General features: G+C 42.5%; 4 protein-coding genes and 3 pseudogenes across 6 annotated transcripts; 5 read left to right on the top strand and 2 right to left on the bottom strand.

Moving 5' to 3' along the window:
- Positions 1-1,741: 1,741 nt before the first annotated feature.
- On the bottom strand, positions 1,742-2,306 carry LOC143679024 (translocon-associated protein subunit gamma pseudogene; annotated as a pseudogene).
- A 15,195-nt stretch (positions 2,307-17,501) lies between these two features.
- Positions 17,502-31,901, top strand: FCAMR (Fc alpha and mu receptor). Of its 2 annotated transcripts, XM_077157629.1 has the most exons (7): positions 17,502-17,757; positions 17,847-17,976; positions 20,586-20,646; positions 24,704-25,042; positions 26,638-27,385; positions 28,694-28,812; positions 29,443-31,901. In XM_077157629.1, exons 2-7 carry the CDS (start codon positions 17,938-17,940, stop codon positions 29,622-29,624), a joined length of 1,488 nt encoding a protein of 495 aa, XP_077013744.1. In that variant the 5' UTR covers positions 17,502-17,757; positions 17,847-17,937; the 3' UTR covers positions 29,625-31,901. The 2 variants fall into 2 exon arrangements, with proteins under 2 accessions (XP_077013744.1, XP_077013743.1); XM_077157628.1 differs by having other exon boundaries at positions 17,502-17,976.
- Positions 31,902-40,185: 8,284 nt separating this feature from the next.
- PIGR (polymeric immunoglobulin receptor) lies at positions 40,186-58,284 on the top strand. 2 transcript variants are annotated; one of them, XM_077157627.1, is made up of 11 exons: positions 40,186-40,345; positions 47,184-47,281; positions 47,982-48,323; positions 49,669-50,328; positions 52,084-52,416; positions 52,990-53,313; positions 54,247-54,415; positions 54,810-54,931; positions 55,628-55,759; positions 55,881-55,939; positions 57,013-58,284. In XM_077157627.1, the coding sequence occupies exons 2-11, from the start codon at positions 47,239-47,241 to the stop codon at positions 57,106-57,108; spliced, it is 2,280 nt and encodes a 759-aa protein (XP_077013742.1). In that variant the 5' UTR covers positions 40,186-40,345; positions 47,184-47,238; the 3' UTR covers positions 57,109-58,284. The 2 variants fall into 2 exon arrangements, with proteins under 2 accessions (XP_077013742.1, XP_077013741.1); XM_077157626.1 differs by having other exon boundaries at positions 40,187-40,345; positions 47,979-48,323.
- Positions 58,285-89,761: 31,477 nt separating this feature from the next.
- LOC143679023 (14-3-3 protein beta/alpha pseudogene) lies at positions 89,762-90,319 on the top strand (annotated as a pseudogene).
- Positions 90,320-100,019: 9,700 nt separating this feature from the next.
- On the top strand, positions 100,020-100,983 carry LOC143679022 (protein S100-A10-like; annotated as a pseudogene).
- Positions 100,984-108,460: 7,477 nt separating this feature from the next.
- On the top strand, positions 108,461-128,454 carry FCMR (Fc mu receptor). The gene is made up of 8 exons (XM_077157625.1): positions 108,461-108,638; positions 118,193-118,528; positions 119,300-119,440; positions 120,851-121,073; positions 123,085-123,215; positions 123,631-123,786; positions 124,004-124,062; positions 126,634-128,454. Exons 1-8 carry the CDS (start codon positions 108,602-108,604, stop codon positions 126,811-126,813), a joined length of 1,263 nt encoding a protein of 420 aa, XP_077013740.1. The 5' UTR covers positions 108,461-108,601; the 3' UTR covers positions 126,814-128,454.
- Positions 128,455-128,541: 87 nt separating this feature from the next.
- IL24 (interleukin 24) lies at positions 128,542-132,615 on the bottom strand. The gene is made up of 5 exons (XM_077156805.1): positions 132,445-132,615; positions 131,211-131,273; positions 130,093-130,251; positions 129,583-129,657; positions 128,542-128,714 (listed from the first exon to the last, which is right to left on the bottom strand). The coding sequence occupies exons 1-5, from the start codon at positions 132,613-132,615 to the stop codon at positions 128,631-128,633; spliced, it is 552 nt and encodes a 183-aa protein (XP_077012920.1). The 3' UTR covers positions 128,542-128,630.
- Between the last annotated feature and the right edge of the window lie 11,564 nt (positions 132,616-144,179).

Here is a 144,179-nt window from a genome sequence, read left to right as displayed (position 1 = left end):
TTCAGGGTTTTCAACATATAGTATCATATCATCTGCAAACAGTGAGAGTATTACTTCTTCCTTTCCAATTTTGAGGCCTTGTATTTCTTTTTCTTGTCTAATTGCTCTGGCTAGAACCTCCAACACAATGTTGAATAATAGTGGTGATAGTGGACATCCTTGTCTTGTTCCTGATCTTAGGGGGAAAGTTTTCAATTTTTCCCCATTGAGGATGATATTAGCTGTGGGTTTTTCATATATTCCCTCTATCATTTTAAGGAAGTTCCCTTGTATTCCTATCCTTTGAAGTGTTTTCAACAGGAAAGGATGTTGAATCTTGTCAAATGCCTTCTCTGCATCAACTGAGATGATCATGTGATTTTTCTGCTTTGATTTATCGATATGGTGTATTACAGTATCAAAACATAAGAATTTTCTTATGTTGAACCATCCTTGCATACCTGGGATGAATCCTACTTGGTCATGATGTATAATTCTTTTAATGTGTTGTTGGATTCAATTTGCTAGAATTTTGTTGAGGATTTCTGCATCTATATTCATTAGAGAGATTGGTCTGTAGTTTTCTTTTTTTGTAGTATCTTTGCCTGGCTTTGGTATGAGGGTGATGTTGGCTTCGTAGAATGAATTAGGTAGCTTTCCCTCCTCTTCAATTTTTTTGAAGAGTTTGAGCAGGATTGGTACTAATTCTTTCTGGAATGTTCAGTAGAATTCACATGTGAAGCCATCTGGTCCTGGATTTTTCTTTTTGGGGAGCTTCCTAATGACTAATTCAATTTCTTTACTTGTGATTGGTTTGTTGAGGTCATCTATTTCTTCTTGAGTCGAAGTTGGTTGTTCATGCCTTTCTAGAAAGTTGTCCATTTCATCTACATTGTTGTATTTATTAGCATAAAGTTGTTCATAGTATCCTGTCATTACTTCCTTTATTTCTGTGGGGTCAGTGGTTATGTCTCCTCTTCCATTTCTGATCTTATTTGTTTGCATCCTCTCTCTTCTTCTTTTCATCAATCTTGCTAAGGGTCCATCAATCTTATTGATTTTCTCATAGGACCAGCTTCTGATTTTATTGATTTTCTCAATTGTTTTCATGTTCTCAATTTCATTTATTTCTGCTCTAATCTTTGTTATTTCTTTCTTTTTGCTTGCTTTGGGGTTAGTTTGCTGTTCTTTCTCTAGTTCTTCCAAGTGGACAGTTAATTCCTCAATTTTTGCCCTTTCTTCTTCTCATCCCTGAGATGGAGAAGCCATGTTTTAAATAGAATTGATTTTTTCAAATCACAAATTCAAAGATTTGTAAACATGAGTTTTCTGTTCAACACCTTAGGGGAGAAGATTCATTCTGATATTGGTTCAAAAAAAGTTATAATATTGTGCTTGGAACATAGAGAACCAGTTATTAACTTCTTGCTACTGTTAGAAATAATAACAGCTCAGCTAAGGTTACTGTGACCTCTGAAAGATCAAAGAAAAAAGTTATTTTCTCTTCTTATGACTAAGACATATTTTAAGACACTTTTTGCCTTTTAATAGATGTCTTGGTACTCTAAGGTTCTCTTTCAATTCATTTAATTTCAAAATATGTCAAAAAGAGCCAATAAACAAATACTGAGTTATATTTTGTTGGTTTTTTTTAAGCCCTCAAAATCCAGTCTACAGAAACAGCTGGCATGTCTCCCACCCTGACCACCCTGCTACTTTTCCATATACCACAGGCCACTCATAAATACAAAGCCGGGGGAAAGCTGACACGGTCTATTTGGAGCCAGTAGAAAGGAGGGCGATGAGTTCTGATGAAGCACTTACAGACGAAATGTAGTTCACTGTGGGGTTGAAGTTCTTCAATATAAAGGAGGAAGCAACAATGACCAAGACCAGAAATAGAGTGTTGTTATTATAGATGGAAAGTGTTGTAGCCTCATAATCCGCAACTTCATTCTTCTTCCACAAGATTCTTTCATCTTTCTCCCTTCAAGACATCTTTCTATTGTCAGCTTCAGAAAGTTTTCGAGTTACTTCTTTGGAAACAGCACCTTCCCTCTTCTGTGCTACTTTGTGTTCGAGAACAAATTTTACATTCTTGTATGCAAAGGCTACCAAGTAGGTGCTTACTAGTGTCATCACACTATACAGAACAGCAGACTAAGATCCATGTGCCATATTCGCCAATATAACCAGATGGGGATGGCGGACACAATGAAGGCGTTCCGGAAGAAACGCGCCGAGGACTTGACCGAGAGATCGCGGCTGAAATCCTGCAGGAGCAGGTCCTCCTTAGACTGCTGCTTGGAGCCACCCCTAGGAGCCATGGTGAGGGAGAAGCCGAAAGCTGCGAAGGCTGAGCCGGGTGCAAAGCTGGGCGGAACCCCCTGGAACCGCCCTCCCGGCTGCGGTATCCGCTAATCGAAACTGTTCATTATAAATTCCGAGATGCTGAGCTGTTTTTATATAACATGGTCTTTCCCAGAAACTCTGGATACTTATGTGACACCTGAGACTCAGAGTTAGAGCCTAAAACTATGAAAGTGAAACTGTTTAAAAAGTTGAAAAAGAGATCAGACATCTACTAGAGATACGAATGAAGCTGGCCTGGGTAGGACTAAGGTATGCTAGAAAACTGAGTAAAGGAAGATATTATCCATATTTTAAAACCTCAACTTCTGGGTGAGACTAAAGGGAGAGATGTTTATTTGGTGCAAAATTTACATTTTGAGTAGTGCATGTCCTAATTCAACTGATATGGTCAGTTTAGTTAAACACCCTAAGTACATGGTTTGTCCAGGTTAATGTGATGCCCTGATAAATTCCAGAGAGATTTGGGCAGTAAATAAAGAAGTATTTGTGAAGTCCTCTTGGGGGAATGGGGAGAAAGGAGGAAACATTCAGCTTCCTCATGTGGAGAATTTCTAATACTCTCGCAAGCAGTGGGGACAACCAAATCAATAGGCTGAGGCTTCGATCTTGGGGTTCACCTGTATGAAATTTATTTCTGCAAAGGAGAAGCTAAGCCTACTTACAATTATGCCTAAGAGTCACCCCCAGAGAACCTCTTTTGTTCTCAGATGTAGCCTCTCTCTCTAAGCCAACTCAGCATGTGAACTCACTGCTTTCCCTCCTATGTGGGACATGACTCCCAGGGGTATAAATCTCCCTGGCAATGTGGGACAGAAATCCTGGGATAAGCCAGGACCTGGCATCAAGAGATTGAGGAAATCTTCTTGATCAAACAGGGGAAGAGAGAAATGAGACGAAATAAAGTTTCAAATGACTGAGAGATTTTCAAACAGAGTAGAGAGGTTATCCTGGAGGTTATTCTTATGCATTATATAGCTATCCCTTTTTAGTTTATGATATATTGGAGCAACTACAGGGAAGTACCTGAAACTGTTGAGCAGTGTTCCAATAGCCTAGATTCTTGAAGATGATTGTATAAAAATATAACGTTTACAGTGTGACTTGTGATTATAAGAATCTTGTGTCTGATGCTCTTTATATCCAGGGTATGGACAGATGAATAAAAAATATGGATATAAATAAATAAATAATAGGGGGAACGAAAGGTAAAATAAATTGGATAGATGGAAATATTAGTGGTCAATGAGAGGGAGAGATGAGGCATATAATAAGTATGAGTTTTTTCTTTTTTCTTTTTATTTCTTTTTCTGGGGTGATGCAAATGTTCTACAAAGTGATCTTGGTGACTAATACACAACTATGTGATGATATAGTGAGCCATTGATTGTGCACTATTATAGAAAGTATGTGTGTGAAGATTTCTCAATAAAAAAATTTTAAAAATTAAAAAAATGTACCACCCAACAATATCGACCAGGATTAAAGAACATGGCTTTTTCTGGGGTGTACAACTGTTTCAAACCAGCACAGAAGACATAACACTTGGGCTAACTGGACTTGAAAATAATGTCAGTCTTACTATAGAAAATTAAAGAAACATATTTTTAGCACAACTAAGAATGTAGCCTGAGATTTATACTTGCTACAATCATATAAGATTTTTTCAAGTCTCATAAGACAATTATTTTTATTTTCATTGAATGTGTTATAGCAAATATACCCCATCAAGTGACAAATCATTGTTGAAAATTAATTCTTTTCCATTTTTAATGGAATGAAAATATGACAACAAATATGTTCATAGTTACTCTATGGCATTTATTTACCACCTACAATATGCCAAACTCTGGATTTGGCACCAGGAATTCAGAAGTGAAAAAAACACTATCTCCATTGTTTAGTAGGAAAGTCAAGTGTAGTGATCATTTCAATGCAATATGAATATTATTATAAAAAGTGCATACAACTTGTGTCTTCTTTGAAATTATTTCCTTAGATTACTCTTTTAGTTTGTTAACGCCGACAGAAATGCTATATACCAGAAATGGGTTGGCTTTTATAAAGGGAATTTATTAAGTTAGAAGTTTACAGTTCTAAGGCCATAAAAATGTCCAACTGGAGACATCCAGAGAAAGATACCTTAACTCAAGAGAAGCCAGTCTGGGAAGGCATGTGGCCGACATCTGCTGGTCCTCGTTCCTGGTTGCGTTGCTTCCAGCTACTGATGCCAGTGGGTTCCTCTCCAAGCCTCTGTGGGCCTTCACTCTGCTCCTCCAGGACACAGCTGTGGGTTCTGGCTTGGTTAGCATCTCATGGGGAAGAGCATGGTGATGCCTGCTGGGCTCTGCCTCTCCAAGCGTCTGTGTTTGGTCTTCTGTACTCTCTGTTGGCACTCCAAGCACCATCAATTGTCTGCCTCTCTGTCAGCTCCAAGCTCTCTCCAAAACACTTCCCCTTTAAAGGACTTCAGTAAACTAATCCTGACAACCTTAAGTGGGCGGAGTCACATCTCCATCTAATCTAAAAGCCACATCCACAATTGAATGGGCTACATCTCCATAGAAACAATCAAGAGATCCCATCTCACAATATTGAATCAGGACTAAAGAACATTGGCTTTTCTGGGATATGCAACCCTTCAAACTGGCACAGAAACCAAGTAGTGAGATTCCTGGTTTATACTGACAAATTTCTTTCTAAAAGGTACCGATTTATACTACAATGAAGTAATGAGTGTTTTTGTTATAAAATATATGTAATGTCCCTTGATTTGTATATGTGCTGGAAATCTTCTGTGTTCTTTTTTATTTGATTTATACCTTTCTTCTTAGTGAGGAAATAGTTACATTTTCCTTTTTTAAAATTTCTTCAATGATTTTAAAGCTTGGGAAAGTACCCATTTAAAGATATGCTAAACAGGGCGGGTAATGGTGGCTCAGTGGCAAAGTTCTTGCCTGCCGAGCTGGAGACCCAGATTCGATTCCCAGTGTCTGCCATGCAAAAAAATAAAAAAGGTAAAGGTATGCTAAGCACCCACTTTTTTCCTCCTAGTTTTAAAGAATGATTTGATTTTTATTTAGTTATTTGATTAATTAATCCATATGGAGTTTATTTTAACAATTAATTAGAGAAATTTATTTTGCATTGCTAGCTAAGACCATTTTTCCTTTCCTTTTTATTTGGTGACAGTTATCAACTATAATTACCACCCCCCCAGTCTGAGCTATTATACTTGGTAGCTGCTACGCCCTGATGAGTCTGTGGCTTCCACACTACTGAATCAATGGCATCCATGTCTTCATGGGGAGGGAAGAACCATCAAGGATGGGGAGCTACTGTTTGGTTTTGAATTTCTCAACCAAGTCAAATTCATAGTGAGATTATAGCATGAAAGCAAGGGCTTTGAATTTGCAAAATCCAAGCCATTTTGATGAAGTTAATAAAAAAGGGATTTGGGAGTTTTAGGTAGTTGAAGTTTAGAGAACTAATCATAGAACAGATCATTGATCAGAGAGGAACACGGAATATGAGTTAGTGAAATACCCACCTCATAGGAAGGGAAAAGTTCCTTCTAATACTGGGAGTAGTTGCTGGGTGAGAGAGGGAGAAGAAGGGGGAAAGAGCATCTGAAATGTCCTGACTCTCTTCCTTGCACCAGGAGGAAACACTGAGAAAAGGCATATTGGTGGGGGAAGGGGGGCGGGCACGGAGGGGAGGGGAGGATGGGTAAAACAACCAACCTGATAGGTTTGGGAGAATCTGCACACACCAGCCAGAACTTGGAAAACTACAGGCCTTGCAGAGAAACTCTTCCTCGAGGGAGCGCCATGTTCAATTCCATCCAAGAAAGGGGAAGTGGCAATGACTGAGGCAGGTGCTGGGGGAAGCGCCAGATGGTTCACATGCCACAGCACGTTGGGGCGAAAGCAATCAAGGGTTTTCTGCCAACCCCGCCCCACTGCCATGACAGTGTGGAACAGCGGAGAGACCAGAAGAGACACCGAGATTCTAAATAAGGAAGCACAGAGCATGGCACTCTTGTTACCAGAGGCAGTGGCAAGAATCAGAGTATGGGAGCCAGGATAATGTCCATGGACCAGATCTGGCCAGCTGCACCTCCATGAGGAGGGACATCTCCACGGAGGCCAAGAGGGACCCATCCATACCTGGGTAATACCACTGCGCTATGGCACCATCCTGAGAGGAAAAGGATAGACCCATGAAAGCTATTAGGGCACTTTTGCTTTGAATTGACTCCCTTACTTAGAAGAGAACTGAAAGAGCTTTAGTTAACATTAATCAACAGGTTGAGAAGTATCTTGTCCCATGTCTTCTCATCTTTGCTATCAACAGGAAATAGCATCCAGACTAAGATACAGTTATAAAGCATAAATTTATTTTTCCATATCTGAGTAATAAATATATTTTGAAACCACCAAACACACATACAAAAATGCATATGAACATAAAGATAATTGAGGCCCTTTCTGGGCTTTTTATTCCTGTGTTGCTTTAAAATGAATCATTAAAGTCAAACAAAATTTTAAATGTGTTTGGGGCACTTTATGTCTTTAGACAGTATGGAAGAAATAGTTCTCTCTTTTTTTCTTTTCCTTAATAGGCATAGACGTGATTTTATATTTTGTGGTAGAGAAGTGCAAACTCTTTTCATGTATTTACAACTTAGTGTGAGGTATAAGATGGCCAGTGTAGCTAAGGAAGCTTTATGCTGAGAGTTAATATAGGAGAGTGGGACAATTTGGAAATACTTTGGAAAATTCTTCTGGAAAATCCCTCACACTCCATCGAGATGACCATGTGTCTGAGTTTGCCTGAGGCAGGCCCAGTTTAAGCCTGCTATCCCAATATAATTATTAACAGTGCGCCTTTTCACTCTCACAAGTGTCCTGGTGTTTACATCAGGACTTGGAAATTGTTCCTTCAATTATAGGCACAATGGCCATATCTGTCAATGGTTATTGGGGTTGTTGGGTAGGGATGCTAAGGAATAGAAAATGGTGCGTCTTTTGAAATTTGCTTCAATTTGTAGATGCAAAGTAAAGTTGCAAAACTGCTGGGAAATGACTTCATTTAAACCTGACAAGTTGGAAAGCATACTTGGGGTTGATGTCTAATGAAACTATTGGAGTCTAATGAAACTATTACTGAATAGCAGCTACATTTTGAATGAAGGTTTGCTGTCCATTGAGGGCCAGTTGATTGAGAAGTTCCTAAGGGCTAGTAGAATGAGGTTAAATTTGTGAAAAATTGGCAATGAAAATAAGGAAAAGAGCACTTCATTTGACAGACATGGAAAGAAAGCAATCTTTTTGCTAAAAGACATCACATTAAATGTATATTGATGTCAATCAAATTCAAGAGGTTTCTCTTAACACTACCCTAGAATCAAGCTATTAACAATTTGCTTAACTAGTACAGGAAATGCCACTTGAAAAATTCTATATTTTAGTTTGAATAAGTTGACGGATTCCCAAAAAGAAGAAAAAAAAAAAAAGTCCTGATTCAAGTAATAAACAGTCACTGTAGCCATGAAGTCTTCTTGGCACAAGGTGGCAGCACCTGCCCACAGTTGAAAAAGCAGTGCAGCTTGTGGGCTATTCCTAAGTCAGTGGCAGAGAAAACGTCCCCTTCTTTCACCCAGGGTAGGGCCCAAAGTATAGTGTCATCTGAGAGCTCAAGGGTGTGAATGAGGTCATCTTGTCCAGCCCCTCCCAAGGGGTAGGCTGCACAACAATTCCTGGCAGCTGTCAGAGAAACTGTCCTCAACGTAGGGACTCACTCTCGGCTTGTAAAACTCGGCTTTGGTTCAAGCATTTCCTGAGTGATCCTCAGGGAAGGGTCTTGTCCACCAGTAGTGTCTTAATGGACAAAGACGCTGCTCCATGCACTGAATGTGCAGACTGCTTGTATATCTTCAGTGGCCTGTGGAGAAGGTGTTTGTTTTCCAGATGATACTTCAACTGTGAGCACTTCTTTTTTTTCTCCGCCCTCATGCTTACTGACCCACATTCCACATATTAGTTATCTATTGCTGCATAACAATACTACCATAGGCTTAGTGACTTAAAGCCATACATATTTATTATATTGTGGTTTCTGTGGGGCAGAAGTTTGGGTCCTCTGCAAAGCTGCAACGGGGATGCCAGCCAGGGCTGGATTCTCATCTGAAAGTTTGACTGGGGAAGGTTCTGCTTCCAAGTGCATGTGCTACTGTCAGGATTCAGGTCCTTGCAAGTTGCTGGACTGAAGCTCAGTTTCTTGCTTAATGGTAAGTGAAAGGCCACCCTCCATTTCTTACCATGTGGCCTTCTCCAAAGGGCAACTCAGAACACGGGCTCTGGGGTCAATCCCATCATACGGCAGGGATCGTCCTCTCCTGATCATCCATGGATTCTCCTATATTTTCCTGTCCTCCTCTGCAGTTAGATTGGGATCATGGACTAGGTCAGGCCAATTGACAGAGTAGGAGTTCAGTGTGACACTTCTGGGCTAAAGAAATTAAAGTCAGCGTCCCCCTCCATCCCTCTCTTCCCTGTCTCAACAAAATTGCAGGCTAAGTGTTGTGACGGCACTGCCACAGATAGAAGAAGCCTGGTCCCTGAGAATTTCAGAGGAGGAAAGCCCCTGTGAACCCACACGGGCTCTGTTTGAGTCTGCTGTGATAAGTCACTGAGACACTAGGGTTTGCCTGTTGCATCAGCCTCGCCTAACTAACCACCTTGTTTGTTTGGCCTTATTTTTCAACTCTTAGGTGAAATATTGCAGAAAGAAGCTCAGCCAAGCACATCCAGGTCATACACAACCTGCCCTGTGATGCAGAGGAGGGTTAGGACCTCTCTGACAGTCACATGACTGTTGGTTCTGTTCTCTTATAAGCTGTGTGACCTTGGGCAAGATACTTCAGCTCTGTGCTCAGTTTTCATATCCATAAAATCGGGTAGTACTAGTACCTTCTCATCGGTTGTTGTGAAGAGTAAATGGATACAGGGGTGCATGGGTGGTTCAGTGGTAAAATACTCGCCTGCCATGTAGGAGATCCGGGTTCAATTCCCAGCCCATGCACCACCACCACCACCCCCAAAAAAGAGTAAATGGATGCAGACATAGAGCAGTGTAACAGTTTCTGGCTCATTAACCATCTTATCAACTGGGGTATATAGGGATGCACTCCCCAGCCTAGTCAGCATAGGTCTCTGAGGGCTTCTTCTCAACCCAGGAAAAAGGCCATGTCACTCATTCCCAGAACAAGTCCTAATTTAAATTCTTTCTTCACTTCTCTTTCCTGCATGATTTTCCACTCTTTCAAGCTATCACCCTCTCTAAGACTGCTTTCTTTCCTTAACACTAGAGGGTGCTTTAAGACCAACAGCGTCCAAAATTCCAGTTCAGATTCACACTGAAACCACTGGGAGCTGGGTGGGTGAAGCACATCTCTCACCAAGGAGACCGCGTCTCACCAACCAACCTTCAGGCTGCACCCTCTGCCCCCACCCCCGCTCCCCAACATACAGGAACATCAACCTGACCTCACGCTACCCCTTGTCCCCACCCCGACCTCAATAACTTTGGTTATTGTCACAAATTCCTAACAAATATTCTCCCTTCAATACAGTTGGCTCACTGCCACTACCCTGCTCAAAAGACCATTGGCCACAGGTTCATTTCCCAACTATTTTCAGATTGGGGTGGGAGGGTGGGGTGTTGTTTTAATCTTCCTGAGACCCCCACACTCTTATCTATGTAGTGGAGAGAAAAATATTGGCTTATGAATTGCATTGCACAATTAGATCACAGCAGGCATGGGGTTCAGCAGAAAAGACATTAATAAAAGGTGGCTTTTTGTGTCAATTACATTCCGGTTTTAGTCTGAAGAAACAGAGACTGCTCAAGTGAGCAAACAGAAGACTCTAGGGACTATTTCAAAGGCTCCAGAAAGGAGTGAGGATAGAGTTAATTTTATATTTCTCCTTTCAAAAGATATGTTGGATCAGCAGGCAGGATTTAAAAGGAGTGATTTTTTTTTCAGCTAGAATTTCCTAAAAACTAGAGATATGTGAAAATGTTACTGGCTTTGAGTGAGTTCCCTGTCACTGGAGGTAATTAAACTGAGACCAAATGCCCACTTTTTAAAGAAGCCATTAAAGAATACTATACATCAAGTAGAGATTTGATTTGGATCACTTCTAAGGTCCCTTCTCTCTTATGGTTCTGCAAGAATTTATGATTCTCTGAGAATCCTTCCCTGACTTCTCTGGTCTGTTGATTCTCTCACTTTTTTAAGGTCTCATTTATTTGATTAAGTGTTATATTGATGATTGAGTTTTTGTGTTCTGTCCATGATTAGGTAGTAAATTTTTTTAGAACTGTAGCCTTGTTTATGTCTTACTTCCCGCTCCCTGATGCACATAGCGTTGTGCTGGAAAATGAGAGGGCACTCAGTAAAGACGTGTTAGGGAGGAAGTGAGGAAGGAAAGATCCAGCCAGGACTTACTTTTAGGAAGCAAAGTTCCCATGAAGACATAGGTGGGGCTGCAGGATTCCTTTCTTGTCACTCCTTCAAGGTGAACCTCAACTTCATAAAGTGAACCGGTAGGCGAGGAGATGATCTGAGGAATGTTGGGATTCTATGCTTCAGCTTTCAAAATGCCAACTGAGACCTCAATGTTTCCTTAGACACCTTTACGTAGAGGCCAGGAAAAAAAATGCTTGAAGGATTAAGTGCAGTGATCTCTGAAATAATTGCCTTCTCAAATTAGGGTAAATTTGTCACTTTAGAGCTTAAAAGGTGATAGTGTGAACAAGCAGCCTTTATTTAGAACTGAAATTAGAAGGAAATTCCCCATCCCTGTGGAGCCAGTCCCATTATGGCAAATCTAGAGATTTAACACATCTGCTTATTTCAGTATCTGATAGGGAAATGGCCCTTGAGATTCCCCTTGTTCTTGGCTCCTGTAGGGTTTCAGGCAAGTAGGGTAAGCCACAAAACACTCATTCTGTAAGAGGAAAGTTGATGCTGTCCTTTATATTTCACAGACATAAAGAAATGGAGATATTCTGGAGGAGGTAGAAGTGGGGAGATGGACCTGGGAACTTGGGATGGGGACACCTGGGTAGATGCCCCCCAAATTTTGAATGCTGAGAATGTTCTAAATCCTCTTGGTCTGCAGAATTGTCCTATTTCTATAAAGAGGTACCACTTCTTGCCCCCACTTGCTTGAAGACAATATGGAGCCCTCTCCCCACCAATTCCGCTCCTGGTAACTAGGTCTAAAACTAGGATTAGGTCACAACATAACCTAGCCAGGGATGAGCTAAACTGATAATAGAAGAAAGGGACAAAAACCCCAAATAAGCTTCATGTCCTAACCAGCAAGTACTAGCAAGCCCAAAGGGGTTCCTGTGGTACTGGATTCTGAAGGTGCTGGATCCAGGAAGCTTGACATAGGCATAGGCATCTCTATTGATCTAGGGGTGTTCTGCTGACATACAGAATGAGATATTCTCAATATCTCAATGAAAATATTTTTAAAATAAAAATAAAGTAAAACTCTGAGATGAGACTCCAAGGACGCTGGGAGATGATGCATCCTCAGTATTAAAATGACTCTTGGAATAATGGAAAAAAAATAATGGCATAAGTTAGGTGAAGTTGAATGCTAGTACTGTCCCAGCAGACAATGGAGGAATAAATTTAAAAGGTCAAAGAAGTGAGCATGCTAAATCATTCTGTACTAAATGATTCTAGAAGGCCAAGTATACCATTCATAAATGCCAAAAGAAATGAGCTAGTGAGAACACCACCATCACTAAAAACATCTCCTCTGTAAGCCAGGACTGATGGTAGGTAGAGAATCTGGCTCACTGCCCACCTCCCCTCCTCCCCACCCCACCCCAATAGAGGCCAGGTGTTGGCATTTAATTACAGAAGCCAGGTGTGTGCAATTATCATGGTGTGCAATAAAACTGGAGTAGCAGCCAAGAGTGCCTCACCTCCAGAGATTAATGGAGTTGGTTAACAGAACACAGTGACCCTAGAAGTAAAACAGACACTCAACTCAACCAACATGGGTATTTCTCAGCTTATACCATTAGAAGTCAAAGATGGATGACAAGGAGCCTGATGAAGAGTCACTATTCCTTGCCCAGTTTCTGGACCTGCATTAAGTTTTGGACACAGAACCCATTACTGAAAAGGAAGATGGTCCCTAAGAGACAGAACAGTGCAACACCACAGTAAATATACGTACTAATGATTCTGCAAATCCCTCCCACAGGAACCCACAGCCATTTATTCAGGTATCACTACACTGGTGGAAGAGGACACCCAAATATTCTGAGGACTGCTGAATGACAGGGTCCTAGCTGACATGACAACCAGAGAAACAAAGCATCATCACCCTGTTAGAGTGGGAGGCAGGGAAAAAAATAAAGTCCTGGACAAGATCCAACTCACACTGGGTCTGCAGGTATATTCAGGGTAATTTCTCTGGACCATGAATGTATAATGAGGATTGACACCATTGTTAGTCAAATCATTGGCTCCTTGGTCTGTGGGATAAGAGATATTTTAGGGAAGGCCAAGTAGAAGTCTCTCTAACTGCCCTACCTCCAGCAAAGACAGTAAATAAATAACAAAATCTCCTGATTGTGAATATTAATTCCACCCTTTAAGAACTAAAGGATGCAAGAGTGGTAGTCTCCATCTTATCACCATTTAATTCAGTAGTCTGGCACCCGCAGAAACCAGGTGGACCCAGATGATAGTAAACAACCATGAACTCTACCAAAGAGTAGCCCTGTTCTAGCTCCTCTGTTTATTTATCTGCTAGAGTGGATTGACGTGATCTCAGGTACATGGTATATAGTCTTGATTTGGCTAATTCATTCTTTGCTATTTCCATCAGAGAAGAGGATCAGAGACCATGTGGATATTCTTTAGCTAATTCGGCCTGGACCATCTGGAGGTCCTGAGGAATGTCACATTGATCTACTATTGATCATTGAATACCATTGATGGTGTTATGCTCATCAGGCTACATAAATAAGAAGTAGTTCACATATTGGAGGCCTTAGAAGACACATGTGCCCCAAAGGCTGGGAAGTAAAAAATTCAGGGACCTGCTGTATCAGTACTATTTTTAGAAATCCAGTGATCAAGAGCCTTCCAGGACATCCTATCCTAATAAAAGGCAAAATATTTTGTCTTGTACCTCCCACCATAATGAAGGAAACACAATATCTGAAAGGTCTCTTTGGGTTCTGGAGGCAGCATATTTCCATATCTGGAAATACTGCTCCAGCCCACTAAATAATGTGCAAGGCGGTTAGCTTTTAGTGAGTCCCAGAGCAGGAGAGGACTCTGTGGCAGGCCCAGGCTGAGATGTAAGCAGCCTTGCCCCTTGGTATTAGAGATATTGATATTGGGAAAAGATGCTTTGTGGAGTTTTTGGTAAACTCCAATAGGAGAATTACAACTTAGGCTACTTAGGTCTCTGTGGCTCTTTCACAAATTATGCTGTCTGCACTGGAGAATCACATGCCTTTTGAAAAAAAAAAGGGGGGAGGGGGGAGTGATGCTAGACCCTGGCAGTGACAGGACGCCCAAACCATAGGACACAAATAAGTATGTATCTGGAACTGCCCATCATGATTATCAAAACTACCAAGTCATAAGATCAGGCAGGCCCAGCAGCCATCATCATAAGTTGGAAGTGGTACATCTGGGACTAAGTACAAGTAGAACCTCAGGGCATAAGCAAGCTACATGTAACCCAGATCCTCGGATCACTGGTACAGTGTGCCTCCCTCATGCTCATATGGGGCCATTTAGGGGTATACCTTATGAACAAATGACAGGGCAGGGAAAAAACCAAGCTTGATTTGGAGATGAGTTGATTTCACATATGGGTCCAAGATGAAAGTGGACTATAGCTGTGTTATAGCCTCATTAGGGCGAAGCCTACAAACACAGTGGCAAGTGAAAGTCCTCCCAGTGGACAGATTCTTGGGCAGTGCGTTTGCTCATCCACTTTATGTCAAAGGATAAATCACCTGAGGTCATAATATATACAGAGGGCTAGATGGAAAAAGAGTAAAAGATGGAGGACAAGATTGGGGCAAAGACATGTCCATAGACATTTGGGAGTGGGCATGAAGTGTGAAGATTTTTGAGTATATGTTAATGCCCACCAGAGTATCCATCAGGGAAGAAGCACTAAACTGCCTAGTAGATTAATGGAGTTGGTTAACAGAACCAACTTCAGTCATTGAGCATTCCAGTGCTGGCACAAGGGACACATGAGCATGGGCCCCACAGCATAGGAGCCCGCTAACCAAGGCTAAATTAGCTAAAGAATGTCCAGTCTGCTGGCAACAGAAATCAACACTGTGCCCCCCATAGAGCACCATTCATCAAGGAAACCAACCGCCACTTTGTGACAATTATTTTGAGCCCCTTCCATCTTAGAAGGGCCAGAGACTCATTTTTTTTTACAGCATCATGTCTATTCCAAACAGCGTCTTAATTAAATAATTAATATATACCACTTCTCAGTAAGCAATATATATCTATTTCAGTTCCCAGACTGAAGTTACTCCGGAAAGATTATGCTAAGAGCGACTGTTCCTGTTTTCCAGCAGCTATCTATACCAACAACTTGATGTGATCTACAGCCAAAGTCTTTTAAGCTTCTCTACCCCTCTCTATTACATGATCTCCTGGAATTTTTTACTCTGTGCTTCCAACAGCAGTCTGTAGATGCACTTAAACCATCTCAGCCTTGCCTTCGGAGCGCCTCCTGCATTGGGGTTTTAATGTTACCAGATCACAAGCTTTGTTATCAGCCGAACGGTGGTTGAAGTAGTAAAAGCCTGCAAAATGCCACTATTAAATGATTAGTTGTGCTGTACAAACACTTTCAGTTGTTATCATTTGGAGGAGGAACAAGTCTCATAGTTCACCTTTCTCTATGAGTTTCTAAATAAGTAACCAAGGACTTGTAGTAATCCAGGTGTTCTTAAACAATGTTGTCCTCAGTACTCAGTAATCTGACCTGAGTGAGGATAAAAATGACCTTTCCAGAAGAAAACAAGGTTGGAAAAAAACTAAATATGTGAGTCCATTGAACAAAAAACTTTGTAATAATGTGTAAGGAGGAATGTAAGACTCGACTACCAAGGAAGGGAACAGATTGGGTGAGCCACATAGTATTGAGTCCATAACATATCTCTGTATATTGCTCTTAATTGTTTATGAGGAAACACATTTTAGAGGGGGAGGAGATCAATGAAGATTGCTTTATTGCACAAATGGCTTTCCTTGTATCGATTAGCTTTCTGTTTCCTGAGTGGGGGAGAAAGGGAACAGATATTTGGTACCTACTATTTGGTAAAGGTGTTATTTAACTGATTGTGGAGTCTGAGGCCTGAAGATTAGAAGGTCACAGTATCATAAATTCATGTAGAGAAGCCTGCTGTGGCTTTGTGTTGGGCAAGAGAATTCAGCTAGGCCCCTAAGAGAAATAGCTGTTAGAAGCTTTCTCCCCACAAAGCTTCAGAGAGGGGACTTTTGTAGCTATCGGTCAGTGTGCTCCAAAAACCGGCCCAGTGCATTGCAATGAATTATATTTTTACTATAATTTATGTCTCTCATAATCAAAAAGCCTTTAAAGTGCTGAAAGTAGATAAAATAGGAAAAGATACTCTTAGGGATGCAAAATTACTACCTCATTTATAAATATAATGCTGCAAATTTGAAAAATATTTGTTTAGATATAAAATTAATCCAGAAGTGTCCTTAGAAACATCAACTTATTTTTCAATCTTTGTAATGCCAAAAAGTCAGAAAGAAAGGGGAGGGAGTGGAGAGGGAGGGAGGGAAGACTGAAAAGATGAAAACCCTCAAATGGGAATTCTTTGAGGGTCTGATCATTATGATACCTGCTTCCTCTTGCAAACTAAACTGATAGTATTAGCAGTTAAAGTTTTCTGAGAATTTACTGCACTCTAGGCACTTTGCGTTACATGGATTAGCTCACTTAATTCACATAATGACTTTATGAGGTAGGTCCTACTATTTCCTCTTTTACCGATTAAAAAATGAGATTTAAAGAAGACCCGTGTCACCTTCCCAGTTAAAAGTAGAACTGGGATATTAACTTGGAGTGTCTGATTTCAGAGTCGATATGATCAGCTTCCCCTGAGGAGCTAAGAAGGAAGACTCTAACTGAGCTGAGTATTAATCACCTCTCCACCACCTGCATAAGGGGCATTTAATTTGGGGGATGAGCCTGTGAAGGTAGGGCTACCATGCACAGTTCTCCAAGTTGTACACTGCTCAAGGGTACCACATCTAAGGGGCAATCGTTCACATTGTTGATACATTCTAACTTCTATGGGAGGTCGTGGGTGACTGCAAAGATCTGGAGCTCCTGGCCAAGTCCTGTGATAGTAGCACACAGAGTGGTGCATACTTAGACTCTCTGGAACACAAACTTATGAGACTGAACTGTTCCAATTGCACTCCAGGCATCGCATGGAGTCGTTTCTCTTCCCTTCTTATTGCTTTCAGTGACTCAATTCTGACCCTCAACTTGACTTCAAAGGATGGCATATGGAGAATGCATAGTGTCATCTGTAGTTATATTCAAACTGTGCAACAATACACCAACTTCATTTTTTTTCTTAAGTAAGAAATGCCCTCTCAAAGATGCCATATAGTGTTTCAAAGGTCTTGGTGAGTATCCTTAACTACGATCTGCAGTCCCTCATCCTCTTGAGTGCCTTAGTTGTTGAGTGCTTGGGCTGGGCCAGTCATTTTAATGTCAGTTTAAAAACAATATAGGAAGATCACATCTTTTTATAAGGAAAAACCTACCCATAAAATACTATCCAAAGGGAAACATTGGAATTTTTAAGTGTGCCATCCATCTGGATAAGCCACACTTGTCAGCATTCTTTTTCCATGTGTATCACCTCCTTTACTCTCTTGTTCTTTGTCTGAGACACAAATTAGTAGCCACCAGTCCATGCAGCCAAACTGGAGTCAGTGACCCAAACTGCCCAAAGTGCCAGATGGTGGGGGAATTCCTCTCCTGAATCTTGAAGTTTTCCTTCTCTCCTGCCTAGGTCATTGCATCACTTGTCTGGGAACTGACCAAATTGGCTGGCTCAGCTAGCCTGAAAAGTCTCAGACCCTGGAATGGAGGAGAAATGAGCAGTGGGAGAGTGGAGACCAGTGTGTTTTCCTTGATGCAACTATCACCACCCCTGGAAAAGTTCTGCTAGAATAAACGACTGCAAGAATAACAAGGGACCTGAATTGACTCTCTCTTACAATAAAAACCAAGGCCCAGGGAGAAGTGACCTGGAGAAAGTTGCAGGGAGGTGAGTGGCAAGCTTCCGTCTGTACTCAGATCTTCTAGTCTTAAATCCAGTTGCTTTACTACACACCATACTCCTTTTTCAATCTCAAGATTTAAAGAAGAGTAATTAGAAGATATCCAAACATCTACCTCTCAAAGACATAAAAAGAAAAGTCCAAGTGAATCTTATTTCTGGAGTAAGATGGATGGAGAAGCACCAACTAAGACCAGGAAACAAAAGGTGAGATGAGGTTTTCTCTCCAGAGGTTGGTGTCTTGTCTCTGAATACGGGTGGTGAGTTGTAGCAACAGTTATCATAGGTGCACCCAGGGGCCTTTTCCAGAACTTGGCTGGACTCATTCCCAGGATGAGTCCAGGTCACAGCCCCTCTCACTCGTCTCCTAACTCTTCTACTGACCCCCATTCTCCCTCCCACCGGAGTGCACTTTTCCTTAGAGGTCTGTGGGTAACTTAGAACCAACAAACATTAGAAAGAGAAGGGAACTTGGAGATCATACAGTGAAAACTCTCTTTTTATAGTAGAGAGGAAAGGAGCATTGCTAAAGGTCATTCCATTATCACCTGGCAAAGGGGAGCCCTCCAAGTCCTAGTCTGTGGTCTTCCCTCAACAACACATTAGTCCCTTGCCTTCTTGTCTTCTGCCTAGGGAGAAGGGAAGGGTGTGGGGCTTAGAGGGGCTGCAGGGGTTTAGAGAGTCCCACACCAGCCAGATGCACTGTCCAGCAGGACCCAAGGGGCGAGAAAGCCCCCCAACATGCCCGTCATCCCACTGATGATGCCTGTGGCCCCAGGCTACTGATTTAGGATCCCTTTCTCCTGGAGAAAGGTTTTCTGAAGGTCACCAGCAGGGAAAGTGACTTGAAGACATTCCATTGAACGCTATGCTTTCAACCTCCAATCAAGTCTGATAACTAGAGACTGTCTCCCACTGTGTTTCCTCATTGCCCTGCGGAGGCGTTTTTGCTCCTGAAGCCAAGACTGCAGCACGCTGAGCTTCACAGGAACAGTGTGGTGTGGTGCAGATACTTTGGCCCCAATATGTCCTGTGTCAGCACTTAGTGCTTTAGGGAAAAATAGCCTGGGGAGGACCTGGATGCCAGCTCTGGTGTTAGCTGAACTTGGCAAATATCAATCAAAAGTAGATTAAGGGATGGGCCACGATGGCTCAGCAGGCAGAGTTCTCGCCTGCCATGCCGGAGACTCGGGGTTCGATTCCCAGTGCCTGCCCATGCAAAAAAAAAAAAAATGTAGATTAGGGGAAGTCACACCTGGGAGATCCTTCAGGTAAGGCAGGAAGCCAGAGATTGTGAGGCAGGGCAGGCTCTGTGGTGGTAGAGTCTAAGAAAAAGGCACAAAAGAGGTGTAAGGAGCCATAGACTTTCCCAAATCTGACCACCATTGGGTGATAGAGCAATCAAAGGCCTTAGCAGAGTTGCATGCATAGAGCCAAACTGAGGTGGACAACTTGCAAAGGAGGGCTGACCCTGGGACTCTTCAGTTTTCTCTCATTCTCTCCTTTCTCTCCCCTTCCCTTCTAATTTTGTTCACCTCCCACCCTTCCTTTCCCCTACACCTGTCCTACTTCCTCTGCCTTCTTGTTTGTTTTATCCTTTTCCCTTTGAAATGGGCTCCTGCTACTGATGAGCAGTGACTGATTTTAACACTGATGAAGTATATGTCAGAGTAGGAAAGTGATAGTTCATTTCAATTTGCCTTTAAAAATTTTTTTAATCTATAGAGCCTAGGAACTGCAGGTAGTACATAGATAAAAGAACAGATTTTAATCCATCGAAGAGTACCCTACTGATGATACAGAGAACTCTAATGATCCATCTCTGAATTTTTAATCAGCAAGCAATAAAAGAGCCATTGAGTAGTGATCACCATGGGAGCCATTAAAAGAGAGGTGGGTTCTTGTTCGTGGTAGTTGTGCTTTGTGCACCCACAATGTGCCAGAACCTGGGCGTACAGAGGTGAATGAGAAAAAGTCCTGTCCTTAAGATGTTCCCAGGCCAGCAAGAGAGACCAAAGCAGGGGCAAGACCAGTGTGAACTGAGGACAGGGAGAGCTTTTCAGAAGTGGTAAAGGAGAAACAGAATAGGACCTGGGCCAGATTGTAGTACAGACAACTACTTGGTCTGAGTGCTCTTTTCTAACTCCCTCTTACTGCCTGGGAACAGCTTCAGTGAAACAGAAAGTTTCCTTCCAAAGAATCAATTCCCCTTCTGCAAAGAGGAAGAGGTGAGGAGAGAAGGGGAGGGAACTGCTCTTCATGAGGCACACTCTTGGAGGCTTTTAACAGTTTTTTCATTTAGATTATACAACAACCCGGTACAGGTTCTCTCATCTCCTGTAGGAGGGATGAGGAACCTAACCTCCAAGGATGAGGTAACTTTTACAAGGTTCCTGAGTTGCATTTCAACTCAGGTTTGAACATCAAGGCTCGTGGTCTTTCCACCCCAGAATCCTGTCCCTACAGATTCAATGCTCCACACTGGCAAGTGGGAGCTGGGGCTGGAACCCTGCAGAGGGAGATTCATTGCTTCTAAACACAGGGGCCTCAACAGTGGGGGGATGCCAGCCTTGGTGATGGTAACCAAGGTCAGCTCTGCATGTTCAGGATGTGAGGGTGGAGTCACCCTTCCCTCATCCCCAGCTCTTGCCTGCCTCCTGGATTTACCCAGTCCTGCCCCTGGGCTACACATATGAGCAAACTGTGATCTCAGAGCATAATGGTGCTCACCCCAGTTCCCACTGCTGCTCATCCCAACTTCCCATTTGCCTCCACTTAGTCCTCTTTTCATTTACCATCTATCATGGGTTTTGCAGGTGACCAACCAGAAGGCAGGATGGAAAGTGCCCCTCCTGCTCACACTGTGCCTGCTGCAAGGTGAGTCCTAAACACAAACAGGTTCAGAGCTTTCAAAAGCCTGCCAACCCAGACGTGAGTCTGCCAGACTGTAGAGACTCCTGACCTCAGTGGCATTCGGGATCCCCTCGCCAGTTTGGACATATCCACGGCGGTCTCCCCTGGGATCCAATGCCGTGCCGCAGATCCAGGGGGTGGTCAGATCTGAGTCCGAGGGTGTGAGAGAGGTGAGCGCTCACATGAGTGGGCATGTGCCTGCCTTGATGGTTTCTAGAATCTTCACTGCTTTGATGTCTCCCACGTCTCTCTTCCTTTCCATTTAAGTTGAGGACTGAAAATTGGTTGCATTTTCAAAGTAAAGGTTCCAGGGCAGGCAAAAGGCAGAAATCTCAGCACTTCTTTACTATTCATTCAACAAACATTTCAGTGCAAAACCCTCAGGCCAGCTTTGGAAGCATAATGAAGACCTCTTTCCTACTCTTAAAGAGTTCAGACTCTACAAAGGAATAATATGGATAAACAAAAATTACATATATTGATGAATATTTATTAATATGACAATATGTATTTATACTTATTAAATAAGTATATTATTCAGTTATTTATTCAATACACGCTTATTGAGGGCCTACTATGTGCCAGGCACTGAGACCAGAGAAATGGAAGACAGAATCCGTGCTTGAAACATCCTTGTACTCTGACGTGGTGAGAATGGTCAAGTATAGATGAGGCTCAGATCACAAATGGCCCCATCTCTATGCTGTGGCAGTGATTTTATTCCCATGGTGATGGGGAGCCATAGAAGAACATAGGGAACAAGTAGATGCTTTACCAAGTTGTTGTTGCATGGCTTAAGTAAATGGAAGTTCTACAAAAATACCAAAAAATGATTGACTATGTCTAGTTTATAAACAAGCTTTATAATAACTCAAAAGTCACAGTTCTTGAGCAAGTACTTTCTGTGTGATATCATCACACTCTCCTTTATTTCAAATGAAGTTTCCAAAAGGCAGGCAAGCCCCTGATTTTACTGTTAATTTACATTACAAGTCATTGGTAGCCCTACAGTTGCCTTCAGGTAACCCTAACAGTTACTTTAAGTCTCAAATATTCTAAACTTGAGACTTCTAAGTGTCCAGTCAAATCTTTTAGTCAGCACTTCAATCTTCACACAAAGATACACCCTCCCTCAACCCCTAGGACCTGCAGTCCAGGAAGGGGGGATGTGGTAACCTTCTCTCTTTACCTCCTCTTCTATGGCTTCTCATTTGCCTACAATTAGACTTTAAGACGTTTGCAAAGGCAGTGTCAGCTACATGGGCAGGACACCTGGCCTTGGTTTGATGCTCTGCCATCACCGTCAGAAATTATGAATAATTTTTTATTGTTATTTTTTAATTTTTATTGACAAAACATAACAAAATACAAGCATGAGCATTCTTAACATTTGAACATTCCATTCTTGGTATATAATCAATGACTCACGATATCAACACATAGTTGTATATTCATCACCGTGATCATTTCTTAGAACATTTGCACCACTCCAGAAAAAGAAATAAAAAGAAAAAAGAAAAAACTCATGCATACCCTACCCCTTACCCCTCCCTCCCATTGACCACTAGTATTTCCATCTACCCACTATATTTTAACCTTTGTTCCCCTATTTTTTTCTATACCCCTTACCACTCCCTGTCATTGATCACTAGTTTTTCAATCTATTCAATTTATTTTAACATTTGTTCTCCTTATTATTTATTTATTTATTATCCATATTTTTTGCTCATCTGTCCATACCATAGATAAAAGGAGCATCAGACACAAGGTTTTCACAATCACACAGTCACATTGCAAAAGCTATATCATTATACCATCATCTTCAAGAAACATGGCTACTGGAACACAGCTCTACAGTTTCAGGTAGTTCCCTCCAGCCTCTCTAAAGGGGACTAAAAAGGGGAAATCTATATAATGTGTAAGAATAACCTCGAGGATAACCTCTCAACTCCGAAATCTCTCAGTCACTGACACTTTTAATAATTTTTGAACAAGGCCCCTACATTCTCATTTTGCACTGGCCCCCCCATGCCCACCCCCGCCCCCATTATGTATCTGGCAACAGGATATTAAACTGAACATTTTTTTCTTTCTTGGCTTTAAAGACCCAAAGACAGAGAACAAGTTCGTAGGTGCCAGGTGCCCGCACACTAAGGAAGAATGTTGAGCCTCCTAAGCAGGACCATGGGAAGAGATTGAGATGCTGGTTATTCTAGCGAGAGCCCACTGAATAGACACCTGGAAGAGGGTGACGAATAATTGAGGAGCAGAAGAGGCTCCCTGTGAGAGCTATTTTGGAGAGAGGGATCAGCCTGTTGTGCTCCCTTCTGCCCACCAAGGGAGAAGGAAGAGGTCAAGCCAAGTAAGAGGAGAAACTTCTAGGAAACCACTCAATGTGCCTGCCATATGCTTTGGTTTCTTTTCCTAGTGAGACAAATGTGTGCTTCCTGGAACCAAATGTGGGGCCAACAGAAAGAACTGGCCTGGGACCTCCACAAGAGGACCACCCAGAGGGGACTGTACCCGCAAAAAGAAGGGTGGGCCACCATAAGACTAGTGATGGTGGGGGAATCCTAAAAGACCATCAGGACAGCTTAGTAGGCAGAGAACTCCAAAAAGTATCTGAGAGGAACTAGAAAAATGCCTCAAGAAAATGAGGCCATGAAAGGAATGAAGTTCCAATACATGCTGCAACATGGACAAACCTCAAAAACATTATGCTATGTGAAAGAAGCCAGACCCAAAAGGCCACATATTGTATAATTCCATTTATATGAAATTTCCAGAATAGGTAAATCCAAAAGGAGGGAGAAGGCAAGGGGCAGTAACTGCGTAATGGATACAGAGCTTTATTTTGGAATGATAGAAATGTTTTAGAACTAGACATAAGTGATCATTGCACAACATTGTGAATGCACCAAATGCTACTGAATTGTTCACTTCAAAATTATTGTTTTTTGGGTTATGTGAATTTGATTTCAATTTTTTAAAAAGGTTAGAAAGAGGCAGCTTTAGTCATCTGCCATGCCTGGAAGGCACCACCAACAGATTACAATTGGAACATTTATTTCTCCTCTTTCCCCTCCGTGCTCAGCAATGAAAGGGCCTGAAACGTAGCTTTGAGTAGAGGAAGGGGGAGGGCAAAGAAAGAGACCCCAACATGTCCCCTTCTCCACAAAGGAGGTCCTAGCTGTAAGAGAGAAAAAGGCTTCAACTGGATAAGGGATTGGAGTGGTAATATGTCATTGAACTGACCTGAATCTATCATTTTAAACTAGACTGGACCTCTTAGCAAGATTTCATCAAGCTGCAGAAAAGTCTACAGAGCAAATATGGAGAGGCACCCTATTGAATTTAACTCATCAATAAATAAGTCATATATTCTGGTTCAACTCTGAATCATATTTGTCCCAACTGCCAAAGCAGACACATTCATAATACTTCTCATAGGTGTCTTTACAATTGATGTTTCTGTTTCTAATAGAAAACTGGCTAGTATGAAAAATCTTGCAACCACTTATCCAGGGATATACCCATCCAGCAGACCAGGACTCTTATGTTTCAGGGCACAGGCACCTTCTCAGAGGAGAAGTGCGCAGACCCATTTTTGTTATTTAGCATCTCTTGTTTACATTCCATGAAAACCATGGCTCTTCCATCAGAACTTTACCTAGCCTTTTTATAGCTACTTATGTTGCAGCTTCTTAAATATCTGGCGTTGATGCACAGTAAATGAACAGGGCAGACATGGGTTCACCATGTTGTGTGAGAGCACCTGGCATGTAAATATTAGCTAAATAGTGAATAAAATTATTCAGATGGAGCTTTAGACACAGCTCCATTCCACATCTTGGGGGCAACTCCTGCCACAATGACTATGATTCTTCTTAGCTTCACCTTCACCTTCACAGTGACATTTTCTGACTTGTCCCCTGATTCCAGTGGGGTTTGGAGTTTGTAATTCCACAAGCAGTGACTGTACTCCACACTCACTCTTCTTGACTTTCTTCTCTGCCTGCAGCTGCAAATGCTTTGAAGGGCCCACGGCTGGTGTCAGGGGAGCCAGGGGGAGATGTCACCATCAAGTGCCATTACCAACCCACAGCCATCAACAAGCACCAGAGGAAGTATTGGTGCCGTGTGAGCCCCCCGAGGTGGATCTGCCACACCATTGTGTCCTCCAACCACTACACCAACCTTCGCTACCGTGGCCGTGTAACTCTAGAAGACTTTCCACAGAATGGCATGTTTGTGGTGAGGTTGTTCCGGCTGTTACCGGGTGATGTGGGGTACTACCGCTGTGGCATCGGAAGCAGCAATGACATGCTTTTCTTCAGCATGAATATGACTATCTCTGGAGGTATGAGCTGATGGCTGATGGGGCAAGTCTGGTGAAACACATGCTAGAAAGGAGAAGGTGCAAATGGCCATTCAGAGACTCAAGAGGATTTAAACTCTGGAGGAGGGATGATAAACAGCTGCGGCTGTGACAAGGACTTTAAGTAGGCTTTCACTTCAGGAGGAATGTCAGACAGATATTAGGGAAATTTTCTCAGCTGAATGTGCTATGCTATCCTACCCAGTTCTCTCTAGTTCCAGGAAGGTAAAGAATTGGGTCATGTGGTCCTTTATCATCGTGATGTCTCAGCACTCAAGCAGGCAGAGATGAGAGTACCGCAGAACAGGTAAGACGGCAGGACAGCTACAAGGACAGAAGAATTGGGCTCTACCCAAGAACTGGGTAGCATCAGACAGCTACCAGGCCCATCTCATCTGTGCCAGACTCCAGAGAGTTGATCCAGAGTCAGGCACCCAGAGTATGAGAGAAAGGAACCCAAGCTATGAAAGGCCACTCTATAAAAGAATAAGAAGTGACCAGGCACACCCACCTGAGAGAGGATTTGTTTTATTAGCTGCTACCATCTAACTGTCTGCTGAGATTGGCTGCTCTACTAGAACTAGAGAAGGTTATAGGCCTTTGGGATCCAGGGCAGCTGGATGGAGAGTTTGTGGTGGGCATGGGAGAAGGAGATAGGGAACATAAAATATCATTATTCATAATACATTACAGAATGCATCTAATGTTACCGGACACAGGCAGTGGATTCTTTTGCCCAATGAGCTCAAATGACCAATTCCTGAGACATGGGGATTTCAAAGAGAGGAAATGTTTATTACTAGGAGTGCATAGCAGGAGATTAGATAGCCTATCGGCTCAAAAATCTGACTCCCCAAGCCGCAGTAATTCTGATAGTTTTATAGAATCAAAAGATGGGCAAGTTTAGGATAATGAGCATTATGGCCCCAGATGATGTAATTAGAGGTGACTTAATTATCAAGCACACGCAAATTGATTACATGCCTAATCACAGAATGTATGTAAGAAAATGGTGGCCTTAATATGATGATGGATGTGATTTTTAGTATTATAATTAGGTATAGGTAATTTACAGGTTAAAGTCTAAGCTCCTGCACATGTCAGATGGGCCCATTTCGGTTAGATCCAGTTTTGGTTACCTGATAACTTTGGACTTGGGGTGGGTTAGTTCTGGACCGACCCAGGACCCTTCATTAACAAACATTAGAAGCTCTCTTTAGTGGTCACAAGCCTCTAAAGTAAAAAAACTGGATAAATGGGTACAAGTGAAGATTAGTCACAAGGTTTTTACAATCACAGGGGCGCATATTATAAAGGCTATTCAGTCATTACCGGAGATTAAGGCAGCTGGATTACAGTTCAAAGATTTCATATATTTCCCTTTGTCTACTCTAATACACCAGAAAGCAAAAAGGAGCATCTTTAGAAATTCAGTAATCAAAATCATTTCTTAAATCCCAATTTCTCAATTATACTAGTTTCTAAAATTTTGTGTTTTATCCAACATAGCACCCTTTACTAAATCCAGTAGGTAGCCTGGCTAGCTTCCCATGTGGTCTCATTCCCTGTTCACACAGGTCCTTCCAGCACCATCCCTAAAGGTGCTCTCCCTGCTGATGAGCTCACCATGAGATCCTCTGGGACAGCATCTCCAGTGGCCAACAGTTGGACCCCAGGAGCCACCCAAACTACAGAAGGCCAGGGCACAGGTTGGAACAGAATTGCTCTGACTCCAGGAACCAGCCAAATGACAGCTCCAACTACAAGAGTCAAAACCTCAGAAACAACGGGGGCAATAGTTCCAGGGACACACAGCAGGGTGGAAGGTTCCATTGGAGCAACAGTGTCCATCCAAGAACATCAAACTTTGAAGAGTAGAAATATGTCCAGTAAAACAGAAGATGTTTGGGTATGGGGCACCAAAAATTCAGTAGCAAATAGGACTAGAGAGTGGGAGGGAGGGAGGGAGACAGCAACTACTGAGGCTGTCAGGCAAAGAGAAGAAACAAAGAGGGTCAGAATAGACCTAGATGGAGCCTCAAAGATTATAGAAACCATCAGGCCACCTACCCTCATCTCAGAAAAATGTTGTCTCCAAGAGGCAACACCAGTTTCTAGGCAACCAACATTGGGCTCCATGGAAACAACCCCAGCTCCAGGCATGTGGACTTTGGAAACCACCAACACAGAGACAGCATCTGCAAAGGGAAGCAAAGAAAGAAGCCAGACAGCCGCTGCTGGAGACAATGGCCCCCAAGCAACTCCAAGCTGGGCCCTGGCAGCAGGGCCCCAAAAGCCTCTTGGCAAGGGCTCCTCCATGGAGAGGTAAGCACCCAGGCCCTCTCCCCTCGGTTGGGGCCCACAACTGTCTCATTCCCTGGCATAAGCTCAATGAGCTGACCTTTGTGCCCTTTCCCTCTGCTCACTTCTCTCCTTCTGTACTCCCAAGATAGTAAAGGAAAAAGGATAGACAAATCAGATACCTTCGCTCTTTCGACAGTCCTTGTTGTGAGAATGCTACCTGAATATTTCCATGTGGCTTTCAAGCAAAATCTAAATGATAGACTGACAATATTTAGGCTGGAACCTTCAAGATTTGTTTTTAAAATATGAGGAACAGAGTCTCCAGAAAGGACAAGTGACTCACTGAAGTCATAAGGAAAGATTGTGGCAGAGGCACATTCCACAGTTGAGTTTCCTAGTCGTATTTGGTCCTCTTTCTTGCTATGGCATATAGTGGGTTCCCTACACAGGTGGGTGGAGTAGGGAAAAAGAGCCAGCACTTAGGAACCTAGAGACAGGGAGACAGGAGTTCTAGTCTCAGCTCGGCTACCAGCCAACCACGGGAGCAAGGATAGCTCCAGTTGATTCTAATTATTTGTGGTAGTTACGCTCTATAAAGTCATCTGCAAGACTGAACTGATGACCTCTGAACCCTGGCTCCTGTACAGAGTTAGGCTCCTGAGAGCCTCTGTTCACATTTCCATCCATGATCAGTACCCAGCCTTGTTTTATGTGTGTTTCTGCTGAAAGACACCTTATTTAGTATACATTGTTGGTTCGTTAACATTGAACTCACGGCCAACAGCACTATCACTCATGCCTGAACGAAGCTTAGCTAGCATACACTTTCTCCATGAGGCACACTACAGCTTTCTTGCACTTAGGAACACAAGACTGTGCACTTCAGCACTATGCTGAAATCAGACTCAAAATCATTTAAATGGCAAAATCATCAATAAAAGGTACAAAACTGCACTACAAATGTGGTACTAAATACACTGCAAAGAAGTTACTTGTTAACATTATGAGAGCTGAAACAAGAAGGCAGAGTGTCCTCTTAGTCAACCTTAGCCAGGAATGTTCATATTAAGCACCTCAAATTTTTGGCCATTCTATGCACATTCACGAATGACTGTGAAAGTGCAACAAGTATTGACTTTCGGGTTATGAATGCATTTTTGCTAGGACGCAAATTCACAAATACGGAATTCATGAATAATGAGGCTCAACTGGAACTTCTCTTGCCTGCACTTCACCCCCTGTAAAATGAGAGGTTTGGGCCAAATAGTCTTTAATCTCCCACGTAGTTTCACCCTTCTCTCTGTGTTCTTCCCATCCCTCCCACTCCAGCTCTTCTCCAGAAGCGAAAAGTCTGGCTGGGACCCTGACTCCAGTCTCTGCAGTGCTGGTGCCATTTGCACTCGTGGCTCTTGTTCTAATGCAAAGGAAGCTCTGGAGAAAGGAAAGCTGTGAGTTGAGTTTAAGCGGCCCCAAGACTGGGGGAGGAGAGGGAATGGTGGGTGGAGTCAGAGTCAAAGCCAGGAGTTTGGGATATAGAAAAGCTAGATTCTAGGCCAAGCCATTTCACTTCTCATGGTCTAATCCTTATCAACAAAATGGGGGAAATCACCTGTTTCCGTATTCTCCGTGGTATCCCAGATCTTAAGGAGAAGCTTTTCAAGGATGGCAGGACATATGCTAATGCTATGGGCCCCATAAGCAACCAAACAAGGCTCACCAGGAGTACAGGGCCCCGAGGTGGGGCCAATCTCTGCCTCTGCACTTGTCTGCATGGCCTAGCTGGAATCAGCTTACAGCAAGGTGTGCACATGTAAATATCCCTCAGGTCAGGACTCCGGTGTGTCTAGACCTGGTGAGGAAGGTGTGAGATCTTCTGAGAATAAGCAGAGGAGGCTAAAGTTCTTGGACCTAGGGCCCCGAAGACCTGGCCCAGTCCCTATTGAGTTAAGGGATGTGCTTTGATCTTCTGTGTTGGGAAGTTCTTGAAGGCATGTGAGATGGGTGGGGAGGGTTCCCAGGAAATCAAATTCAGCAGTCTCTGTGCCTAGTACCTTACAAGCTTCTCTATGTCTGCACAGCTCAAGAGGCAGAGAGGGCACCAGGGGTCATCCTGATCTCGATGACACGTTTCCTGGAGCCGAGCCTCCAACCAGACCAGCTGCCCCGCATGGAAAAGATGCTCCCGGATGACTCTGCTCCTACCCAGGCCAGCCTGCCTGTCCCAGTGAGGGACCCAGGACCCCAAGGAATAGAAGGATAAGCTGCTCAGTCACCGTGAAAGGCAGAACCAGAACTGGACATCTCCATGACCCCCACCCTCTTCTTAGCCTCTCTCCTCCACCTGTATGAAGGGAAGGAAGCTGATGGAATTGGTACTCCATCTGAGCTGGTGGGGGTGGGGAGGGGACAAGGGGTGTATTAATGAATCATTTTTGGGCCTAAGAAGGTCCAGCATAAGTGACAAACTTGGGTACAGCTCAAAGGAGCCTTCAAGAACAGATTGACTGAACACTGAAAAAAATCATCTAGGAAAAGTGGCATTTCCATTTCTGGAGGTTTGAAAATATAAGAGGCTGCAGATCAGTGTGGAGAATTACTGTCTTAACCATTAGTCCCAGCTTTTGCTGGGCCCTCATTTTCTGAATTCTGTCAGTACTCAGCCTCCTTCCCACATTTTAGTTATATTCGTCTTGTATGGCTCACTGCTTGTTTCATATAAATGAGTCTTTGCCACCTTGAGAAGATTTTTAAGCTCCTTGAGGATAGTAATTGTACCTTATCCATCTCACTGTGTTCTGAGAGTATTTCCAATTTAATAGGACCCCCAATAAATATTTGTGGTTGATTGTCTGGCTGGGAGGGGACAGGCTTGGTGACCCCTGGGGACATTGCCCACGTTGATACTTTGAATCTCCTGGGCTTCTGCCTTTTTGTTTAGGAGTCCCCTAGGATGAGTCCCTAGGCAGGCAATTTCTCTATAGTGACCACAAGAAGAACACCCCTTCCTCAGGTCATCCCCCTTCTCTTGGCCCCACAGTCATTGTGCTTTTTGGTGCTGGCAGTTAAAAGGCCACTTGTTGCCCAAGATCCTTGGTAATAACCATGGGGGAACCTGGGTCTTTTCAAGGGAGCTGAATCCTTGAGTCAATCCCACTAGCAAAGACCTTGTGACCCAGTCTAGATTTTCTGGGATTTTCCTACATTCATGGAGTAGTAGGGAATTTTTCAGTAGATTCTCACCTTCCCCATAAAGGACCTCTTTGTTCAATTGCTTAAAGCTCCTTGACAGTAAGTACTATTTATGAAGCTGGAAAATGCTAAATTCTCAGGAAAATGTTGGGGTGAGAAGGGTAGCAAAAGAGGGAATGGCCAAGAGGAGTTTTATATGCATTTCATTTTATGATCACTTTATACCTCATGCCCTTTGGAAGACTTTCCCTTCATCCTTGGCCACATTGTCATTTCAAGAATCACACCTGCTCTTTTATTTTGTCAAATGTGCTAGCAAATGTCTGGTGCTGAATCCAGAAAAATCAAGGAGATAAAGTTTTTGTGCTTTATGAGAGAGATGTGCTTGGATCTCTTTAGAGATGAGAAGTAGGGAAGTGGCACTCATCTAACTGAATAGAATCATAGCAGTGATCCTTAGAGATTAGCTAGTTTAAAGCCCTCAGTCTGGAGGTGAGGTGACTGAGGCCCATCTGAGGAGAAACAACTTGTTTAAAGTCCTTCAACCCAGTTAGTAATGACACCCATTCCACTGCCCCATGCTAGGTAATGCATTGACACATAGCTCATTGTCAAAAATTAATGACTCCAGGTTCCATCGTATTGCCAAACAATTTTTATTTACCTATCTCAGCGACTTGCCCAATAGCCTATAAGAGAGATAAGATGACATCACCACCCCATTCAACCAATGAGAAAATACACCCCAAGTGATAGGGAAGTCAGCCAAGGCTACTTGGATAAGTAGAGGTTGGGATGGGCTGAGAACCCAGGCTGTATATATTTGTTTCACTACTCAGGGTTTATGAGGGCTTCTGCAGAATGCTAAATTCTCAGGATGTTAAGAAGTGTTCTGAGGAAAAGAAGGTTTGGTATATCTAAGAAGTTTAGAAAATACTGGGTTAAACAACAAATGGGCTTCTTCTATGCAGGATTTCTCAGAGCCTTTCATACACTAAAGTACACAGTGAACAGCCAGATGGTGGATAAAGTTTACCTGCTTCCCAAACAGATAGGACGATTATGTCTTGGTGAAGCAACCCCACAGGAAGGAGTTCCTCAGGTCACTCTTTGTTTGGAAAGCTTGACGCACTAAACCAGGTGCCAACAATTTTTTCTCTGTAAAGGGCCAGAGGGTAAATATTTTAGACTTTACAGGCCACACAGTTTTATTGTAACTGCTCTGCCATTGTGGCACAAAAGCAACCAGAAGACAATAAATAAATGTAAGATTGTGGCTGGGTTCCAACCAAACTTTATTTACAGAAATAGGTGGCAGGCCGGATTAGACCCTGGAGCCATATTTGCCAACCCCTGCACTGAATCATAAAACCATAACACCCTCTCCTGCCTCCACTCTCACCTGAAGGATCAGATCTCACTCTTCCACTAAAGCTTCCCTGACCTCCCCAGCTCTCAGGGACCTCCTCTTCCTCTGGACTCCTCTAAAACTTGCTGTCTGGGATTTAGCAGTTAGAACATCCTTTCTGACTACCTCATTTGGGGGGAGAAAGGAAAAAGAGGAGCAAGGCCACCCCAGCAAGGGAATTGGCCACATGGCTGGAGTCAGGAGCAGCTTCCGGAAGTCAGGACGTTGTGGAAAGCTGAGGTCCACCTGAAGGAGGAGTCAGGACAATTTCAAAGAGCCAGCACAGAGCCAAGAGTAGAGTCTGAAGGCCAAGAGTTTGGAACAGGGCAGATAAGATGGAATTACACTTGTGCCAGGAAGGAAGTGGGTGAGCATGGAATGTTTGCAGCTCTCCTTTGCTGGTTAACTGATGCATGGAGTTGGGCAAGAGGGGTTGACTTAAAGCACTGAGGCAAAACAGACAAAGTAAGCAAACTCTACCACTTGGTGTTGTCAGTGATTAGTTTTTCTTCTTATTACTCCAGTTAGCATGATGCTTGGAGCACTGGGATGAGGGGCAGGAAAACATCCATCACTAGACTGCAATCAGGAAATGTCTATGAGGATTTCTAATCCAGGACCCAAGGGAGTCACTGACTTTCCTGTGACCATGCAGATTGTCAGGAAAAGGCACAACCCTCCAGTTCTAAGTTCCATGCCCCATTATTAGTGCTGCTACTGTTGTTAAGTGTTTCCAAACAGAAGCAGCATCTTAGCTGTTTTCACATTCAGTATTGCATTTGACACATCATTTCTATATGCTAGGTATTATAGCTCCCATTTTACAGAAGAGGAAAGCAAATTCCAGAAAAAACAACCAGTTATACTACAAGAGAAAAGGCAAGCTGGGGATTGAATGCAAAGTGGCCCACCTCCAGAGCTTCCACTACCTTCCTCCTTATTTGACTTTATAAATGGGTTATTTCATCAGACCGTTTCCTGTTTAAGTTCTAAAGACTTCCTTGTTCTCTTCTTTTAGGTCTGTGCATGGAAGGTTTCATAACCCTTTCCACTAAATTGTTCTTTTCAGTCACCCAACTGGCTTATTCCTGCCCTTTCCAAGTGAAGTGTAAAGTGTTCAAGGAACCGGACCTGAGAACTAAAAATTTTCAGGTACAGGTCCTGATATCCTTGCTGGCATTTGTATAAACAGAGCTCAGCTCTTAATTATTTCTGAGGGTGTCCGTCTATCTTAGGTTACTCAGGACAAATGCTTAACTTGAAGGCAACTTCTCACAGCTCTGCATTTTAACATTTCTTTTCCTCGTGTAGCCTGTGTGGTCTGAGAAGTACAGAACGAGTTTGATAACAGCCTGTCACATACAAGAAGTAAGTGCCTTCCACTGAAAGATCTAATGCATTTCCCCATGTGGAAATGGTTTGTCTCATGGTATCCCAGAGTTGAGAGCTTGATGAATACTGAATGGGAAATGGAGATTCTGCACACAAGGAAACCAATCCTCTGTGGGTGGTCCTGAATGCCAAAGCTGGTGGCTGCCACCTTAAGTGGCATGGCTTGGCTTATGGGCACTTGCCTGCTCCCTTCACTGTCGGCAGGAGGATAAGCTCTGTCCCCACTGCCTGCTCTCCCAGGGGTCAGCTGAAATCCAGGTGGGCAGCAGAGAGGTGGCAGCCACAGAGAAGGATCCCATGCCCCACCTCTGAAGGAGTGTAGAAATCATCACCAGCACCAAGGCACTGAACCAGTAGACTACTGTGTGTCACCTGAGCCCATTCGTCACAGACACACAATCACTGTGAGCGTCTGTTGGCGTCCTACGTGCTCCAGCCTCCGGCCGTGTCCTCACCCATCACTGATTTGCTGCTGCTACCTTGATCTACCCTCTGTGTGTGGTGGGGTTAATCAAAGGTCACTTCTCTCCCTGATGTTGCAAAGTCTTGGCTCTCCAAACCTGCAGAGGAGAGGAGGAAGAGACCCAAAACTACCCAAAGGCGTCTTCCAAATTGCCCCACAAACTGTCTGAAGATGTTGCATCTTACTTCAAAGGAGGGAGTAAGAAAAGGGCATCAGGCATCTCTAGGACCTAGGATGAGAAGGGCAGACTGATCAGTAAATGCAAGTGGTTCAAACTCTTTCTTTTCCAGCGTTGTCTTCCCCAACCCCTGCTTGTGTAGGGCAGACATCTAAAAATTACAGTATATATCACCAGAAAATGCAGACCTCCATTCTACAGATGGGAATGCTGAGGTGCAGATAGGTACAGGCTGCAGGGGATCAAGGAGGTGTTTTCCCAATGGCTACCTGCAGGCAACCTTGGGCTGAGGGCCAGGCCCAGACCAGGAACAAGGAAACAGCAAGTCTGTAGGAGGACCCCCAATGGCTTATGAGAGGGGTTGGGCCCTGTCACCTGACACTCCACCTGTTGACTTTGGATGTCTACTCCAAAAAATCTTCCTCCTTCCTTTCTAGAAGGTGGCCAGGGTGTGGAGGTACGAAAGTGTCGGAGGGTTGTTTGGTAAACTTAGAAAAGGTTTGCTCATTTGTCCATGCCTCTCAGAACCAGAGAAGAATAGCTCTTTGGGGCCTAAGGACTAAGCCCAAAAGTAAATAGCAAAAGCCTTTGAACCAAGAGAGACTTTGCATTTTCAGGTTCCTTCGCGTTCAGCTTCATCACTCCCTGCTCCCTATATCAGCCTCTGCAAGGGCAAGACACAGTCAGTCCAGGGACTAACACCATAGTCTCTGCCCTCTCTCCCACACCAGCCAATGCTGAGAGGGATACAGACACCACCCTCTCTCCCAGAAGCACCAGAAGAAATGCTTTCACTCTGGTTAGGAGTTAGCTGAGCTAGGTAAGCAGGTAAGGACATCTAGGAAAGGAAGCAGGTGGCCAGGGAAAAAGAGGTGACTTGGTGAGTTCAAGGAAGGAAAAAGAAAAGATCTGAGGCTCATATGCTTACATTTGGCCAGCAATCCTCACTCTCCAGCACTCTGAAATGACAGGAACCACTAACAACAGCCCTCTCCTCCTCTTTCAAACTTCCCCCCACCACATACACCACCCACCTTGCAGTCACTTGACTTTTCCCCCAGTGAGATTGTTATCGGCATTGATATAATGCTGCCAGAGAATGCCATGATCCAAGCTCCTTAAGAAGGACTCCGGGGATCCCCTATAGAGTTACTCATTAGCCAGACAAACCTGGCTTTTTCCAACCCCCTTCGCCTGCTTCTTAACAGGGAGATCCACCTAGGAAAAGTCTTAGGCCTCTGTACATACGTCCAGGCTCAGAAACTCCCAAAATGCTTGCCTGAGGCCAGCCAACTGGAAAGTTCCAATCCCAACTCTCCAAGCAGGGCCACAGTAGGGGCCACATTGCCAACCCACCAGCACTCACCTGAGCACCAAAGAAGGCAGGGGTCCCCATCCCATGCCCTCCCCCAACCCTCAATCCCAAAAGCCAGAACCAGAGCAGAAAAGGAACAGTAAATGCTGTGCTCCTGCCAATGATGGTAGCAAAGGTCAGGAAATACTATGCCATTATCTGTTAGTGGTGGCGGTGGGGAACTCATGGTGTGGTGAATCCCGAACAGGCAACAGCCTTCCCAAGTGTGGAGGGGGCTTGGTGGTTAGCTTGAAAAGATTGACAATTCTATTTTCTAGTGATTGATGCTAAAAATGACTGTATATTCTAGTCTTGATGGAGTCTCTGGAGAATGCTGGATTACAAGGCTGGCCGGCTCTGCAGTTAAACATTGACACCAGATTAAACACTGACTCAGCCAAGAACCTGCACATGATGGCAGAGAACTGTCAGTAAACAGCAGTGAGAGGCTTTCCACCTACCCCCTCTTATTTTTGGCTGACCAGCAAAAGCCACACTAACAAAAAACATTCATACCAAGAACTGCCTGATACGCAGTGGTGATCTGGGGCCATGGTGTGGGGCTTAGGCGTCCCCTTCTCTATTAGTCACTGGCTCAACCTGGGGCCTTTAAGCACCAAATAATGATGCCAGGCTGAAGGGTTGGGTCTATGTGGGCCTGTAGGCGTGGTTCTCTCCAGTCTTTTCTAGATCAGTAGGGAGCAAATGGGAGCACCTTTTTTTTGCCCGTGGAAATACAATTTAAAATACTCATCCTGAGAATGAACTCTTTGGCAAGTGGAAAAGATGCCCAAGGCTGGGGAGACCTTGGTTCTAGATACCTATGGCATAGATATCTTTGCCATCTAGGAAAAAGTTTAGGCTTCTCCAAATAAGTCCTTTGCTAACTTGGGCAAATAATTTCACTCTTCTGTCTTCAATTCTTCATTAGTCAGCGGAGAATCAATCTTTTTTCAGAAAATCTGTGCTGTTCTTTTTTTTTTTTTTTTTTGTCTTTTTTGGTTTTTGGTTCTTTTTTATATATATATACTGAATTATAAGCACCTATTAGATGCCAGCCTCTTGACATGTTAGATTTAATCTTTATAATATTTGTATGGAGTAAGTATAATTTGCATCATTTTATAATGAAGATATTCAGGGCTAGAGACATTAAACATCTTGCTCAGGGACCCCCCCCTAACACGTGGCAGGGCTTGGACGTGAGCCCAGTCTGAGTCCAGAGCCTGTGCTCTGGGAACAAGGCTGCAATGCTTCTCCAGGCTTTCTACATCCTGGCCTTGTTGTTCCTTAGCAGTGTTGTGTGTGGATATTGACCCCTCAATTAGATGACAAGCCTTTAGAGGACAGGGGATGCACACTTTGGCATGTCTCTGGAATCTCTCTGGACTTCTAACTTATCATGCTCATAGTAGATGCTTGTGGTAGGCTGAAGAATCCCCACCTCCAAAGGTATCTCTACATCCTAATTCCTGTAACCTGTAAATGCTACCTAGTTTGGAAAAAGGATCTTTGCAGATGTGGTTAAGGATATTGAGCTGAGGAGCTTGTCTTGGACTTTTTGGATTGGCCATAAATGTCATCACAAGTGTCTTCACAAGACAGAGGCAGGGAGTGATTAGAGACACACACAGAGAAGGCAATGTGACCACTCAGGCAGAGGCTGGAGTGATGTGGCCACAAGCTTAAGGGCTCCAAAGAATACTGGTAGCCACCAGAACCAGAAGAGGCAAGAAATGGATTCTTCCCCCAGAGCCTCCAGGGGAACATGGCCCTGCTGATGACTTGATTTCAGAGTTTTGGCCTCCACAACTGCAAGAATAAATTTCTCTTGTTTTAAGCCTCTGAGGTTGTGGTAATTTGTTACAGCAGAAAACTAATACACTGCTCAATCAACACATAGATTCTCAGAACTGGAAGATCTTTGGAAACCAGTTAACCTGACATTCTGAGATGAAAAGAAAATTTCAGCCCTAAAATGGGAAGTGATCTGGCAAAGGGTTGCTCAAGTGACTTCCAACAGCAAATTAGAGGCAGGGGCAGAACGAGGACACCGGTTTTCTGTCCCCCAGACCAATGTTTTTTCCACTTCCCCACATTGACTCATGCCAAGTCCCAGTGTCATGAAAGTCAATGCAAAGGTTGTTCTTATTATTATATTTTTCTTTTATTATTATTTAAAAGGGGAAGCTGTTGAACGATGAAGTGATGTGAGGTTTGGAAGGTGTAATTATTGCTGTTATCATCATTGCTGTTGAGGTGGGTAGTTGCACCCTCCTGCTTCCCGTAAGACTGGGGTGCAAGGACCATGTTTTGGGGCCCCTGGGCTCTGGACAGGGAAATCACAGAGAGGGGAAGCTGGGGGACTCCAATCACACCACCAGTGTGTGATTGAGCTCAAAATAGGACGTGAGGTTTTTGACTGCCTGGCTCTTCCCCTGGTTCTACTTCTCATTTTCCCCTTTCCCTAAGCTGCTTCTGTCCTTCAGGGGTGGGATGGGTGGGCGCTGGGTATATGTACAGGTGTGTATGCCTGACACAGTCTGCTAAGATCATTTGACAGACTACTGGAAGTGTGCACCAGAACACGATCTAAGAAACCACTCACCTTTATGGAATAGCTGAATGGGGAAGGAGAGCTGGGGCCCCCAAGGCAGGCTGAGAAGCAACTGCTTCATGGGTGGCATGCACTCATCAAGGTTTTTAGTAGTATCCTGTGGGCCTCCCTTGACCTCTACTCCAGCCCAGAACACTAGACACAAGTCATCCATTGCTTTGGGGAAAGTGGGTTACTGAGAAATAAGAAAACAAAACCTACAAATATCTCTATTATTGAGTTCAAAAGGAGAGAGGTGTAAGACAAAACAATTGAAAGCAAGTGCAATCTGCTAGAACTAGGCTTGTCCCATTGCTGCCTCTGCACCACTTCCATCTCCTCTCACCTCCTCCCACTAGCTACACACCCTGGACTGGGGAGGAGGGAAAGAGCTAAAGGGGGAATAAACGAGAGCTTAGCTATTGATCTATGTGTCCCATGACCACAGTCAAGTCAGGTTGTGGGTGATGTGGTGGAGGCAGTGGGGGGTGTGGATTAACAGTGATAGAAATGTCCAAAAAGGCTTGGAGATGCCGAAGAAGAGCTGCCTGCATAGAACGCTGGTGCTCCGCAGCCTTGCCATGTCCAAGACACCATCAGTTATTTGGGAACAATGGAACACAGAAGGTTGGCTGCAAGAGGCGTTAAAGGGGAATGAGATGCAGATAAGCCAAAGCTTCCCTTTGCCCACAAGAAGAGCAAGAAAGTGCGGATGTGTCCTGAAGTTCTCCCTGAAGGTGCCCAGCAATAGGGACAAGGAGGACACAGCATCCCCTGTGGCCCTGGGGACAGGAGGCATAGGGAGACCACAGACCCCTCATCAGGCAGGGCAAGTCACATTGCACATGTGGGCTCCATATCGAACATGAGGCCAAGAAAAAGAAAACAAACAAAACACCAAGACCAAGTAAGTTCAAAAGAATGGCCCCTACTTCTAGCAACACAAAAATAATATTGGCAAAAGCCATCCTCTCACTCGTGCCCTCTTTAACCAGACAACATAACCCCAGAAGAGAGAAGTAAAACAAAAAGGAAAAGAAATACAGAATGAGACTGAGTTTTAAATCTGGAGTGAAGTGGCCGAGAAATCATTGAATTGGACCGAGTCTGCCTGGAAGTGACCAGGTAACTTTTATCTTACCTCAGGCAGATTATGAGCTTATGGTCTAAAATAAATCTCTGTAATCGGAAATACAATTTTGCTTCTTGCCATCCAAATCTGTGACTGCCGATTAATACCCTGCAGTGAGTGAGTGATTCACTCAAATAAGACCTGGGGTTCTGGCTGCCTCGTGCTCGGCTAGTGCTCTATTTTTCCTCTCTTCCTTCCCATCCTGGGGTTTGACCTGTAGGACTCTTTGCAGAGAGCCTGGTTCAGCCCTGCATAGGTAGGATGGGGCTGGATTTGTGTGTGTGTGTGTGTGTGTGTGTGTGTTTGGGGAGTGGGCTTCACTTGTGTGATGCAGGACCGCGAAGATCAACTTGGGAACTCCCAGGAGTCCCAGGTAGGTCACGTCCTGTGACTCCACCATGGAGTGGCTGAGGAAGGGTAGGAGGTCGCTACCCAGCTCAGCAGGTTGCCTCCCACCCTGCTGCGGAGCAGCCCAACGCCCTAACAAGACCTAGGTCGGCCATTTTCAGGAGATCCCAGGAGCAACCAGAGTCTTTCTTTCCTTCAGGGAAGAAGAGAGAAGAGCCAAGTTTCCCTGGGTTCCTGAAAGATCTGCTTGCCAGTTTCTGGAAGCTCCTGACCTGGTTAGGGGGCTCTGTGGAAGGTGTGGAAGAAGGGAACTCAGTCCAGGCTACATATCCTAGGAGTCCGGGGGCTTCCCGAGGCACTGAGAAAGGTGAGGCCAAGGTCAGAGAGCCACTGCTGCCTTCTGCGCCCAATCAAATGAACAGCAATGGCACATTTTGCAGTGGGCCAGGTGTTTTAGATCTACAGTCTAACCTGTGGGTTGTCTATTGCTATCCCTATTTTTTCAGATAAAAAGAAACATGAAGGTGACTTGCCTAAGGTCTTGCAGCTAGAAAGAGGTAGAACAGGCTCTTCACTCTTGGCACTCTGCCCTGCATCCCGCAGCTGCCATGATGGAGGACACCCAAGAAACAGCATTTTTCCAAGGTCAAAGGGAAGTAAATGGAGCCAGGCAGGAAAACCAAAAGCAAAGGAAAGCAGGGGATTGGTAGGGGTCACGTGCCCATGGTTGGCCGCTGCGCCTGCGGGGCAGTGTCCCTTTAAGAGCTCCTACAGGTGTGGGTCCAGCATGACACACAGTTTCAGTTTTGGCAGCAGCATTCAGTGCCCTGCTGGTAACTTCCAGAGAGATCGTGGTCAACAACTGGCCAGCAGACGGTGCCCCTGAAACCCTGTCAGTAGGAGAGAAGGAGGTGGCTAAAAGTAAGTATGTCTTCTCTGGGATTTCTGGATGGGATGCCATCTGAGATAGGCTCTGGATGGTGGCTCAGGCAATTCCTGGCTTTCACAACTTCCAACCTCATGGAGAGACAGGTGAAGAGGACAAGGGGGACTGTGGGGGGAGCGGGCAGTAGCGGTGCATATCAGAAGGGTGAGTAAGGACCGCATGTGTGCAGAAGCCCCCAAAAATGTCTTCTCTGCAAAATGCCAGTGGATGAGAAGAAATGTCTGTGGTCTCTTTAAGGTTGGCCCCCTGAATTCCCTGCTAGCTCCTCCACTGCTTACTAACTGTGTGGCCTTAGGCAAGTCACCTAATCTCTCTTTCAGCCTCACTCTCTTAATCTGTGAAATCGGGCTATAAAGAACACTATCTCTCAGGGTTGGTATGAGGTCCAAATGAGGAAATTTGTGTGAAATTGCTATGTAGCCTCCAGAGTGAAATAGCAATTGTCTGCTAGCTTTCAATTTAGTTCAAAATCAAGGATTGCTTGAGCACCAGGCAGATCTGAATACAGATAATGCATATAGTGATGAACACATGTTATCTCCTAGGCTTTCAAGTTTTCCACTGTAAACTTGCTGGCGAGGGTGTGTTCAGCCCCCTTGTTTCCTGGGTTTCTAAAAGGCTCTGAGATCCGTTCCTATTTCAACCCATCGTATCCTTCTGCCCTTGCCGCACGTGGGAAGCATGAGGCCCAGTAGGGTCACAGAGTAAGGTGGGGCAGAGCCAACTTTCAAGGCACAGCAGCATTCCTGAGTCCCGGAGCCCTCCTGGCTCTGCAGGCAGGAGTTTCGTACAAGGCCCTTCCCCCTCCACTCTCAGCCCTGGCCCACCCCACCAGCACCCCCACGCCAGCCAGGGGGCCTGCTGATGCATGAGTAATGGCTGTGCAAACTCCATTAATCCCCCGGCCCCCAGTTCTTTTCGTGGAGCTCCACCGTGTCTCGGACTCCCCAAGCTGCTCACCCTGCTTTGCATTATGACCTTTGCCGTCACCTTCTCCCTTCCACTAGGGGAAATTACAGTTCCTTGACATCTGGAGCTGGGATGTGCCAATTTCAGAGGTTAGGATAGAAAGCTGCCCTCTGCTGGCTGGTAGTGGAAGCTCTGCCGGGACTCAGATCTGGAACTCTCCCTCCATCCTGCTCCCTAACCCTGAATGTGGTGATATTCCAGAAAGAACATAGACCCAGGAGTCAAGAAACTACCTAGCTCTACGGTTGTTGCCTGTTTCTTGCACCTCTGGACAGCTGTGGTTTTATTTCTAGGGAGATACCATCAGCTTCCATTTAATAAATCCACATACGAACGGCTCTTACAGCCTCCTCTCATTCCCACCTGAAACAAGCCTGGGAGGTGGGGAAGGCACAGATCATGATCCCCATTTTACAGTTAAGGAAACTAAGACTTTGTGAGCTCATGTGAGTGGTATAAGGTCACCCAGCTGGTGTGAATGAGGAAATTTTGACACCATCATTTTGATATTGTTGTGGGGCCTTAAAAAACAAAAGACCTAACTTAAAATGTATATATTATTACGCATGCATTGTGCTCAGCAGGGACCTTCATCTACATCTCACCCTTACTCTGAGGAGGGGGTATACTGGGGCTGGGGTCCCAGCATCACTGGCATTGACCTAGTGTAATGGAGTACGAAGAAGCTTTGAGTTCAATTCACCAGGTTACAGGAAACAAATGTAATATATATGCTCATTAATAGCAGCTAACATTATTCTCCAGGAAGAAATTTCTCTGTTGGCACCTGCCTATGGGTCTAGGTGCCTCTTTACAAAACTTGTCTTTCCTATGAAAAGCAGAGTGGAGGGAGGTAAGCTAACCCTCTCCTCTAAGATTAGATTGTCTGTTTCTACCTTTCCTGACTGCTTCTCAAAGTCAAGACCCTCCACCATAAAGCATAGTGACTCAGTCTATATTCTTGATCCGTAGTGCTTGCGTTTGAATTCTCAGTCACTTACAAAGCTGTATAACCTCAAGCAAATGTCTCGCCTTTCTGTGCCTCAATTTTCTCATTTGTGAGATGAGACTGCCCATTTTATCCTACCTTTTGGGGTTGCTGTGTTGATTGAATGAATTAACACACATAAAACACTTGGAAAGAGCTCAATAAGTGTTAACTATACCTATTATTCCCCACTTCTATTCCAGAGCATGTGTTTCCTTTCTCAGGCCATGCTGGTCCACTTGGAAAGCTCACCTGCAGTCTTCAAGGAATACCCAGCAAACAGGTTTCTGTTTTCCTCTCACTCTGTGATAAGGAAAAGAGAAGACTGTGTTGGTTAGAGAGCAGAGAGGAAAGGAGCTAAAGTTTTTTAAACTCAACACTATGCTAAGAATTTTACATATGTTGTTTCATTTAATCCTTCAAGTGACTCACTGTATTAAGTATGGTTATCTCCAGTTTATAGATGAGGGACTTGAGGTTCAAAGCATTTAAACAGCCTGCCCCCAGTCACACAGTCACCAAGTGACAGAGTTGATAGCAAAGCTGAGGAGTCTACCTTCAGTGCCCTTCTTCAAGTACATAGCAACCATGCATGAAGGCCAAGTGCACAGGCCCCCCTGCTCCTGTGATTGAATAATTTCCAACTCCATGTTTAAAGAGAACTTTATATTTAAAGGCTTCATACTATGTGTTTCCTACTTTCTATGTCCTTCCAAATATATTATCCCATTATCCCTCCTTCCGTACTTCCCCAAACTTTACTAGTAGAGTCTGGGAATATTATCCCCATTTTACGGATAAGAGTATATTTTGTCTGAGTGGTAGAACTCTCCCCATAGCCCATGGCAGAGCAGTATGCTGGACTCCTGAGTCCTCTTCTATCCTCCAGGATCCTCTTCATGCAACTGCCATTGGGTGCCCAAAACCAGGAAGGCATTTAGCAAAGTAAGAGAAATTGGCTCTGTCCTTGACCCCTCTCAGAGAGAGGATGAGGATGTAACCATTTCCAATCCAATCAATCTTTTCTAAGCACCTAATCCTGGCCAGGCCCTCTGAGGAAGAGGAAATTGATTAATCATAGTCGGCCCGTGCTTGTTCCACGAACTCGCCATGTAGTAAAAATGGATAAGATAGATACCTACACATCAAGGCAGAATGGACTGGATTCAATAACAGAGGTTCTAAGTCATTGATGAAAGGCCTTCTAGAAATCCACAAAGCTTAATCTAAGAGTTTTGTAGCATTATCAGTTCAAATGCTAGATTTCTGCTTATGTCTTACAATAATAGTAGGTCAATTTGACAGGGATGGAACCAGAGAATCTTACATCTCTCTAGCTCAGACATTCTCCGGACTCTTTAACTATTTTCTTTCCATCTCCCTGCCCCCTGCAGTTCTGATTCCTTCTTCCTAACACTGCCTTTACCTGGAGTCTTTCCCAAACTCCAGGTATTTACATAAACTCCTACATAAACTCCCCTAAACTCCTTCCTATCATTCACAAGTCTGAAGCCCTTCCAGGTCACACAGACTGCTCTCCCTTCCTTAGTGATTTTGTGATTTCTGGGCTCCTCCACCCTGCAGAGAGGAGAGTGACAGCCCCTTTTGGACTCAAGCTGTGCCTCTCCTGAAAGTAGGGGAAAGGGCTGTTCAGTCCAGGTCAAGGAAATTCCCCTTTCCTAACCAGGCCAGCCATCCCCACTACTCTGGGTTCCAGAGCTTCCTGCTCCTCCAAGTTCACACTCAAGGTAATAGAAACCGCTAACTTGGCAGAACACAAGCTCTATATGTCCTCTCTGAGCCCTAGCTGTTGCGGAACCCCCAACTTACTTTCTGTTGTATGCCAAGCAAATGAAAAGGCCCGAGTTGCTGTGACTCACCAGAAGCCAGGCCAGGGGGTTGGCCCAGGAGAAACTGATGTTAAAAGCCATAGGTTTGAACTAGAAGTCATTCTCACTGAAGGGGAGCTAGCTAGATTAATTTTATAAGGAAACAAACTATTTTCCAGCATAGCCTACACCCCTGCCTCCATCCATAATCATGCACACATATGGTATGAATATATCAGGGGAACTAACTTGGCAAGAGAACAATCTTGAATATCCTAGCCTTACTAGTGGAAAAATGACTTCTAGTTATTTTTTTTGCATGATGTATTAGCATTCATATATCCCAATGGAAGGCATTTTTGTGCATGATGTGTTAGCATCCATATACCCCAATGGAAGCGGCCCCTCTGTTCATTCAAGGAATGATAAAATATTAACAGTCTCAAATTCCAATTTTGTTATGGGTCTTTGTCCCCAAACTCCAAATTTTTTTGTCCTCCAATTTTTAGATTTCCAATTGTCCTCCAATTTTTAGATTTCCCATCTGCAACATGACGATAATAATAACCACCTTTGGGTTCCTTTGATCATGTATGAAATTATAAAAGAGAAGAACCTAGTAAAGCATACGCCATTTTGTAGGTGCTCAGTAAATGTTATTCTCCTTCTTTCTTTTCTTCAGCAAACTGAGCTCCAGCCACCCTGGAACTGGAGCTCTCCAGAGGTCAAAAGTCTGTTTTTGAGAAAAAGGGTCGTTAATGATTTTTGAAACCCAGGGTCCTTTCAGTTTCCATTGGTAGTCTTCAAATTTTATCTTCAGACAAAGGAAGCTTTTCTGATCCAGAAAACTTCGGTGTCCTCTCCCTCTCATCACCCCAGGGACTGGACTCTGCACTTCCTTGCCGAGGTCACCCTCTGCCAGATTTGCCTTTCCAGCTGTGTATACCTGAAGTTCCCTGGCCTGAGGCCTTGCAAAGTGTAATGGGTAGCATGGACATGCACAGTCACCCACGCACTGAACAAGTGCACAGGAAGCCTGTGCTGGAAATTGGGACCCCATCTTGGAAAACCTGGGATTTGACTTGCTGTAACCCAGGCAAATCTCCTTGTCAATCCAGAGCTACATACCCCAGCTCATCCATGGGAAGACCCACTGATGCCTCACAGAAATATTAGGAGGCTTGCTTATCCAAAGATGAGGATGAGGCTGAGAAGCAAGGAAAGCCACTGCTGGATTGGGCTCCTAAAACCTGGCATTTTGTCCTACCACAAGTGACTATACCCAGAGCCAGCAGCAACAGAAATGGCAGATTCCCTGGTATTTTGCAGCCAGTCCACCCCCCCCCCACCCCCCCACAACCGTCCCAGAACAGAAAGACTTTCCACCTGTCCCATGGTGGCCTGTGGTGCCCACTTAGATGTGCCCTTCCCCCCCCCTCCCAAAAAAAAAACCAGCATCCCCTGAGCATATCCATGCTGGGGTCAACTCTAGTGTTTGGCTAAAGCCTCACTCCACTAGTTAATCATTGGCCTGGAGTGAAAGGTCCGGGGCAATTAACTGGACTCAAAGAGTTGACACTCAGATCTACCCCCACCTTCCCCATGTCTCCCCCTTTACTCTTCTGAAGAACAGGAGAAACCCTTTATCTCCACAAGGAAATGAAAGGCTTCCTTGCTGGGAAATTCCCCAACTGAAAAGAAATAACCAAGATAAACAACTCTATTGCTTTTGGCTCAATCTAGTAAAAGTTGTCTCTAAGAGCAATGAGCAGGGGCCAAGGTAGTGAAGGGAGGTCTGGGAGATAATGCCCTGGGCTGTGGCTGAGTCCCTTCCCTCTCCCTTGGCAGATTTCTTCCTTATCCTTATGGGTGTTCATTACTGCCTGGCACTTGTTATTATGGCTTTCTCTTTTAACACTCTTTTTTATCAATCTATTACAAAGTTTAAAGCCCAGCAAAGTCCCTGGGAAAAGGCAGACTCCTCTCTCCTCCTCTTGTCTCCTCTAGGCTGCAGACAGGCCAGACACTGGGACTTTATACCTCCCCAGCCCTGAACTGAGTCCTCCATGCAGTGGCAAGGTGCAGTGTACCTTGCCATCTAAGTGAGACCTTATCTTGCATTCTCATCTTTGTCTGTTTTGGCTTTACCAAGCTGAATAACAAAGGCCAATATCTGGGTTTTTAACCCTGACCCCATTTCCTCCTCACTAGGAAACCTTGATCAGATTACTCAGCATTTCAAGGTCTCAGTTTTCTTATCCATAAAACAGCTGTAATTAAATTTATCTACCTTATTTAAAAGGAAGTTATGCAAAGGGGGATCCACAGGGGGAAAAAAGGAGAAGAAGCATAAGATATAAAGGAGTTATTATATTTGAGCTGCAGTGTAACAGGTTGGAAGGGGTCAAGAGCATGGCCTTTGAAATCAACATGGCTGGGTTCAAATCCTGCCTCTTCACCCTCCTCCATACACACTTAATCCCTGAGTGACCTTAAAAAAAGTGCTTAGCCTTTAAACTTTCACTTCCTTAGGTATAAAATGAGGATAAGAACACCCACCTCGTGGGGTTAATGTAAAGTTTAAATGTGATAAGGCATGTAAATTATCTAGCATACTACCTGGGGCATGATAAGAGACTGATCGATGGATGGAAGCTATTACCATTATGATTACACTTACAACCCTGAGAATTATTAGCCCTCCTTTTTGGATCTCAGTTTTTCTCTTTTGAACATACCATAAAATGTGCCAGCCCCCTGGACAAGGATATAGAAGAAACAGTGTCTAAGTCTATGCCAAAGGACTTGCAACATAGTTAAGAAGACAATCTGCTTATAACTATTGAGGGACAGTAAGCACTGTGATATGGGTCTTTGAGTTGTAATGGTAAAGGTGCCATCCATTGATTCAACAGGTTATATGTCAGCTGCTAGAGACAAAAAGCCAAATAGGTATTATAGAAATTCTAATGTCAGCTGGTCTTGGAAGACAAAGGGCTTCATCTCCATGTTGTTATTGTCTTTCAGCATCTCACGCAAGAAGTTGGCCTGGGCAGCTCAGCCCCCCTCTGCAGCCACAGCCATGATGCTCTTCTTGCTCACCTGCCTGCTGGCTGTCCTTCCAGGTGTGTCTGCCAGGTCCCACCTTCCCATGGCGCCCTCTCTTCACCCTGTTCCTCCTCCACATCCAGCTCCCTCACCACCTTGAAATCAGACCCATCCCCAGAGATGTCCCTCTCAAAACATGCATTACTTGGAGGAGGAGTCACATAGAGACAATGCAGAAAGGCATCTCTGAAGAAGGATTGGTGAGAGTTGGGGGTCAGGGATAGGAATAGAATTCCAAATTCCAAGGCCAGGGATTTGGTGAAGGGTCTTCATTGGGAAAAAAAGAGACGTTGATCTCTGGATCAAACATTTCTAAGACTTGATATGGGTTTTAGAGGAAATCACTTATCCTTCTTAGCTCTCAATATTTTTATCTGGAAAAAATCTAAGTGTTTTTATAAATAAGAGGAAATAACAGCAAATGCAAAAACATAGCTCTTTACAAAGGTGACATTATTATTTTTTACAAACAAAGAATATCATTAAATAAGTTTGCCATTCCACTGTCTTTGAATGGTCATCATTAATTAATCACAATTAGAAACTAATGATCAATCAATCATTTTACCCAATTCCAGCAAATGTCTGTCTTACACAGTAAATATTCCCCAAAGGGCATGTGTGCTAAGTGGGAAACGTCATCTCCTCAACGTGGGTGGTCTGAATCCTTATTTCCCAAGGGCCTCAGAAAGCTTCTATCTTATCTCTCCACAGTAGTTTCCACGAAAAGTCCCATATTCGGTCCTGAGGAGGTGAGTAGTGTGGAAGGTAAATCAGTGTCCATCAAGTGTTACTACCCAGACTCCTCTGTCAACCGGCATTCCCGGAAGTACTGGTGCCGGCAGGGAGCCAGTGGCCGCTGTGTGACCCTCATCTCCTCGGAGGGCTACATCTCCAAGGACTATGAGGGCAGAGCCAACATCACCAACTTCCCGGAGAGCAACACGTTTGTGGTGGACATTGCCCATCTCACCAAGGATGACACTGGAAACTACAAATGTGGTCTGGGCATAAGTAGCCGAGGCTTGTCCTTTGATGTAAGCCTGGAGGTCAGCCAGGGTAAGGACCCAAGCTCCTTGAGCTTCTGTAGAAACTTGAGAGGGGATTACCTCAGGGGCAATGGGGAGGGCTTGAAGAAGAATTTCCTTAAAGTGAAGGGTTTGTGGTCCTAGGATGAGGTGAGGAAAGCTGAGTCTTCTGCCCTCTGGATGCAAGGACTTTTCGTGATAAGAGATGGGAATGAACAGTTGGGGTCTACATGGGGGTAGACCTTTCTAGGTCTTCAGGGCCGATAACATTTTAGGACTTTACTCAAACCCGTCGTTAGAATGGCGCTAGGAGAGCAACTTCTCTCTTGTGTTTGTTGCAGGTAGGACAAAAAGTCTGTAAACCGCTGGGATCCTTAAATCCCTGCTATTAAGGCACCCTTAGATCAAGGCCTTGGGTCACTAGAAGTTTCCTTTCAAACGCATGTTTGTTACCCGGGATCCATTAGCTCATCAACACTATTCACATAAATGAGATGATCAGTTCTCTCCCAAAGAAGGAGGTCCTGTAGGTACAGGTCATGGTTTAGGGCTTGTTTGATTAAGGAAAGAAAAAAATTATGAAAGGTCTTTCTGACCAAGATTCAACAACGAGGGCAAGGGCAACTTAAAATAGAAGAGGATCTTAAGGGAGGAAATTTGGGAGAGATGAGGAGCTCCCAAAGGTAGGTGTTAACTCCTTTGCAATGTGCCTACTATTGTCTGCTTGTAGGCCAAATAAACAACGCATTCAGATGGCAACTAATATTCATAAAATTTCAGAATCTCAAGAGCAGAGGACAGCTTAAAGTTTACCTTGTGCAGCCTCTGATTAAACACTTTAAATAGATGACACTCACTTCTTCATGGAGCTGCCCAGTCCATGTTTGGACTGTTCTAATTTTTAGAAATTTCTATTGCTTTATGCTGAAACCCACCACCCTGTTACTTACATTCATAGCCTTCATTTCAGCGTGCATTGATTTAGGCACCTCCGCTGTGTAGGCATTGCACTAGGCACTGCAGGGTTGCCGAGCATAAATAAAATGCATCTCTGTCCTCAAGGAGCTCACAGGTTGTAGGGAAGACAGAGAGGAATATAATGAACTATATCCAAGATTGGTTGTAATAAGTGATTCAGATGCAAGTGCCAAGAGAGCACAGGGGAGGGAAAGATTAGAGCCAGCTTGGAGAAGGCTTCAGGGGGGAGGCAGCAGTAAAGCTGGGCCTTGGAAGATATATGTTAGTAGTGTCCCCCTGGGGAGGAGGGCATTGCAGTTGATAAGCACTGCCAGACCCTCGGTGGGAACAAAGAACAGTCTGGTGCTGCAAGAAAGAGGAATCGCATCTCACCCCTCCCACCCCATCCCATCCTGCAGGTCCTGAGCACCTAGAGGATGTTCAGGTCCACACAGCAGAACTGGGCAAAAGTGTGACCATCAAATGTCCTTTCAAGCCTGAGAACATGCAGAAGAAGAAGTCTTTGTGCAAGAAGTCAGGCCAGAACTGCCCCCTCGTCATCGACTCCTTGGACTATGTGAGCCCCAGCTATAGTAACAGGGTAAAATTCAGCATAGAAGGTACGAGCCAGTTGGTGTTCAGTGTCTCCATCAACCGCCTCCGGCTCAGTGATGCTGGCATGTACCTCTGCATGGCTGGGGACAACCCGTCCAGCACCGAGCAGAGGGCTGTTGAACTCCAAGTACTGAAGCCCGAGCCCGAGCTGCTTTATGGAGAACTGAGGGGCTCAATAAATTTTGACTGTGCCCTGGGCCCTGAGGAGGCAAACGAGCCCAAATTCCTGTGCCGGATGAGCGACGGGGAAGCCTGTGATCTGATCATCAATACCCTGGGGAAGAAGGCTCCAGCTTTTGAGGGCAGGATCCTGCTCTCCCCCAAGGACAAGAAAGGCGTCTTCAGTGTGCTGGTCACGGGCCTGAAGAAGGAGGATGCAGGGCGCTACCTGTGCGGCGCCAACCCCCGAGGTCTGCCAGAGGAAGGCTGGCCTGTCCGGGCTTGGCACCTCTTCATCAATGAGGGTGAGAGCCTGGGGTGGGGAGGGAAAGGGTGAGGCCATCCAGCAAGTGAGAGCCCAACTTGGCTCCCTTTTTCAGGGCAGCGACTATAAGTCTATTCATCAATATTCATCTCTCAGTCAAAAATATCCACTCACTGATGAGCCCTGAAAGGGATGATGTGTGGACAGCAGTTCGTGCAGGACTGTCTTAGCTTCCTAGGGCTGCCAGAACAAAGTCCCACCAGTTGGAGGGCTTAAAAAAATAGAAGTTTATGCTCTCATAGTCTAGAGGTTAGAAGTCCAAAATCAAGGTGGCAGCAAGGCCATGCTCATCTGAAGTCTAGAGGAAAGAATCTGTCCTTGCTTCTCGTAGTGTCTAGCGTTTGCCGGCTAGCCTTGGTGTTCCTTGGCTTGTGCAGGCAGCACTACAGTGACTCCTCCATCTCACGTGGCCATCTCCCCAGTATCAGTCTGGGTTTGGGTCCACATTTTCTCATAAAGACAGCAGTCATTTAGGTTGAGCCCCACCCTCATCTAGTTTGACTTCACCTTAACAAATCACATCTTCGAAGATCTATTTCCAAATAAAGTCACATACAAGAGACTGGGGGTTGGGACTTGAATATGCCTTTTGGGGGAACTCAATCCAATTCATAACGAGAGCTAGAAAACATGGCTTCTGCCTGTGTGAGCTCCTAATTATTACATCATCCTCAGTTATCAAAGGTCTTTTGACTGCTGTCCCCACTGAATAGGAATATACAGAGTGAAGGTCCTGATTGAGGCAAGACCACCTCAAGTGCCACCCCACGAGGACCTAACACAGAGTTCCAGTGCCAAGGCAGGGCCTGCAGGGGCCATGGGTCCCCTCCCCCTGGCCCTAGTGCAGGGCGCTATCCCATCGCTCACACTCAGGTGGGAGAAGGATTGGCTTAGCTTTCCTGGGAAGACAAGGCCACAGCCTCTCAATTTTCTGCTCTAGCCTCTCTTAGGGGTTATTAGGGCATGATCTGGCCCATTCAGCTCTACTCTGGAAAACCATAAGTGGTATGAAATAATTCAATTCCTGCTCCTTCTCACCCTGGAATACTCTACATTCAATTATCCTCATGAGAAGAAACAAACCAGCACTTGCAATTCAAAGTACCTGTCCTTGTGACTTTTCCTTAAAGGGCTCATATGCCCCATGCATCATTTCTATATATAAGGCCAGGGTGTTTCTGCATTTGGGGTCCCCTAGGTTATCCCTGGGACTTAGTTTTAGCTGCTTGGAGAATAACTGTCCATCTCTTTGAAATGCTCTTCGGGATTCTAAACAATTAAACTTCTTGATGCTACATAGTTTATACTCTAAATCGTATCAATCTAAATATATTTTCTTAACTTGAAGAAAATCCATCTGGCCATTTTTATGTGGTGAACAGACAAAAACGTCTATAGAGGAAGATTAGGTAAGACGCCAAAGGAGAAGGGCTGATATTCTCTACTTCACCCCCTTTCATACTCTCCTCAGAATAAGGCAGGGGAAGAGAGCAAGATGCCCACACTTACGGCCAAGCTCACAGGAATTTAGTCCTGGTGGCTCTAGCTACAGGCTCTGTGTCATTAAGAGAGTCTTTTTCATTTTCTGAGGAGAATGAAGTAACCAGTCTAAATGTCACTTCCCACCCTAGCTGAGACCATGGTGGGGAAGGGGGACAAAAAGCTGCTGAGGTCACCCAAGATTATTCCTGCTTTGCTTTCCTTCCATCTCACATCCCTCTGTCTGTGCTTCTAGAGTCCAAGTTTCCCTATAGTCCTTCTGTGGTGAAAGGTGTGGCAGGGGGCTCTGTGGCCGTGCTCTGCCCCTACAACCCTAAGGAAAGAAACCTCCAGAAGTACTGGTGTCGCTGGGACCAGAACCAAAATGGCCACTGCCCGCTGTTAGTGGACAGTGAGGGGCTGGTTAATGAAATGTATGAAGGCAGGCTCGCACTGTATGAAGAACCAGGCAATGGCACCTATACCGTCATACTCAACAAGCTCACTTCCCAGGACGCTGGCTTCTACTGGTGTCTGACCGATGGCGACGTTCGCTGGAGGTCCACTGTGGAACTCAAGATTGTGGAAGGTAAGAACTGAACTGGGGCAGGAGGGAAGAGAGGTTGCCCCAGGACCTCTCCAATCAGCAGCAGCCCCCACCCCCCCATCTACTCTTTCCCCTGTCCCACCAAACTCCATGCTGGATGGGACAGTCCTCAGGAGTGTGCCATGATCTTGTATCCATACAAGTGCTATCACACACCCCACATCCTTCAATCTACCGTACCACACGGAGCACCTCCTGTGATCAAGTACTTTGGCTGCTTTTACAATATATTCAGCATCAGCTGAGGTAGAGTACTGAGTACAGCTCTTTGTATTGAGTCTAGAAGAGAAGGGAAGAGAAAGAAAAGCAAATTGAAGTCATGCAAAGTTCTAGGCTCTATAATAGACTCTGGATGAATTCATGGTGGCCATCAATAAAAATTATTACATGGATACATAATTATATTTCCTATTTATTCAGTATAATGCATTTATTTGCTATGCTACCCAAAAAGGAAATGGACTGTGGACAATGGTCCCCACCACAATCACATCCCTGTAGTAGCAACCTCAGTGCAAACTTCTATACCTATTTTCTCCTCCCTCCCTGCTCCAGGAGATCCAAGCCTAAAGGTACAAGAGAATGTCACTGCTCAGGTGGGACAGACTCTCAAGCTCCCTTGCCACTTCCCATGCAAGTTCTACTCTTATGAGAAATATTGGTGCAAGTGGAACAACAGGGGCTGCCAGGCTCTGCCCAGCCAAGATGAAGGTCCCAGCCAGGCCTTTGTGAACTGCAACCTGAATAGCCAGATCATCTCCCTGACCCTGAACCAAGTCACCAAGGCTGATGAAGGATGGTACTGGTGCGGGGTGAAGCAAGGCCACCGCTATGAAGATACAGTGGCTGTCTACGTGGCCGTGGAGGAAGCGGCAAAAGGTGAGTCTCTGTGGGCAGGTCCTATGTCCCTCAGGACCCCAGAGGTAGGATTATCTAGCTGTTAGATAATCTAGCCCCTCTAGATTATCTAGGGACTAATCTAGCCCCTAGATAAGATATCCCCTACCTAACAGCTTCTCAACCGGGAGTAGCCCCTCAGTTGCACTATAAGCATGGGAGGCAGATTTAGCCTGCACAAACTTCTATTTTTTCCTCCAAAATGGCATCCCAAATAGCCATACCAACCAAATAAAAATAGTGTGCTTACAGTTTAACCTCAGCTTAAGTCTGATAGTTATCTCTTCAAACCAGATTGCTCTCCTCAAGCTTCTATAGATAGGAATTCCAAAGCCGCAATCATATGTAATATACTTGTGCTTCCTCCTACTGCCAAAGACTGTTCTCCAAAGAGGGCCAGATGCCTTCCTTTACAAGGCCTAGTAAAGAAAATCAAGGCAACCTATTCTGTTAATGTTTGCATTTTAAGCCTCTTCTTTAAATGTCACATGAAATGTTTTATCCTTAATTAGGGTATTTTTAGTCCCCTTAGAAGTCCTAACAGTCTGGCTCCAGTGGGTCTATCTGGCCCACTGTGAGACTTATTGCCAAACTACCACCAGGGGCCAGTACTATCACACCCAGCCCTAAATCAAGAATGGGTCAGTCCTTAGGCACAGCTGGAACTATGGTAGAGCCTTGTACATGAAAGTGATTTTGGTATTAATGAAGTAGAGATTATCTGTGACAAGCTAGAGGAGGCCATCACTCTCTGTTTCTAATACCATCCTAGCTTCTACCTCAAAAGCCTTGAACTTTAATACCAACCTGGAGATTCCTAATGAAGTCTCATTCCTCAAATTCTCTAACCACAAGGAGAACAAAACATGAAGAACCATAACCTACCCCCCCACCCCCCACCTTCCTCTGCTCCAGGATCGCACAACTTCATCCAAGTAAATGCCCATGCCAACAAGGAGGCGGTGGAACCAAACGTCAGGGTCGTTGAGAACAAAGCCGAATCGTCTCCCGGTCTTGTTGTTGAGGGCAGAGAGGGTACTGGAGACCAAGCTGGTGGGAGTAGAGCTGCTGCAGATGCTGGCAGGTGAGGAAGGGTTCAGGGCTCACCATGGGGTACATCCCAGAGGTCAAGGACCTGAAGCTGGGCCACCAGGTCCAAGGAAGAGGGCCTGTCTGCCTCTTGAAACATGGGGGCAGCTCTACTGCTCCTTGTGCTTGGGAGGGTTCGGTGGTACCCTCTGACCTTCTCCACATGGCTGAATAGGATTTATAATTCAATCTGGGATGCAGAGCAGCTCCTATCCTTGCCTTCGCCATGTCTGTGAAGCCCTCTTAGAAGAACAGAGTTCAGGGGCTGTATTAGGAGGAGGGAATGGGTCACCCTGGGAGAAAAACTGGCCTGAGACAACCTGCCACCACATCCTGGGACCCCCAGGGTTCTCTTTCAGTGTGATTAACTAAATTAATCCTCTTTCCAGTTCTGAAGGACAAGGTGGGAGCTCCACAGTGCTGGTCTCCACCCTGGTGCCCCTGGCCCTGGTGCTGGCACTGGGGGCCATGGCTCTGTGGGTGGCCAGAGCCCGGCACAGGAGGAACGTTGGTGAGTCCCTGGATGCTTGCTGCCCCCACCTCTAGCCCCAGGCCCTTAGTTCTGGCTCAGCCACCCAAAGAGGAGCTTGTCATTGTCTTTTCTCATTCATAGGCTATAAGAAAGGTTTCTAGAGATGGGTGGTGGGGGAAGATAAACCCACATACACCCCAAAACTAAATTGTGTGCTGTGCAAATATTGTCTCTTAAAGGGCATCTCTGACTACTCACAATCTAAGTTCAGAGGCAGGGCAGCCTAGCAAGATGAGAGCAGGATGTTAGGCACCTGGGCTTTCATGCTAGTTTGATAACTAGTTGGCTGTATGACTTTGGCACATCACCATTTCATGCCTCAATTTCCCCATGACTCAAAACACAGAATAATAACCCAGCCCTCAAAGGGCTGATATGAGAATGAAATAAGGTGCCTTAAAAGGTCACAGTGTCACAACCACAGGTCAGGAATTGAGTCTTGATTATCCATAAAAAGGGAATGGGAAGGAGACTCAAATAATCCAAAGATTATTTCCATTCTGCTGTGGATAAAAGTTGTAAGAGAGCAACCAGAGGCTTAGCATTTACCTTGACTATATGATGGAGCTACGCCATGTCCCCCATAGAGAAGAGGTGTGTCACTAATAGCTGATTGTTCTCATATCAACCTACCTACCCACCTTCTCTATACGAAATCTTCTTTCCCTCCAACAGACCGGATTTCAATTGGAAGCTACAGAACAGACATTAGCATGTCAGACTTCGAGAACTCCAGGGATTTTGGTGCCAGAGAGAACATGGGAGCCTCTTCAGTCACTCAGGAGACATCCCTTGGAGATAAAAATGGTACATCTCCTCACTAAAGGGAATGTTCAACCCCTGGGAGAGCAAAAACTGGACTTGTCTCTATGACTGGGATGGGAATAGGATTTATAGAGGCTTAATCCATCCCCTCCTCTTTGCTCAGAGTTCGCTGCCACCGCTGAGAGCACCACTGAGAATGAAGAACCCAAAAAGGCAAAAAGGGTAAGGGGAGGAGGGAGAAGGAGTCTCACTGTGTGATGAGCAAATGCTGTGTGAGGGCCTGCAGTTAGCCATCAGGGAAAACAACTTCAAAATAGGGGCTGATCCCAGAAAATGGAGAGTGTTATAAATATTATTGAGGAAAACTTTTTGAGGGAGAGCTATATTTACTGCAAAGAGATTGTTGCTGGGATGTTGATGTAGATGAGTCTGAGTAAGGAGTGGACAGCACTTATAGGCTGTAAACTTGCAGGAGGAAGGGAGGGTAGAAGATGAAGAATGCATAAAAGAGTCAACCACAGGGAGGGAGATGAAATGACAAATGTTAATGACTGAGTGGATGCTCTCCCTTGGCTTTGGCACCCATGGGCCTCAAGTCACCAGCCTCCCATGAGGTTTTGCTCAGGACCAGATTGTCACTTGTGGTGGCCATTTTGATAATCACTAGAAGCCACCACCCAGGCCAACAATATGCCATGATTCTTGAGCTCCTACCAGAGACAACCCCTATCTTTGGGCTACATACGAGCCTCTTCTCCTCCCTCAAAAGGATAATTCCTGGGGCCTTTAATCCTGAGTTTTGTGATCATATCTACTTTCCCTCCCGACAGAAGAGAACTTGGCCTTTGGAACAAATCAGGAAATGAGTTAGTCCTGGAGGTTAACATCTAGCCTTCATATCTAGCTTCATGGTACTGAAATGCTACCTCTCTGGGTTGCTGGAGAAAGAAACCCATAAACTGCTGTGACTGACACCAGCCTTGGCTACGTTGGCCTCTGGACTGTGTGGGCAGAGCTTCCGGGGACAGGCCCAGGCAGCAGAGGTGGTTCCGCTTCATGTGCCAGAAGGAGGTAGTGAGACAAAGGGAGATATTTTTAGAGGCTTTAACTTTCTATTTCTCAAAATAAGTCCCTCTTGTTGAGCCTGGGGGCCAGCATAAGAATAGTGGCTCAACACAGACTTTTGCTGCCTGGGCCTTAGATAATGAATTTAGGACACTTAGCGCATTCCCACCCTGACCCCTACTCCCTGAGTCAATGCCCAGAGTACTGATGCCTCTCCTTTGCTCCACTAGTCATCCAAAGAAGAAGCCGACATGGCCTACACTGCCTTCCTGATCCAGTCCAACAACATGGCGGCCAACGTCCAGGTCAACCCCAGCGAAGCCTAGGAGAGCACTGGCTGCTTCTCCCGCTGCCCTTCACAATCACCTTCACAGTCACGTTGATCCGTAGGGCCCTCAGTCCCAGGCCATTCAGTGCTTCCTCTCACAACCACCTAGGCTTTCCCTTCTCTCCCCAGAGGGTATGCTGGTCCCCACTCCTGGTAGCATCAAAGCCTGGTCTAATTGTTCCTGTTGTGGAGACCCACCTGCAACTTATTTGTAATGTGAGAAACTAAAGCATGGAAGGGGGATGACGATCTTAGAGGGGCCTCTCAGAAAGAAAAGAAGATGGGCAGAAAACGCATTTCAGAAAGGAGCTCTTCATTTAGGGCCCCTGTGCACTCTTATCATGGGATATCACTGGAATTTGTCCCTCTATTCCTCCCTGCCTTCCTTCCTCTATTCTTCTTTCCTTCATTCAAAATACATATTTGAGTACTTGCTAAATCCCAAGCGCTCTGGTAAACACTGGGCCAGATATGCTGCAAACCCAGTAGCAGCCTTCCTATAAACATCCCTGAACCCTTGGAGGCCACAGCCTCTCTCAGTGCATTTGTGCTCATTCCTTAAAATCCTAACCACGTCTCCTCATCTCTGCCCTATTTGAGAGAAATAGGGACTTAGGGATCATGTAACACAGACACTCATACAAATAATCACAAACATACATTCTTACAAATCCACAGGTAAGAAAACTGTAGTGCAGAGAGGGTAAGAGGTTTCCCCAAGAGCACCAAGTGTGATAACCCCAGGTCAAATCTAGATTTGCCATCTCCTGTCCTCTTGGCCAGAGCTCTTTCGGCAAGGGCCACTGCTCCACTTGTGGAGAAGAATAAGATAAGAATAAGGAGGGGAGGAAAAAGATGTAAAAGGAGACATATCTGTCACAGAGCCCACCTCAGGGAGATGGCCCTTTACCTTTCTATCACTCACACAGACCTAAGGAAAAAAAAAGAACAAGCACTTAAAGTCCCTTATGTTTTAAGAATACCAAAGAGAAAGGAAGGCAAGTGGGTGTTTGAAGGTACCAGGGAAGGGCTACTTTCAAAAAGTTAACTAAGCTTTAAGATCTTTTTTCCTCTGAACTCTGTACTTCAACCAGCATCTACAAGCTGGCACTTGCTAACAAATCAAAAATGTGACTTAATTCATTAATAAATAAAGACTGTGATTAAGGCTAAAGACTGTGGTGAGGCCAAGATTGCATTCCCCTCTTCCCCATACCTTGTTTCCCAGACAATCAATTTGCTTTGGTCCTACTCTTAGACACCGAGGACACGGGTCACAACCTAAGGCTGCCCCACCTCCAGTGCTGGGCTGAGGGCAACCTTGAGAGTACCCAAAAGTGGAATCAAGATTATCTTCAACAAAAGAATGGTTTTGTGTCTACTCCAGTGGTTACAAACCTAAAACTCTATATTAAAGAACATAGTTAAGAATACTTTACCTTGGAATAAACTGAAAGCAGTTGTTTTAGTTTCCTAGGCTGCTCAAAGCCATATTATGAGATGGGTTGGCTTAAGTAATGGAAATTTGTTTGCTCACGGTTAAGGCCAGGAAAATGTCCCAATTAAGGCATCATCAAGGCAATGCTTTCTTCCCCAAAACAGGCTGCTGGCAAGTCCTGACTCCTCTCCACATGCAAGGCACATGGCGGCATCTGCTTGTCTCTCCCTTTTCTTTCCTGGTTGTTTTCAGCTTCCTGCTTCCATGGCTTTCTCTGTGTCTGAATTTCATTTTCTCATAAAGGATTCCAGTAATAGAAGTAAGACCATCCTGAATGGCGTGGATCACGCTTTAACTGAAGTAGTTTTATCAAAAGGTCCTACTTACAATGTTTATATCCACAGGAATGGATTAACTTTAGGCACATGTTTTTGTGGGGCTCACACAGCTTTAAACCACCATAGCAGGTATAACTAGTGTTCCTCTGGGGCATAAGAAAAAGTCTTGATAAAATCTCCATGGAATAATTAACCTCGAATCTCATACCTTCTAGGGTACCCTCCAAGATCAAGAGTCTGTTAATTAAAACTGAAGTAATCAAATAAATTAACTTCTTCTCTAAGATTATCAACTAGAAGCGAGTTAAATAATAACTTAGAGTTTAGAATAGTTGATCCAAAGTTTCTTTGAGGGGACAGCGATTAGATAAAGGACTTCTAGTCTACTAAGGCTGTTCTTAGGTTCTGGCACTAAACCATCATATCTTATAAGGAACGTTCAAACTCTCTGTCACCAGATATACGCCCCCATCCCATCCTTAGACTCCTCCTCAGGGCCCCTATGTGTGCAGAGTTACTCTGGAAAAGAGTTTCCCACAGACCCCTATCGTGCCTAATGAGAGGCAGAAGCGTTGTTCTACCTGGACCACGAACATATGCTTTGAAGGCTGCATGCTTCCCCAGCCTGCCCTTGCCCAGGACTCAGCCTTCAATTCTCCTCGGATCTCCACTCCAGCCCCTCTAATTGTGATGCCCGGTCCAGATTCCCAGGGCCCCAATCTGGGAGACCCTTGGACTCATCCCAACCCAGGAGAAGCAGCCCACAGGAATGTCTGTTTCTCTGTCCTCTATGATGGGCATGCATATCTAGCTTTTCCTGGAACAAGAGCAAATCATTTTTAAGCCAAAACTGCAAGATATGCCAGCATTATTTTCTCCCTGGAATTTGCTCTCGGATCCACCAAAGCGCCGTGTCTGCAGCAGAAGGATTGAGACGCAGGTTCTGTATTAATACTAACAACCAGCAAGGCAATCCTTAGCTTGTGCAGCTTATGTTGGTCCCTAGAATCAAAGGCTAAGAAATGTCACTGAACTAAAGCCACAGTCTTCTATTATTCCTAACTGATACTGTCAAAAGATGATAGGAAGTATCATAATATACTGCCCAAAGCCCCTGCTCCTAAGGGACAGAAATATAGAAAGCTGGTCTACAGCCCTGCTGGATATCTAACAAAGCTAAAAAGTCACCAATTTGGGGGAGTAAAAATTAAGTGTGGGATTCATAACGATATACCAATTAGCAATCATCAATGTCCAGCAACTATCTAGGGAACTATTTATTATATTTCTGATGACCACTGAATCCTCCCCAAGTTCTAGAATGGCCATTTCTGCCGTTCCCTACACAGCTGTCTTCCCCATGATTGCCTGTGCTTCACTCATTTCTATAACCAAACTGGAGTAGAATCCAGAAGAAAAGGATTATATATATATAACATAGTGAGTGCAATCTGTGAGGGGACAGTGGCATTTGGTTTTATTTTCTACTTCCTAACATTCATCCAAGATTTGCAGTGTCACCTTGAGGATAGCCACAGAAATCAGTGATGACATTTGAAGAAAGAAGAATTATGTCTTGGTCAGTGAATGTCACAAACAGTTTCTAGAGGTGCAGGGAACAGACAGGGTTGCGATGATGACCTGATTCGTTGGCATGCAGCACATACAGGACTTGAATTTCATTAAGAAAGAATTCCTGACAGTTGTACTCTTTCCAAAGGTATATTTTCCTAGAGAATACAGAAAATTTATGACATTGTAGCAATGTTTTTTTAATTTTCTTAGGAGACACTTTTTTATATTAACAAATTCATGTACAGAAAAGTAAAGGTGTTTTTGAAAATGGAGAGCTCTTATTTCTGCACAGATTCAGTTTTAGTTTTTTTTCATTTCACATCAATTTATTATAATTTATCTTTGATGTTTCTATTTAAACATGTGAAATTCAGGAAAATAGCTCAAGTGAAATGTTTGACCTTTATCTCAAATGTATATTATTTATTTTGTGAACAGTGCATCATGGGCGCTATTGGATTACAATTTGGCGGGGAGGGATTCATGTTAATTTGAGAAATTTGCAAAATATAGAAAAAATATGGGCAGGCCACGGTGGCTCAGCAGGCAGAGTTCCCTCCTGCCATGTCGGAGACCTGGGTTCAATTCCTGGTGCCTGCCGATGTTAAAAAAAAAAAGAAAAGTAGAAAAAATATAAAGGAAACAAACATACTTCATAAGCCCACCTCTAAAATATCTCTAAAGGACTATTTCTGTGTAAATACACACAATTGTGCTCATATGAAATGATTTTATATTCTATTTTTCTCAATTAATATAACATAAGCAATTTTACATATCATTACAAACTACAGAAACATGTATTTTATAAGACTGCATAATATTCAATAATACAGATGTGCCCCCATATATAATAACTATTTCCTATTCTTCAACATTTGTGTTGTTTCCATATCTGTTAGGTTGTAGAATTATTTATATACATATTTTTTAAGGTTTTTTTTATTTTTACCTTTTTTATTGTATAATATAGTATATATACAAAGCAAAGAAATAAAAAAGCAATAGTTTTCAAAGCACTCTTCAACAAGTAGTTACAGGACAGATCCCAGAGTTTGTCTTGGGCTGTCATACGATCCTCTCATATTTTTCATTCTAGCTGCTCCAGAATATAGGAGGCTAGAGGACTTAAAAAAATTTTTTAACTTCACAATCGACTTTTTTTCCTTCTTTTTCTGTGAAAAATAACATACATACAAAAATGCTATAAATTTCAACGCACAGCACCACAATTAGTTGTAGAACAGATTTCAGAGTTTGACATGGGTTACAATTTCACAATTTTAGGTTTTTACTTCTGCTGCTCTAAAATATTGAAAACTAAAAAGATATCAATTTAATGATTCAGCATTCATATTCATTTGTTAAATTCTGTCTTTTCTGTATAACTTCACCATCACCTTTGATCTTTCCATCCCTCTCTTCAGGAGTGTTTAGGCTATGACAATTCTAACTTTTTTATATTGGAAGGGTCTGTCACTAATATGGGGTAGGGAGATGGAACTATCTGATGTTCTGGAGAGGCTGGGCTAGGTTTCAGGACTTATCTGGATCAGGGACCCATCTGGAGGTTGTAGGTTTCTGGAAAGTTATTCTAGTACATGGAACTCTTGTGGAATCTTACATATTGCCCTAGGTGTTCTTTAGGATTGGCTGGAATGGTCCTGGTTGGGGTTTGGCAGGTTATGATAGGTAGCAAGGTCTAACAGAAACTTGTGTAAACAGCAACCTCCCAAGTGGCCTCTCGACTCTATTTGAACTCTCTCTGCCACTGAATGTTTATTAATTACACTTCTTTTCCCCCTTTTGGTCAGGATGGAATTGTTGATCCCATGGTGCCAGGTCTGGATTCATCCCTGAGAGTCACCTCCCAGATTCTGTTTGATTTTGTGTGATTTATGGAAATATACTAAAGAAGGAAGTTTAAGTTTAGCACAAATCATTAAAAAATAAAATCGGGGCAATTCATTTTTATATTTCATTTTTAGTGAATGAATTGTGTAATTTTATATCACAAAAACATTTATAAAGTTCAATTTATAATGATTATTTACCCAAATTATAAGGGTTTAGTTACTAAATTAACACTAATTAAGGTACTTAGATCTCTAGGGGAACTGAGCAAAATTCTCCTATGCAGAAACCTTGCTTTCACTGCATATCAACTCTAAGTGAACGCCACAGGCCTCGGTTTTGAAACTCTCCCTGCTCCAGGCCTTTCACCCATGTTATTAGTTGGCAATCTGTAGTGGGAGGAACTGCAGGTAGGATGGATTCTGCAGGGCAGATAAGAAATAAAAAGCTGTACAACCGAGTAAAATGAAGGCAAGTGACCGCTAAAAAGAAAATCTCTCTGGACTCTAGGTTTGTGTCTGCTGGATAAGTTGGCAGGGGAAGGACCCCAAGCAGGGCTGAGGAAAGGAGCCTTTTGCCTAATATTAAATCAGCAAAAGCCAATCTGTGAAAAGCGTTAAGGATACCACTTATAAACCACCCTTTAGGGGGTACAAGGGCAGTTCCGTGGTAGAATTCTCACCTGCCATGTAGGAGACCCGGGTTTGATTCCCAGATGCCCTTTCCAAAAGCAAACAAGCACACGAAGAAAGAAGACGAACCAACACAACATTCAGCAAATGGTGCTGCGATAACGGATACTCACATGGAAAAAAGACGAAATGTGGCCCCAGCCATACAGCGTACAAAAGAAAAGAACCACACTCCTTATTGTTACTGGCATAACCAAAGTCTTGATTTCAATTTTATGCCAGAAAACATGTCAAAGTGAACACAGTTCCAAGAGAAACAAGGAGAAAGGAGAAGGGCTGCGGAACGCCTTGGTTCAGGGTGTTGTTTGTTCGCTCTTCCCTTTGATGCCCGAGGCGCCACATTAACCCACGATGGGGTATGTGAAGCAGGCCATTTGCTTTAAGCAGAAACTTCGGGCTCCATCTTTCCCCCTCCGAATCATGAGTGACAAATGAAAAAACAGTCACTCTGGGGAAAGAAGTGGTCCCAGAGAGGCAAGGCTTAGATTTGAACATTGAAGAGAAGACCCCTGGAGCACAAACCTTAGTCTGGCCAAGCGGGATTGAGTCTTGAGGGCATAAACCAAGGCAGGAGGCCTGTTTGGACACACTGGGAGGCAGTGTGGGGCTGGAGAGCGATGCTGGGTCCTCAGGGCTGCTCTGTGAGGGAGTGAAGGCATGAGCCTCAGCTGCCCTCAGCTGCCTCTGCGATCACAAACTGCATCTCTGCAGGGCATTTGGCAGCGGGACCTGATAACCATTTCTGGGTCTGTTGTGACCTGTACTGATGCTGCGGCTCCCCATTGCCACGCTAGAGCTGAAATGCCGCACCGTGGGCTGTGCCAAGTGTACACTATCCTGGAAAGGAGGGAGAAAGCCACACACCGTTTCTGGAACCTGTGGTGGAATGAATCCAGGACCACATCTCACTTTGAATTATCATTTTTCATTTCCATGTCTGTCTGTACGATGAGTTGAGAGCTCCTTGAAGGCAGAGCGTGGACCTTAATCCCCTTTGTAGCTCCGGCATTTAACACTGTGCCTCCTGGTACACAGTAGGTGCTTAATAAATACTCATTGGTTGTGAGGATGAAGAAACAAATGAAGGAACAACTGACTCTGTAGATGTTTGTGATATGGTATTATGGAATGTACTCTGGTTTTCACATTAATTTAGGTGATGAATCAAGTCTTTATCACCAAGAAATTTTAACTGTTTTGCTTTGTGTACTGTAAATGTCTCCTTTGTTTGGGCTTCACCATTCCATGGCAGCTCTCTTCAACCAGGACAGTTACATGGGTTTGACAAAATGGTACAAAGCCAAGAAGACCCCAAATCATGCCAGATCACCACATTCTGCTGATTCCATGCAACCTCTAAGACCTGTCTTATCCATATTTTGGTATTATTTCTAATTTCCATGAAATTGCCTTTTCTTGGAACTTGTTGGTGAAAAAATAAAATGAATTGAAATATTCTTTAAAAAAAGAAAAATCAATTATGTAGTGATGTGACTCTGCATTACTAAGGCCCAACAGGGCCAGGATCTGTTTGTGGCAGTTTAATTTAGTTTGTAAAGCTTAAAAAAAGAAAAGAAAAGAAAGGAATTCTCTCATTTGTCTAAGACTTTTCCAAGACTCAGTCATCAAATTCTTACCTTAGGGAATTACTTCCTAAAATAAATAGGGCTTAGACTCCTCTTGATCCACATCCCACTTTTCTCAGTCTGCTCATCTTACCGAAACGGCCCTGGAAAGTAGTGCCATCAGCTCTCTTTCCGTCTAGGACAGAACATCTCTCTCTCTCCAGAACAGTAGATGGCAGAGTGGGGAACTGATGGTGGCATGGTTTCTGAAGTGGTCCCTAAGGTGGAGAAACATGTATAGTTCCAAGCTTCCCTGAAATAATTAACTCCACTAAGGCACTTGTACAATAAAAACATAAGATTATCTGATCAAAAAGACAAAATGTCTAAGTAGGCAATGGGCACACTGAGAAAGATCTAAGATCAAGGCCAGCGGCACCCAGCTTGCCAAGGGGGCATGGCAAGATGGAGAAGAGGCTGTCCAGCGATGCCAAGGAATTCTAGAGCTCCTCTCATAAGGCTGGTAAAGAAAAGGGGGGCCTCACTAGACATCTGTTCTCTGACATCTGAAGAGACAGAAAGTTCTCTAAATGTGGAGAGATGATGAAACTGCTCAGTGAGTTCTTGCCTGCTGTGCACAGAAGCCAATTCAAGGTTTGGAGAAAAGAAAGAGTTTATTAGCAAAGGGGAGCCTGATGGAGACAGGAGAGAAATCCTCAGGTCTGTCTCCTGAAGCTGGAGAGGTAAAGGAATTTTATACAGATTAGATAAAGGGAGGTGGAGATAAAGATATTAAGAATGTTGGCACATGGTGATTGGCTAGAAGACATTTGTTTACATTAAGGATCACAAGTTGGCTATTGCCTTTGGCTGTTTAAACATTCAAATTAGGGATACAAATCAGCTATCACTGCAGGTTGGTTCTCTATTTTGATGAGTGGGCTTGTGATGTTGCCAGAACCTGTAATGGTCAGACTTCTCATTTCCTTTTTGTTTCCAATGTTTCTTTTTCCTGTTGATTTTCCTTTGATTCTGCTCACAGAATACTTTTACGTTCCAGGTTGACTTGAAATTCAGGATTCCTCTTTCGGTGCATGCTTTGTTAGTTTTAGTCAGTTCTGTAGGGAAAGAAGAAAACAGAAACTTATCCTGTATTTAGGCAAGTCCTTCATCAATCTCAAAAGAGGGAAGTGAAAACTTCAACAGGTTAGAAGGAATGGGTTATTCCCAGTCATTTAGGACATGGCAGTTTCAATAACATTCTAAAATCCAAATTTGTTTGTTGTTTGTTTCCTGATGTGTCATATTAAAATTCATCCCATACTCCATATATTTAGAGTTCTATACTTAGAATGCCAGCAGGAATATGGCTATATTCCAGAAAAAAAATCTTAGTTAAAATTTTTTTACCATTTCTTGTAGAAGAAAACAACGAACGGGCTTATTTTCAAGCTCAGTGCTTCCGAAGTCTTGCTCTTGGGAAGTGGTGCACCCGGGGATAAGCAAACCTGTGGCCCAAGTTCTTGGAAAGAGGGAAAGGTGGGATGCCTGAGCCGGGCTGCCTGTACCAGGGTAGGGTTTGCTGGTGAGCCCAATAGGCGAGGGGACTCTCATAGTCTTCCATTAAAGAGAACAGTGTTGGGTCATGGGGAAGGTGGCCTCAGGATCACGCCCCTCAGCCTGGAAAGGCCAGGAGATACATTTCCAAATGAGACCACTTGGGGAGGTTCAAGTAGGGGGTGCAATAACCAAGAAGGACCTGTTACAACAACCTCCACCCCAGTGGCGATGACTAACCTCCACTGCAGTCTTACTATATTACATGAGTAAGCTAAGCCTCTTGTAACATTTCCTTCATGCAATCTTTACAACCTCTTGAGAAGTACTCCCTTTATCCCCATCTGTAACATGGTGATTAAACCTAAATTTTAAGTAGATAAAACCTAAGTTAAAAGATGATTCTGAACATTAAATTAATTCACCTAAAGGACTTAGAACAGTTCTTGGTTTATCTGGTATTATTCACAAGCTATGACTTTTTTCCATTAGGTTCATCTCTGCTTCAGAGTACCAGGAAACTGAAGCTCAGGGAAGGTGAAAAGAACTCCCCTGAAGAGTCCTGCACAGGACCTGAAAGGAATTGGACAGAATCCTCTGATGAGAAAAATGGACAGAGGTCACAGGAATTGCCTTTGTGACCAGTTTCTGGTCCCTGAATGGCGGATGAAATCACAGAAGCACAACTTCTGCTTTACATGGAAGGGTTTTCTATGAAAAATTGGGGCCATGAATTGAAGTGAATCAGGCCACCCCTTGCCTTGAGTTCTGATTATCTGGGATGGAAGTTAATATACAGACTACACAGCTAACACTGGCCCAGAAAGCAATGCACCAAGGATATCCTCTAAGGGCTGGATATCCTACCTAGTGCAGGTCCAAGGGCTCTGGACCCAGCTACTTCTTCCCCTTAGAAATCCTGATATAATGAACTTGCCTGGTCTTTGTTCCTGGCTCCTGGAGATAACCTCCAATCTTTGGAATTTTTCATGGGTGGTAGGAGTGTCTTTTGTATTCATGGTGGACCTGGGACCACTCCTGATAGTTCTTAGGCAAATGAGGTGACTCAGGATCTGGGCTTTGAGCAATCAGTCAAGGCAGCCAAACCTCCAGATCTCCATCTCCATGAAGGGAAGAGAGTTTGGAGATTCAGTTCAGTCACATTGGCACTGATTCCATTAATCATGCCTCCCTAATGAAACAGTGATAAAAACTCTTCAGACTACTCAACAGCCACCATGTGGCAAGAAGGCTTTCTTGCTGAATGAGAAAGATCCTGAATGAGAAAGGCTTTCAACAAAGAATTCTTTATCCATCCAAGTTATCCTTCAAAATTGAGGGAGAGATTAAAGTCTTCAAAGATAAAGAAAGATTAAGAGAATCAGTCAACAAGAGACCACCCCTATAAGAAATACTAAAGAAAGCCTTGTCAGCTGAAAAAAAAAAAAAGACAGGTGAGAGAGAGGTCTGGAGGAGAGCACAGAACTGAAGAATATGAGTAAAAGTAATTTAAGGGAAAAGAGAGAGAGAAGGAAAATAATATACAGGTCTGACAAATAAAAACTAAGAGACAAGATAGGCGGGCCGCGGTGGCTCAGCGGGCAAGAGTGCTTGCCTGCCATGCCGGAGGACCCCGGTTCGATTCCCGGCCCCAGCCCATGTAAAAAACAAACAAACAAACAAAATATAATAAAACAAGAAAATGTTTAAAGATGTTTCCCTTTCTTCCTCCCTTCCTTCCTTCCATCCTTCCTTCCTTCTCTCTGTCTTTCCTTCCCTTCCTCCCTCTCTCTTTAAAAAAAAAAAAAAAAAAAAAAAAAAACTAAGAGACAAGATAGTGGAATCAACAACTGCTTTGACAGTAATTACTTTGAATGTTAATGGACCAATTAAAAGATCCAGACTGACAGAATGGATCAAAAAACATTATCCATCTATATGCTGTTTACAAGAGGCACATCTTAGACTCAAGGTCACAGTTAGATTGAAAGGATGGAAAAAGGTCTTCTATGCAAGCTGTAACCAAAAGAAAGCAGGAGTAGCTATACTAATATCAGGCAAAATAGACTTTAAATGTAAAGACTCAAAAGAGACACAGAAGGACACTATATATTAATAAAAGGGACAATTCACCAGGAAGAAATGACAATCATAAATGTATATGCTCCCAATCAAGGAGCTCCAAAGTGCATGAGGCACATATTGGAAAAACTGAAGGGAGGTATAGACATATCAACAGCAATAGTGGGAGACTTCAATACACCACTCTCCACTATAGATAGAAGAACCACAGAGAGAATCAACAAGAAAATAAAGAAGCTAAACCATAAAATAAATGAATGAGATCTAATAGGCATGTATAGAGCATTATATCCCAAAAACACCAGGATACACATTCTTCTCTAGTGCCCATAGAACATTCTCCAGGATAGATAATATACTGGAACTGTTCTAGTTTGCTAGCTGCCAGAATGCAATATACCAGAAATGAAACAGCTTTTGAAAAGGAGAATTTAATAAGTTGCTAGTTTATAGCTTTAAGGCTATGAAATTGTCCAAATTAGCACAAGTCTATAGAAATGTCCAATCTAAGGCATCCAGGGAAAGATAACTTGGTTCAGCAGGGCTGATGACATTCAGCATTTCTGTCTCAGCCAGAAGAGCACATGGCAAATATGGTAGCATCTGCTGGCTTTCTGTTCAGGCCTCTTGCTTCATGAAGCTTCCCAGGAGGCGTTTTCCTTCTTCATCACCAAAGGTGGCTGACTGTTGGACTTGATGGTTCTCTTATCCTTCTCTTGTGGCTCTGTGGCTCTTTCCTCATTCTCAAAAAAGGCACTCTCTCCAAAATGTCTTCTCTTTTATAGAATTCCAGTAAACTAATCTAGACTCATATAGAATAGGTGGAGACATGTCTCCATCTGATCAAGTTTAATACCCACAATTGATTGAGTCACATCTCCATGGAGATAACCTAATGAAGTTTCCAACTTACAGTACTGAATAGGGATTAGAAGGAACTGAGAAACTGTTGCTCCCACAAGATTGATTAGGATTAACACATGGCTTTTCTAAGGTGCATAAATCTTTCAAACTGGCACTGAGACATAAACTGAGTCTCTATACATTTAATAAGATTGAAATTATCCAAAGTACTTTCTCTAATCACAATGGAACAAAGTTGGCAGTTAATAACCACCAAAGAACCAGAGCTTGCACAAATATATGGAGACTAAACAACACACTTTTTAATAATCAGTGGGTCAAGGAAGAAATTGCTAGAGAAATCAATAAATATCTAGAGATGAATGATAATGAGAATACAACATATCAAAACTTATGGGATGTGGCAAAAGCAGTGTCAAGGGAGAAATTTGTTGCCCTAAATGCCTATATTAAAAAACATGAATGAGCAAAACTTGAGGATTTAACTGGCCACCTGGAAAATTTAGAGAAAGAACAACAAACTAACCTGAGAGCAAATAAAAGAAGAGAAAAATAATGACTAAAGCAGAAATAAACTGGAGAACAATAAAACAATAGAAAGAATCCACAAAACTAAAAGTTGGTTCTTTGAGAAAATTAATAAAATTTATGGTCCCTTAGCTAGGCTAACAAAGAAAAAAAGAGAGAGGACACAAATAAATAAAATCAGATATAAGAGGGGGCTTGTTACCACAGAGCATGAAGAAATTTAAAAAATCATAAGAGAATATTATGAACAACTATATTTACCAACAAGCTAGATAAGTTAGATGAAATGGACAAATTCCTAGGAACACACGAATTACCTATACTGACTCAAGAAGAAATAGAGGATCTCAACAAACCAATTACAAGTAAAGAGATCAAATCAGTCATCAAAAATCTTCCCACAAAAAAAAGCCCAGGGCTTTCTCCGCCGGCCCGCCGCGCAGCGCCCACGCCCCGCAGCAGCCGAGCCGCCCGCCCTCCTTCTCCCCTCTCTTTCTCCACCGGCCCGCCGCGCGGCGCCCACGCCCCGCAGCAGCCGAGCCGCCCGCCCTCCTTCTCCCCTCTCCTCCCCCTCCTGCTCCGGCTGCTCTCCAACCACCAGGGTGCCCTCTTCCCCAGCCTTCACCATGCTCCTCCGCCACCAGCCTCGACAGCCTTGCCGCCCTCACCTTTCCTCCTCCAGAACAGCTACTGGGGGAGTGGAGATAATACAGAGCAGCTCCCGGAGCCACGAGGGAGATCAAAGGGACAGCGTACCCCATCCTGGAATGGCTGACTATCTGGGAGAACCAGCTCCGGTGAGATCACCAAGGGGCACGGGCTTTCCTGGGTGGGACGGTAAGCGACCGGAGTCCCTCCCTTCCAACTTCCCGGGCCAGCTGGTAGAATTGGACAGGCGGTCCCCTTAGGCCGCGGCGGCTGGTGCCCCCACCACACGAGGCCCCCCGGAACAACTGAGATAATTGGGTCGGAAATCCCCAGACTGCGGAGAACAGTGACCGGGGGATCCCTTCCAAACAAGTGACTCCCCCGTCGGCTGGGAACAGTACACTCTCCCGGGCTGCGACAGCTGGCGCCCTCCCACCACGCTTGGTGCCCCGGGCTGACTGGCTAATTTGGCCGGACGCTCTCCTGTGCTGCGGCGGCCGGCGACCCTCCCCGTGTTTGGAACCCCGGGCCGGCTGGCATTCTTCCAAGACGCTTCGGCTGCCGAACCTCCCCTATGGCGAGAGTTTTCCAGAGTTGAGGGACCCACAGCAACTTTCGCTGGTGGAACCCACAGACAGGCATGTGCCACGAGTGCCACCTACTGGGCAGGATAGGAAGAACAGAACCCAGAGATTGCACAGAAAAATCTTTCAACCTGTGGGGTCGAACACCCGGGGAAATCTGACTAAATGCCCAGACGCCAGCAGAAGATAACGGATCACGCTCAAAAATTGAACATATGGCCCAGTCAAACGAAGAAACCAATAGTTCAAATGAGATACAGGAGCTGAAACAACTAATGCTGAATATACGAACAGAAATGGAAAACCTCTCCAAAAACGAAATCGATAAATTGAGGGAGGACATGAAGAAGACATGGGCTGAACATAAAGAAGAAATAGAAAAACTGAAAAAACAAATCACAGAACTTATGGAAGTGAAAGATAAAGTAGAAAAGATGGAAAAAACAATGGATACCTACAATGACAGATTTAAAGAAACAGAAGATAGAATTAGTGATTTGGAGGATGAAACATCTGAATTCCAAAAAGAAACAGAAACTATCCAGAAAAGAATGGAAAAATTTGAACAAGGTATCAGGGAACTCAAGGACAATGTGAACCGTACAAATATACGTGTAGTGGGTATCCCAGAAGGAGAAGAGAAGGGAAAAGGAGGAGAAAAACTAATGGAACAAATTATCACTGAAAATTTCCCAACTCTTATGAAAGACCTAAAATTACAGATCCAAGAAGTGCAGCGCACCGCAAAGAGATTAGACACAAATAGGCGTTCCCCAAGACACTTACTAGTTAGAATGTCAGAGGTCAAAGAGAAAGAGAGGATCTTGAAGGCAGCGAGAGAAAAACAATCCGTCACATACAAGGGTAACCCAATAAGACTATGTGTAGATTTCTCAGCAGAAACCATGGAAGCTAGAAGACAGTGGGATGATATATTTAAGTTACTAAAAGAGAAAAACTGCCAGCCAAGACTCCTATATCCAGCAAAATTGTCCTTCAAAAATGAGGGAGAAATTAAAACATTCTCAGACAAAAAGTCACTAAGAGAATTTGTGACCAAGAGACCAGCTCTGCAAGAAATACTAAAGGAAGCACTAGAGTCAGATACAAAAAGACAGAAGAGAGAGACATGGAGAAAAGTGTAGAAAGAAGGAAAGTCAGATATGATATATATAATACAAAAGGCAAAATGGTAGAGGAAAATATTATCCAAACAGTAATAACTCTAAATGTCAATGGACTGAATTCCCCAATTAAAAGACATAGACTGGTAGAATGGATTAAAAAACAGGATCCTTCTATATGCTGTCTACAGGAAACACATCTTAGACCCAAAGATAAATATAGGTTGAAAGTGAAAGGTTGGGAAAAGATATTTCATGCAAACAACAACCAGAAAAGAGCAGGAGTGGCTATACTAATATCCAACAAATTAGACTTCAAATGTAAAACAGTTAAAAGAGACAAAGAAGGACACTATATACTATTAAAAGGAACAATTAAGCAAGAAGACATAACAATCATAAATATTTACACACCGAACCAGAATGCCCCAAAATACGTGAGGAATACACTGCAAACACTGAAGAGGGAAATAGACACATATACCATAATAGTTGGAGACTTCAATTCACCACTCTCATCAATGGACAGAACATCTACACAGAGGATCAATAAAGAAATACAGAACCTGAATATTACTATAAATGAACTTGACTTAACAGACATTTATAGGACATTACATCCCACAACAGCAGGATACACCTTTTTTTCAAGTGCTCATGGATCATTCTCAAAGATAGACCATATGCTGGGTCACAAAGCAAGTCTTAACAAATTTAAAAATATTGAAATCATACACAACACTTTCTCGGATCATAAAGGAATGAAGTTGGAAATCAATAATAGGCGGAGTGCCAGAAAATTCATAAATACATGGAGGCTCAACAACACACTCTTAAACAACAAGTGGGTCAAAGAAGAAATTGCAAGAGAAATTAGTAAATACCTAGAGGCAAATGAAAATGAAGACACAACATATCAAAACTTATGGGACGCAGCAAAGGCAGTGCTAAGAGGGAAATTTATTGCTCTAAATGCCTATATCAGAAAAGAAGAAAAGGCAAAAATGCAGGAATTAACTGTCCACTTGGAAGAACTGGAGAAAGAACAGCAAACTAATCCCAAAGCAAGCAAAAGGAAAGAAATAACAAAGATCAGAGCAGAAATAAATGAAATTGAAAACATGAAAACAATAGAGAAAATCAATAAGACCAGAAGTTGGTTCTATGAGAAAATCAACAAGATTGATGGGCCCTTAGCAAGATTGACAAAAAGAAGAAGAGAGAGGATGCAAATAAATAAGATTAGAAATGAAAGAGGAGACATAACTACTGACCTCACAGAAATAAAGGAGGTAATAACAGGATACTATGAACAACTTTACACTAATAAACACAACAATTTAGAAGAAATGGACAGGTTCCTGGAAAGACATGAACAACCAACTTTGACTCAAGAAGAAATAGACGACCTCAACAAACCAATCACAAGTAAAGAGATTGAATTAGTTATTCAAAAGCTCCCTAAAAAGAAAACTCCAGGACCAGACGGCTTCACATGTGAATTCTATCAAACATTCCAGAAAGAATTAGTACCTACTCTCCTCAAACTCTTCAACATAATCGAAGTGGAGGGAAAACTACCTAATTCATTCTATGAAGCCAACATCACCCTCATACCAAAACCAGGCAAAGATATTACAAAAAAAGAAAACTACAGACCAATCTCTCTAATGAATACAGATGCAAAAATCCTCAATAAAATTCTAGCAAATCGTATCCAACAACACATTAAAAGAATTATACATCATGACCAAGTAGGATTCATCCCAGGTATGCAAGGATGGTTCAACATAAGAAAATCAATTAATGTAATACACCATATCAACAAATCAAAGCAGAAAAATCACATGATCATCTCAATTGATGCAGAGAAGGCATTTGACAAGATTCAACATCCTTTCCTGCTGAAAACACTTCAAAAGATAGGAATACAAGGGAACTTCCTTAAAATGATAGAGGGAATATATGAAAACCCCACAGCTAATATCATCCTCAATGGGGAAAAATTGAAAACTTTCCCCCTAAGATCAGGAACAAGACAAGGATGTCCACTATCACCACTATTATTCAACATTGTGTTGGAAGTTCTAGCCAGAGCAATTAGGCAAGAAAAAGAAATACAAGGCATCAAAATAGGAAAGGAAGAAGTAAAACTATCATTGTTTGCAGACGATATGATACTATATGTAGAAAACCCAGAAAAATCCACAACAAAATTACTAGAGCTAATAAATGAGTACAGCAAAGTAGCAGGTTACAAGATCAACATTCAAAAATCTGTAGCTTTTCTATACACTAGTAATGAACAAGCTGAGGTGGAAATCAAGAAACGAATCCCATTTACAATCGCAACTAAAAGAATAAAATACCTAGGAATAAATTTAACCAAAGAGACAAAAAACCTATATAAAGAAAACTACAAAAAACTGTTAAAAGAAATCACAGAAGACCTAAATAGATGGAAGGGCATACCGTGTTCATGGATTGGAAGACTAAATATAGTTAAGATGTCAATCCTACCTAAATTGATTTACAGATTCAATGCAATACCAATCAAAATCCCAACAACTTATTTTTCAGAAATAGAAAAACCAATAAGCAAATTTATCTGGAAGGGCAGGGTACCCCGAATTGCTAAAAACATCTTGAGGAAAAAAAACGAAGCTGGAGGTCTCGCGCTGCCTGACTTTAAGGCATATTATGAAGCCACAGTGGTCAAAACAGCATGGTATTGGCATAAAGATAGATATATCGACCAATGGAATCGAATAGAGTGCTCAGATATAGACCCTCTCATCTATGGACATTTGATCTTTGATAAGGCAGTCAAGCCAACTCACCTGGGACAGAACAGTCTCTTCAATAAATGGTGCCTAGAGAACTGGATATCCATATGCAAAAGAATGAAAGAAGACCCATCTCTCACACCCTATACAAAAGTTAACTCAAAATGGATCAAAGATATAAACATTAGGTCTAAGACCATAAAACAGTTAGAGGAAAATGTTGGGAGATATCTTATGGATCTTACAACTGGAGGTGGTTTTATGGACCTTAAACCTAAAGCAAGAACACTGAAGAAGGAAATAAATAAATGGGAGCTCCTCAAAATTAAACACTTTTGTGCATCAGAGAACTTCATCAAGAAAGTAGAAAGACAGCCTACACAATGGGAGACAATATTTGGAAACGACATATCAGATAAAGGTCTAGTATCCAGAATTTATAAAGAGATTATTCAACTCAACAACAAAAAGACAGCCAACCCAATTACAAAATGGGAAAAAGACTTAAACAGACACCTACCAGAAGAAGAAATACGGATGGCCAAGAGGCACATGAAGAGATGCTCAATGTCCCTGGCCATTAGAGAAATGCAAATCAAAACCACAATGAGATATCATCTCACACCCACCAGAATGGCCATTATCAACAAAACAGAAAATGACAAGTGCTGGAGAGGATGCGGAGAAAGAGGCACACTTATCCACTGTTGGTGGGAATGTCAAAGGGTGCAACCACTGTGGAAGGCAGTTTGGCAGTCCCTCAAAAAGCTGAATATAGAATTGCCATACGACCCAGCAATACCATTGCTAGGTATCTACTCAAAGGACTTAAGGGCAAAGACACAAAAGGACATTTGCACACCAATGTTTATAGCAGCGTTATTTACAATTGCAAAGAGATGGAAACAGCCAAAATCTCCATCAACAGAAGAGTGGCTAAACAAACTGTGGTATATACATACGATGGAATATTATGCAGCTTTAAGACAAGATAAACTTATGAAGCATGTAATAACATGGATGGACCTAGAGAATATTATGCTGAGTGAATCCAGCCAAAAACTAAAGGACAAATACTGTATGGTCCCACTGATGTGAACGGACATTCGAGAATAAACTTGAAATATTTCATTGGTAACAGAGTTCAGCAGGAATTAGAAACAGGGTAAGACAACGGGTAATTGAAGCTGAAGGGATACAGACTGTGCAACAGGACTAGATACAAAAACTCAAAAATGGACAGCACAATAATACCTAATTGTAAAGTAATCATGTTAAAATACTGAATGAAGCTGCATCTGAGCTATAGGGTTTTTTTTGTTTTTGTTTGCTTGTTGGTTTGTTTGTTGTTGTTGTTTTTTACTATTACTACTACTTTTATTTCTTTTCTTTATATTAACATTTTATATCTTTTTCTGTTGTGTTGCTAGTTCCTCTAAACCGATGCAAATGTACTAAGAAACAATGATCATGCATCTATGTGATGATGTTAAGAATTACTGAGTGCATATGTAGAATGGTATGATTTCTAAATGTTGTGTTAATTTCTTTTTTTTTTCTTTCCGTTAATAAAAAATAAAAAAAGAAAAAAAAAACTGAAAAAAAAAAAAAGAAAGAAAAAAAAAAAAAAAAGCCCAGGACCTGGCTTCACAGGAGAAATTTATCAAACTTTCCAAAAAGAACTGTCACCAATCCTGCTCAAACTCTCCAAAAAAATTGAAGAAAAAGGAATGTTACTTAACTCATTTTTGAAGCTAACATCACTCTAATACCAAAATCAGATAAAGATGATACATGAAAAGAAAACTCAGATCAATGTCCCTAATGAACATAGATGGGAAAATTCTTAACAAAATACTAGCAAGTCGTGTTCAATCCCAAATTAAAAGAATTATACACCATGGTCAAGTGGGATTCATACCAGGAATGCAAGGGTGGTTCAACATAAGAAAATCAATAAACATAATACAACACATTAACAAATCAAAAGGAAAAATCACATGATCATATCAATTGATGCTGAAAAAGTATTTGACAAAATCTAGCATTCTTTCCTGCTAAAACACTTCAAAAGTTGGGCACCAAAGGAAACTTTCCCAATATCATAAAGGGCATATATAAAAAATCCATAGCCAGCATCATACTTAATGGTGAGAAAATGAAAGCATTCCTCTTGAGATCCAGGACAAGGCAAGGATGCCCATTGTCATCACAATTATTCAACATTGTATTAGAATTACTAGCTGGAGCAATTAGACAGGAAAAATAAATAAAAGGCATCCAGATAGGAAGGGAAAAAGTGAAACTTTCATTATTTGCAGATGACATGATCCTATACTTAGAAAACCTTGAGAAATCTACAGTAAAACTACTTGAGCTAATAAACAAATTCAGCAAAGTGGCAGGATACAAGATTAATGTACAAAAAGCAGTAATGTTTCTATGCACAAGCAATGACCTATCTGAGGTGACAACTAAGGAAAAAATTCCATTCAGAATAGAAACCAGAAGAATTAGGTATCTAGGAATAAGCCTAACCAGGGATATCAAGGACTTATACACAGAAAATTACAAAAAATTGCTAAAAGAAATAAAAAATGACCTAAATAGATGGAAAAATATTCCACGTTCATGGATAGGAAGGTTGAATATTGTCAAGATGTCAATTCTACCCAAACTAATTTACAGATTCAATGCAATGCCAACAAAAATCCCAACAACTTACTTTGAAGACTTGGAAAAAATGTCTATCAAATTTATATGGAAGGTAAAGAGACCTTGAGTAACTAAAGATATCCTAAAAAAGAAAAGCAAAGTGGGAGGTCTATCACTTCCTGACTTTAAAGCTTACTATAAAGCCACAGTGGTCAAAACAGCATGTTACTGACACAATGACAGAAGGACTGACCAGTGGAATAGAATCGAGAGTGGAGGAATTGACCACCAAGTTTATGGATGTTTGATCTTTGGTAAGGCCCCCAAAACCACTGAATTGGGATAGAATTCAATAAATCCGTGTGGGAGAACTAAATTTCAATAGCCAAAATAATGAAAGAGGACCCCTACCTTGTACCCTATACAAAAATTAACTCAAAATGTATCAAAGACCTAAATGTAAGAGCCAGTACCGTAAAACTTCTTGAAAAAAATGTAGGGAAACATCTTCAAGATCTAGTAATAGGAGGTAGCTTCATAAACTTTACATCTAAAGCACAAGCTGTGAAAGAAAAAATAGACAGATAGGAACGCCTTAACATCAATATGCCTCAAAGGACTTTGTTAAAAAGATGAAGAGGCAGCCAACTCAATGGGAGAAAATATTTGGAAACCACATATTTGAAAAAGGCTTGATATCCTGTGTACATAAAGAAATTATACAGCTCACCAACAAAAGAACAACCGACCCAATTATAAAATAGGCAGAGGAAATGAACAGACACTTTTCTGAAAAGCAAATACAGATGGCTAAAAAGCACATGAAGAACTACTCATCTTCACTGGCTAAAAGCGAAATGTAAATTAAAATGACAATGAGGTATCACTCCACACCTATGAATGGCTGCTATTAAACAAACAGGAAACTATAAATGTTGGAGAGGATGCAGAGAAATTGAAACAGGTATTCACTGTTGGTGGGAATGTGCAATGGTTCAGCCACTGTGGAAATCCGCTTGGCAATTCCTCATAAAACTAAATATTGGGTTGCCCTATGACCTGGTAATATCAATACTCTGTGTATACCAAGAAGAGTTGAGGGCAGATGCACGAACAGACATTTGCACACTGATGTTCATAGTTGCACTATTCACAGTTGCCAAGAAATGGAAACAATCCAGGTGCCCATCAACAGATGAGTAGATAAGCAAAATGTGGTATATACATACAATAGAATATTAGGCAGCATTTAGACAAAATGATGTCCTGGAACATATCACAATGTGGATGAATCTTAAGGACATAATGCTGAGTTAAGTAAGTCAGACACAAAAGGACAGGTACTGTAACAGATACTGTATAATTCCATTATTATGACTGATTAAGCCAGTGTTTTGGAGCAACTAGAAGTAAAATCTGAGCTGAGGGCATGGTAGCCCATGACAAACTCTGGGAACTGTTCTGTAGCTGCTTGTTGAAGTGTGTTTTGAAAATTATTGCTTTTTTTCTTTCTTTTTAAAAAGTATAGGCAGTTATAGTAATATTAGATAAAATAAATTCCTGAAATCAAAAAATACTTTCCTGAGTTCTATGTGTCACTCTAGTGAATTACTGAACCTAAAGGGGGTGGTGAGAACCCCTGAATTTATGACCAGCTGGTCAGAAGTGCAGGTGGCCTGAGTGCGTGAACTTGCCACTGGTAGCTGTAGAGGAATCTTGCAGAGGATTGCCCTTCACTGTGGAGTCTGGCCTAACTCCAGGGAGTTTTAGTCAGAACTGAATTGCATAGAGCTTACGCGGAAGTGCAGAGGACCAGAGCTTGAACCTGTCTTACTATCTCAGCCCCTCCCAGCTGCATGCTGCATTGCTCCCCATGCCTGTGGATGTTTCTTCAGTGCTCAGGTTTCTTTGTCCCTACTCTGGAAGTCCCTAACCTAAACCTCCCTAACCAAGATGAGGGAGCACCAGACACACAGAGAGCTCTGTCAGGGCACCAGGTCACAGGAAGGAGCACACCATAGTGGTTAGGGCTCAGACCCTTTATCCAGATGCTATGGGTTTGAAATCTGGCTCTGCCACTCTTCTAATTGTGCCATCTTGGGCAAGTTACTTCACCTCTTGCTCTCTCAATTTCCTCATCTGTAACACAGGGAAAGTAATATGACCTAAGTTAAAACGCTATTCTGTGACCACAGAAAGGAATGAAGTGGTGATGCATACAGCAATGTAAATGAACCTTGAGAACATTGTGTTGAGCAAAATAAGCCAGAAACAAAAGAACAAACATTGTATAGTCTTACTAATGTTAACTAACTATAACGAAGAAACTCTGAGAATTAAATTTCAGAGCATAGGTTATCAGGAGATAGAAAGAAGACAAAGATTGGGCAATCAATGCTTAAGGAGTACAGAATGTTCAGTAAGGTTAACTGTAAAGGTTTGGAAATGGATAGCGCAATACTGTGTGATGGTAGCACAATGCTGTAAATGTATTTAACAAAGCTGAGTGTAAGTACGGTTGGAAGAGGAAGGCTAGATTCATGTATGTCACCAGAAGGAAAGCCAGCAGATAAAAAGTGAGATGTATAACTTAGCAAAACCAATAGTAATCAATGATGGTGGTTAATTGTACAAATATAAGAAAGTCCTTACATGAACTAGAACAAACATACAGGTATTCTAAGAAGTTAATTAATGAGATGTTATGGGAGGGGAATACAATTAATATAAACAAAGTCTATAGTTAATATTGACATTGTATTGAACACCATAGTACATGGAACCTTGAATAAGGCATAAAATTTTGTAGGTTTGTCCAGAGTGATGCCCTGATAAATCCCAGAGTGATTTGAACAGTGAATAAAAAGTATTTGCAAAGTCCCCTTGGGGGAATGGTGAGAACAGGGGAAAATTCAACTTCCCCAAGTGGAGAATTCTTGATATTCTCACAAGCAGCAGGGACAACAAAAGCAATAGGCTGAGCCTTCAATCTTGGGGTTTGTTCATATGAAACTTAACCCCACAAAGGATAGGCTAAGCCTACTTAAAATTAGGCCCAAGAGTCACCCCGAAGAGAACCTCTTTTGTTGCTCAGACATGGCTTCTCTCTCTCTCAGCTAACAAGACAAGCAAACTCACTGCCCTCCCCCTCTCTACGTGGGACATGACTCCCAGGGATGTGGACCTTCCTGGCAACATGGGACAGAAATCCTAGAATGAGCTGGGACTCAGCACCAAGGGATTGAGAAAACCTTCTCGACTGAAAGGGGGAAGAAAGAAATGAGACAAAATAAAGTGTCTGAGAGATTCCAAACAGAGTCTAGAGGTTATCCTGGAGGTTATTCTTATACATTAAACAGATATCACCTTTTTAGTTAAGGTATAACAGAGAGTCTGGAGGGAACTGCCTGAAAATGTAGAACTGTGTTCCAGTAGCCATGTTTCTTGAAGATGATTGTATAATGATATAGCTTTTGCAATGTGACTGTGTGATTGTGAAAACCTTGTGTCTGATGTTCCTTTTAGCTACCTTATTGATAGATGAGTAAAACATATGGATTAAAAGTAAATAAATAATAAAGGGAACAAATGTTAAAATAAATTTAGTAGATTGAAATGCTAGTGATCAAAGAAAGGGAGGGATAAGGGGTATGGTATGTATGAATTTTTTTCTATTTTCTTTTTATTTCTTTTTCTGAATTGATGTAAATGTTCTAAGAAATGATCATGATAGTGAATATACAAAAAAAAAGAATGTTCGTGTTGTATGTTGATTGGTTTTATTAATAAAAATTTAAAATATGTATATTGACATTGTAATATTCTTTCATGAACTGTAACGAAGACACCATACCAAAACTAACTGTCAGTAGGGGGATACAAAGAATATGGAATTTTTTTGTCTTCAGAAGAAATGAAAATGTCCACAGATTGACATACAAAGAGCTGTTGATTGTACATGTAGGATGGATTGTATGGTATATGAATAAAATTGGTTTAAAAAAATGCTGTCCTGGAGAGTAAATGGATTTGCCTAAATAACAACACAGTTCCTTGTATTGCCAGTATTATTCCCTCCACTTGCCAGTCATTAGCTCTGAGATTTTTCCGAAAGATTTATCCTTCTGTTCAAGTATTGCCCTCAAGCCAAATACCCCTGGGAAGGATGTGGGACCATTGGTGTCCCCAGTCCCTTAGTGTACTCATTTCTCAGACAGTCCTTTGGGACCAGGGCAATAAATGAGCCCTGAAAGTCAGAAGGGGGATATAAAACCTAGAGAGGAATAGAAGAGAGTACGGAATACAGATGATCAGCAATTCCCACCTCAAAATTTAGGAAGGGGTCACTCTTCCCTTGAGCCCCAACCCCAGACATCATGAGACAACTCCTGAAGGTAGGGACTGAACAGGTCCAGGTCTGAGAGTTTCTTTCTTTGTCTTGTTTTTCAGTTGTTGTTGCTGCTTTTTTGAGTGCGTCAGAGAAATATTTCCCTTTTAAAAATTTATTTTAGAGCAGTAATAAATGTACAGAAAATCATATAAAATCATACAAAAGCACATTCAAATATAGCCCTCTTTACACACTCATACACCACTTTTCACTATTGTTAACATTTTGCATTAAAATGCTATATGTATTATAATTGACAGACCAATGTTATTGTAATTACAAATGGATTGGCTTTCATAAAGGGAAATTATTAAGTTGCAAGTTCACAGTTCTAAAATGTCCACACTAAGGCATCCAGGGAAAGATACATTGACTCAAGAAAGGCCAACAAGTCTGGAACACCTCTGTCAGCTAGGAAGGCAAGAGGCTGGCACCTGCTGGGATCTATGGCTTCTTGCTTCAAGCAGCTTCCCCAGAGAGCATTTTCTTTCTTCTCTGGCTGTGGGAGCACTGAAGCTTTCTCCAAAATGTTTCCTCTCTTAAAGGGCTCCAGTAAACTAATCAAGACCCACTCTGAATGGGCAGAGTCACATCTCCATCTAATCAAAAGGCCACACCCACAATTGGGGGCATCAAACCTCCCTGGAGGTAATCTAATCAAAAGTTTCTAATTTACGATGTTGAATCAGGATTAAAAGAAATGGCTGCCACCAAAGATTGGATCAGCATTAAAACATGGCTTTTCTGGGGCTACCTAATAGTTTCAAACTGGCACACCATCCAATACGAAGACTTTTCCATCACTCCAGACAGAAACTGCACTAATTAAAAATTAACTTCCCATTCCTACTCCCATCCTTGCCCCTGGTAATGCTTATTCTAATTTCTGATCCTATGAATTTGGATATTCTAATTATTTCATATAAGTGAGATGATGCAGTATTTGTCCTTCTGTGTCTGGCTTATTTCACTTAACATGATGTCCTCAAGTTTCATCCATGTTCTGTCATGTATCAGAAATCCACTAACTTTCTTGATATCCTTGAATTCATAGTAGATTTTAACTTGGATAAATTCTCATTTTGGTGGAAAATCTAAGAATTCATTGCCTACTATAAGATCCTGATGCTTCTTCCACATGTTTTCTTCTAGGAGTATTGTAGTTTCATTTTCCCAGCACCATTTGTTGCAGAGGCTATTTTTCTCCAATGAGTGGGCTTGACATCCTTGTTAAAAATCAACTGGGGGTGCGCCATGGGGGCTCAGCAGGCAGAGTTCTTGCCTGCCTTGCCGGAGACCCGGGTTCGATTCCGGTGCCTACCCAAGCAAAACAAAAAAAAATCAATTGGCCAGAGCCCTTGATCTTGGGATTTGCCCTTATGAAACTTATCCCTGCAAAGGATAGGCAAACCCAATTAAAATTAAGCCCAAGAGTCACCCCCAAAGAACCTTTTTTGTTGCTCAGATCTGGCCTCTCTCTCTAAACTGACATGACAAGCAAACTCACTGCCGTCTCCTCTCTATGTGGGACATAACTCCTAGGAGTGTAAACCTCATCATAAAGGGATTGAGGAAACCTTCTCAACCAAAAAGGAGAAGAGAGAAATGAGACAAAATTAAGTGTCAGTGGCTGAGCAATTTCAAACAGAGTCAAGAGGTTATCTTGGAAGTTATTCTTATGCATTATATATATATATATATATATATATATATATATATATATATATATCCCCTTTTTAGTTTATGGTGTATTAGAGTGGCTAGAGGGAAGGGCCTGAAACTGTAGAGCTGTGTTCCAGTAGCTATGTTTCTTGAAGATAATTGTATAATGATATAGCTTTTGCAATGTGACCGTATGATTGTGAAAACCTTGTGTCTGATGCTCTTTTTATCTTCAGTATGGACGGATGAGTAAAAAATATGAATAAAAATAAATAATAGGAGGAACATAGGTTAAAATAAATTGAGTACATTGAAATACTAGTGGTCAATGAGAAAGAGGAGTAAGGGGTATGGCATATATGAGTTCTTTTATTATTATTTTTTTCTTTTCTGGAGAGATACAAATGTTCAAAAAAATGATCATGGTGTTGAATACACAACCATGTAATGATATTGTGAGCCATTGATTGTACATCATATATAGAATGTTTTTGTATGTCAAGAATGTTTGTATGTTTGCTTGTTGTGTACAGTAAAAATATTTTTTAAATTAATTCACCATACTTCTCTCTTTTTAAGTCCAATTCTACAAATGAAATAATTACCTTTCCCCCTATATGGGACATGACATCCAAGGGTGAAAGTCTCTTGGCAACATGGGATATAACTCCCAGGGATGAGCCTGGCCCTGCCACAATGGGATCAACAAAGCCTTCCTGACCAAAAAGGGGGAAAGAAATGTAACAAATAAGGTATCAGTGACTGAGAGAGTTCAAATAGAGTTGAGAGGCTACTTTCACAGAAGCTTCAGTTAGACATTGCTACCTATCATGATTTGCCAAAACCTAACCAAAACCATTCCTGCCAACCCTAAATAACACTTAGGGCTTTATTTGAGATTCTACAAAGGTTCCATGCGCTAAGGCTACTTTCCAGAAAACTACAACCTCCAGATGGTTCCCTGGATAAGATAAGTCCCGAAATGCAGAGGGGTCAGCCTCTCCAAAACATCAACTAGTTCCATCCCCCTGTCCCACAGTACTGACAGACCTTTCTAACATGAAAAATTAGAATGGACATAGCCCAAATACCCCTAAAGAATGGGAGAAAGATCGAAAGAAATGGTGGAGTTATACAAAGAAGGCAGAGTTTAACAAATGAGTATGATTGTTGGACTTTTATATTGATATTTCTCTTTAGTCTCCAGTGTCTTGGAGCAGCTAGAAGTAAAAACCTAAAATACTGGGATTGTAACCCATACCAAACTCCGAAATCTGTTCTACAACTAATTGTTGCAATATGATTTGAAATTTATTGCTTTTTTGTATATACATTATTTTTCACACACAAAAAAAGCCAATTCTGATGCTGAGTGCACAGCTATATGATGATACTGTGAGCCACTGATTGTCCACTTTGGATGAATACATGGTATGTGAATATATAATATACATATCAATAAAATTACATTAAAATAAAAATAATTTTTTAAAAAATCAGTTGGGTGTAGATGTGAGGATTTATTTCTAACTCTCAGTTTGGTTCCTTTGGCCTATATGTCTTTGTGTCAACACCATACTGTTTTGTTTACCGTGGTTTTGAAATCAGTTTTAAAATCAAGAAGTATGAATCCTCCAACTTTGTTCTTCCTTTACAAAATTGATTTGGCTATTCTGGGTCCCTTACATTTTTGTATGAATTTGATGATTAATTTTTCCATTTCTGCAAAAAAAAGGCTATTGGAATTTTCATTGGGCTTGCATTGAATCTGTAAATCACTTTGGATAGAATGGACATCTTAATTATATTAAGTCTTCTAATCCACAAATACTGAATGACCTTCCATCTATTTAGATCTTCTTTAATTTCTTTTGGCAATGTTTTCCTTCTTTTATTTATTTTTATAGATACATATTATATATTTCCATATCATGTAATCATCCAAAGTGTTAATCAATGGGTCACAATATCATCATATAGCTGCACATTTATCATCATGATTGACTTTTTTCTTTTTTGTGAAAAGTAACATATATACAAAAAACAAGCACAATAAATTTCAAAGTACATTGCAACAATTAGTTGTAGAACAGATTTCAGAGTTTGGCATGGGTTACAATTCTACAATTTCAGGTTTTTACTCCTAGCTGCTCAAAGGTACCGGAGACTAAAAGAAATATCAGTATAATGATTCAGCACTCATACTCATCTGTTAAACCCTACCTTCTCTGTATAACTCCACTGTCACCTTTGATCTTTCTCCCACTCTTTAGGAGAATTTGGGCTATGCTCATTCTAACTTTTTCATGTTGAAAGAGACTATCGATGATATGGGATTCGGGGATGGAACTAGTTGATGTTCTGGAGGGGTTGGCCCCTCTGCATTTCAGAACTTATCTGGCCCAGGGACCCATCTGAAGGTTGCAGGTTTCTGGAAATTTTCCCTAGTGCATGGAACCTTTTTAGAATTTTACATAATGCCCTAGGTATTCTTTAGGATTAAGAAGAATGATCTTAGTTGCGGTTTGACAAGTTATGGTAGATAGCAATGTCTAACTGAAGTTTGCGTAAGAGTGACCTCCAGAGTAACCTCACGACTCTACTTGAACACTCTCAGCCACTGATAACATTATTTGTTGCACTTCATTTCCCCCTTTTGGTCAGTACGGCATTGCTGATCCCATAGTGCCAGGGCCAGACTCATCCCTGGGAGTCATCTTCCACCCTGCCAGGGAGACTTTCACCCCAGGATGTCATGTTCCACTCTTTTGACATGGTTTGTAGTTTTCTCTATAAAAGTCCTTTATATCATCAGTTAAATTTATTCTTAGGTATTTGATTCTTTTAGTTACTATTGTAAATGGAATTATTCTTGATTTCTTCTTCAGATTGTTCACTGTACACAGATTGCACAACATTAGCTGTGGTGTAGACTTTGGAGGGATTTTCTATATTTACAATCACATCATCTGAAGGTAAGGAGAGTTTAATTTTTCCTTTCCAGTTTGGATGTCTTTTGTTCTATTTCGCAAGCTGACAGAATGTGATATAACAGAAATGGAATGGCTTTTAAAAAGGGGAATTTATTTAGTTGCAAGTATACATGTTCTAAGGCTGTGAAAATGATCAAATTAAAGCAAGACTATAGAAATGTCCCAATTATGGCACCAACAAGAGGCTACCTGTATGCAAGAAAGGCCGGTGAAGTTCAGGGTTTCACTCTCGGTTGTAAGGGCACATAGTGATGTCTGCTAGATTCCTCTCTTGGGTTCTTGTTTCATGACACTCCCCCAGGGGCATTTTCCTTCTTCATCTCCAAAGGTCTCTGGCTGCTTGGACTCTGTGGCTCTAAGGCTTTTTCCAAATACTTTCCTCTTCTTTTTTTTTTTTTTTTTTTTTGCATGGGCAGGCACCAGTAATTCCCTCTTAAGGGGCTCCAGTAAGCAACCCCACCTTGAATGGATGGAGACACATCTCCATGGAAACCATTTAATCAAAACTACCACCCACAAGTGGGTGGGTCACATGTCCATGAATAATCATAAAGCTCCCACCCAGCAATATTGAATGAGCATTAAAGAACTTGACTTTTCTGGGGTTCACAACAGATTCAAACTGGCATGTCTTTTATTTTTCTTATCTTATTGATATGGCTATAACTTCCAGTTCAGTGTTGAGTAACAGTAGTGATGTGAACATTCTTGTCTTGTTCCTGATCCTCTCTTTCACCGTTAAGTATGTTAGATATGGGTTTTTCATATATGCCCTGTATCATTTTGAGGAAGTTTCCTTCTGTTTCCAGTTTTCTGGCTGTTTTTATCAAGAAGTGGTGTTGGATTTTTTCAAACACCTTTTCTACATCAATTGAAATGATTATGTGGGTTTTTTCTTCCCTTCAATCTATTAATGTGGTGTATCACATTTGTTGATCTTCTTATGTTTAATCACTCCTGCATTCCCATGATAAATCCCACTACATAATAGTATGTAATTCTTTTAGTATGCTGTTAGATTTAGTGTGCTAGTATTTTGTTGAGGATTTTTGCATCTACATTCAAAAAGGATATTGATTTGTAATTTTATTTTCTTGTGGCATCTTTATCTGGCTTTGGTGTCACGGTGCTACTGGCCTCATAGAACGAGTTAGGAAGCGTTCCCTCCCCTTGAAATTTTTGGATAAGTTTGAGCAAGATTGGTAGTAATTCTCCTTTGGGTTATTGATAAAATTTTCCAGTGAAGCCATCTAGGTCCTGGACTATTCTTTCTTGGGAGATTTTGATTACCGATAAAACCTCTTTACTTGTTATTGGATATGGAGGTCTTCTATTTCTTCCTGATTCAGCTTAGGTAATTTGTGTGTTTCTAGAAATTTGTCCATTTCATCTAGACTATCTAATTTGTTGGCCTACAATTATTTATAATATCCTCTTAAAATCCTTGTTTTCCAGTTGTGGCTTTGATAGTAATATACCCACTTTCATTTATGATTTTAGTTATTTGCATGCTTTCTCTTTTTTCTTTGTCTATTGTCTTAATTTCTTGGCTGCTATGACTAATACCTTACAGTGGATTTGGCTTAAATGATGGGAACTTACTGTCTCATGGTTTCAGAGGCTGTTCCTGCTAGGACAGTAGTGTTACAGGTGGTTGGAAATCCTTAGGTTCCATTGCTTTCCCTTGGCATCTGGCTTCTACCTCCTCCACCTGGTTTTCTCTTTTTATAAGGCCTCTAGTTATGGAATTAAGGCCCATCTTTATTCAGTTTCCCACTTTTTAACTAAAACTTACACCTCTGAAAGGTCCTATTTACAATGGCATAGGGTCCTATTTACTCACAGAAATGGGATTAATATTAAGAATATATTTTTTTCTGGGGTATTTAATTTAAGCTACCACATCAGTCTAGCTAAAAGTTTTTTGGCTTTATCGATATTTTCAAAGAACCAGCTTTTGGTTTAATTTATTATATTATTTTTTATCCTCTATTTCATATATCACCACTTTACTCTTTACGTTCTTACTTTTGCTCACTTTGGGTTTAGTTTGTTGTTGCAGGTGTGTGGTTCTCCCAGTTGTGATGCTAGGTTACTGAACTTTCTTCTCTTTTGATATAAGCATTTAAAGATATAAATTTCCCTCTCAACCTTGCCTTTGCTGCATCCTATTGTTTAAGTACATTGTATTTTCATTTTCATTCACCTCAGGATGAATCGCTCTTGTGATTTCTTCTTTGACTCGTTCGTTGTTTAATTTCCATGTATTTGTGAATTTTCCTTTTCTCACTGTGATTGATCTCTAGCTTCATTCCACTGTGGTCTGGGGAGATAATTTGTTTGATTTCTACATTTTTGAAGTTACTGAGACTTGCTTGTGACCTAACATATGTTCTATCCTGCAGAATGATCCACGTTCACTAGAGAAGAACGTGTGTTCTACTACTGTTGGGTGAAGTGCTCTATATATGTCTGTTAGGTCTAGTTGGTTTAGAGTTTCTATTTCCTTATTGATCTTCTGTCTAGTTGTTCTATCTATTATTGAAAGTGGGGTGTTAATATCTCCTACTATTAATGTATATTTTAATTTGCTAAAGCTGCTAGAATGCAATATATCAGAAATGGATTGGCCTTTATAAAAGGGATTTATTAAGCTACAAGTTTACAGTTCTAAAGCCATAAAACTGTCCAAATTAAGGCATTCAGTGAATATTTGTCACCAGGGGAGGCACATGGCTGGTGTCTGTTGGTCCTTGTTCCCAATTCCATTGCCTTTAGCTTCTGATTCCAGTGGTTTTCTCTTTAGGCATCTACTGGTCCTGATTAACTGTTCCGGGACAAAACTCTGGGTTTCATCTCTTAGCTTAGCATCTCATGGAAAGGCACATGGTGACGTGAGCTCTGATTCCTGTTTAGCTTCTGTCAGCTCCTCAGCACCTGGCATTCTCTGGGACTTCTGCATTTCCAAATGTCTGTGTCTCACCTTTCTCTGTATTAGTTATCTAAGCATCTCTGTTGGCACTCCAAGTGACTCCAAATGTCTGCATTATGTTGGCTCTGAGCTTTCTCTAAAATGCTTTCCCTTGGCGGCCAGTGCCACGGCAGTTTCCCAAGCCTGGTTAGCTGCGGCCGGCTATACAGCAGCCACCACCGCTGCCGCTGCCTGAGCAGCAGACTTGGGAAGGAAGAGGTCACAGCTCTGGAAGCTTCGCTCGTCAGCGCTTTGCCTCTTGCAACCCTCCACAGAGTGGCCATGGATAAAAGTGAGCTGGTACAGAAAGCCAAACCTGCCCAGCAGGCTGAGCGCTAGGATGATATGGCAGCAGCCACGGAGCAGGGGCATGAACTCTCAAAGGAAGAGAGAAATCTGCTCTCTGTTGCCTACAAGAACGTGATAGGCATCCACCGCTCTTCCTGGCATGGCATCTCCAGCATTGAACAAAAAACCGAGAGAAATGAGAAGAAGCCGCAGACGTGCACAGAGTACCGTGAGAAGATAGAGACGCATCTGCAGGACATCTGCAATGGTGCTGTGGAGCTGCGGGACAAATATCTCATTCCCAGCGCCACACAACCAGATAGTAAGGTGCTCTACTTGAAGATGAATGGAGATTATTTTAGATATCTTTCTGAGGTGGCATCTGGAGACAGTAAACAAACCACTGTGCTGAGCTCCCAGCAGGCTTACCAGGAAGCATTTGAAATTAGTAAGAGGGAAATGCAGCCTACGTACCCGATTCGACTTGGCCTGGCATTTCATTTCTCAGTCTTTTACTATGAGATTCTAAATTCTCCTGGAAAGGACTGCAACCTGGCAAAAACAGCATTTGATGAGGCAATTGCTGAATTGGATGCACTGAATGAAGAATCTTAAAAAGACAGCCCCCGGATCACGCATTTATTTAGGGATACTGTGACTCTGTGGACATCGGGAAACCAGGGAGATGAAGGAAATGCTGGGGAGGGAGAGAACTCTCCCTCTTGTCTCTTGTGTTTCATGATCTATTCAGTGGCACTCTGTGCCCTCCACATATCCCTCTGTATGCTTTAAAATAAAAAAAAGGATCTTACATCGACTTTCAATTTTTCACAGCTTCAACCTAGCAAAAGTGGTCCATGAGTTAAACAGCTGGTGTTTGTATTTAAAACTTGGATTGTCCACATAAATGCCACAACATCCTGAAAGATTTGATTTTGATTAACACTGACACAATTACCATGTGTTTAACTTTTTTAAAAGCTGACACTGTGATTATGGGGTTTTGTAATTTAGCAGAAAGCTTATTGGTAGAAAAAATAGACCTGAATTATGTGTAACTTTTTGGAAAGTTTAATCTGATACCAAAATAGTCACTGAAATATAATTCTGTTGTAAAGTCGTACAGAAAGTTATAGAGATGATGCTGTGATGTTGGGACTCGGAGTGAGACACCTGTCATTTGGCATTCAAGTTGAATAGGAATTCTCAGTAATTCTGCCTGATGTACAGGGGTTATAGACACTTGGCCAGTTTAGGCTGTTCTATTCAAAAGCTCATGACCACAGATGCTCACAGTGTTTTCCTTTCAGGAAAGTCGAAGCCTGAAATTAACATTCTTTGTGGAAGATAACTGGGTTATCGAAAAGGTCCTGTTGCTTTTTATACACACACATTACTAACCCCCCTTTCCTACAGCAACGTCTTACCAATTTGGAGCTTATGCTTCAGTAGTGGAATTTGCATTCCTTATAGCCATTGAGCTAAAGAAAAAGAAAGCCTTGGTCTTAACGGTCCTATCTGCTCACCGGATAATACCTTTAAGAATATTCTGCAGAGAGTAGATTGCCTTTCACTTGAATACTCAAATCTTTTGGACTCTTCCTGGCTTGAAGCTTTAAAATTTTGAGCTCTCAACATTCTTTCCCACTGTTCTTCATGAATATTGACTTTGGTTTTCTCTTCCCTCTCTGGATTCTGTCCTGCCTCCTCTTTCTTTTGGAATTCTATCTTCATTTTTGTTCACTGTTTAATACCGTATGAGCAGGGATGGACCCTGGGGAGGGGGTGGTGAGAGAAGTCAGTAAGCAGCTTGTGGGTGAGTAGGCGTTGCTGCAAAACATGGCGGAGAGCTGCCAGTGCCATAGCTCTTTATTCCCTCAGTTCTCAGCACGTTTGTTATTCTTCAGTTCTACCAAGATTTGAATTAAAAAAGTAATTTTAAACATCCACCATTTCTCCCTATAATTCGACTAACCTTGATAATGCTTGTTAGTACCTGTCACCAGTTCTCCCAAGTGTACTCTTCCAGCTAAGTTCTCAGAAAACTGTTAAACAAGGCCCTGTAATGCAGGGATGTTCATATACATGGCAGTGGGGAGAGGAAGGAGCAGCCAGGCCTGTCAGTCTCCCAGTGTCACCCCTCTACCTTTTAACATTCCATATAGCTGTTTGTCCATCTGCTAAAATAAGAAAAGAAAAATCCATGCACTGATTTAAAACAAACCAAAAAAAAAGAAAAAACAATTTTTAAAAATCCCTCCTTTCTAGCCAAACAAAAATGTGCAGTTAATACTTGGCACTTGATAAATGCAACAGTGAATGTGGAACTGAACCTGTCTATATATCTGGTAGCTCTCTCTTGCTTTGTTTTTCCTTACCAGTATTCTGCCTAATGTTTGCTTTTGTGATGATTATATTGCCTAGCAAACACCCATGGTTGTGAAAATAGACTAGCAAAAAAAGAAAAATCCCTGGTTATTGATGTGCCTAAACTTGTGTAAGGCTTTTACACAGCTCTAGTTTCATCTTACAGGGAATAATCAGGAAAAGTGTAAATATTCAAAAGTGAAATAAAAAATACTATCAGTTAAAAAAAATGTTTTCCCTTTTAAAGAATTCCAGTAAACTAATCAATAGCCACTTTAAATGGGCAGAGTCATATCTCTATCTGATCAAAAGGTCATATTCACAACTGGGTATGTCACATCTCCATGGAAACAAACCAATCAAAGTTTCTACCCTAAACAATAGGTCTGCCCCCACAAGAGTGCATTAGGAAAAATAACATGGCTTTTCTGGGGTACATAATATCTGCACATTTACAATGCTCATCTACAATGTAGAGCCACCTATTTCTTACTTCAAATCTATCAATATTTGTTTCACATATTTTGGGGCTCTGATTTTAGGTGCATATTTATTAAAATTGTTATACCTTACTGAATTAACCCTTTTATAAATACATATATGTCCCTCAACAGTTTTTGACTTGACGTCTGCTTTATGTGATACTTAAAGCCACTTCAGCTTTTTTTTCTTTGTTGAAAGGTTTTTGGTTACTATTTGCATGGAATTTTTCATTCCATCCTTTCACTTTCAGTCTACTTATGTCTTAGAATTTAAAGTGAGTCTCTTAGAAACAATATATATTTGGTTCATGCTTTTTTAGCTATTCTGCCAATCTCTGCCCTTTGACTGGAAAAAAAATTTTTTTTTTTTTCCTTTTTGCATGGGCAGCCACCAGGAATCAAACCCTGATGGGAAATTTTAATCCATTTACATTTAAAGTAACTGCAATAGTGCAGGACTTTCTTCTGCCATTTTGCTATTTGGTTTTTATAAGTCTTATACCTTTTTTTCCTCAATTCTTTCACTAATGCCTACTTTTGTAGTTGTTGATCTTTTATGATGAACACATTTCAGCGCTTTCTCATTTCCTTCTGTATATTTTTCATGTATTTTCTTTGTGGTTACCACAGGGCCTGAATTTAACATCCTACCCCTATATCAATCTCATTTGATTTGATCCCAACTTAACTTCAGTAGCACACAGAAACTCTGTTATTATACACCTCCTTCCTCAATCTTTATGTCATTCTTGTCACAAATTACATCTTTATACATTGTGTGTCCAAATGCTAGATTTATCATTATATTTAATGTGTTTGCATCTTAGCTCCTATAAGAAGTGGAAAGTGGATTTACGCACACACACAAAAACAGTACTAGAGTTTATAATTAGCCATGTGATTACCTTTATCAGAGATCTTTATTTCTTTATGCTGCTTTGATCTGTTATCTACTGTCTTTTCCTTTGACTCTGAAAAACTCTCTTTCACTTTACTTGTAGAACAGGTCTAGGGGTGACAAACTCCCTCAGTTTTTTGTTTATTTGTTTAGCTGGGAATGTCTTATCATCCTCATTTTTGAAAGACAGTTTTGCCAATTGTTTTCTTTTAGCACTTTAAATATGTTCTTCCATCCTGCCTTATTGCTTCCATAGTTTCTGATGAGAAATTGGCACTTAAATCTTATTGAGGCTCCCTTCTATATGATGTGCTGCTTCTCTCTTGCAGTTTTCAGAATTTTTTCTTTGTGTTTGACATTCAAAAGTTTGATTATATGCCTGGATGTGGATGTCTTTAAGTTTATCATGTTTGAACTTCATTGGGCTGCTTAAATGTGTATATCATGTCTTTCTGTAAATTTGGGAGGTTTTTAGCCATTATTTCTTCAAATATTCCCTGTCCTTTTTCTCTCATTCTTCTGCTTTTGGGATTTCCATAATGTGTAAATCAGCATATTTAATGGTGTTCCACAGGTCTCTTAAGTTCTGTCCATTCTTCTTCATTCTTTTTTCTTTCTGCTCCTCATACTGAGAAATTTCACCTCTCTGATTTTTAGGTTCATTAATTATTTCTTCTGCCAACTCCATTTTGATGTTGAACCTCTCTAGGGAATTTTTTATTTTAGTTATTATGGTCTTGTATTGGTTCCTTTCTATAATTTCTATCTCTTTATTGAAATTCTCATTTTAATTATGTTGTTTCTCTGATATCCTTTAGTTCTTTGTGCATGCCTTTAGCTCTCTGAACATTCTTAAAACCATTTTTTTAAGTCTTTGTCTAGTTCATACAGAGTCTCGTCTTGTTTGTTGGTGATTTCTGATGGCTTATCTTGTTTCTTTGAATGGATCATCAGTTCCTGTTTCTTTGTAAGCTTTGTATACTGAACTGTCTGTTCCTTAAATTTATATCTAGTTGGTAATATGGCAAAGATTTCTTTGAATACCAGGTCCTAACACAGCCAAACAAACCAATGCAAACAAACAAACAAACAAAACACCTTTCATAGTCTTTGAAGATTGGTTCTGTGCTTGTTGAAGCTCTCCCTGAGAGCTTAGTTCTCCCACAAATGAACCTGAAAAACAGCCCAACGCAAGAATGCAAAGTCCTCTCTGATTTTTTCTGAACATGTGTCCTGTCCCAGGTATATGTTTTGTCTTCAGGAATTCATCTGTTTAAAGGAATCTTGATGCCCCTCTTCTAGCTATAAAAATAGTCTTTCTTCTAGTCCTGAGTGTTCTACTGTATGTCTTAAAGCCAGTAATCTTTTGCCCCAGACCACTGCAATTTGATTGTTTCTCATACTAATTCAGCTGTCTGCAGGCTTCTTCTATGTGGGGGGAAAATTCTGGGATGCAAGCTAGAGGTGAATGCCCTGGTTCAGTTCTTCAGCTCCCACCAGATAAAGTGGCATAGGCATATAGGCACCCCAATATGTACACAGTGTTTACTCTGCTCCCTTCAGATCTGGGACTTAAGATCTGCACTAATAGTATAGACTGGCTCTACACTGAGGTACAGGGGTCAGAAAATTGCCATGAGGTTTTCCTGCCATTTTTAAGTTGCCTTTTTCTTAATTTATCACTTGCTTAGTTATTACAAACTTTTAACTGTTTTCTGAAGCTCTTACAGAGAAAACCCTGTCAGTTTTTGCTAATTGTTCAAAGATTCTGTGGGGAAACATATTCCTCAAGTTGATTAACCAGAAATCTTCAGGTCTAGGTGTTTGGTTTTTTGTTTTGTTTTTTTAATTGGCTCAGACTCCAAATACTCACTTCCTGTGTGGCAGGAAGACCCCAGTTAAGGAATAAGTTGCACCAATGTGAAGCAGGCAGGAATGACTTTGTTCATAGCAACCACAGTGGGTTAGAGACAACTGAGCTCATCTCTGTTCAAACAAAGGGCAGCAAGCTCTTTTCCCTGCAGCTCACTCCCAGCCCTCTGGGAGTGAGCTGCAGGGAAACCACTGGAAGATCATAAGAGTGGGGGTCAGTTCCCGGGATGGATGAGTGATTTTTTGAGGTTGCGATTGTGACAGTTTGGCTCAGAATGTTTTCCTATGACGTATTTCAGTCATGTGGAATCTGTGAGGAATGAAGAAGAGTGGGAGAGAAGAGTAGATAATAAACTACCCAGTTAGGAGCCTCTCAGTATCTACATAGCATACAGAACAGGTGAGAGTGAGATAAGGGGCTTGGAGTCAGGGAAAAGTTTGTCTAAAGTTTAGTCAAGCTAAAGGGAAGTCATGGTAGCCTTGTTCAATCCCCTTTTTTTATTAAGTTGAATGATATTTAGTCATCATTGAACAACTGAGAGGAATCATAGATCTGAATGGGGTGAAGTAGGGTCTAAGAAATAGTTTCTTGAAGATGCTGGTTGGCATTGTTTCTGTAAAATGAATTGAACCGTCTTTGGAGAGATGGTGGTAAAAGTCAGTTGTTTTAGGGTCAGGCATCTTAAAAGAAGGGTGTCTAAAAGGTTGTATTAATGCCTAAGAAGTCAGTGGATGAAGGTCTCCTGATTAGGTAGTACTGTTCCTTGAGTTCTTTGAAGTTAAAATGTAGATATTCTTGATGACATTATCCACAGTTAAAGTTATTCCTCATATAAGAGCATGTTATGTCTTGAGTATTTTACCAGAATTCTTTAGTAGAGATTTAAAGAAGCAGCTCACTCAGGGAGAAATCCAACCTATGCATGGTCTGCTGCAATGATGTGTCCTTTGAGGTGTTTACCAAATTATATGTCAGGCTTTAGGTCTCACGGTGCTTCTTTAGATCATGGGGAAAAGGCAACATAGAGACTCAATAAGGATTTGGACAGTCTGATTTTAGTTTTCAGTGACATCAAGTCAGAAGGGTGGGAGGAAAATTGAAAACATTATTTGGGAGAGTTGCTGCCAGATACTGAAGGAAGCAAGAATTGAAATTTAGTAAAGGTTGGTAATATGTGCAAGACAACAAGATCCAGTACAGTTTATAGGCTTGTAAAAACCGTGCAGTTCCCATAGTTTACAAAGGGAGTGCAAAATATCTCAAAGAAAATGAACAAGACTATGATCTGATAACCTACAGGAGTGTGCTATAGTTTTCTATTGAAACACACAATTTCTGTATATAGTCACCCTCCTTTTTTTTTAAATTTTCCTACAGTAGTATTTTTTTATTAATTAAAAAAATTAACAACAAACAAAACATTAAGATATCATTCCATTCTACATATACAATCAGTAAGTCTTAATTTCATCACATAGTTGCATATTCATTATTTCTTAGAACATTTGCATCGATTTAGAAAAAGAAATAAAAAGACAACAGAAAAAGAAATAAAACGATAATAGAGAAAAAAAAGATTATACATACCATACCCCTTTTCCCTCGCTTTCATTTACCACTAGCATCTCAAACTTAATTTATTTTAACATTTGTTCCCCCTATTATTTATTTTTATTCCATATGTCCTACTCATTTGTTGACAAGGTAGATAAAAGGAGCATCAGACACAAGGTTTTCACAATCACACAGTCACATTGTGAAAGCTCTCTCATTATTCAATCATCCTCAAGAAACATGGCTACTGGAACACAGCTCTACATTTTCAGGCAGTTCCCTCCAGCCTCTCCATTACATCTTGAAGAACAAGGTGATATCTACTCAATGCATAAGAATAACCTCCAGGATAACCTCTAGACTCTGTTTGGAATCTCTCAGCCATTGACACTTTGTCTCATTTCCCTCTTCCCCGTTTTGGTCGAGAAGGTTCTCTCAATCCCTTGATGTTAATTCTCAGCTCATTCTAGGGTTTTTCTCAATCCCTTGATTCTGAGTCTCAGCTCACTCCAGGATTTCTGTCCCACATTGCCAGGAAGGTCCACACCCCTGGGAGTCATGTCCCACGCAGAGAGGGGGAGGGTGGTGAGACTGATCGTCATGTTGGCTGGAGAGAGAGGCCACATCTGAGCAACAAAAGAGGCTCTCTTGGGGGAGTCACCCTCCTTTTGATCAAAGGTAATCCCAAAGAACTGTTATTTGATTATAAAATAAGACTGGTTTTATTAGATTTGGCCTGATTATTTACATTGTGGCAGCAAGAATGATAATTTACCATTTAGGCCTTTTTACATTTGCTTTTTTGAAGGTTTTGATAAAGAATCTCAGAGTGAATTTTCAAAAGTATCTCTAGCCTAGAAAACCAGGCCAAGAAATAGCCACCAGATTTCACCTCTGGTACCTATAGATTTGGGTGAATTCCTCTCTCTTTGAGCTCCTCCCAAAATCCTGGGTCCTGGGGCCTGGCAGAAAGTCATCTTTACTCATCTGTAGGTTAGGGACCCTGTAAGCCAGGTACCAGGTCAATTTTGCCAAGAGGGTTTTGTAAGCACTGATTCCATAAAGTCAACTTTAGTTCCTTAAAAATGTCTTAAAGTTGTTTTTAGTTCCTTAAAAGCTTTGGTTGTGAAGCCCATGTTTCTAATTATGTCTCATTAACAAGAAGGATTCTTATTGAACATATGCAAATAATTATATTGCCATGAAAATAAGAATACTCAAGAATTTCCAAATTCTGGCAGCATCAAAAGGGAGAAAAGGAGAAATGTTTCATTTTTGTTTGTGAAAGTATAGTCTACAAAATTGTTATGAATTATAAATAGTTTAAAATAAAACAAAGGGGTTTCTTATATTCAGAGAAAGAGCATATTAAGGTTCAGCAATATTTTAGACAAAACCCATAATCATCTTTCATTAGGTTAATGGGTCCTGTGAAATTGAATTTTATCCTGCTTGAGTTTGTGTCAGCAATCTCATAAAGCCTATCAGCTTTTCTATCAGAGTGCTAGAAATTTTTAATCAGTCCAGACAAAAATAAATTTGATCTCAAGTTTATTTAGGCAATGACCTTAGAAGTCTGTGTGTCCCAGAGTACCTGGCATAGTCTCTTTCTATGTGTCTTTGAGACAGTCCCTTTTATACTGAAGACAAGGCAATCTGGTATATAACTGATTGCAAGCACCTTTAGGGAAGTATCAGAATAAAACCAACCAACGATAGCCACAAAACTATTAATAGATAACAGAAGATTAAAGTGGCCATGGTTAAGATATTACTGGTTTACAAAAATGAAAATCTGATAAGAATTCATTATAAAACAATGCAACTGATGAGGAAATGTGGTTACTTCTGTGTAATGTAACAGTTTTTAAGAATAACTGAATTATGACCAATAACATTATACTATTATTGTCTATCAGACAAAGAACCAGGACATATCATGCACAATGAGGACACCATAAATTTTAAGGAATGCATTCAGTTTCTGAAATACTTATATTAATAACATTTTATCCATAAAAAACATTCCAATGGAATGTTCAACACCTCTTTTAATTTGACAATACTTTCCATTGTCAACTAAGAAGTAACAAACTAAGCTGCAAGGCAATAAATGCATTTATTTGGTGTCACAGAGTGGCAATTCAGGGAGCAGAGCTTCAGATAGCAATCCAAATCATGTTCTGTCTTGTCATTTCCAGGCCAGGTTTTTTTTGTCTGTTTGTTTTTAACTAAAAAAAATTTTTTTACTGCAGAAGTTGTGGGTTTACGAACAATCATGCACAAAATACAGCATTCCCATAAACCACCCTACCACCAACACTTGCATTGGTGTAGAAAATTTGTTACAATGATGATAATACCTTTTTTGTAATTCTATTTTTAACAGTAGTTACACTTGTAACAATTGATGAACAATTATTAAAGTACCAAAATACCATAACTATTGTCCATAGTTTATGTAAGAATATTTTTTCCCATATTCCTGACCTATTTTTTTTTTCATGCATGTCTTTATTACTCATTTACCCATACACTGGATAAAGGGAGTGTCTGTCACAAGGTTTTTACAATCACAGGGTCACACAATAAAAGCTATATAGTTATATAATCACTATCAAAGATCAAGGTTACTGCATTACAGTTCAACAATTTCAGGTATTCCTTCTGGCTATTCTAATACATCAGAAACTAAAAAGACAAGGGTTTTTAAAGGAAAAGAAGATTACACACATATTTTTTGTCATTGGTGGATATTTGGGGTACCCCAATTGTCTTTCAGATTAGATAGTTAACTGAGTTCTTTACCCTGTGTTTTGCTTATGGTGCCCCCATGTTCTTAGGATTTTCAGGAGGATTTGAAAACTGTGGAGGCTGAGATTTGCATAAGAATAAACTCCAGAATGACTTCCCAACTGCATTTGAAGTATCTTAATCATAGAAACTATTTTATTTTATTTCTTCCAACACCATGTAATTTATAACATAACAAATAAACCCAATTAATTTTGGCACCTCTCTTTTTATAAGGTGAAAAAACAAGAACATTGCCATTTTTTCAAGGCCCCCCACCCCGCGTACTAAGGCACCCGCCCACCGCCGCCGTGCCTCTGGCCAAGGTTTCAACAGACCTCACCAAAAATGCCATCTCAAATGGAGCACGCCATGGAAACTATGATTACATTTCACAAATTCGCTGGGGATAAAGGCTACTTAACAAAGGAGGATGTTCTAGTTTGCTAGCTGCTGGAATGCAATATACCAGAAATGGAAAGGCTTTTAACAAGGGGAATTTAATGAGTTGCTAGTTTGCAGTTCTAAGGCCAAGAAAATGTCCCAATTAAAACAAGTCTATAGAAATGTCCAATCAAAGGCATCCAGGGAAAGATACCTTGGTTCAAGAAGGCCGATGAAGTTCAGGGTTTCTCTCTCATCTGGAAAGGCACATGGCGAACACAGTCACAGTTTCTCTCTCGGCTGGAAGGGCACATGGCAAGCAAGGCATCATCTGCTACTTTCTCTCCTGGCTTCCTGTTTCATGAAGCTCCCCGGGAGGCATTTTCCTTCTTCATCTCCAAAGGTCGCTGGCTTGTGGACTCTGCTTCATAGTGCTGCAGCATTCTCTGCTCTCTCTGAATCTCTCATTCTCCAAAATATTTCCTCTTTTATAGGACTCCAATAAACCAATCAAGACCCACTCAAATGGGTGGAGACATGTCATCTCCTAATCCAGTTTAACAACCATTCTTGACTAAATCACATCATCCAGGGAGATGATCTGATCACAGTTTCAAACATACATATTGAACAGAGACCGTTCTACCCTTATGAAATGGGATTTATATTAAAACATGGCTTTTCTTAGGGTGCATACTTCCATTCAAACCAGCACAGAGGACCTGAGGATACTCATGGAAAAGGAGTTCCCCAGATTTTTGGAGAATCAAAAAGACCCCCTCTGGCTATGGACAAAATAATGAAGGATCTGGACCAGTGTCAAGATGGCAAAGTGGGCTTCCAGAGCTTCTTTTCACTAATTGCTGGGCTCACCATCACATGCCATGACTATTTCGTGGTACACATGAAGCAGAAGGGAAAGAAGTAGGCAGAATTGAGGAATTAATTCTGTACGCCCCACCCCCGCCCTCTTAAGAATTATCCCAAGAGTCGCTTAAAGAATCTGCCCCACTGCTACCTTTTGCAGAAGAATTTCAAAACAGACTGGGTCCTTAGAAAACAGACAAATAAAATGCAGCTCCCACTGGACAAGCAGTGAAAGAAAAGTCAATTAAATGCCAGATAAGCTTTCAATTTTTATATTGTTTGCATCTTCTTGCCCTCAATAAGCCAATTTCTTTTTCAATATCAAAAAAAAGGAAAAATCATATAAGATTTGATTTGGAGGAAGAAAAATGTCAAAAGTTACCAGGAAGTTTGAACACTTGGTTAAATAGGATCATGGGTGACTATGAAACAATAGTTGGCTCTCCATTTAACCAAAAATAACAAAAAAAGATTTTAAAAGTACATACGGAGATTTTTTGCAACAAGATGAACTAGAAGAGGAAGGTGAAGGAGGCACTACTTCCCCTGTGCAGGGAGCAGCTTCTTCTCCAGCTGCGGTGTCCTATAGCCATCAGTCCATTGCCAGTCTGGCGCCTTTCCCAGAGGAAGCACTCAGTCTGTGCTACAGGATTGCCCAGAGAAGCTTGGCCACATGTGGCATCAACCTGTGACAACAGCAGCCTGTGAGTCCTCCTCCACCACCAAGGCCAATTTCCCCACCACACACCTCTGGTTACATTTCAGGACTCCTTGTCTCAGCTATAGATGCAGATACATCAGAAGAGGAAGAAGACAAAGCTGACATGGATGTAGTCAAGATGCAAAACGGAAGCCTTTTATTACATGGGTCCGAGTAGACCCCTGCCGCCATTGTTAGGGACCTAAGGAGCTCGGTCACTGGGCCTATGATTAATGGCTAGGGCACAGCCTCAGAAGAAGACAACATTTCAAGTGGATGCTCCAGTATAGTTCTTCTGACAGCTCATTTTTTCACTGATGCTGATTTTGGCCAGGAGGTCACAGCAGCAGCAATGTATGCTGGTGTGAAGGTGACATGTCAAATGCAGGATGCTGCTGGCCACCAACATTTTCATGCATCCCAGTGCCTTAGACTTGCAAGTCCTGTATATTCCAGACGGGTGTGCTGCCATAATACAGAAGGTCAATCATCCAAGAAACAAAACATCTGCTAGGACATCTGTGCTACATAAATGATCTTCCACCTCCTCCAGTACCACCACCTGTCAAAAAGTCAGTCTAAGGCACAGCTGGAGGGATGACCCGTAGGGGTGCCAAAACTTCCTTCTGTAGAAGGACAGACCATCAGATAGAAAAGAGGTAGTTACAAGGGAGAGAAGTATTGGATAGAAGACAGGTTGCTGACATGAACAAATCCAGGTGATCCCAGAGAAGCACAGGAACAGCAAAATGATGGGAAAGGATAAGGAAACAAGCCAGCAAAAATGAGACCTTCCACCAGCAAAGACTCATCTCATTCAAGAGAATATTGTACCTTACCGTAGACCTACATTTCCAATATCAAATAACCTGAGATCCTAGTTCTTCAAGCTCGATGTCATCAAGAGACTCTCGACACAGACAAAGAGAACAAGCAAACACAGGTTGAAGAAATATTGCAAAAATGCAAGTTTTTGGAGGATATGAAAGAGGGGAAGATAATAATCAAGAACTGAAGGAAACCAAGAGCTGAAGAAAACCAGAGAGGCTTGTGAAATCTGAAGTGAAAATTATCATTCAAGATGCCTCTTTCCTGATAATATATGATGTCAGATAAAATGTTCAGTGCAATCAGAGTGTACAAATTATTGTTTCTATTCCTCTTTTATGAATACCATTTTTAAAATTTTATTGTGGTTTTATTGTTGTTGTTTGATCTTTGTCCCTTTAAAGAACCTCCCTAATCCTCCCTCAGGTTGGAACAAACTACCACGTCTTACTTCCCCAGAAGGGAAGTGTGTTCACTTCATTCTTCAGTTATCAGCCAACAGGACAGAATGAAATGACTCTTTTGCATTTTGCCCCTGAGATAGGACTTGGTATTGCTTATATAACAAACCAATTTACTGTAAAATGTTGATCAAAGATACAAAGTTGATTAATCGACCCCATGCCAAGGGCTCCAAAGTATAATCTTTCTATAACCAACTGCTAATGCAAATTAAAACATAATTCATTTTACCCTAACTTTAAAAATCAGTCTTTCATACCCCCCTTTGCTGGGAGAAACTAAAAATATAGCCAATGGAGAAAACTACAACAACTGGAATGGGGTACAATACCTTGTAAATATATCCTCTTTGAAACCCCTAGTGGTACTTAACTGCGTCTTCAATTCAACCATTAAAGTATACTCTAATTGGAAATGCTTTTCGGATAAGGAGGCCAAGCCAGTTGAATCTCTAGTCAATGTCATAAGTAAGCCTAGCAAAGACCTTGTTCTATTTTTTTACTTCTCCAGGACTTAAAGAGGAAAAACCTTAAATTTGTTGTAGCCCAACTTGAAACTTACAAGACTTTTTCTTATGAGCTCCAATAGAGGCACTACTCTCCTTGAATTGCCAAAGGATGCCCCCTGACTAGGTTTGTATGATCCATTTTTGTTGTTATATAAATTTCATTGACTTTGTAATTGGTGTGTTTTGAAAAAAAAACAATTCACTTATTCACACACAGTCCTGGCCCCATTTGAAAACAAAGCCAAAGAAAACTGGACCACAAAAAGAACTGTTGGTGTTCACCAAAAACTAAATGTGTTCAATTAGTTAATTTGACAGGTTACATAGAAAGAATGTGCAGTACTAAGGGAACACTCCACGTGATTAATGTTTTCATTATACTCATGTAAGATGCCTCTTTTAACCATAGTTTTGCATACTGAAAATACAATATTTATTTTAAATGTTCTCAAATTTTAAAAAAATGTCAAAATAGAAGGTAACATGATTGTGAAACAAAACAAACAAAAACTTAGATCTTTTAAAAGTGAGAAGACTTGATTCTCTTAAAAAATCAAGAACCTGATAAAGTCAACACAAAGTACAGGAAATATCTCTGCCTTGCAGGCCCATTGCTCACACGGTATAGAAAAACTTTTACAATCTCTTATTAAGAACAGACCAATAGGGAGTGCAAGGGTAGTTCAGTGGTAGAATTCTCACCTGCCATGCTGGAGACCCGGGTTCAATTCCCGGGCCATGCACTTCAAACATGCACAAAACAAACAAGCAAAACAAACAACAGTTCAACAAATGGTGCTGCAATAATGGGATACTCACATGGAAAAATAATGAAATGTACCCCTGTCATATAGCATACCAAAAAAATTATAATTAAATTTAAAAAGCAACATATAAAAATTAATTAAATAACTGGGCGATCAACAGTGCCTCAGTGGCAGAGTTCTCACCTGCATGCCGGAGACCCGGTGCCTGCCTATGCAAAAAATAAAATAAAATAAATTAACTAAAAAAAAGAACAGACCAATGATAAAAGAAAATTTTGTAATTTTAACAGAGAATGAATTCTACTTTTGCATAGGCATGTTATTTGACACTAAGACTCTTCAAAAATTGATACTGATCAAATACAGGGTTCTTTGCATGATGCACGAAACAGGCAATCTGTGACACTGGGGTTCCAAAAGAGAGGCAGAGTTTATTGCTACATAACCCAAGGGAAATAGATGGCCTGTTGGCCTAAAATCTGTCTCTTCAAGTCTAAGGAGCTTAGGGTTTTTATGGATTCAGAGAAAGGGAGGTGGAGTTGTTACCATTACAATAACAAGTATAAACAATTATAAAGCTATGTAAATCAGTGGAAAGTAATCATTATATAGCAAGTATAAACCCTATAGTCAGCCATTAGTTCTGAACTGACAGGTTCCTTCATTAATAAATATTAGGGGGTTGTCTTTGTAACCACAAGACTCTAAGGTTGTAAAACAGGATAAGTGGGTTCAAAGAGGCCGGTCATGAGTTTTACAATTTGCAATTCAGTGGGTTTCAGTAATTTCGGGTATTTCCTTTTGGCTGGAATACAGTATACTACAAAGTAAGAAAAAGGCACCTATATAATGATTCGGTCATCCTAATTATTTGGTAATTCGTAATTTCTCTGTTAAAAAATCTTATAAAGAAATCTGCTAAATCTTACCCAACTTTGACCATAATAAAATTCCTTGTCAACAAGTCTTCTATAACTTTTTATATCCATTCAAATTTTATTCTACACTTTCCGCTTTCTCATTTTACTGTAGGCCAGAACTCCTCCCTTTTTCTTAAGGTAAACACATCCTGCATACCTTGCATACACAATTTAGCATAAGATAGGCTTTGAGTTATCAAAAAATCTTAGCTGATACCCTACAAAAACAAAATTACTGTTGAAATAAAGTTTGCCAGAGTAATGACTCATTTTGGCTAAATATAAAGTTAGTGTTTTGTTTTTTTTTTGTCATCTTAAATATCTAGTAGATGTACTGCTAGTTTAAGAAGAATACACCCAAGTAGAATAAAAATGTGTGCTTGTATTATACCTAACAGTGATAACCCAGAAAGACATAGCTCTTTTTATTAAACCAACAGCATAGTTTCATTTGTCAAAGATTTACCTAAATTAGGTGAACTAGAATTTTTTTTTTAATTTGGGGCTAGTTTCTGTAAGAATACATTTTTTTAATATTGGAAGTATTACAAGTTCAGTTTCTTTAATTCCTGGGATTTTAGGGGTATTTAATTTATATAACTCTAAGCCAATCTGAGTGGAGTTCCTTTAAGGAATTATATACATTCATTTGGTGATACCATCTGGAGTTAAGGAAATATCATGTATATATAGACAGACACAAATAAAGAGCTTTTATCTTCAACTCTAAAAATTTCAGCCATAAGTCAGACATAAACACAGAAATAGAGAACTCACTAGTTTATATAAAAGAGCTGGCTTTGGTCTTGGCCCATTTTATATTTTTTATCAAATACTTTGTATTCCAGGAAGATGGTGCAAGTCGAGGTACCCAGCTTGAAATGAAGGCTAAAGCACACCAATATCTATGGAGGACACTTTCAAGTTGCTCTCTGCCCTGGTGTGAACAGTATGGAGGACGTGGACTAGATCTTGGGTGGGGGACTGAGGAGAGACCCGGTAGCCACCTAGGGGTCTGCAAAGTCTGTCTGCATGAATAAACCTTCCGGTCTGTTTCCAGTTAAATCTTTTAGCCTTAGGTGGTTGCTTTTGGGATCTTTAAGTGCCTAGAGAGCCCCCAACGGGGAGACATTCACACATCACAGCTCACACCTCATATACTCACACATCACACATTCACACCTCACACTTCACATACTTCCACCTCACACACTTCACACTTCACACACACACACACTTCACACCTCACTCACACCTCACATACTCACACATTCCCACCTCATACACTCACACATCACACATTCACACCTCACACACTTCCACCTCACACACTTCACACTTCATGCACACACACACTTCACACCTCACTCACACCTCACATACACACACATTCCCACCTCATACACTCACACATCATTCACACCTCACACACCTCACATATACATCACACTCTCCTACCTCACATATTCACACTTTGCACACTCACACCTCACACACTCACACATCCCCACCTTATACACTCACACATAACACATTCTCATCTCACACTCACACCTCACACCTCACACTCACACCTCACCTATCACACATTCCCACCTCACAAACCAACACATCATACACCCTCACACTCACACACTCATCACATCTCCTCGTCTCTCTCTCTCTCAGTGAACTGCACAGCCCAGCTGTATCACAGCTGTAGGGCAAGTCGGGAAGGGTGGAGGCTGATCTGAGCCAAGAACTCTGGCAGTCGCTCCCTCTAACCAGAGGCCTGTGGCTCTCCTCTGACATCTTGGTCCAGTTGGTGGCTGGAGGAAATCACTACTACAGCTGCTCCGGGTCTTGTCAAATCAGATGGGTGTGGAGCAGGGGAGGTTGCCTGCCCACACAGCTTCCTCTGCACCTGTTTGAGCCTTACATTAGAATTTCACTGTGGATATTGTTGTTTTGGAAAGCATGTGACACACTTAATGTGTGTGGGCGAGTGCAGAGGGGTTGCATGGCACCACTGAGGCGATGGTTGGTCTGTCACCCACACCCTTCCTGGAAACAGTGTGGGAGTAGCCTACAGCCCCTGTGGGCACAAGAGGGGGTGGGGCCTGGAGGTGGCACCAAGGAAAGGACCTACTGTGGAACAGTCAGGAATAAAGGTCTGGGAAGTCACCTCTCTGCAGACATGAGATGCGACTCGGCCACAAGTGTGGGCAATGCCAGGCTCTGATGTTTCTTGGATGGATTCATCTGCAAACCAGCACCTAGGGCCAGGAAAGGATGGGGCCATGTGAGACACTGGAACCTTTCCTCCTCCTTGCTAGTGCTGCTGTCTCCAGACCCTTCTGATCAACCCAGGGTTAACTCATAAATAATGTGAGTCACACATTTCCACATTAAAGTATTCCTAAGGTTTCCCCTGGGCCTCATGGGCGGCATCTGAGTTAAGCAGAGCAAGGGTCATCCCTATTTTAGAGACGAGAAAATTGAGGCTCGGAGAGGCTTGCCCACAGCCAGAATGTATCATACCAGGACTAGAGCTCCGTCTTCTGACTTGAATCCAAAGCTGTTTCTCTGATCCCTCATGGCTGATTGCCTCAGCACCTCTCTCTTCTTCATCAGTCACTGGGCCTCTCCCTGAGACCCTTGGGGTCCTGAAGGATCATTCTGCCAGGCTGCTGTGACTTTAGGTGGGTTGCTGCATGATCTGTCACACCCTCATCCTGGAATCGCTCCTGGGGTCACTTCTAGTGGTCTGGGACCCTGCCAGAGGACAGCCACCTTATGGAGGTGGTTGGTAGAGATGAGGGATGGCTGGTCCACGTGCAGGGCAAGCTGTGGTTAAGACCCCTGGAATGACATTCTGCAGGACACCAGGGATCGTCCAGTCCCACCTTTCATTTCATAGATAAGGAAGCTGAGGCTCAGAGAAAGCTAGTGAAATGGCTCAATGTCCAGTAGTTAGTTTCCCCATGTACTTGTCAAATGAGTTCATTGGTTACTGGTAATAATGACACCCAGAATCTTCTGACTTCAGGCCCAAGCTTCTTTCCATACAGCCTTCATCAGATGGGGGAAAATTGATAAGAAGGCTCTTATATTCTGAAGACGGGGATAAAATAAAATTGGCTCAGGAATGTATTAATAGACATTAAACATGGGACTCTCTAAGAAAAAGCATCAAAGAAAAAGAAATATCATGTTTACTAGGTAATAAATAGTCTTAGGAAGCTGCCTAAAGGCCCTCAGAAACTTGGTAACCCTTCTCCACTCAGCACAATATGTTTCCGCATTGCTGACTTCCTGTTTTCTGGTATTTTCTTTTTAGCATTTAACTAATTAGCAAACAAAACAGATGGCCATTTCCTCATTTTCACGTCTTGCTTCTCGTGGGGACCAGAAAACTCTTTTAAGCTTCAGATTCTGAAGGGCTCCTGGGTGAGCTGTGGGTTCTTTCCCCCTCTCCGGTGGCTCTTGGATGGGATCTTGCTCTGGGAAGAGCCATGGACCTCTGGCTTTGGTCACTTTTCTTCCTCCCAGGTAAGTGCTTTGGGGAAACACCACTTCGCAGACATGAGATTCTGTTTGGCAAAAGGTAGGAGGCTTGCCAGGCTCTGATTTTTCTTGGTTGGTTTCATCTGCAAAACAGCATCTAGAGCTGGGGGAGGATGGGGGCATGTGAGACAGTGGAGACACTCTCTGTTCCTTGACAGTGTTCCTCGCTCCAGACACTTCTATTCTGCACAAGTGTTAACTCATAAGGACTGAAGGTGTTGTCTCTCCCAAGCATATTAGCCTATTAATATGGGATCTTTTCATAGTACTGACAAAATTCCTCCTTCTTACCTCTATAATCTCTTTCTTTGGGTCTCTACTCCTAAATTTTTAAATTTCAACTCTAAATGAAGACTCTCTAACCTTTTCTATAGCCCCAAACTATTTCCTAAACTCCGTAGTTCAATTTGCCGTGCCTCCTAGGCACCCCATTTTAACATCCCACCAAGGCCTGGAAAACTGCATGCCTAACACTTAAACTTGGACTCCTCACTGGTCACCATCCAAACCAGCAGCTACTCCATCTGTCTTAACTGCCTCTGATAACAACCAGACTAGCTTTATTAAAAATAAAATTAAAAAAAAAACAACTGTATATTTAGAGCAATTTTAGGTTTACAGAAAAATTGCACAGAAATTTCTTCTACACCACCACCACGCCACCACCACCACATACACACACACACACACACACACACACACGCACACACGTAATTTCCCAGATTGGCTTTTTACCCTCTCTTTTCATTTATTCCCACCCAGGCCTTGATACAATCAATGGTCAACTCACGTAGTTTCTAGAATCACAATTATCAGAATCAGAAGCAATAACAGGAATGGAAAGAAAAGAAATACATAATCATCTCTTAATTGTCTTCCTGGCTTTCTCCAACTCAGCATGCATATCGCTCCAGATTACCCTTCCTAAAGTTTGACTTTAATCATACAATTGCCCTCCCCCAAAATCTTCAATGGCTCCCACCTACTGCTGAAGCTCCTCCCTTGCATTTGCCATTCACACTAAGAGTTTACCACACTCCCTTGCACTTTCCTAACCTCCACCCAGACAGGACTGCTCTTTGAACACATCCAGGGCTTTCCTGCCACCCTGTCTTTGCTCATGATATTCCTTCTGCCAGGAACATCCTTCCTCTCACCTCCAGCTTTGATGGATCCTCCGAAGTCCATCTCAAACTCCACTTTCTTCTTATAGATTTTCCTGAGATTCCTCTTCTAACCCAACAGCTGATCACATTTTACCTTGTCTTGTAGCTCAGTGTGTTTCCTCTTTATTTTGTTTATTAAATGGTGAGCTCCTTGAGGATTGAAATAGTTTCTTATACATAGTTGCCTTCTTTGTGAGGTCTTGAATATAGAGGAAACTCAAATATTTGTAGAGTAGGAGAATGAAAAACTTTAAATGTCCAAATGAATGGAGTTTTCATGAAACTTTAGACACTGCACTAGGTAGAGGGAGATAGGAGGACACAGTCAATTGTTAACTCAACTTAAGCCTGAATGGGAGGAGGGGCTGGAAGGGGGCAATGGAAGGTCTGTAGGAGAAAACCTCTACACACTGCACCGCCTCACCTGCCCTGAGCATTACTGCCATTCTAGCTGGGCCAGAGGGGTCCCTGCTCTGGGTCCCCATGCTTTAGAGTACCCACTCCGATACTTTTCCAGTCATGCCCATCCCCAGAAGGAAAATGTTTACAGGCCCAGGGGGTTGTGCCCTCCCAAAGCCTTCTTTCCCCCATATACACACCCTGTTCTTGACCTGGAATTCCTCTCCAATTGACTCTAGGCCGACTTCCAGTGATTCTGTAAGCCTCTATCTTGGGTCTCCTCTTAGCCTGTGAAAGTGTGACCACAGTTGGCCATTGTGGAGGAGGTAGAGGGAAGGGGCTAGATGGAGCTTGTACATGCAAGCTGGGGTATCCATGACATATACCAAGACCCTTGTGGTATGGGCAGAAGACATGAGAGAGAAGAGAAGGGAGACAGGCCAGAGCTGGGAGCAGAAGGCCAGTTTCCCTACATTGCCACGTTGTTGAGTAGACATCCAAGGATCATGTGAAATTGTTAAGACAGGGGACCAGAACATATTTTGCTCAACAGTTTATTAGCTTGAATTATAACTTAAAAATACTTAGACACATAGTATTTGAGTCTTCATTTGTGCTTTTGTCCAACATTGCATTGGCCCTGCAAATGTTAAGGACAGGCCTGGTTCCCAGAGACCGAGGCATGCAGTACAAGCTGTCAAACACTGTGTCTGTTTTAACAAAACAAGGCAATATCATATGGTATAGGCTTTCAAATCTCATTTACCTTGATGGATAAAGACAAATACACATGCCATTGTGGCCCAGTACACACCACACACACAACTAAAATCCATTCTTAACTCTTCAGTAAGGAGATGAGTATCGTCTTCAGCAGTCGGTGGATTACAGTGCCATTAACTGAGCTGGGAAGAGTGGGTGAAGAAACAATTTGGGAGGAGAAATCAAGAGTTTTCTTTAGGTCATTATAAGTTTGACATACACCACAGACATTCAAAGGTAATCGAAGGACACTTGGTTTCCCATCCAGCATGTAAAAACTTGGAAATCATCTCTCCCATCCTAACAACAAGAAAAAAGCTGGACAAACAAACAAAAATACAATTTTTCTTGAAAAAAAAACCTCTTAAATCGATCAGAGAATTGAGGTCGCAGGGCAAACCCCTGTCCCCAAAGCGAAACTGATAAAGAAAACCACACCTTATGTAAAGAAGCCCAGAAACTGCCAGAGACAGTGCTACTAGGGCCACCTAAACCATAACTGATGGACTGCTGAGGCTCAGTGTGAACTAACGAGAATTAAAGACTCAGGTCGGGGCCAAGTTTTCGGGATGCACCCACGTTTTCTTGAGTTTTACATACCTACAACAGCCCCATAATGTTCTCCCAGTGAAGACTGGAGAAAGTGCCTTTCATGTTTCCAGCAGGGGGAAGGGGGAAGTAACCATTCTGAAATATGTCCAGTGCAGTCCGTTCTCCTTAACAAAAGCCTACCCTCAAAAAAACAAACAAACAAAAAAAACACTATTTTACTAGAGCCTAACTGAGTTAAGATGTTTCAGAACCTAAATGATTTGGGGAAGGGTGGTACTGCTCCAGCCCCCTCCAGCCCTCATGTCTCACTTAGGACAGGTAGGAGAAAAGCTGAGAAGCATCTGTGAAGATCACAGCCCAGGCACAGGCTCGGGAAAACAGAAACCAAATCATGGGATTCTAGAATGCTTCTTGTCCCCCCACACTTTACATGACAGCAAGAGGGCTCCTGTGTAACCACAGGGGATCACAACAGTAAGAACTACAAGGCTCACACACAACAGGGGAGACAATCAAGAACACCAGAGGACATTTTAGCCTCAGATACCTATGGCTACAGCAAACAGTAAACAGAGCTTAACTCCTGGACACACAGTGTGCCCCTCTCCAGCCATCCTCTAGCCCCCATCCCATGTTCCCAAGTTTGTTTCCACCTCCTCGCTGTTTTCCTCATTTTTCCTTCTCCTTGGAAGGTCCTCCTTTGACCTCTCAGCTTATCCAGAAAGCTCAAGCCCTGTTTCTTTCTCCACGCTTTCCTTGACACATCTTATTTGCCCAAACTCCTTTAGAGCTGTTCTTAAATGTGTGGTCTGTGGAAGAATTTCAGGAAGCTGGTGGAAGAGTTCTCTCTGCTCCGTGAACATACCATGTTCTCCCTTATATCCTGGCCTTTACGGGATCTGCTCATTCTGCCCAAAAGCCTCTCTCCTCCATCACCCACCACCCCCACCTCATGCCAATGCACACATACTTTACCCTATGAAAACTCTTCCCAGAAATATGCAGACACTTATTGAGAATCAGTTGACAATCATACATGGCTTTACTCTTTTCAGCCATAGCATAAGCATTTTTGATGTCAGAGATTCATGAAACAAATTCAAAAAATAATTTTTTTACAGCAATCACACAGAAAGTACAGATTTCCCATATATACCCCCCCCACACACACATACACAGTTTTCCCTATTATTGACATTTTGCATTAGTGTGATGCCTTTATTGTAGTTGATGAATAAATCTTATAATTATATTATTAAATGTAGTCCATAGTTTACATTAGGATTCACTTTTTGTGTTATATACTGCAATGGGTTTTTAATTTTTTTTATTCTGGTAACATATATACAACCTAAAATTTCCCATTTCAACCTTTTTCAAATATATAATTCAGTGGTGTTAACTGCATTCACATGTTGTTGCCATCACCACCGACTATTACTAAAACTTTTCCATCACTTCCAAACAAAAACTCAGCATCAACTGAGCATTAATTCCCTATTCCCTACCCTATCCTGGCCCCTGGTAACCTGTATTCTAATTCCGAAGTCTATGAATTTGCATATTCTGGTTATTTCATGTAAATGAGATCACACAGTACTTGTCCCTTTGTGTCTGGCTGATTTCACTCAACATGATGTGTTCAAGATTCATTCATGTTGTATAATATCAGAATTTCATTCCCTTTCATGTCTGAATGATATTTAATTGTGTGCATATATCATATTTTGTTTATCCATTCTTCCATTGATGAACACTTGGGTTCCTTCCATCTTTGGCTATTGTGAATAATACCTCTATGAACATGCAAATATCTGTTCAAGTCCCTGCTTTCAATTCTTTTGGGTATATACCTAGAAGTGAAATTGCTAAGTCATATGGCAATTCTATGCTTACTTTTCTGAGTTAACCACCACACTGCTTTCCTTAACAGCTGCACCATTTTACAATCCCACCAACAATGTATGAAGGCTCCTATTTCTCCACATCCTTTTCAGCAATTGTTATTTTTTATTTTTTATTTTTTTAGTGGTAGCCATTCTAGTGGGTGAGAAGTAGTATCTCCTTGTGGTTTTGATTTGCATTTTGGTGGAGGCTAATAATGTTAGGTGTATTTTTATAGCTATTGGCTATTAGTATATCTTCTTTGGAGAAATGTCTACTTAAATCCTACCCACATTTTTTATTTGGGTTGTTTACCTTTTTTGTTGTTACATTGTAGAAGTTCTTTATCTATTCTCCATATTAAACCCTTATCAGATATATGGCATTTTAGTTTGCTAAGCTAACAAAATGCAATATATCAGAAATGACTTGGCTTTTACAATGGAGACGTACTAACTTATAAGCGTATAGTACTTAGACAGTGACAATGTCCAGATCAAAGCACCAGCCAGCAATGCTTTTTCCCTGAAGACCTGCTACTGGTGAACCTCAAGGCACATGGCGAGGTCTGCTAGTCTCTCGTGGGTTTCACTGCTTCCAGCTTCTGTCTTCAGTGGCTTCCTCCCAAGGCTTCTCTGGCTTTTTCCTGTTTTCTCTCCTTCTTTTATCCTTTTATAAGACTCCAATAAGAGGATTAAGACCTGCCGTGAATGAGATGAGTCACATTTCAATTTAAGAGCCTACTCACCAAAAGATCCTACTTACTATGGGTCCACACCGACGATAGGTTTCCACCGACACAGCTGGATTAGCTTTAAGAAGATGATCTTCTCAGGGGTATAAAAGCTTCAAACCATCACGTATAGTTTTCCAAATATTTTCTTCCATTCTGTAGGTTGTCATTAATTTTCTTGATAATATTCTTTAGTGCACAAAAATCTTTAATTTTGTTGAAGTCCCATTTGTCTATTTTTTCTTTTATTACTCATGCTTTTGGCATAAAGTCTAAGAATCCATTACCTAACACAAGGTCTGAAGATTTTCCCCTATATCTTCTTCTAGGAATTTTATCATTTTTGCTCTAATATTTAGGTCTTTGATCCATTTTGAGTTCATTTTTGTACGTGGTGTCCTAATACCAGGTCCATCGTCGTTCTTTTTCGGGGTCTTTTTTTTCATTCTTTGAAAAAATGAAGTGTCTATTCCTAGTAAAGTGAATTTATCCATTCCTAATATAGTTAATTTCAGCCTCTTCTAAAGGACAATTAGACTTTTTTCTAGACTCCCACCACTATCTTTTTAGCATGTTTGCATTCTTCCTCTTGTTTAAGAAAGAAAGAAGAATGATAAAGCTGGGCATGTAAAACTTACATAGTACCTTGAGTTTTCATAGTTCCACTGTACATTAAATAGTTCGCTTCAACTTTCCATACAACTAGAGAAAAAATATGATGCTAAAAGATCTGTCCTTTGGAAATAAAGCATGTTTTGATTATTTTCAATATGTTATTTAAGAAAAGCAGGCTGGCCACTGTGGCTCAGTGGCAGAGTTCTCACCTACCATGCCGGAGACCCGGGTTCGATTCCCGGTGCCTGTCCATGTTAGAATAAAAAAGAAAAGCATTGCCTCTCCTACTACCAAAGTCAGATCTGTGTGTTTAAGTCATTAAAGCCATAATCTCATATGCAATCTTATTTCAGAACTTAATCCTTATGAATTACCATTAAGTCAACCAAAATTAATGGAACGGAAACTTAAATTAATTAGATGCTAAATCTCTTCTCAGTGGGTCTTTAGCCCTTTTCCTCCCTCCTCCCAAAATTCACAGTTCTAAGTCTCAAATTAGATTCTGAATTTTTTTTTATCAACATACAACCATAAATTATAGCTTAGAATTAACTGCTTAGCAAAATATTTCAAATGTCTTTTTTTTTGGTAACAAAATCAATTTACCTCTCAGAGTTAAATAATGTTCTGCGTAAGTTAGATTTCCAATTTACATTACTCTCTACTAGAACTTTTTTTTTTTTTTTAAAGGAAAGACAGAGAGAAGGAAGGAAGGATAGAAGGAAGGAAGAGAGGAAGAAAGGGAAACATCTTTTTAAACATTTTCTTGTTTTATTGTATTTTGTTTCTCCGTTTTCGTTACATGGGCTGGGGCCGGGAATCGAACCGAGGTCCTCCGGCATAGCAGGCAAGCACTTTGCCCGCTGAGCCACCGCGGCCCGCCCTCTCTACTAGAACTTTTGAGCATTTATAATATCAGCATCCTGAAAAGGCTAATAAGTTAGGGCTTTTCACTTTCTTCACCATTTTTATATACTGTGGCATTTTATTAAAGATACGGGAATGTTCAGTTTGGGGGTTCCGTTTCTACCATTGGAATACACTAAATGAAGACCACTTCATATCCTTACCGTCTTGTAGGAGAAATAGTGCAGTAAGACAGGCCTTTCCCATTAGCTGAGCAATAACTGAAACCATGCCTTGATCAGATACACCCATTTAGAATAGTTGCATGGAGAAAATGAGATCCAGTCCTGAGTTTGTGTTATGCTTCATGCTTTAAGAACTTTAGTTGAATTAACCATTTAAATAATAAATATTTACTCGAAGATATTTTTACTCTAGTATTTGTTAAGTTATGTTTTTTGAGATTTTCAAGATGCAGCGTTGAAGTCGAAGATACTGTTTTATGATGAATTATGAGTGAACTGCTGTCCATCAGTACACAGATACTGACCAAGTGTCCTAACGGCTGAGTAGAGAAAAGAAGGAAACCAGACATGTGCCCCTCCACCCATCATGGGTTGTTTATTGAAATCACAAGATAAGGAAAATCATACCAACAAAGGAAAACAGAGGGAAGATGTAAAAAGAAAAAATTTAAATCGGAAACAACAGTAAAATATATTCTATAACTTGAAAACAGTGTGGAAATGCTGAAGCAAACTTCTCTTGAGTTTGGGCTTTACTGAAAAAAGAGGAAAGCCTGTTAAAGTTTGGCAAGGGGTAAGAATGGAATTTTTTTCTTAAGCATGTTCTCTCTACCACGCATTGCACTAGGCACTTATACGTAATCTTTTCACTCAATCCTCATAACAACTTGGCCAAATTTAAGTATTCTTGTCCTCTTCTGCTGATGAAGAAACTAAAATTCGAAGATGACATAACCTGCCCAGCACTAACAACTGGCACATAGCAGAAAGTCCAGGCTATTTCTACCACCCCATGTTACAAGAATGTTCTGAGTTTACTGAAAAAAAAATGGCATGACCCACTAAAGTTCTCCTTTTTCTTTTCTTTCATTTTTTAACTGAGTAATACCAAGGCCTAGTTCACTTCCGGTGCATTTCTTTTTGGCTTTTCTGTAGTGGCAATATGGATTTGCGACACTGTAGGATACCATATAAAATTAATTTTGTCAGCATATTTTCATTTAATTTTTCCTAAATAATTAATGAGACCCCTTATACAGTATTTATACCGATTTAAATGGAATCTTCCAGAAAAAGAAATCCACTGGGAATTATTTTCCTTACAGATTTTGACTAGCCCCTTTATTTATTCCCCACCTCTCCCCCCACCCCCACAGGCTTATCTTCATTCTTTTGCAAATGGGTGGTCAGTGTACTCAGCACCATTTGTTGGAGAGACTGTCTTTCCCCATTGAGTGGACTGGGCACTCCTGTCAATCAGTTGGCCGGAGATGTGAGAGTTCATTTCTGAACGCTTAATTATATTCTATTGGTCTGTATGTCCGTCCTTGTTCCAGTACCATGTTGATGAGCCACAGCACTAATTCCTCCCTGTTCCACACCCACCTCAACATCCAATGTGTGCGGACCTGTGCACACACTCACGTACGTCTTTGCTTTTTCTCCTGCCTTTCATCCCCATTCCTTTAGGCCACAACTGAAACATCACTTCTTCCAGAAAGCCTTCCTCAAACTAGTTCATCCCCTGTAACACTCTGGATTGGGTGGTACTGCTTGGTGCTTCTAAGCACCCATGAATCCTCATAGGGTCAATTAATTTCACTGTCCACAGAGTCTTTTGTCCAATGTGCAGCTTCTATCCCCGTGCTCTCTGTTGTGGGATTTAGTACACGGTGCTATAGTGATGGTCCATTTGTCTGGATCACCCATTAAATGATTAGTTCTGTGAGGGGAAGGATGCTGGCCATTTTACAGTCACATGAAAGTCATTCAATAAATACTCAGTGAATGACTTAATAGATAGAACTGTGAATAAATGGCTGGTTGGATGGGTCTGAGCAAAACAAAACTGAAAAAGAAAACCTGTTATAGTATAACTGCATCTTGCCTCTCATCACCACCCTTGGGAGTTACGTGCTGTTTGGGGTCAACAGTGGCATATTAGCTCTTCTTAGAGTGGGTTTTAAAGTTTTGACTGTTCTCAGGGGGTTAAGGCTTGGTGATGAGCTGGAGTTGGGACTGAGGATTAGGTTAAGGCTTTGGCTGGGGCTGGAGAGAGTCTGGCTGGGACTCAGACTTGGTCCTAGGACTGGGATGGACATAGAGCTGAAATGATGTTGTGAGGATGAGGATAAGGCAAGAGATCAGGATGGGGCCGAGGTTAAGGGCTGGCTGAGGCTTGGGCTGCTAATGGGAATGGAACTGGGATTGGGAATGAGAATGCTGTTGGGCTCGAGCCAGGGTAAGGTTTGAGCTAGGGCTGGAGTTGAGAGTGTGGCTGGGATTGGGATAAATTGGGGATGGGTTTTCTTCTGCATTAACGCCTTCTCCCTTCAGAATTTGGGGCTCTGAAGACTCTCCCAGAAGTAAAGCTGGAAGGGGAGTTAGGAGGATCCATTACCATCGAGTGCCCACTCCCTGGAATGCCCCAGAGGGTATATCTGTGCCGGGTCATGACTGCCTCTGGAGTATGTAACACCGTGGTGTCCAGTATGAACTTCGTCAAGGAGGAATACAGGAACCGAGTCAGCCTCAAGCTATACCCAGACAAGAATCTGTTCCTGGTGGAGGTGACAGAGCTGACTGAGAGTGACAGTGGAGTCTATGCCTGTGGGGCAGGCATGCATACAGACCGGGACAAGACACAGCAAATCACCCTACATGTCAGCAGTGGTAGGTGCCCCAGCTGATTGGATGTACCATTTACCCAGAAAACTTTTCCATTTGGGGAGACTGAGATGACCAACCACAGCTATAGCAGTTCCCCAATAGCACAATAGAGTCTTGTGCTATTGCCATATTAGCCAGTCTAATAATAATTGGGATCCTAATAGTTGAATCCTCACAGGGTCAGTTAGCTTCATTGTCCACAGAATGTTCTATCCGATGTGCACAAAAGGAGTAAGATCAGTGCTTTACTTGTATTGCCCATCCCACCCAGGGCACTGTGTGGTTGGGGGTGAGATTGGGAACAGGTCACGAGATTAGGAGAAATTGGAAGCAAAATGACATAATTGTCCTAAATAATTGCCCATGAGAAATACCAGGGATGAATATAAAGAGAAGATACTCCCTTTTCAAGGCACATTTGTCAGCCAAACTCATCACTTCGTGGTCTGATCATCCCTTAATTTTTCCTAAATCCTGTCTTTCTCCTTTGCTCCACTGACTTGCCCGTAGACAGGTAGCACTAATTCACAGTCTGCAATCCCAGTGGCCTTTGATGGTTTGCAGGGAAGTTTAACTGGGAGCCAGGGTAAGAATTTAATCTTCGGGGCAGCCCCCCGCCAAGTTCCTTTTCTACTCCACTCGGTGAACCCAGGTGTCATTGCCTCACTGCCATCCACCCTGGCTGAGTCAGCCTTAGCTCACACCAACAGTCTCTTCCCCAGGCCTTCAGTCACCTCCCGGAGCCCAGTAATGTCCTCCTGTTGCCTCCAACAGAGTATAATCCATTCTGGGAAGAGATGCTGAAACCTCAGACTTCAAGATTGTTTCATAGACTTCTACAACTGCCGATGTCCTCTACTCCCCCTTGGTCCTACATGCCTGCAGATCCCACTTCTACTGAATTCATATCCAAAGGTCAGTTCCCCAAAGCTAGGGTGGGAAAGGTGGAGGCGATGTTGGACTACTACGAAGGGTAGGAGTGTCTCTGTATGTTCCCACAGAGGTATGTGTATTCACAAAGCAGAGGTGCATCTCGGGTGCATGTTTCCCTGCATTAGGAGAGAGTACCTCCCTGCAATCTGCTTTTCAGGTCCCTCAAGCATACCCTATAGCCAAGACACCTGCCCTACTTACAGATTTCACACATTACCACCAGGTGGCGCTACAAGTAATGAAATTTGTGCCCCATTCACAAAATCTAGCTCTTTTATGAATGGCTGGCAAAACTAAAACTGAGCAGAGATAGTCATGCCTCCTGCTGTCTTCTGCTCACTGGTGCCCAGAATTTTAACTAATCTCTTTTGCAATAAAAAGATTAATGATGATCACGCTAAGGATACCTTTATATTTCTATATCATTTCCCAGTTTGAATCAAATTGACATGCAATATTCCCATCATATCCTCACATCTACCCTGTGAGTTGGAGACATTAATTGAACATTATTACACTAGGAGACCCTGCTGGGTCCCAGGAGGGATAGGGTAACAGAACAGATCATATATCCAAGGTTTATGACTGATAGGTTTGGGATGGGAGAAAATGACAAGCAAACAAATACAGCAGAAGGAAAAATGGGAATAGAACAGCAAATATGCCTTTTCCCCATGCTCAGAGGAAGGTAAATGTTCTGCCTGAGCAATCAGGGAAGGCTTCCTAGAGGAAATGGTATTTGAAGCAAATATAGATAGGAATTAACTAGGTGTAGATGACCTGCTAAGAAGGCATTTCGGGCCATGAGGACAAGACCGAAGGTTGTCCAGGTAAAAGAGAATAGTGTGTACGGGAAAGAGACTGCAACCCAATACTGCTTGAGACTGGGCTATGTATTTGAAAGGTGTTTTGGTATGCTAAAGCTGCTGGAATGCAGTATACCAGAAATGGGTTCGCTCTTTCAATGGAAATGTATTAGGTTACAAATTTACAGTTCTAAGGCCATGAGAATGTTCAAATTAAGGCAGCAAGAGGAAGATACCTTCTCTCAGGAAAGGCTGCAGGCATCTGGGATTCCCCTGGCACAGGGGAAGGCACATAGCAATGTCTGCCGATCCTTCTCTCCAAAATATCTCTGGGAGTCTGTGTGTTGCTCCTGGCACTCTCCAAAATGTCTCTGTCTTTTATCCTCTCATAGAGGACTCCAGTGAAGGATTAAGACACACCTTGAATGGGCTGGGTTATGTGCCAATTGAAATAGCCTAACCAAAAGGCCCTACCCACAACAGGTCTGCCCCCACAGGGATGGATTTAAAGAACATGGCCTTTTATGGGGTACATAACAGCTTCACACCAGCACAAAGGGCCGCTTTTTCTTGCTCTCTCCTACAGTATCCACACCAGCTCAAAAGACTCAGACCCCTCCAGCCTCCCACCTCTCCCCTGCCCACCCCATTACGCACCGCCCTCGAGTTTCCAGAGTATCTTCAATAACTGCTGCCAAGTCCCCAACCCTCCTGCCATCCACCACAGCCTCAAAGACCTCCGCTTGGGTGGAGCTAGTCAGGTCCTGGACGGCCAGCCACCATCACCACACCAAGCTGCACAGGCAGAGGTAAGAAGCCTCCTTGGTCCAGGATGGGCTCATCCCCAGGCAAAGTAGGCTAGAGGTAGGAAAGCCACAGAAATCTTCCTGCAATGGGTACCATTAGAGAAGCTTCCTGGCATTTTCTCTTCTAGAGCACTGCAAAATACACTAGCTATGAGTATAGCACATTGACTCAGTTTCATTAGGGTTATGCTTGTCAGTGCCCCAGCAGGAGGTCCTTGGAGATGTGACCCAAGTCCTTCAGTCACTCAACATTCATTCAGACCTCTTTTGATGAAGACGAACTCTAAAGAGAAGTATTTAATCTCGCACATCAATTTACAGCATTAAGTAGCACTATGATCATGTACTGATGTGGGTGGCAGCCACACTGGCTGCTGTACTGTAAAGTTAAGAGGATGACTTCTCTCGCCTGAGTCCATCATCTGGACTGCCCCCTGCCCCCATGGACAGGTCGTTTAATCTCTTTGGATCTCCGTTCCTTCATTTGTTATCTCATGGGGCCGTTGTGAGAATTAATGAGTTAATTCAAGTGCCTGATATTTACAAGTACGAAGTGTTAGCTGCTGTTTTTATATTAGAATTGCCTTGGGAAAGTTTGAAGAAAAAAATCATAATGCTTAGGCCACCACAGACCAACTTAGTCAGCCTCTTGGGAATGGGCCCCCAGCCCCGCAACAATACTTTTCTGGGACTCTCCGGGTGATTCTAAATGCACCTAGGCTTGAGAACTACTGGTCTTTAGCTGTGCTGCCCAGTTTGGTAGCCAGTCATCTGTGGTTAATCTCAACTGAGATCTGGATTTTGAAGGTGATACAGAAAAGAACGTAATAAATCTCATTAATAATTTTTATATTGATCATATGTAGAAATATTAGATGTTTTTAGGTAAATAAAATATACTACCAAAATTACTTTCACCTGTTTCTTTTTACTTTTTTGTTAATGTGGCGTCTAGAAAATTTAAAAGTACTTACGTGACATATATTTCTATTGCACAGCACTGGTCTAAAGGCTGGGCTTCATTTGAGAAGCGCTGGAATGGGCCACTAGGGGACAGCATTACGGGCAGCCCCCTAAGGAAACCTATGATAATTGGATTTTCTTTTTTTTACCTACCATAGACAAACAGTGTTAGTGTAGAAAGGGACATCCAACATCATTTGGGTTTTATAAATGAGGAAACTGAGATCAAGTGACTTTGGTGGTTTAAAATTGAGCCAAGACTCCTGTTTCATCACCCAGTAGTACATCACAGCAAACTACCAGTGAGTCGAGAAGAAAACATTTCCCGAGTCTCTACAATGTGCCAGGAGCTGTGCTGTATCCCGAAAACATAAAAGATGATAACATGCAATACCCATGTCTTCCTCACTAACTAATGCAAAACTGACTGTGGCAAGGGTTGTAAAGGGTACAAACACAAAAATTGAGAACATGGAATGGGGAAAAATTTATTGTGGCTTACCATGATGGGAAAAGAAAAAAGGACTTTTGTACTGGCTCTTTAAAGAAAGCAAAATTTCAATGAAGAGAAAACCTTCCAGGCAGGGAGAACACATACAAAAATAAATCCTCTTTGCAACAGACATTACAGTTACAAGATGCTAACTAACATTTAATACTTGTAACAGTCTTGTGAGGAAACTGAAGAGCAGAGATTTGGAAGGCAGACCCGCATTTATTGAGCCTTGCTGAAGACCAAGTGTATCAAAGTTCTTTATAACCGTTATTTGACTTCGTACTCTAACAGTTCTATGATAATTCGCTTTACTATCCCCATTTATGAGAAAATAAGGCTCAGACGAGTTAAGAGATTTGTTCAAGATCACAAGACCAGTAAAGGTAGGAACCTGAATCTGTATCCAGGTTTCCTGACGCCATAAATAAGGTCCTTTTGAGGGGAAAAAATCTTTAGCCCAAAGGTACAGGCCATGTCCAAAAAAATGTTGGCCACTGATCAGTAAACCTCTCTCTCTTAGTGACCCTCCTTCCCTCCCTTTCCTTTCCTCCTCAGAGCTTTTAACCATGGCCTGTCTGGGCGGTCGGCAGATCAAGGATTTCACATCCTGATTCCCGCCATCCTGGGCCTCATGCTGCTCCTGCTGCTGGGGGTGATGATAAAAAGGTCCATTCTAAGGAGGAAAGGTGAGCGCTTGGCTCAGGTTTTGCTTAAGAGCTGAGCCCAGTTCCTTCAGAATCCACTCTCCCCCTTCTCTCCCTCCCCACGCCATGCTCCCACCGTATTTCTCCCCCATGAAGAGGGAAGACCCAGGGAGCTAGGAATGAGCAGCCTGGGGCGTGGAGAAGGTGGGATGGAGGTCTGTAGTTTGGAATGGCAGGAGGAGAGCGGCCTCACCCTCTAGTCTGCAGCGAGGGTAGAGCTGTGCCTCACATCTTCACACTTTTCTTGGCCATCCACATGCCATTGCCAAGCGCGGGGAGGGGGAGGCGGGGGGGAGGGGGAGATTTCGGATTCTCATGACCCAAGGGTGGGGAGGGGATGGCCGCATAGCCTCTGACAACATTTTTCTTTCTCCCTCCCCGGGGCTTTGCCGAGAAGCCTTTTCCAAGCGGGTCCGCCGACTGGCCATGAGGATGCGCGCCCTGAAGGCCTCCCAGCGGCGCCCGTCGCAGCGTCCCCGCGTGTCGCAGCGTCCCCGCTCCCAAAACATCTACAGCGCCTGCCCGCGGCGCGCTCGGGAAGCAGATGCTGCCGGTGAGGAGCCGCGGGTGGGACACACAGTGGAGGCAGAAACACCGTGGGTGCAGAGGGCGCGCACCGCGCTCTGCTCTCGGCCCCAGGGAAAAGCCCGGCGCTGCGGGACCCGCTCCTCCTTCTCAGGGTTCCCGGCAGGGCAGGGCTGGAGGCGGGGAAGAGTGACTCTGGGCGCCTCCATCACGCCCTCATCTCTGCCCGCTCCGGTTTCCCTTAGGTGAACCGGAGGCCTCTCCCCCATGTCTGGGAGCAACTGAGTCGGGCGCGGCGCCTCAGGTAAGCTCTTCTTCGCCCCTCGCCTAGTTGGCGGACCCAATCGGAACCCGCCGCCCCAGACCTGGGCTGGGCGTTCACCCAAGCGCGGTTACTGGAGCAGCAGTTTAGCTGCAGGGCGCGCGGGCCTTCCCAGCAGTTCCTGGGCTCTGAGCCTGGAAAACAAGTTGTATCAGTTTCCTTCTTGGATGGCGTCAGTAGACTGACTGCCGAAGAATTGTGGTAAATTTAGTCATGTATATACTTTTAGCCAAGCATTTTTCCTGGGATAAATGTGTGCTGGATGCCAGGAGCTCTTTGATTGATTAGATGGTAAAGCTCCAAATACGCAAGAGCTTTGATGTGGAAGAGATTAGACTTCTAGGAGATACTAGGCAGATGAGAGCTACCCAGACAGTTTCACCTTAATATTAGGGAGACTTTTCTAGTAAACTCCCTCAGATGCATTGAAGGCCCTTGGGCCTGGCCTGGATGATGGCTTGGCAGAGATGTTGCAGATGGAGGCCAAGTCTCCAGTAGCAGGGATTCCTCTTTAAATCTGGGAATGGTCAGAGGGGACTCTTTTTTCTATCAATGGCCATTAATGGGTGGGTAAAAAACCTTTAAACTGTCCACCTTTGCTTTCCCAAATTAAGAAGGGAAAATGTTCAATTCTCTAATGTAGCCCACGGTAGCTAAAACCTCAGGAACCAGAAAAAATGAGCTCTGACCATTGTCCCTGTTTTAATTGACCTGTATTCTAAGCTACTGCAACAGACTCCAAAATAGAGGTCTCACAAGATGAAAGTCTATTTTCCTCTAGTAAAGGCCCAAAAGCAAGTCTACGGGTGGTGGGGGTGGATGGGGCTGGACCACGAGATCATCCATGGTTTCAGGTTCCTTCTGTTTGTTGCTCCACCGTCCCCTGGAGTCTTGCCTGGTTCATGGTCAAAGCTGTGGTCAAAGTTCCATCACCAGTACCATGTCTCCATTCCAGCCCGCAGCAGGGAGAAAGAGAAAGTGAAGGGCAGCCAGCTTCTTTAGGAAAAGACCCTGAAATCTCACACACCACTTATTCTGGCATCCCACTGGCCAGAACTTAATCATGTGGCCATGCCTACCTTCAGGGAAGGCTAAGAAATGTAACCCTTGGCTGGTTAATCATGTGTCACCTCCAGCTTCCTGAGCTTGCCCTTATGACCCAGACCTGCTAGAGAAGGTCCACGCTATCTTAGAAATGGTCCAACAATTCCCATGACTTTGGCTTGGACCATGCTCAGCCTTTTTCCCCGATATATTCGGTGATATATTTTTACCAAGACCCTTCCTTGCCCATCCTGGACACTCAAAAACTCAATCTCCTAGACTGAGCTTGAGCTAAATTTTGAAGTTGCTAAAATGTGTCCTTCCCAACTTCCCATTACTGAACTTCATCTTCTCCCCTCTTATACCGGCTTCTTTCTCTTAAACTGCCCTTTGGCTACACAGGGCTTCACCTGGGCGTGTACCTGCTCCAATCTACTGTGCCCCCCTGCTTGAAACTCTTATTCCCACTAAGTGCCAAAGGTAACTGATGGAACAAGCTTATAATAAGTGGCAAATGACTGATTGATGACAGGTTATTTCAACCTTCACAGAGGGTATTTTACTCTTCTTTTTATTTTTAACTTTTTTTATTGTATAGTATAACGTATATACAAAACAAAGAAATGAAAAAGCAATAGTTTTCAAAGCACTCTTTAACAAGTAGTTACAGGATAGATCCCAGAGTATTTTACTTTTTTAATCCAAAAAAAAATGATCTCAAATGAAGAATGGTAACAGACAGTGGGAAATATATTTTTGAAGCAAGCTGCTGCTGCTTCCCTGTTTGGTGAAGCACCAAAAGCCAGAGTTCCTTTCAGTGAGCACTCACTGAGTGGCTAACATGTTCAGGAAACTGTACTTCTAGTTCTCAACACTTGTGCTTAAATACCTGACTGTTCCCATTGCGAACTTCTTCGGTGGATGTTGAGTAATTATGCCATCTCTGAGCCTTGATACAGTCCTATCCTCTGAGAACTGGCCATCTTAAAGGCGGATGACCCGTTTCTGCCTGGGGAAGAGGAGCACCTCTGTCCCCACGTGGTCTGCTGTCTTCCTGCCCTTCCTGGAATGCACTGTCATGCCATGTCACGGCCTCCCTGAGCCTTTACAGAGGTGCAGGGCGTGACTCACCCTACTTCCTAATAATTCCTAAGAGGTTGCATATTTATCCCACAAGTCACATCATCTAATCCCTGAGGTGAAACTCCTCTGGCAGCGGGTTCCCCTTCAGACCCATGCTTAGCCATGTGGTTTTACTTTAAGCCCTGTGGAAGGCATTTCCTATCCATATTAGATCTAAGTGTTTTCCGGTTATTTAGAGTGAGACGCCACCCTGAAAATCCCCAGGGCTGGGCAGCTTGATGGGGCTCAGTCACCTCTGTGTCTTTGCTTTTTGGAAGTCAGCAACCATGCACGTGCCCTTTCTCTCCCCTTTCCCACATTTTCCCAATGGAAAGACACTAAAATCACCCTCTCCAAATACAGTGATGTTTCTTTGATCATTCCCAGGTGTTGGAAGCTCTCTGTTTTTGCTCTGAGGGGGCCCTGAAGACCAGCTGTGAATACATGAGCTTCTACCACCAGCCTCCTGCCGAGGGGAGGGCTGCTGATGCAGAGGACTACATCAATATTCCCCACCTGACTCACCTCTCTGGCTCTCCCCCCAGGCCTGGACCTTTGTGCCAATGAGTCTTATCTGTCTGCTGATTTCCAACACTTGTTCCGTCTGTTCTTGGCTCCCTCATCAATTCCCCGCCTTGACGCTCATCCCTAGTCTGTCTGTCCTGAGCGTAGCTCTGGCCTCTACTTCCCTTTTGCAGCCCTCTCTGGTCAACAGAGGACTCTGAGCAAGTGTCCTAACAGGTTGAGGGATTTGGCTGTAGACCTTATGGCATCAGGCTGGAGCACAGGCACCGCTGTTGCTTCAGAAGTCCTTCCAAGGCTTGGACCTCACACCAACAGAAGCTCCTGGGGCTGCATCATCCTGAGGCCCCTGGAGCTAGGAAGGGGCCTGGTATGAAAATGTCATCTTGCCCTGATTCCAAGGCTGCCACTTAGGAGTGAACCATTTATCTGTTAAGGGCAATGTATTTGATGTGATGAAGGATTCTAAATTTCCAGAACCTATCTTGTTGGCACACAACATGTTTGGCATTGCTGTTCCCACATCTGCTTCCTGGTTAATGAAAGCAAAGTTGCATCAAAGTTAGATAGGCCCAAGATTAAGAATCAGAAGCATATAGATGTCCCTAAATCCTCTCCGCTCTAAGTCCTCTTTACCTTTAGTCACCTCATTGAAATACCCAAGTACCCTGACCACAGCATTTTTCCTCTTTTAGACGTAGTTTTTATCTCCTCCTTGTCTGTCTTCCAGAATCTGGCTTGATATTTGTGCAGTTAATGTTGGTCTATTCTAGCCCCTTCTGTCCAAAAATCATTACAGCTCTCTATTTGCTTCTCTTTGCCAGTTCCAGATAATTCATAACAGGGCAGAGAGGGGAAATAATGTGGGGTTCCTGGAGGGTCAGGAGTTCTGCCGTAGCACTTCTGACTCCTAAACATATTCTTTCTCTCTGGAATTTTTGAGCAACATCGCAGTCGGCTACTCTATCTTTGGAATTAAGTCAGCTACAACGTTCTTAGGAAGAAGGCTTTTCCCAGACACAGACATCAGCCTGGCTGGGCATGGATCCAGAACTGAAAGGAAAGGCTGCCAGATTTGTGTTCTGTTGCCTTTTATTAGCAGGAAACGGCATCACAGATTGGGCAGTGCATCACATCGGCAGTGTCAGTTTGACACTGGCAGTCTCTCAAGTGGCAGATGAGAGAAGAATGACTAGGATAATTTTAAAAGGTCACCCAAAGGGGAAGGGAGGTGGTAGCGGGGTGAGGAGTGCAGGTATGAATGAAATGTTCAATGAGAGCCTGCTTTGTGCTGAGCACCTCAGCTTTCTTTGTATCTTCTATCATTTAGCTCTCTGACCAGTGTCCCTGACCCCCACCCCAATGCTCTGTCCCTGCAGGTATCATAAGATAATGTGATTTCTGTACCCTCAAGTTCAAGTGCATTTCCCAGGATCCCTCAGTGTTTCTCGACAATTCAAAGTCCAGACCAAAAATCCAGTTTATTAAATCTTTACTGAGCGCCCACCCACTGCCCACACTGGGGCAAGTGTTGCTGAGGATACAAGAGGCACGCAGGGCACTCTCCCTGCTATCTTTGCAGAATGTTCAGTCTCACAAATAGAGATAACATCAGTTAAAACACTGACAGCAATTAAATACAGTTATAATAAATACAGGAAACCTCTTTGTGGGTTATTCACAGCATCCAAGGGAGTCTTCCATGGCTGTCATTGGTCACTTAATGAATGAAGTTTTTGAACACAAGCCTGGGCCAAGGATGGGACCCACGGCCAAGGGTATGAAGTGACCCAGAGGACAGCAAGGAAGGGACAGCCATTTGAAATGACACGGAGCCAAGGAGAGTGTCCTGGACTACACATTCAGAGCTGGTAGTATTTCTCCATCCATGTCAAGAGAATGTCCACTTCTCCAAAGGCTTTGGTCACAGCTGCCTCTATGTCCAACTAGAGAAAGAGGAGAGTTGAAGGTCTACCATGTGATCACAAGAATACATTTCTTTCTCACCCCCTCTTCTGATCAGGCCTGATTTCCAAACACGGGCTGGGTCAACCTCGGGATGGCCTCTGGTAAACTCCCTCATCACCACACCCCCATCTGCTTCAGGGAGGAGTACAAAGGAGCCAGTGAGTGGCAGTGGGTGAGAGGCAAGGAAAAAGCCTATGGCACTCCTGACACCAAGAACCATAGAATCTCAGCACAGGGTGGACCTGGGCCAGTCCCTGAGAGCAGATGAGAAACCGGGGGCCCAGGTGACCCGTTTCCATTGACTGTTACTGCTCTTGAGCACTTATTTACAGGCTGATTTATCTATTCCTCAAAAAAATCTATCAAAGTCATACATGATTTGGGGGAGGACTTGGAATGGAACTTGGATTTTCTTTGTTGTTTTAGTTTGGAAAAAGGTAACATAATTTCCCAGATTTTTTTTTTCTCTCAGAAATTAGACCATTTGAGCATTATGGAAAATACTGTGGATGTGGTTATGGTCCCTCACTTCTGACTAATTACCCAGCTCAAGTACACATAAAACTCTGAAAGGGAAAACCCCTGCTAGTAAAATTACCTTGTAGAGAAATACAGTAGCATTCTAACTGGAAAGCTGACAGCAAAACAGACCACTTAGTTTGTGATGCTTATGCAAAGTAAGTGCTATTTAATGTGATTTGCCTGTGATCGTGCTAATTCTGGTGACCTTGGGGCAAGCCTGGTGGTCACCTGCCTTGAGTTCTGCCTGAGGTCTCTGACTCATGCTCATTTGTTCAGGCTGATCTATTCCTGACTGGCCAGCCCTCAGCTCCTGACCTTGATTACCTGTTTAAATGCTCTCAGGAACAGCAGAAACCGCTGGTGTGCACTCTCACTGATGGAAAACGTCTCATTTTCCTGCTGGGAAACAGAAAAATAAAAAGTTGTGCCAAGCGTTAGGTAGGAGCAGAGGCAAGCCTCATCCTTCTTGTTCTTCATGATGCCAGAGGGATTTCCAAGGCCTGAGAGGAATCCCACATTCTCAAGGTAGCAACAAAGACTTCTACAATATGACAGGCCCTGCCTCTTTTAGTTCTCACAGCAATTCCATTAGTGGTGATCATCTGCATTTTACAGATGGGAGAGCTGGAGCCCAGAGAGGTTGACTGTTTTGCAAAAGGTCACCCAGCTAGACAGAAGGAGACTTAGACTTCTTGGTCTCCAAAGCCTGCACTCTCTTCCTACATACCCCACAACTCCCTATTGTAGAGTGAAAGCCAAGACCACCAAAGGGGAAGAAAGACCTCAAAACACAAGTTTTCCCATCGGCCCCAGTCCCAGCTTTGTTCTACTCACTCTGGGTTGCAGTTTTGACAAAATGATCATAAAGTTGTTGGCCAGCATAGACAAAGACTTCAGCATCCTGAATTCAATTGCCTTATTATAGTAGTTTTCGAACACCGTATGCAAGTAAAACTTCAGCAGGGCGTGGATGAGATAACAGCTTTCAGCATCCTGGGGAGAGTCTGGGTCACTCTGGCAGGCAGCCACCCACCTCCAGCCCCTGGTAAGATTAGCCCACAGGCCACACACATGCATTAGAGGCAGGAGCTCCTTTAGGAAATGATGATAAACATTAGCTCCGAAGGAGACGCCAGGGGCCGTGTGGACCAGTGCCCTGTTTTACAGGAGGACCCTCAGACTGAGAGAGAGGACATGGCTTGCCCAAAGTCACACAGCCAAGCAGTGACAGACACAGGTCTAACTCAGTACCTCTGCCTGCCCATCTAGTTAATATTCTTTCTTCTACAACATGCCGCCTCTGCAGTAGCTATGGGGAGGGCAAGCTGGAGCTGTGCTGGACCCTTAAAAGCACCCAGAATTTGGTGGTTGAGAGCTGGCAGGGAACATAATTGTAGGAGAAGAAATGAGGGAAAAAGAAAACTAATGTCCTTGAACACAATGAATGCACACTAGCCCCTTTGAGTTCTGCGGTGTGAAGCTCGGTGCTTGCAGTGATTCAGGACTCAGAATGTTTGTGCGCAGGGCTCAGTACCTTTGGGCTCAGGCAGCAGTACATTTGTGCTCACTCACAGACTAGATGGTTGATGAGAAAGACAGTCATAATTGAGAGACAAAGATGGAAAAGGAAGAGGAGAGGTGGACCTAGGCAGGTGCCCATTGGGATCTACATAAGCAAAAGAGAAATAGAGACGTATGGCAGCTCTGGCTAAATTAAGAAAGATCTATGCAATCCTTAATCCCTACCCTCTCTCCCCATGCCTCAAGGCCCCACCTACCCACCCATATGCCCACACAGTTATAACCCCAGAGACGGGATTTACTGGCTAACTACCCATCCCTTTCTTGTATAGTCCTAGCCCAGGGCAGAAGTGAAGGGCCTCTCCTGTCAGCCTCCTCCAGCCCCACCAGTAGTGGAGCAGCCACAGTCACCCTCCCCAAGGTTTGATTACCGAGACGTTCTGCAAAACCTCCTCCCGCAGTAGCCGGACACTCGTGATGTGATCCTGAGCTTGCTATGAGAACAAAAAGGAAAGAGGTCTCCAGGTAGGGGGTCAGCATAGAAACCAATCCTGCAAATACGTGCTGCTTCCCCAAACCCTTAACTCTACCCAGTCTGTGAGGTCTCAGAGGGACCAAAGGAGGACCCAGGAAGGGCTGTGCTGAGCTGGTCCCTGGGGAGATGGTCCAAGCTTCCAGCCATGGAAAACCACTAGGCTTAACCCACAGGGGCAGGTGGATCCAGGAGCTCCTAGAGCCTGATGTGAGACCTGGGTAGGGTCCTATTTGGATCCTTTGGTCATCTGAGACTAGTAGGGAAAAAAGCTGTTTGGTTTAAGAACAACTTAGGAAAGGATTTTGCCTCCATATCCCTGGGTGGTGGTCGGCTGCTCCTCTGAGCTGCCAGTGGCCCTTGGAGCTTCCTCTGAGGCCCAGCCACTCATTCCAGCTCTTGGATTTAGAGTCAAAGGAGCCTCCAGAGGAAGGGGCCCGAGAGCCCATTTGCCCCACTCCCTCACTGTGCAAATAAGGAAACCGGCTGGGGGGGGGGCGGGGAGCTACTGCTCGGGTTCCCTTCAAGGTCGAGATAAAGCGCAGGGGCCCTACCCACCAGTCGGAGCACCACTCCCCCTTTCAGCCCCCTTTTTTTGCCTGACCCCCTACCCCTAGCATCTAGATCATGTATTGTTTAAGGAGTTCAGGGAATTCGGGAAGATACTATTGGAGCACTTCAGGCGCAGGAGGCATCTACCACTGTATTTCACATACGTCCCCAACCACGCTCAGATTTGCCATCCCTTTCTCCCTCTAGGCTAGTTCTAGGCATGTGGGCACAGACTAGCAGGAGCCTGACAGAGCAGTAAGAACTCCAGGGGGTCTCAAAGGACCTCCCATGACCTCCAGGCAGGGAGCCTTCCTGTCCCTCGGGCACACAGATGGAGCCTGGATGAATCAGGTTCCTTCTTTAAGCCCCTTTATGCTCTGCTTATTTTATTATAAACTGATCACATCTTTCTGAGCCTCACTTTCCTCCTGTGTGAAATGGGACTTGTAAGACCTTGTGAGCTAACAGCGTCATTGTACAGGAAAGTGATTAGCAAGCTGCAAAGGACCCCACTGTCATAAAATAGCACCCTCCACCCACAGTAACCCCCAAGCCTGGGCTGGAAACAGCACTGTACTCACCACAGCATCTCTAATAGTCCAGAAGGCCTTGGACAATTCTTGGAGAATGACCCCCTGCACTCGGCAGGGCCCAAATCGAAATTCTTGGCCCTGGACCCCTGGCACCTGGCTGCAGAGAAGCAGGAGCAGGCTCAGGCAGGGGAGTGCCACCATCCGCATTTGAGAACACATCTGCAGCAACAGGACAGCCAGGGAAACCCTGCTGAAAGAAAGGTAGGCATCCCCTCTGAGGCAGGCCGGATCCTGTGCGTTGACCAAGTGGGTCCCAGCAGGCCTAGCTCAGCCTCAGGTACGTGCTGAGAGGAAGCCTGAGACTGGGGCGGGTTCCCAGCATTAGAATTTGACACACATGTGGCCTTGCTGGAGCACTCTGGGTGGGGGGCAGGAGCCTTCCGTACACCCACGGGTCCTGCCCTCCCACCATGCCCACCCACATTGCACACACCCTGCATCTCCTTCCTTGCTCCGTTATATTCCTGTCTAGTCTCCAACCTGGTCAATAATCAGAATTTGACCAAGAAAAGTGAAGAAATGCACTGGGCAGCGAAATGCCAAATGATGTGTCTAGGGAGACCAAACCTGGGAGGAGAGCTTAACTGGGGATTCGCTTGTCTGTGTTTTGTCTCTAAGTCCCCATGTACACTTAGGCTGGACCTTTTCTTCTCCCCCAAAAGGCCCTCATTCCTCCCTCTTCATCACGAGGGGGCAGAGGGGTTAATTCTGGCCCATAAGCAACAGCCGCCAGGGTGTGGGGTCAGGATTACGTTCTCGTACTGCCACTCAACTGATCTGCTCCATTTGAACTCTCAGAATTAATGTTTCAGGTAATTGAACAAGAGGGAGGAATAGATTTCCAAATGAATCACCTCAAAACCTTCCACTGAAGTGCCAATTGTGAATGACGGTGTAAAGATCTTCCAAGCCAGAGAATTTAACACCATATCTATTCTATCATGACCGCATGCAGAGAAGTTCTTTCCAGTGCATTCTTTGTCCTTCCTTTTCCTTCCTTCCTTACCCCTTAACTTCCTTTCTTATTTCCTTCCATAACCGCTTAAGAGCCTCACTTATTCTAGGCACTGTCTCAGACCTGAAGACGCCCAGTCTTCCAACCACAGACTGGGCACAAAGGCCACCAGAGACTTGTCTTTGGAATCACCAGCAACACCTGGGCTAGGGAAGAGGTTCCCCAGAGCCAGGGTCACTTATGCCATATAAGTCTGTGCTTCAAGCCTCACCCTCAGAGTCTTTCCATTCAGTCCCTTCCCACTGCACAGGCTTTACAGCCTCTCCTGAAAATTCTTCTCTGGATGTCCTAATCTTCCTAAATGGGAAATCCCTCCTCTCCAGCCCAGATCGCTCTTGGTGTTAGGAAAAGCAGCTCCTCATCCACACTCATATCTTATCCGATGCAAACGTTCAAGAAGCTGACTTCTGCCATCCCTCCTCTACCCCCATTCCCAAATAAGACAGCAGCCCCATGCTACAAGCAAATCCCTCAAAGCTCCCTGTGGCTCACCTTAGATCCTGGAAGTGATGTTCAAGGACTGGGTATTCAGAGGTGGCTGATTCTTTTTATAAAGGCGGAAAGCTGGGCAGGTACCCTCACTGTCCACCTGTCAGGGATGGAAGGGTGAGTAGAAGGTTCGTGTCCCTGCTGCGGGAGTCATTTCAAAGTAAAGGCGTGCAGGCAAGCAAGGCTTTATAGGGATTGGTGTGCATGGGGGCTGGGAGGTGGAGGAAGAAGAGGGAGGTGGAGAAAGGGAAATTGGTCATGCTTTCCTCGAGAATTACTTCATTGCCTAGTCACGCTTTACCTTAAGACAACAAGGCAATGGAGAAGGCAGTGCCTGAGGGGAGATGAGACCTGCATCTCATCTCATCTGCATCAGAGTTCTGACTCTACCACTGACTGTGGGACCTGGGGGAAGTCTCCCTGGCTACTCTCTACATCTATATAATTTAATTATTTTTTTCAAAACCTGTCCTGCCTCCCTCAGAGGCCAAGGGTAAGGAACAAGTGCAAAAATGGCATGGACGTGCTTTGTATACTCTACACATGTAAATACATTCTTGCTACATGGATGGAGCACATTGATCGGTCTCCCTTCCAGTCAAAAAAATTCAATAATTATGCCCCGCTATGATGGGAAAGTAGTCTAGAAGTTACGATAGCTCTCCTTTAACCTCTTGGGGCCAGGGATCGTGGAATAACCCCTGACATGAAGTCATCCATCATTCCTAGGGTTACAGGCACTCAACCAATAATATGCCCCACTTTAGCTTCTGGAAACCAAGAAGAATAAGGAAATGTGTGCATGGACTGGCCTGGAGAACTGTAGGCCCTGGTGTCCTGTTGCTTGGTGGGCTGGCTTCTCCCTCTACTGCCCTGCCTTGGGATCGCTCTAGGGATGCAGGCAGCACGGCATCAAGTCAAGAGTCTTGGCCATGCCTCTAACTAGCAAGGCGCTTGGGGCTTCAGTTTTCTTGTGTATGAGATGAGGAGATCAAATGGAAAAGTTTTTCCCAAAGCATGTTGCACAGAACCTAGTCTTGAGGAAGGCCTGACTTGCAAGATAACCTATGAAAAAAGAGACTTCATCATCAAGCCAATAGAGAACCCTGGCATGTCCTAACCCCCGTCTTGAAAACTTACAATGCTCCTGAGAATAGAAAAGACTATGAGAAGGTCTACGTGGCGGTGATGGGGTGACAGGACCTAACGTTTTTTAACCCAGCATTTCTCATAAGCATGTGACCATGAAACCTGGGGAGCACATTTTGAGAAACAGTGGACTCTGAATAAAGGATTGGCAAACTGTGATCCGCAAGCCAAATCCAACTAAAAAGGAGCTTAGCCCTGCAAGCTAAGAATAGTTTTTACATCTTTCAATGATTGAAAGAAAAATCGAAAGAATTGTATTTTATAATATGGAAATTATATGAAATTCAATTTCCAGTGCCTGTATAAATAAGGTTTTATTGGGACACAGCCACACCCATTTATTTACAGGTTGCCTTTGGCTGCTTTTGCACTACTAGTGCCAAGATAAGTAAGCTGTGACAGAGGTCATATGGCCCACAATGCCTAAAATATTTACTATCTGGCCTCTTCACAGAGAAAGTTTGCTGATCCCTGCTCTAAATTACTTTCCTGGAGAAACATCTTTAACCTGGGTCAAGCAAGAGAAATGGGAGTTGGAATAGGCTAAGAGGGGCAGGTAACTTTCTTCACCTCCGTGGCAGACTGTTCCCAGTCTCTCTGGTACCAACACTCCTGCCCCCATCATGCGCACACTGTTGTTTGTTGTCTTAAGCAAACATAACACTTCTGTGCAATCCCCGCCCAGCAGCCTGACCTGCTGCCACTGGCAGCGCAAGGACTGAGCTTGACTTCTTTGCTCCCAGAGGGTTTGAGTTTTGCCCCCAGCCCTAGCCAGAGGTCCACACCATGTCCTTCCCTCCCCCAGCCCCCTTCAGAATCCAGGGCACTAACAAATTCCCTGGGAACTGTGGGAAGAAGGTGCCAAGAGGCAGTGATGAAACAGGAACCAAGACGAGGTGGGGAGGCGGGAGAGGAACAGAGAGGCTAGACAGCTAAGGCAGGAAGAGGAGAGGGAAAGTGAGCCTCCAGGGCAGCTGTGGTCCTAGACTACTGTCTCCTGGTAGGTGGGGCGGGCAGGAGAGATGAGCTGTTCCCCGGGCAGGCTAGAACAGAGGCATGAAGTAATGCTTTTACCGTGGTAGGCTCCAGGATATCACCTGAGGACAGGGTAGCTCACCGTCTATGGAAGGAATAATATAATGTGGATATTCCAGGCATACACGTTCCTGAGCCTTTGCCTCTGATGAACTTATCACAACAACATTACCTGAGGAGGGAGGGCAAGGAGAGAACTCAGAGACCTTGGCCCAACATCATCTGAGGTTCCTGGTTGTGAGCATGAGTTTTAGAGGCAAGGAGGCCTGGGATCAAAATGTGCTGGAGCCATTTTAACAGTTCACTGAGCCTCAGCTTCCTCACCAGTGAAACAGAGTCCTCGTGGGGACACGAGGATACAATGACATAAAGCCTTGTTACTCAGTGCGGTCCATGGAGCGGCAGCAGAAGCGATATCTGGGCACTTGTTAGAAAAGCAGACTCTCAGGGTGGGCTATGGTGGCTCAGCAGGCAAGAATGCTCGCCTGCCATGCCAGAGGACCCGGGTTCAATTCCCGGTGCCTGCCCATGTAAAAAAAAAGAAAAGAAAGAAAAGCAGACTCTCAGTCCCTTCCCCAAAATTATTGAATGAGAATGTGCATTTTTAGCAAAATCCCAAGGTGATTCTTATGTAAGTTAAAGATTGTGAAGCATCTACATAAAACATATGAAGGACCCAGTGTGTGGAAAATGCTGGACAAATGATGGCTCTAAGTGACAGGAGAAAGGGTCAGTGGTTCACTGAGTTTTGGTTGTCATAACTGCTGGGGTGCTACTGACATCTAGTGGGATAGGCCGGGGATGCCGCTAAACATCCTCATAGCCGCAGGACAGCGCTCCCTGCCCCCCCACCTCCTCCCCACTACACACACAATAAAGAATTCTCCAGCCCAAATGACAACAGTGCTGAGGTTAAGAGACCCTAGACTAGAGGGATGGATCTGGAAGCAGTGGGTATTGGGCTAAGAACTGAAATACGATCAGAGAAGGATAAGAAGGGAACCCGCACTGGAGAGGGGGTAGTGGGCCAATGAGATGGTGGCACCCAAAATGGCAAATTGGTAGCACAGAAGATTCCTGAGTGGGAGAAGATGGATGAGGCTTGTCCCCACTGGCCATGACTCAGCTGTGGGAAGCCCAAAGTATTCGTGCATTTTCATATAAACTACACGCTGGACCAAACTAAAACCTGAGGTTCTTCTTGTGTCTATGAAAAGATGGAACTTGGGGAGGTTCTTTTACAGAACTTAGGTTGGGTAGAGGTCATCTAAAGATAAATCTTGATTTACAAGGCCAACTTTTTCCAAAATACTACTGATTGGTTTAAGGAATGATGATTTCATGCCCCCTTCTGTCCTCTTCAGAGCCTGAATTTTACATTTGAGAAGTATATCTATTCACAATTCAACCCCCCTACAAATTCTCCTAAACCTGTGAGAAGAAAAAGAAGTGTTCCTTTGCCACTTCTTAATGAGGCAACAAAGAGCTTACTCTTACACCTGAATTCCCCCTTTTTCTGATTGAGGGAAATATCCAGTAGAACAGAGGGAACTAGCATATTAATTAGGATTTCCTGAGAGCCAGGAGATAAGAGAAAGTTACATCATCACATATCTTCCCATGAATTGAGTTTGACCTTCACTGTAAAACAGGTTTTGATCTCCCTGCTCTGGCTGGGAAGTTTGGCTGCAGGATACCTGGGCATTTTCTTAGCCCTTTCCCTGTCTTGGTTGCAGTAACTCCAGGAGCAGGGAACAGCGGTGGGGCCTCCACTGGCTGGCTCCCTTACACTGACACTCCATCCTTCTGTCTTCTCATCCATCATTGCCATAATAAATTATTTTTCTATGTCAAGCATTTCAGAAGATGAACGTAGAAACAAACACGGACACCCTTACATCTGTACAACATATTTTGGTTTACAAAATACTTCCAAGAGAACTTTCTCATCTGTTACTCATCCTAACCTTTTGAGATAGGGAGGGCAGAAGCTTTTCAGCTCAGAAAGCTGAGATTCAAATAAACAAAGAAATTAAAAATTAAAAAGAAAGAAAACTGAGATTCAGAAGACCGGTGTTTTGTTTTGTTTTTTGTTCTTCATGTTCTAAAAATCTGAAGTCAAGTGATTTTCCCTAGGTCATATTAGTAAGTGACAGGCCCGAAAGCAGAGTGCAGGTCTCCTGGCTTGTAATGCAGTGCTCTTTCCCCTGTGCCACGCTTGGATACGGTTTCCTGACCTTGAATACATTCGTTCACTCATTGAACAAACATTTCTTAAGCACCTACTGCTTGTCAGAACAGGCTATAACAAAAAATGAATTAATATGATGCCATGTATAGGAATGTCCAGAAAAGGCAAATCTATAAAGAGAAGGATTAGTTGTGTGGGATGGGGCAGAATGACGGGGGCGGGGGGGGGGGGTGTAGAATGGAAATAACTCATTATGGGTATAATGTTTCTTTTGGAGATAAGGAAAATGTTCTAAAATTAGATTATGGGGATGGTTGCACAACTCTGAATATATTAAAGCCACATTAAATGGGTGAACTCTACTATATATAAATTACATCTCAATAAAACTGTTGAAAAATGAATCCAGACATAGTCCTTGGGCTCTGATGACTCAGAGGAATGGAGATACACTTGCAAAGAGATGCATTGCAACACTGTGCAATAAGTACCATGAACAGAAGCATGAAATCTGTTTCTGATGGAAACATCCATCAGAAACAGAATCTCCCACAGTCTTGGTTGGCACAGTGCTGGAAGGGGTGGGGAGGATTTCCAGTGGAGGCAACATTTGATCTGAGGCTTGAAGCCTGTGTAAGAGATTACCAACAAAAAATTTAAAAGTAAGGGGCAAGCATTTTCACCACTATTATTCAACATTGTAGGAGAAGTCCTCGTTGGAGTGATTAGACAGGAGAAAGAAATAAAAGGCATCCAAATAAGAAAGGAAGAAGCAAAACTTTCATTATTCACAGATGACATGATCCTATACTTAGAAAACTGAGAAATCTATGAAAGAGCTACTTGAGCTAATAAACAAATTAAGCAAAGTGGTAGGATACAAGATTAATGTGCACAAATCAGCAATGTTTCTATACAGTTAGTGAACTAACTGAGGAGACAATTAAGGAAAAAATTCCATTCAAAATAGCGACCAACAAGGTGGCATATTTATATGGCAATCATCATGAATGTCAAACTTATACTTCAAATTTTAGAAATATTCAGTGTACCCAATTTCCCATTTGTCAGACATATGTTAAGTTGCCTGCCCAGAGTCACCTATTTGTTCATGAAAGAACCTGGACTCTTCTCTCTATCAGGGCAATGTTCTTTTACCTCTAATTGTTTACTCATGTTTACTTTGAAGCCAGTTAGTGTGAACGTAAAGAATTTTACTCTTATAGCTCATAAATACAGAGCCAGAAAATACCTTGGTAACATTTCCACAGACATGATTAGTAGAGATTAATGGGCCATTTGGAACAGTAAAAATGGCCATTCTCTTTAAACATGAGTGCTGTGTGTTTACTGACTTATTAGTTCCATTAAGTTGATTGTCTCATGGACATAGTTTTTTTGGACAATAAATTTGATTAATGGTCTTGGTTTTTTTTTTAATCAAAATCTACTTTAATCACAATCCTAGAATGAGCTGAGACTCAGCACCAAGGGATTGAGAAAACCTTCTCGACCAAAAGGGGAAAGGGTGAAATGAGACTAAGTGTCAATGGCTGAGAGACTCCAAACAGAGTCAAGAGGTTATCCTGGAGGTTATTCTTACGCATTAAGTAGATATCATCTTGTTATTCAAGATGTAACGGAGAGGCTATAGGGAACTGCCTGAAAATGTAGAGCTGTGTACCAGTAGCCATGTTTCTTGATAATGATTGTATAATGGTGTAGCTTTCACAATGTGACTGAGTGATTGTGAAAACTTTGTGTCTGATGCTCCTTTTATCTACCTTGTCAGCAGACGAGTAGAACATATGGAATAAAAATGAATAATAGGGGGAACAAATGTTAAAATAAATTTAGTTTGAAATGCTAGTGATCAATGAAAGGGAGGGGTAAGGGGTTTGGTATGCATAATTTTTTTTTCTGTTTTTGTTTCATTTCTTTTTCTGAATAGATGCAAGTGTTCCAAGAGATGATCATGAGGATGAATATGCAACTATGTGATGATATTGTGAATTACTGATTATATATGTAGAACAGAATGATCAGAATAGGAATGTTTGTATTTGCTTAGTGTTTTTTGATATGTAAAATAATTAATTAATTAATTAGTTAAAAATCGACTTAAATGTTGTAACATTAGAAAGTAAAGATACTAAATAGAAGGAAAAAAAAGCAACCCAAAGAAAAAGACAGCCTAACTAAGGATGTCAAGGACTTGTACGCAAAAACTACAAAACATTGTTAAAAGAGATTTTAAAAATGACCTAAATAGATGGAAAGATGTTCCATGCTCATGAATAGGAAGGTTGAATGTCGTTAAAATGTCAATTCTATCCAAATTGATCGACAGATTCAATGCAATACCAATCAAAATTCCAACAACTTACTTTGGAGTTTTGGAAAAGCAAGTTATCAAATTTATTTGGAAAGGAAAGCGACCACAAATAGCTAAAGTTATACTAAAAAAGAAGAGCAAGGTGAGAGGACTAATACTTCTGACTTTAAAGCTTACTATAAAGCCACAGTGGTCAAAAACAGCACGGTACCGGCACAAAGATAGAAGTTTGACCAATGAAATCAATTTGAGAATGTGGAGATAGAAAACCAAATTTATGGAACCTGATCTTTGATGATACCCTCAAATCCACTGAACTGGCACAGAATAGCCTTTTCAATAAATGGGCATATGGGAGAATTGGATATCAATAGCCAAAAGAATGAAAGAAGACTCCTCCTACCTTACACCCTATACAAATATTAATTCAAAAGGGATTAAAGACCTAAATGTAAGAGCCAGTGCCATAAAACTTCTAGAAGAAAATGTAGGGAAATATTTTCAAGATCTAGTAATAGGATGTAGCTTCTGAAACTTTACACCTAAAGCATAAGCAGTGAAAGAAAAAAATAGATAAATGGGAGCTCCTTAAGATCCAGAGCTCCTGTCCCTCAAAGGACTTTGTCAAAAAGATGAAGAGGCAGCCTACTCAATGGTAGAAAATATTTGGAAGCCACATATTGGAGAAAGACTTGATATCCTGTGCACATAAAGAACTGCAAAGCTCAACGACAAAAGAACAAACAACTCAATTATAAAATGGGCACAGAACATAGACTCTTTTCCAAAGAGCAAATACAAATGGCTAAAAAGCACATGAAGAGAAGCTCATTTTCATTAGCTATAAAGAAAATGCAAATCAAGACGACAGTGAGATATCATCTCACACCTATAAGAATGGTTGCTATTCTTTCCCAATATGACTGTGTGATTGTGAAAACCTTGTGTCTGATGCTCCTTTTATCTATGGTATGGACAGATGAGTAAAAAATATGGGTAAAAAATAAATAATAGGGGGAGCAAATGATAAAATAAATTTAGTAGATTGAAATGCTAGTGATCAATGAAAGGGAGGGATAAGGGGTACAGAAAAAAATAGGGGAAACAAAAGCTAGAATATATTGGGTGGATGGAAATACTAGCAATCAATGAGAAGGAGGGGTAAGGGGTATGGTATGTATGAGTTTTTTTCTTTTTATTTCTTCTTCTGAATTGATGCAAATGTTCTAAGAAATGATCATGATTAAGAATATGCAACTATGTGATGATATTATGAGTTATTGATTATATACCAAGAATGGAATGATCATATGGTAAGAATGTCCATGTTTGTATGTTGTTATGTTAAAAAAAAGAAGAATGGCTGCTATTAAACAAACAGAAAACTATAACTATTGGAGAGGCTATGAAGAAATTGGAATGCTTATTCACTTTTGATGGGAATGTGTAATGGTGCAGCTGCTGTGGAAAACAGTTTGATAGTTTCTCAGAAAACTAAATATTGAGTTGCCCTATGATCCAGCAATACCAATACTCAGTATATACCCAGAAGAGCTGAAAGCAGAGACACGAACAGACATTTACACACCGATGTTCATAGCAGTACTATTCACAATTGCCAAAAGATGGAAGCAATCCAAGTACCCATCAACAGACGAGGGGATTAACAAAACGTGGTATATATGTATGCAATGGAATATTATGCAGCTGTAAGATGAAATAAGGTTCCAAGCCATATGATAAAACATAGATGAACCTTGAGGACATAATCTGTGACACCTAAGACCCAGTTGTGGAGTGCTACAGACATAAAAGTTAGCATAGCTATCTTAATTAACAGATAAAGTAACTGACAAAGAGATCAGGCCTCAATTAGAGTTTAAAAGGAAGCCAATCTGACCGTGTCTGAAGTAAATCAGGATATAGAATAAAAGATCATGGTGTATGTACTCTAGACCTTCACCTACCATATGAGACCAAAAGCAGAGAGGTTTATTTTGTCTTGAACCTGAATGATCTGTAACACACAATCTAAATCAACCTGTGGATAGCTCAACTAAACAGTCTAACTCCCAGAGTCCAGAACAGGAACAAGGATCTGTAAATCTATATAACATAATGTAATACCAGTACACATCTCAGACTATAGTGGGTTGATAATTAAAATGTATTGATAGAGTTCCTTGAGGGTCTGAAGGAAAAAAAAAGTGTCAGTGTGCATATATATATATATATATATATGAAACTATTCAACATTCTCATTTGGAGAACCCCAGATACCCTCTCAACCATTGCAGACTCCTAAGAAAATTGGGTAAGCCTTTGATTTTGAGACTTGCCCTTATAAAACTTATTTCTGAGAAACTAAAACTACCTATAACAAGTTTAAAGAGTTGCTTCCAGGAAACCTTTTTTGTTGCTCAGATGTGGCCTCTTTCTCTCTCTCTCTCTCTAGGCCCATCTCTGCAGGCAGAACCATTGCCTTTCTCACCATGTAAGACACAACATTCAGGGATAAAGGTCTCCCTGACAATGTGGGGCATGTCTCCTAGGGATGAGTCTGGCCCTGGCACATGGAATAGGTCATGCCTTCCTGACCAAAACAGGGAAGAGAGGTGTGATCAGTGGCTGGGAATGATCAGCTGGAGTTGGGGGACTGTTCTTGAGGTCACCCTTATTCAAGCTTCAATTAGATAGTGCTAATTGCCAAGGCTTGCTAAACTCCAACCAATATCACTCCTGTTAGCTCTTAAGAACACCTTGTGCCCGAAGTAAGGCTCTACAAAAATTTCATGCGCTGTTTGCTTTCCTGGAACCTATACTTTCTAGAAGATTCCTAGGCCAGATAAATCCTGAAACCCAGAGGGACCAGCCTCTCCAAGATTATCAACTAATTATATCCCCCATTCTTTAGTGTCAACACCCCCTTTCAACATGAAAAGGTCAGAATGGGTATTGTCTAAAGATCCCTGTACATTGGGAGAAGGATCAAAGGCGAAGGAGGAGGTATTACAGAGAAAATAAGATTTAACAAGCACGTATGACTACTGAACCACTGTATTGATACTTCTTCTAGCCTCCAATGTTTTGGAACAGCTAAAAGGAAAATATGAAATAGTGGAATGGTAACCCATAACAAACTCTGAGATCTGTTCTATAACTACTTATTGAAGTGTATACTTTAAAAATTATAGCTTTTTCTTTCCTTTATTTGTATATATGTTATATTTCACAATAAGAAACTTTAAAAATTAAAAAAAAAGTTACAATTAAAAGTGAGAGCAGGACTTGCTGGCAACCCCTGTGACCTCCACAAATCCTTTGGCCACACAGCTACTTATAGGGGAGCCAGAAAAGCAAGGTTCTGGAAGTTGCTAGAAGGGGGAGAACCACAGATTGTTCTTTGGCCAAATGATTCACAGAAATGAATGGTGAAGAGCAATTAAAAATCAACTCCAGGGCCTGTAAGAGGGCCTTGGGTGCTCCTCGTGGTTGGGACCTGCAGCAAA

This window comes from Tamandua tetradactyla, chromosome 4 (assembly GCF_023851605.1).
Source record: "Tamandua tetradactyla isolate mTamTet1 chromosome 4, mTamTet1.pri, whole genome shotgun sequence".
Taxonomy (NCBI): Eukaryota; Metazoa; Chordata; class Mammalia; order Pilosa; family Myrmecophagidae; genus Tamandua; species Tamandua tetradactyla.
The sequence above is the reverse complement of the archived record's forward strand: the minus strand, read 5'-3'. Positions and strand labels throughout refer to the sequence as shown.

What these genes read in the sequence shown, in the direction of transcription:
- IL24 (XM_077156805.1), bottom strand. Translation starts at nt 132,615, where the DNA reads ATGTGTTCTCAAATGCGGATGGTGGCACTCCCCTGCCTGAGCCTGCTC. An exon ending in AGGTTTTGCAGAACGTCTCG is followed by an intron (nt 130,252 to 131,210) that starts GTAATCAAACCT and finishes GACTCTCCCCAG; the next exon opens with GATGCTGAAAGCTGTTATCT. An exon ending in TCCTGAGAGCATTTAAACAG is followed by an intron (nt 128,715 to 129,582) that starts GTAATCAAGGTC and finishes CTCTTTCTCTAG; the next exon opens with TTGGACATAGAGGCAGCTGT.
- PIGR (XM_077157626.1), top strand. Translation starts at nt 47,239, where the DNA reads ATGATGCTCTTCTTGCTCACCTGCCTGCTGGCTGTCCTTCCAG. An exon ending in GCTGCTGCAGATGCTGGCAG is followed by an intron (nt 54,416 to 54,809) that starts GTGAGGAAGGGT and finishes TCCTCTTTCCAG; the next exon opens with TTCTGAAGGACAAGGTGGGA. An exon ending in CCGGCACAGGAGGAACGTTG is followed by an intron (nt 54,932 to 55,627) that starts GTGAGTCCCTGG and finishes TCCCTCCAACAG; the next exon opens with ACCGGATTTCAATTGGAAGC.
- FCMR (XM_077157625.1), top strand. Translation starts at nt 108,602, where the DNA reads ATGGACCTCTGGCTTTGGTCACTTTTCTTCCTCCCAG. An exon ending in CACCCTACATGTCAGCAGTG is followed by an intron (nt 118,529 to 119,299) that starts GTAGGTGCCCCA and finishes TGCCTCCAACAG; the next exon opens with AGTATAATCCATTCTGGGAA. An exon ending in ACCAAGCTGCACAGGCAGAG is followed by an intron (nt 121,074 to 123,084) that starts GTAAGAAGCCTC and finishes TTTCCTCCTCAG; the next exon opens with AGCTTTTAACCATGGCCTGT.
- FCAMR (XM_077157629.1), top strand. Translation starts at nt 17,938, where the DNA reads ATGGATGGAGAAGCACCAACTAAGACCAGGAAACAAAAG. An exon ending in AAGGGCTCCTCCATGGAGAG is followed by an intron (nt 27,386 to 28,693) that starts GTAAGCACCCAG and finishes CTCCCACTCCAG; the next exon opens with CTCTTCTCCAGAAGCGAAAA. An exon ending in GCTCTGGAGAAAGGAAAGCT is followed by an intron (nt 28,813 to 29,442) that starts GTGAGTTGAGTT and finishes ATGTCTGCACAG; the next exon opens with CTCAAGAGGCAGAGAGGGCA.